The sequence below is a fragment of the Budorcas taxicolor genome, chromosome 1 (assembly GCF_023091745.1).
Source record: "Budorcas taxicolor isolate Tak-1 chromosome 1, Takin1.1, whole genome shotgun sequence".
In the NCBI taxonomy this organism is placed as follows: domain Eukaryota; kingdom Metazoa; phylum Chordata; class Mammalia; order Artiodactyla; family Bovidae; genus Budorcas; species Budorcas taxicolor.
Genome location: NC_068910.1, coordinates 144432568 through 144576746, shown reverse-complemented (window position 1 = coordinate 144576746; position 144179 = coordinate 144432568). Strand labels below are relative to the sequence as shown.

At 44.5% G+C, this 144179-nt stretch overlaps 2 protein-coding genes and 1 pseudogene across 2 annotated transcripts; 2 read left to right on the top strand and 1 right to left on the bottom strand.

Annotated features, from left to right (window-relative positions):
• Positions 1 to 20253: 20253 nt before the first annotated feature.
• LOC128052668 (Golgi phosphoprotein 3-like) lies at positions 20254 to 23386 on the top strand (annotated as a pseudogene).
• A 12147-nt stretch (positions 23387 to 35533) lies between these two features.
• Positions 35534 to 38407, top strand: RTP1 (receptor transporter protein 1). Its single transcript, XM_052649305.1, has 2 exons — positions 35534 to 35805; positions 37888 to 38407. Exons 1-2 carry the CDS (start codon positions 35534 to 35536, stop codon positions 38405 to 38407), a joined length of 792 nt encoding a protein of 263 aa, XP_052505265.1.
• Positions 38408 to 62466: 24059 nt separating this feature from the next.
• MASP1 (MBL associated serine protease 1) lies at positions 62467 to 113558 on the bottom strand. The gene is made up of 11 exons (XM_052640173.1): positions 113453 to 113558; positions 107115 to 107346; positions 86309 to 86486; positions 84414 to 84545; positions 82111 to 82307; positions 80051 to 80198; positions 78003 to 78121; positions 76987 to 77065; positions 70016 to 70153; positions 69110 to 69184; positions 62467 to 64881 (listed from the first exon to the last, which is right to left on the bottom strand). Exons 1-11 carry the CDS (start codon positions 113455 to 113457, stop codon positions 63998 to 64000), a joined length of 2187 nt encoding a protein of 728 aa, XP_052496133.1. The 5' UTR covers positions 113458 to 113558; the 3' UTR covers positions 62467 to 63997.
• Positions 113559 to 144179: the final 30621 nt, after the last annotated feature.

The window sequence follows — 144179 nt, the reverse complement described above, 5'->3', positions numbered from 1 at the left end:
ATTCATTGGATGGATGTGCTGAGATTTATTCAACTATCTGACATCAAATTGTAGTTTTCAGACGACTTGGTTTGCCTTTAAAAATAAGGGCTGGATTTGCTGCCCCCTTGTGTCTTTCAACAACTATAACAACATCATTATATAGATCTTACTCCTCAAGGGCAAAGAGCTCCCCAAATCAGAGTTTCACCAGGCCAGCTTGCTCAAATTACACCTGGGGGCTGAGGAGACCACACCTTTCAGCTGCAAAGAGCTCTGTGAGGGAGAGGCCTTTATTACCAGCACAAAGCTCAGTGCTAACTCTATTGAGGTTTGAGTTACCAGGTCTGAAAAGAATTTGCCATCAATAGATCTGCCAAATATAGTGGGGAGGTGCCCAGGTGCCTAAACGCATGTTTTTCAAAAAGATATCTTTTACAATGTTATTAACTCAGATACCAAGTCTTACTCTGAAATCAGGCTGGGGAAATTCACTTCAACAGGCATTTTATTCTTTTATTCACCTGATGTTTATTGAGTACCATACATTGTTCTAGGTATTAGAATCCAAAACTAAACAAATACAGTAAACAAATAGGCACATAACTTTGTAAGTTATTTTTTTATCACAAGTTAGTGATAAGTATTAAAAAGAAAGCAAATTAATGGTAACGAAATAGAGAGTAACCAGCTGGTTCTTGAAGTGCCACTCAGAGAAGATGACATGCAGAAAGGTGAATGGTGTAACAGAGCAAGCCACGTGAGGGCCCAGGGGAAGAGCATAGGTGAAGGGAACTACAAAGGCAAAAGCATTGAGGAGGAAAAGAACTAATTATGCTTGCAGAATACTGAGAAGGTTAGTTTGATGAAAGCAGAGGAGGGAGGCTGAGATTAGCAGGAGACGAGGTGGAGAGAGAGGTAGAACATTGCAGGTATGGTAAGAAAATTGGATTTTACTCGGAGAGTGATGGAAATCCACTGGAGAGTTGAAGTGGGGAGTGATGTGGTTTAATTTATGCTTTGAAATTACCCCTCTGGCTCCTGGGTAGAAAATTGATTAGAAGGGTACAAAAGTGTAAACAGGGCGATAAAAGAGAAAACTGTTGCGAAAAATCCTAGCCAGAAATGAGATAACTCTGGACTAGGTGAAATGGTGGAGGTTGTGAGAAGTGGTCATATGAAGGGTGTATCTTGAAGACTGAACCCACAGGACATGCTGATGAACTGGTTGTGGCGAAAGAGGGAAATAGGAGTTCAGGATGATTTCTGATTTGGGCTTAGCAGGTAGTAGAGGGGTGGAGATCAGAGTGGTCAGGGGAAGAGACACATCTCAAGTTCTAGTGGGAGTGCATTAACCTTGAGATACTTATTATGTTGTAGCCACCTGTTCCGGGAAACAAACTCACTCAGAAGGGCAATGCAGATAGTGGAGTGCGGGCCCAAAACAGAATCTCCTCTTAGCCGAGGACCCCGACCAGTTTTTGTGAAAATCTTATATACCCTAAGTGTATAAGGTTCCCTGAAACTCGTCTGAACAAAGGAAAAAGAAAGACACAATCAAAGTTAAACCATGATCATATGCTTAAAGCCTAGGTAGTTAACACTGGACAATTATCAATAGGCCTGTGGTCATACCCCAATAAGCATAATAGAATGTATGATTCTACTCGGTTACACAGATACTTAGGGTATCCTTTTAGGTGAGGGAGAGCCCTGGGGCTCTTCCTTCCGGGGGCCTGGTTTTCCAGTTGGTATGTCGTTTCCATAGGTACTGGGCATATAGCTCAAAGTCCACAGTCTGGCCCAAGAAGGAGTCCTGCTTTCAAGACAGAGCCTGTTCTGTTTCCTCCTTCAATTACACATCCGAGGGGACATGTCCAGGAGATGGGTGGTACATAAGTCTTGGATAGAGACGGGGACTAGAGGCATACATGTGGGAACCATTGTGGGGCTGAATGAGATTACTAAGGAGTGAGAGGAGAAGAAAACATGGCTGAGGACTAAACTCTGGGACACTGAACATTTAGACAGCTGGAAGAAAGGTGGGGCCAGTAAAGGAAACTGCAGGAATGGGCAGCGAGGAAGAAGGAAAAGCAAGAGCATTTAATCCCAGAAGCCAATTTCTAACAGTGGTTAAAAAGAGGAAAGCATAAACTGTCCTCCCCTTTGCCCCTAAAAATGCAATCGAAAGGTCAAGTAAAATGAGAATTGAGAATTGACAACTGATATTCTGGGAGGAAGTCACTGGTGACTGTGGCAAAGAATGACCTTAGTAGGGCTGATGGAAGCTTAGTAGGAAGCTTGATTGGAAAGAATTAAGACTAGAGGGAGAGATGAGACATTGTGTGAAGACATTCAAGAAGTTTTTAAGAAATTCAATCCATGCTCATAAGAAGTTGAGTTTATGAAGATTAACGAATATTTCAGAGGGCTTCTGTGTCTTGTGAATTTATATGTTACACTACAGGTCGGCAAAGAAAAAAAGTTAAAAAAAAAGCTTTCATGGTTTGCTGACAGGAAAACAACGGAAACATTTTGAAGAAATCCCTTTTGCATTTAAGCGGTGTAAAAGTGAAGTAGAAATACAAAGTCTCCCTAGATTAGGCATTAGCAGAAGACAGCTAGATATGTGACTTTACCATGGTGATGGTGTGGATCAGGAGGGCGTACCAATCAGTGGCTGAGATTTTGTACATGATCTCCTTTAAAACAACACAAATTTAATAACCTTATATATTTGTTTCCTCTTACTTTTTCATTCTTAATTTCTCTTTAACTGCCTATTTCTAACCTATTTAATGTAACTTTTTTTTTTACAGTTTAACTGTTGAATTCTTTATTTTTAAAAGCTGCTCTAACATTTTTTTTTTTTTTTTTAATCAGGGAAGTCATCATTTTTTAGCAGACCCATGTAGTTACTGATGTGTTTGTAATTCTGGAAAGTAAGGTGAGAGGAAGGCATAACAACCCCCCCTACTGGCAGCACCGCTGAACTACAAACCTCAGCCCTAGGAGTAAAGAGCCTGGAGAATTCTGGTCTTGCAGCCAGAGAATACAAAGGCCCATAGTCTTGGGGTTGACTCTGGAACAAAGGTTGGAGATAAAAGGGAAAGACTTGACTGTGGCCTAACCAACTGTGAAGACTGTTGTATGTATTGTATAAGACTCTGCCTGCAATGCAGGAGACACGGGTTCAATTCCTGGATCAGGAAGATGCCCTGGAGAAGGAAATGGCTATCCACTCTAGTATTCTTGCCTGGAGCATTCCAGGGACAGAGAAGCCTGGCGGGACTGTAGTCCATGGGGTCACAAAGAGTCAGACATGACTGAGCCACTATTATGTTGTGTATATGTATATTAGCATCCCTCCATTCCCTTTTTGACTGCAGTCACGCTGTTCAAGCCGGGTTGACATCTCTTACCTTTCATAGCTCCAGTGTGGGCCATGACTAGGCCAGACCAGTGATGCAATTTCAGCCCCTGTGCACAGTGGTTGGACCAATAAGTGATTGCCTTGGCTGGTCTAATCAAAGGTGAGGGGCAGGATACCATTATTTCAAGATTAGGAGAAATAAGCTTTTCTTCTTCCACTGGACGTGAAAAGAGAAAACATATATTGTCTGGCTCATGTTGACAGCCATCTTGCAACTACCAGGGAAGCCAGACTTAGTTTAAGTTCCTGTCTCAAAAAGTTAGAACAGAAAGATGAAAGGTGGAAACAGAATTAAATGGATTTCAATGATTCTGTTGAGCCACTTGGTCAAGGCTTCTTGGAACTCAACCTGTCCCTGATACGCTGACTTTTAAGCAGATTCCTTTAATTGTTTATACTATTTGACTTAGAATTTCTTTTACTTGAAGTAATATAGAAGCCTCTATAAATCTACTGCCCAAACTTTCCCTGCCCCCAAAAGGGCAAAAGATTGATCCTAGAAGCAGAGGCAGGACTGAATGTCCAGTTGGTGAGTGACGGGGCCCAGCTACAGGACAGATTGCAAGTTGCTGAGCAAGACACTAAACAGCTAAAGAGCAGAGGGGCCATGTCTGGAAACCATGAAAGAGGGAGTCCTCGGTGTTTGGAGGGGGCAGGAAGGAGTTCTCGGAAAGCCTGACTGTAGAAGACCTGGCTGTAGTCTTTGGAAAGCAGACAAATGGAGGTTGCCTAGGCTTCCCTCTCCATCCTCCAGAGCCCCCAGCCCATTATAGAGACTAGGAAAACTCTGAGTCAGTTTTATGGGGGCAGATATATCAAAGCTCCAACCCATCAACTCCATCCTGTCCATCCTAGCAGAACGCCAAAGACAGGTGAACTCAAGAATTGATAGGCGGAAAAGGTGGACGAGGGAGGTGACATCACTGGGTCACCTTAGGGAGGGGGAGTAACCCTGTGATACTCTTCTCTTCAACCCTTATTGCTACCGCCTCAGGAAGCATCCTTGATCCTGACTCACGGGGAATGCTGCCGAGGCTTTTTCGTAATGTGGAACTTGGCAAAACAGGGGATGCCCTTCAACTCTTCTTCTGCCTTGCACAGTATTTCTCACCCTGTCTTCATTCTGCTCCAAGCCCTCTCCTTCCAGAATCGCCGTGATTTTGCGCAAACAGAGATGTTCTCAGGGTTAGGTGATCTAGGCTCTGAATCCCAGTTCTGCCCTGTACTAGGTCTGTGACCTTGGTTAGTCACTTGCCCTCTCAGGATGCCAACTTCTGCATTGAAAGAAAAACTCAGGGCAGGGTGAGGGGGAGAAGAGCACAATCAAAGGCATGTTGTGGGTTTGCATATTCCGGAAGTGAAGAGTTTGGATCTGACTGACCTGCCCAGCTTTTCCTGGAAACATCATCAATAATCCTGAAGTAAATACATCTTTGCTTCCAAATTACCGTCGTGTTTCTGAGTGACATGAATGTTTTCTCTGTGCAAAGTCTTTGTGTGCACAGCGTGCTTCTCCAGATTAGTGTTCATCGTGACTTTTTATCATATTTCTGTTTCAGCCATCCTGAAAGATAATTGTTTCTTCCCGCTGTCACTCAGCGACCTTAATAACGGTTATACATACCACACAGTCTCTAATTTAGATCATACTATGGGAAGATCCCGTGGAGAAGGACATCCACTCCAGTACTCTTGCCTGGAAAATTCCATGGACTGAGGAGCCTGATAGGCTACAGTCCATGGGGTCGCAAAGAGTCAGACACGACTGAGCGACTTCACATTCACATTCATTTCAAATACAGTATTCAAGTTTGGTGAAAATTTGTCCACTTAGATTTGAATTTTGTAGTATCTCTTAAGAGACAGAACGTTAATTGCAATTTTAAAGATAGAAAATATGGCTGGACACGTTATTCCAGGTAAAAGAGCATGTTTAGAGTATTTCAAACAGGGCTCAGTTTGGAAACCATTGAAAAATCAATAGCTTGGAGCCCTTGAGGAGGCTTCTTAATAACCCAGTTCTTATTTTTTCACTCCAAGAGTGTTACTGATACAAAGGGCTAACTCCCACCTCCATAGAGATTTCCCAAAGAGGAAGAGCAGAGAGCCATCCTCAGTCCAGAACGTTTTAGAGAAAACAGTGTGAGTGGGTGATAATGTCTACACTCCTTCCTTGGCCTGAGCTCTAGGCATTTCTGAGGGTCACCATCTTACGCAACTGAGAGCTCAGTGGTGAAGTGAAGTGCAGCGGGGGAGGTCAGTACAGCCCCAGGGAAGCTTTCCTGGGTTTGTTTTGAACATGTTGTTGAGGACGGTGCTCTTCACGCACCTCTCAGTGGCTCCTTAATGAAGACCCATAGGAGAGGATTTGCTTAGGACTCAGCATCAGGGCGGGTGCTCTGCCTGAACACCTCGTTTGTTTCTGCTATGTAGATGTGGTGAATCATCTTATTCTGTTGCCCTTTTCACATTGTTGGCTACAAACCTTGAGCCAAGATTATATGGAGTGTGTAGGAGAACATGGGATCCATTTGTGCACCAACTCCAGTCCTGTATCCATCTTTCAGTTTGCTCTCTTTACCCTCTCTTTCGTATTTCCTAATTTAAAAAAATGTTTCAGTATGAAATTTCCAAATGTAATCTAGAGTAGAGAGAATAGTATAATAAGCTTCCACATATCTATCCCCCAGACTAAAGTGATCAGCAGCAACAATATCCACCCCCCAGACTAAAGTTATCAAGGTTTGGCCACGTTTGCATTCTTGGTTCCTTTTTCTTTTGGTTCATGCTTGGAGAATTTTGAAGCAAGTCCCAAGGACCTTGTCATTTCGAGCTTACGTACTTCAGTACATATCTCTAAAAATTTTGGACAGGTTCTTAAAAATACACAATGACATATGAAGTGAAGTGAAAGTCGCTCAGTCATGTCTGACTCTTTGTGACCCCATGGACTATACAGTCCATGGAATTCTCCCAGGCCAGAATACAGTAGTGGGTAGCTTTTCCCTTCTTCAGGGGATCCCAAGCCAGAGATTGAACTTAGGTCTCCCACATTGCAGGTGGATTCTTTACCAGCTGAGCCTCCAGGGAAGTCCACAATAACATATGACACCCAACAAAATTAAGAATTTCTGATTAGAGTAGAGGCCTGATTAGATTCAGATTTAGTTTTCTGACATGAATATTTCATGATTAGTATTGTACAATTCTTCCAGCATTATATCAAGAGGCACATAACACCTGGTTGTATTTCTTTTCATGATTGATTCACCTTATCCTGTTTTTTTCCCTGAGAGGGAAGAATTTTATTTGGTTATTTACTATTCCATTTATTTTTACTGTATGCAAATAATTATCTCTCTTTAGATCAAAGGTGTGCAGGCTCAGTTGCTCAGCCGTGTCCAACTCTCTGTAAGCCCATGGACAGGCTCCTCTGTCCGTGGGATTTTCCAGGTAAGAATACTGGAGCAAGTTGCCATTTCCTACTCCAGGGGATCTTCCCGACCCAGGGATTGAATCTGGTGTCCTGAATTTCCTGCATTGGCAAGCGGATTCTTTACCACTGCAGCCCAGATCAAAGGTAGCAATCTCTGTACATAGTTCTGCCCCTTGATTTTTTTCTTTTCTTCTCTTTTTAAGTCAAGAGTATATCCTGGAGACTATAATAGTCTATAGAGACAATCCTTATTCTTTTGTTCAGCTCCATAGTTCTCCATTTGGTAAGTGTTGCATATTTATTCATCTAGTGCCCTACTGGTAAGCATTTAGGTTGTTTTTAATCTTTAGATACTAAAAATAACATTGCAACCAATAACTTTTGGTGTATATCATTTTATATTTTTGCCAGTATACATTTGGCCAAGATTTCTAAACTTGGGATTGCTGAGTTGAAGGGAAATGCATGTATTATTTTGTTATATACTTTGGGTGTTTTAAGATATAGAAAATATTGTCATATTTTGTGCATATTTGAATGCTGTTTTAAACTTTTTTCTAAGAAACTTGGGGCATGATTTAATTTTTATTTTCATTATTATTACAATGCTTTTTGATGCAACAAATAAATTTATGATTGTATGTATACCTATCATCTATAGGCATAATTTTCTGTTGTGAAAATTAATATTAACCAGGGATTATCCATATACTTCCCTCTCCCCCCAGTCCACCAAAGCCAGCACCTTCATTGCCAGGTCAACCTTTTCTATTTCCCATCCTTTGTACTCTAAACTTGTCATTGCCAGTACAGTTCCCAGATTTTATGACAGAGAGAAATGACCTAGGGAGAAAAATAGAGGACTGGGAGATGAGAAAACTGAGGCTACAGAGGCTGGAGACAGGCAATGTGGTGGAAAGATGGGAACAGTAAATGAGAGGTCCCAGGGGACACAGGAGGTGAAGAAGGGGAGGGGAACATGTGAAATGCTGCTGCTGCTTCCAAGTCACTTCAGTCGTGTCTGACTCTGTGACTGCATAGACGGTAGCCCACCAGGCTCCCCCGTCCCTGGGATTCTCCAGGCAAGAACACTGGGGTGGGTTGCCATCTCCTTCTCCAATGCATGAAACTGAAAAGTGAAAGTGAAGTCGCTCAGTCGTGTCTGACCTTCAGCGACCCCGTGGACTGCAGCCCACCAGGCTCCTCCATCCATGGGATTTTCCAGGCGAGAGTACTGGAGTGGGATGCCATTGCCTTCTCCGAAATGTTGCTAAGTTGGTGAATTTGATCACTTTGTCTCATTTTGGAAAAGCAAGTAAATAAATGTCTTCTGTAATTACTTGTTTGGTTTTCATAATATGCATGTTGAACACAGTGCCATGAAGACATGAAACTTTATGGACTATAACTTCATCTTCATAATGTAAGTGCCTGATGTGTTTTCAGATAATACCAGATTGAGATTTAAGTTGGCTGTGAGCATGCAATCAGTTCTGTGTGAATTAATATATATGTACCGACTATGTACTAACTGAAACCCATCCACGTACTTGGGTGCACCGCATGCAATGTAGGTATGTCTCTTTCTAGTTATGAGCAGACCTAGAAAGCAAGGCTGGGTCCTCCCAGATACCATGCGTCCACTTACATCCTAGTGCTTGAATCCAGGTCTTCTGGAATGAAACTGTGTGAATCCCTGGCAAAGTTTCCAAAAAAGAAGAAAAAATATATCAATAGAAAATAAAGCCTGACTCTAAGCACAGCCAACATATTAACTAAACAGGATAGGCCAAGTTGTCAAGACATTGGCAAGTGTGGCTGTCCCATAAGAAACTCCTGCAGTCAGGTTTCCATGATCAGTGCCCGAGGAGTGGCCACATCTGTCCTGCACAGGATTCTTTCATGGGAAACGCACCTTCTGGGCCTGTCCCTGGTGACCTTGAGGGCTGATTGGAACCCGTTCCCCAAGGGTAGCATTCTAATAATGCTCTACTTAGTTGATCTCTATCTGTGGAAGACCTGGGGCCTGAATTCTTTTTCCAGAGAGTTTAATTTTTAAAATTCTCTTTGCAGCAACCTGGGGAAGTCACATACCTGTGACTGCTTTAGCCTCTTTCCTTGTCCCAGGCTTCATTTGGGAACCTTGGGTTGATTCTGCTTTCCTTCTGCTTAGAGTTTCTCTCTGGATTATTGTCCTGATACACATTGGTAAATTGACAATGAGGCGCCTCTTTTTCTGCCCACCACTAGTTTAAGCTCGACGTTTTAAAAGTAAATGCAAAGTTTCCATATACTTAACTAATTTACGCTCACGAACATTCTGTGAGGTTATTATCCTGGCCCCTACCATGACCCCCCAAATCAGCCAAATGAGGCTATAGGCTTTAGAGGATATAAATTCTTTCAAAATTACACTCATAGTAAGTGGCAGAGCTGTGGGTTTCAGTCCTGTTTGTTTGACTTATAGTAAAGTGCATGCTCGAAACCACCATACTATCTGCCAACTCCTCCCAGGGTAGACTATGACCTTGGCCTTCTAACGGCCACTCTGCTGTTTTTCTTCATGTCAGTCCACCCTTTGTGCTGCTAGCCAACTGTCCCTTTTCAAACATGGCTGTCTAAGACAGCACCAGTCTAACCATCCTTAATATGCCATCTCCCTCCTTCCCACCAAAATCTGCAAAAGTACGCAAAGGATACAATTGCAAAAACATTGCAAATTAAGGATGGTGATGGACTGTTTGCTAGTGTCTGAGAAATATTCCCACCAAGTGAGATGTGGGGGGCTTACTTTGACCTGTGACACAGAGCAGCAGGACTAGCCATGATGATGCTACAAAGCAGATCTGACGCTCCCCTCCCCCAGGTCCTGTCTCCAGGCCATAGCAACCATTCATCTCTAAGCTGTCACATCTACTGGACAGCAGTTCCCTGGGTGGAGGGAGAATGGACGAAGTGTCTGTGTTAGTTTCTTCCTGGCACAAAATCTAGAGCCTTGGGGGCAGTGCCTTCAGAGGCTTTGTTTCCTGAGACAGCACTGCCCTGCCTCTCCCTCCCTTTCTTGTGCCAAGAGAAGTAATAGGTGGGCATAGGGTCGCTTGGGAAGGAGGCCAGGAGATTTCAGTGGGGCGGTGGGAGGGTGATTTAACATGTTTTGTTGAGGGAGGCGCTCAGGAGAGCCAGTAAGGGTTAGGTTTCTATGTTACTTCGAAGAAAGGAAAAGAAAAAGATTTTAGAGGAATATGCTATGGTAAACAAGAGATGGATAAGTGAAAAAAACATTTAGGACATGTTACTTTGTGTTACACAATATAATTCACTACCTGGCAACTCTCTGAGTAATGTCAATAAAAATATAAATTATTGTTCATTGCCTCTTTTGGATTGTGCTTCTTTTGGTTGTAGCGCTGTGTAATGAATGATTGTATGGTGGTCCAAAGTTACCTTCCCTTCTCAGTCAGACAAATGGACAGTGGAAGAATCAAAAGATTCCTTCTTAGTCAGAATGGGTCACTCTTGATGCCTAATTTTCTACAGGACAATCACCTCCCTCCTGCGTGTGACCTGAATGAGGGGAACTCAGGCAGGCAGTTGGTAAAGAGGGTATCCATACCAACAATTTTCTGGAAAACACTGAGCCTTCATGGACCTCCTTTCAAATCTGAGCAAAGAGAAAAACAAGCCTCAAATAAAGCCAAATAAAAATAAAAACACAGTTCAAGTGGAATCTACAAAACAATTAAGCCACAAAAAAGCATAGTAATACTCTACAGTTGCAAACGAAGTACAAATTTAAAAGAAGTTACTATAGGAAACAAAAGCTTGCTTTAGAGTAATCTGCTTTCCCTTATTTCCTCTCCAAATTCCTTTTCTTTCTTCCTGTGACTCCCTTGTTTCTCATAATCTTTCACTGTTCCATATTCTTTTTCTTCCCTTCACTCCCTGTCCATATGACCTCTCTTTCTTCCTCCCTCTCTAATTTTTCCTATTTTCCCATTATCCTTTTAAGTTTCCATAGTCCTTTCTAAGGACGACAAGGTGGACATCTTTAAATCTTCCCCCCATTCTCTATCCTGTGTCATGGGGGTGGGGGAGCATATGGGATTTGAAGTCCCAGGTCGTCTCAGCCCCTGAGACACCTGGGGTTGGAGAGGAATCTCTCTTCCTGTGGTTGCCTCCTTTTCAGAGTTTAAGTTCATGTCTTACATCAGATTCCCTTGGCTCTATGTTCACTTGTTGAGGCTTGTTACGGAAAGCAAGCTGCACCAGGTGTGTGTGGCAGTAGTGATGCCCTACGTAGAGTCCAAGAGTGCCTTGGATTGAGTTTCCTGGAAACAAGCTCAGAGATGGAGAGTGGTGTGCAGAGTTTATTGGGAAGTGCTCTCGGGAGTTGTATCTGTAGGGAGGTGAGGAAGGCAGGATGGGAGAGATGAGAAAGGAACATGCAATATGGTTGCAACTGAGCAATAGTCTATCCTTTGTGGGGCTCTGGCAGTAAGATGGTCCTTTAGAGTTGTCTCGAATTAGGTTGAAGGGGCAGGATTTTGAATCCTTGAATCAGCCAGTCATTGCCCTTTGGAAGCCTACTGTGAAGGGCGATTCCCAATGAGCCATCAGCAGTCCCAGTATTCCTAGGTGAGGGATACCTGGGGCATCGGCAGAGAGGAGGGCATCTAGGTGGAGAGCCGGAGTGATATCTTGGGGATGGGTATAACATATATTCACCCATCCAATATACTTCTGCAGTCGGAGTGATGAATGAGATGTAGGGTAATCAGACGGGTTTGGCCTTTCATAAAAGGTACAAAAAGATAATGACCAAACTAATAAAGGAGCAAGAAAAAGCCTACAAAAGGGACATATCATCTTTGGGGGATGATGTAAGAAGGGTCCTGGGGGAGGTAGCATTGAATTGGGCCTGAGAAAAAGGCCAGATTTTGATAGGTAGAGATGAGGGGTAGGAGGCAAGAATGTAGGCAGAGAGTTATCTGGAAGAACTTCAGGTCTTTGCAGGTCTTCAAGTCCCAGATTATTGTGAATAAAGAGGATCTAATTTCTCAAAGATAATGTCCTTTAAAGACACTTTGGATAAAGCATAGAATGGATAGAATGGAATAGAAGAGAAGCCTGACAGACCTTGCCCTGGAGGTGTTTTCATATATCAGTACTTCAAATATGGCAGGAAGATGCAGATGTTTCCCAAAGGCTTCTAGCATCTTTTATTTAATAGAAGTTTATTCATTCACAGAGCCATTTCTGAGGCTTGTGTCTTGAAGTGAGTGTTAGGAAAGTTCCAAGGGTCATAACTGCAGGTGCTTTTAAGTATCTGAACGGTGACTTGAAGTGGGGGGAATGGATATCATTTACTTAATGTGAATTCACAAGGCAAACCTAAGATCACTAATGGATGAAACAGAAAAATAGATGGTTCACTGCATTGAAAGAAAGAGTTTAAAGGAAGACGGTGTTTTTTCAGAATTAGGTAGGTTTTGAAGTAGTGAGTTGACTATAGGAGCAGATATTCAAGAAGAAGTTGGAACAATGTTAGAGAGAAGATTCTTTCTTTGGAATTGGCAGTTGACCTAAATAAACTTTAAAGCCTATTCCAGCTCAGAGGGGCTTCCCAGGTGGCACAGTGGTAAAGAATCCACCTGCCAGCACAAGAGACATAAGAGATGTGGTGTGGGTTTGAGCCCTAGGTTGGGAAGATTCCCTAGAGAAGGAAATGGCAACCCACTTCAGTATTCTTGCCTGGGAAATCTCAGGGACAGAGGAGCCTGGTGGGCTGCAGTCCATGGGGTTGCAAAGAGTCAGACACAATTGAGCAACTGATGCCAGACAGAGATGCCAGCTCAGAGATGATATAAGAATGACAAACATTTATTCAACATTTGCTATATATCAAATACTAAGCCATGAAATTAAAAGACGCTTACTCCTTGGAAGAAAAGTTATGACCAACCTAGATAGCATATTCAAAAGCAGAGACATTACTTTGCCAACAAAGGCCCGTCTAGTCAAGTCTATGGTTTTTCCAGTAGTCATGTATGGATGTGAGAGTTGGACTGTGAAGAAGGCTGAGTGCCGAAGAACTGATGCTTTTGAATAGTGGTGTTGGAGAAGATTCTTGAGAGTCCCTTGGACTGCAAGGAGATCCAACCAATCCATTCTGAAGGAGATCAGCCCTGGGATTTCTTTGGAGGGAATGATGCTAAAGCTGAAACTCCAGTAGTTTGGCTACCTCATGCGAAGAGTTGACTCATTGGAAAAGACTTTGATGCTGGGAGGGATTGGGGGCAGGAGGAGAAGGGGACGACAGAGGATGAGATGGCTGGATGGCACCACGGACTCGATGGACGTGAGTCTGAGTGAACTCCGGGAGTTGGTGATGGACAGGGAGGCCTGGCGTGCTGCCATTCATGGCGTCGCGAAGAGTCGGACATGGCTGAGCGACTGAACTGAACTGAACTGAAATACATTTCAAGCACTCTGAATGTATTACCTAATTTAATCCTCACAAGTTCATAAAGTGGGCACTAATTGTTCATTTTATATATAGGAAATTGAAACTAGGGAGATCTAAACAAGTCATTTAGCCAATTGTCACATAACTAGGAAGAGGTAATGCCAAGATTTGAATGCAGAAGGCTGACTCTAGAATCTGCTTTTCAAGTCTGAGCCTGTGGCATCATTGACCACCCCACATCAGTAGGAAAAGCCCAGGAATAACAGTGATAGACTCTGATGAGTTAGTAAATGTCCCCTCCGCTCAGTGAGTTACTTAACTCAGTCATCTATAAAGCGTCCACAAATAATGGTACCTAGGGGACATATCACTGCCACTTCCCTGAGGCAGGAATAAGATAATCAAGCCCTTGACAGTCTCTAAGTGATGGATGTTACTCAGCAAGTGGAGAATAAGTTTGCAGACGCGTTTCTTTGCTTCTCTTGCAAGTTTAGAGGGGGACCGAGAATATATGACCCAGTTGTCCTATCTGAGTGGAGGTCCTTGTGGGCAGGAAGTATAGCCATACTTCTTAAGGCCCAGCGTATTTCTTGGGGCCTCGCCTCTTATGAGTCAGTCTGGGTTCCCAGACAAAGCACTGAGCCTGGGTAGTTCTGGCAGACACAAAGCTACCCTTAAGGGGCTTGTGAACTATTAGAACTGCTGTCACAGTCATAACTCACTCATACTCAAGATAACATCGCAAGTGTAACAGAGGCATCAGAAAAGAGTTTGCAGTGGCTTAGAAGACAAAGGGCGTTTTCTCACAGGGCAGAGTGGGGAAACTTCCCAGTGCAAGCAGGAATTTAACTCATTCATTGAACTTTCTTTGATGTTATGCCTTACACATCATTGAGTTAAGCTGGAGGAGGAACTTGTTCTCAGAGAGCTCAGCTTTTCTTGGAGAAGACAGGTTATCCTGCCATCACCCAGCACAGTGGTTAAGAGAGTGGGTGCTGCCATCAGATTTCAAATCCCTCCTTCACCGCCTGCTGACAAGTGACCCATGGCAGGATGCTGAACCATTTCAAGGCTTGAGTCATCCATGAAAAGCAGAAAAACAGGAGCTTACTTTATAGGGTTGATATGACAGTAAAACATGAACCTTTAGCAGGGTGCCTGCTTGGCATATAGTAAGTGCTCAGTAAATGCTAGCAATCTTTGTAAATATGGCAGTATGGAATATGTGGGCTGCTATGGAGAACAAACGTACTCCTTCCCCTTCCACCGTATAGGGGAACAAGCATACCAGGCTGGGTAAACTGGTGCTCTATGAAAATGGCAACAAGGCATGTCAGGTAGAAGAAACAGAAAGAATGAGAGAGGAGGTGGATTCCAGGTCCTGTTCTGGAGAAAGAAGCATCGGCAAGGTGGGCTGAGAAGGGCTGATGTGGTGGGAGCTGTGCTTGGGGAATTAGACTGAGAGCAGGTGATGGGAGAACTTGAGTTCCATGGGGACTTATTTCCACACTTGTACATCCATCCTCCTTTGCAGACTCTGCTGAGTTTACATGGAATAAGAAAAGACCTGGAGGATACACTGATTCAGGTAAAGACATAATCTTGGATTATCTGGATGTGAGGGTAGTTATTTCATAACTTTGGCCATTTAAAAATCTGAGGAGTTTTCAAAATAATCACCAGTTCTTATTTATTCAGAAAATATTTCATGAAGAAAACTAAGGGCATAGCAATATCTATTCATTGGGAAAATAGAAAGTAGCTCCTTGTGTTTCTGAGTATCTAAGTAGCTTTTTTAAAATTATTTTTTTACTGAAGGATAATTGCTTTATAGAATTTTGTTGTTTTTTGTCAAACTTCAACATGAATCAGCCCTAGGTACACATATATCCCCTTCCTTTGAACCTGCCTCCCATCTCCCTCCCCATCCCACCCCTCTAGGTTGATACAGAGCCCGTGTTTGAGTTTCCTGAGCCATACTGAAAATTCCCATTGGCTATCTATTTTACATATGGTAATGTGTTTCCATCTTACTCTTACCATACATCTCACCCTCTCCTCCCCCTCCCCATGTCCATAAGTCTATTCTCTATGTCTGTTTCTCCATTGCTGCCCTGTAAATAAATTCTTCAGGACCATTCTCTAGATTCTGTACATTTGCATTAGAATACAATATTTATCTTTCTCTTTCTGACTTACTCACTCTGTATAATAGGTTCTAGGTTCATCCACCTTATTAAAATTAACTCTGTAATAAAATTAACTGAGTAATAGTCCATTGAGTATATGGACCATGGCTTCTTTATCCATTCATCTGTCAATGGACATCTAGGTTGCTTCCATGTTCTTGCTATTGTAAATAGTGCTGCAATGAACAATGGGATACATGTGTCTTTTTCAATTTTCGTTTCCTTAGGGTATATGCCTGGGCTTCCCTAGTGGCTCAGATGGTAAAGCGTCTGTCTGCAATGCAGGAGACCCAGGTTTGATCCCTGGGTTGGGGAGATCCCCTGGAGAAGGAAATGGCAGCTCACTCCAGTATTCTTGCCTGGAAAATCCCATGGACCGCGGAGCCTGGTAGGTTACTGTCCATGGGGTCACAAAGAGTCGGACACTACTGAGCGACTTCACTTTCACTTTCACTTTAGGGTATATGCCTAGGAGTGGGATTGCTGGGTCATATGGTGGTTTTATTCCTAGTTTTTAAAGGAATGTCCATACCTCTTCCAAAGTGACTGCATCAACATTCCCACCAACAGTGCAAGAGCATTCCCTTTTCTCCACACCCTCTCCAGCATTTATTGTTAGTAGACTTTTTGATGATGGCCATTCTGACTGATGTGAGGTGATATATCATAGTAGTTTCTCTAATAATGAGTGATGTTGAGCATCTTTTCATGTGAGGAAGGAAATGGCAACCCACTCCAGTATTCTTGCCTGGAGAATCCCAAGGATGGAGGAGCTTGGTGGGCTACAGTCCACAGGTCACAAAGAGTTGGACACAACTGAGCGACTTCACTTTCACTTTCACTTTCTCCCATTCTGAGGGTTGTCTTTTCACATTGCTTATAGTTTCCTTTGCTGTGCAAAAGCTTCTAAGTTTAATCAGGTCCCACTTGTTTACTTTTGTTTTTATTTCCATTACTCTAGGAGGTAGGTCATAGAGGATCTTGCTTTGATTTATTGTTCTGCCTATGTTTTTCTCTAAGAGTTTTATAGTTTTTGGTCTTATATTTGGTCTTTAATTCATTTTGAGTTTATCTTTGTGTGTGGAAGTGTTCTAATTTCATTCTTTTACATGTAGCTGTCAAGTTTTCCCAGCACTATTTATTGAAGAGGCTGTCTTTGCTCCATTGTATATTCTTGCCTCCTTTGTCAAAAAGAAGGTACCCATGCATGGGTTTATTTCTTGGCTTTCTATGTTGTTCCATTGGTCTATGATTCTGTTTTCGTGCCAGTACGACACTGTCTTGATGGCTGTAGCTTTGTAGTATAATCTGAAGTCAGGAAAGTTCATTTCTCCAGCTCCATTCTTCTTTTTCAAGACTGCTTTGGCTATTTGGGGTCTTTTGTGTTGCCATATGAATTGTGAAATTTCCTGTTCTAGTTCTGAGAAAAATGCCATTGGTAATTTGATAGGGATCACATTGACTCTGTAGATTGCATTTGGTAGTATAGTCGTTTTCACAATATGGATTCTTCCTACCCAGGAACATGGAATATCTCTCTGTTTATGTCATCTTTGATTTCTTTCATTAGGGTCTTATACTTTTCTGTGTACAGTTCTTTTGTCTGCTTAGGTAAGTTTATTCCTAGATATTTAATTCTTTTTGTTGCAATGGTGAATGGGATTGATTCCTTAATTTCTCTTTCTGATTTTTCATTGTTAGTATATAGAAATGCAAGTGATTTCTGTGTATTGATTTTGTATCCTGCAACTTTGCTAAATTCACTGATTAGCTCTAGTAATTTTCTGATACTAGTAATTTTTTTTTTTAGGGTTTTCTATGTACAGTATCATGTCATCTGCAAACAGTGAGAGCTTTACTTCTTCTTTTCCGATCTAGATTCCTTTTCTTTCTTTTTCTTCTCTGACTGCTGTAGCTAGGACTTCCAGAACTATGTTGAATAATAGTGGTGAAAGTGGACACCCTTGTATTGTCCCTGATCTTAGGGGGAATGCTTTTAGTTTTTCACCATTGAGAAAAATGTTTGGTGTAAGCTTATCATATATGGCCTTTACTATGTTGAGGTAGGTTCCTTCTATGCCCATTTTTTGAAGAGTTTTAATCATAAAAACTGAATTTTGGGTGCTGAATTTTGTCAAAGTCTTTTTCTGCATCTATTGAGATTATCATATGGTTTTTATCTTTCAATTTGCTAATATGGTATATCACATTGATTGATTTGCATATATTGAAGAATCCTTGCATCCCTGGAATAAACCCAACTTGGGATCATGGTGTGTGAGCTTTTGTTGAATTCTGTTTGCTAAAATTTTGTTGAGGATTTTTGCATCTATGTTCATCAGTGATATTGGCCTACAGTTTTCTTTTTTTGTGTTGTCTTTGTCTGGTTTTGGTATCAGGGTGATGGTGGCCTCATAGAATGAGTTTGGAAGTGTTCCTTCCTCTGGAATTTTTTGAAAGAGTTTTAGAAGGATAGGCATTAGCTCTTCTCTAATTGTTTGATAGAATTCTCCTGTGAAGCCATCTGGTCCTGGGCTTTTGTTTTTTGGGAGATTTTTGATCACAGCTTCAATTTTAGTGCTTGTAATTGGGTGATTCATAATTTCTATTTCTTCCTGGTTCAGTCTTGGAAGATTGAACTTTTCTAAGAATCGGTCCATTTCTTTGAGGTTATCAATTTTATTGCCATATAGTTGTTCATAATAGTCTCTTATAATCCTTTGTATTTCTGTACTGTCTGTTGTAAACTCTCTTTTTTCATTTCTAATTTTGTTGATTTAATTCTTCTTTTTTCCTTGATGAGTCTGGCTAAAGGTTTGTCAATTTTGTTTATCTTCTCAAAGAACCAGCATTTACTTTTATTAATCTTTACTGTTATTTCTTTCATTTCTTTTTCAATTATTTCTGCTCTGATCTTTATGATTTCTTTCCTTCTACTAATTTTTTTTGTTCTTTTTCCAGCTTTTTTTACATGTCTATTCGATGTTTTTCTTGTTTCTTTAGGTAGGATTGCATTGTTATAAACTTCCCTCTTAGAACTGCTTTTGCTGCATCCCATAGGTTTTGAGTTGTTGTGTTTTCATTGTCATTTGTTTCTAGAAATTTTTTAATTTCACCTTTTGATTTCTTCAGTAACCTGTTGGCTATTTAAAAACGTATTGTTTAATCTCCATGTGTTTGCGTTTTTTACTTTTTTTTTTTTTTGGTAATTGATATCTAGTCTCATAGCATTGTGGTCAGAGAAGACGCTTGATATGATTTCAGTTTTCTTAAATTTACTGAGGTTTGATTTGTGACCCAAGATGTGGTCTATCCTGGGGAATGTTCCATGTGCACTGGAGAAGAAGGTGTATTCTTCTGCATTTGGATAGAATGTCCTGAAGATATTAATGAGATCCATATCCTCTAATATATCATTTAAGACTTGTGTTTCCTTCTTAATTTTCTGTTTTAATGATCTTTCCATTGGTGTGAGTGGGGTGTTAAAGTCTCCTACTATTATTGTGCTACTGTCAATTTCCCCTTTTATGTCTGTTAGTGTTTGTCTTACGTATTGAGGTGCCCTTATGTGGGGTGCATCAGTTCAGTTCATGTCCGACTCTTTCTGACCCCATGAATCGCAGCACGCCAGGCCTCCCTGTCCATCACCAACTCCCGGAGTTCACTCAGACTCACGTCCATCGAGTCAGTGATGCCATCCAGCCATCTCATCCTCTGTCGTCCCTTTCTCCTCCTGCCCCCAATCCCTTCCAGCATCAGTGTCTTTGCCAATGAGTCAACTCTTCGCATGAGTTAACCAAGGTACTGGAGTTTCAGCTTTTAACATCATTCCCTCCAAAGAAATCCCAGGGCTGATCTCCTGTGATGCTGGCCTGTGGGGAGAGAAAGGCTACGGTGATGGCTCCACCGCCTAAGCATGACTCAGCATATCACCTTGCTTCCATGGCTGCCTGGCTTTCCTCCACAGGCATTTCCCACCACAACCTCCTCCCTCACATCCCCTCAATCCATCTCTCCACAGTCAACAGCAGCCCTCACCTTGGGATTGCTCCACAATGCCTATCCAACTCCCAGCCACTGCACCTTCCCGGGGACCTGCATCCCTGTCTGGGGTATGTATGGCTGAGGCAAGGACTATTTGATTCTCATTCCATTTAGGCTGCCACAGATCAACTGTTTCACTCTCAGCCTTAAATGTTTCTCCTCTGACTCAGACAATTGCCCCAATGTGGTGATCAGACCCCTGCTTCAGTTCCCCCACCTGCCGAGGGCAGGTCCAGTCCTACTAACTCTCCTGTTTTTCCCCCTAGCTCCTTCATCCTATTGAGTTTTGCATGGGTCTATATATTCTTTTCCACTCATCAGGTATTCCTGTCCACTCTTGGCTGGTGTTCTGTATGCACTTATGTGTCTGAAGGTGTATTCCTGAAGTATCTGTGGACAGAGAGGTTCTCCACATTTACCTACTCCTCTGCCATCTTATTCTCCCAGGTGGGGTTCAAAGAGAGAAATCCTATCTTTGCCAGAGCTTTAGGTGTTTCATATAATTGTGGGCCCATAAATTGTTAGGACAAAGAAGAAACTTACAGCTCTGCATCGAAGGATCAGGAAGTTTGTTCTCTCTGCATGGCTGAGAAGTTTTTCACCTAGCAGGATGGGGTAGGGGGTGGGGGTGGGGACAAATGTCCCCATAAAATAGAGTGCAAGCTGCAATCTGCTTTTGGCTGTAACCCAGGAGTAACGTCAGAAACAGGTGAGAATGACCACCTTAACTCAACGGGCCCGTTGTACTGAAGTAGGGAATAATTCTGAAAAGAAGGTAGAAAGTGAGGAAGATATGAATCAAGACCGAAATCAAGACAATGAGGACATTGGAGACTCTAAGGATATCCGCCTCACCCTTATGGAAGAAGTATTGCTCCTGGGACTAAAAGATAAAGAGGGTTACACACCTTTCTGGAATGACTACATATCATCTGGCCTGCAAGGCGGCATCCTGATAGAGTTGGCCATGCGAGGTCGAATCTATCTAGAACCCCCAACCATGCGTAAGAAGCGACTACTAGACAGAAAGGTACTGCTAAAGTCAGACAGCCCAACGGGTGATGTTTTACTGGATGAAACTCTCAAACACATCAAAGCAACTGAACCCACAGAAACTGTCCAAACATGGATAGAGCTACTCATCGGTGAGACCTGGAACCCTTTCAAATTACGGTACCAGCTGAGAAATGTAAGAGAGAGAATTGCAAAGAACATAGTAGAGAAGGGTATTCTAACCACTGAGAAGCGGAATTTCCTCCTATTTGACATGACTACTCACCCAGTGACCAATACAACAGAGAAGCAATGACTAGTGACAAAACTTCAAGACAGTGTCCTAGAGCGGTGGGTAAATGACCCTCAGGGTATGGACAAGTGAACACTAGCTCTGCTGGTGCTAGCCCACTCCTCCGATGTGCTAGAGAGTGTCTTCTCCTCTCTGACAGGTGACAAGTGTATGGCGATGAGTCGAGCCAAGGACCTAGTAGAACTGGACCCTGAGGTAGAGGGGACAAAGCACAGTGCCACAGAGATGATCTGGGCTGTGCTGGCAGATTCAGTAAATCGTAAGCCAGCTGTTGCGTTTCTTCTTTTCTATTGCTGGCCAGTGACTATCAGAGACACCATCACCAAGTTTTGTGTGATGAGATGTTTTCCATCTTTTTTTTTTCCCTCTTGAATCAAAGTTGTTATTTGGGGAAAGCAACTTCAGGGCTTCTCCATAGACCTTGTCTCTTATAAGCAGGCTTTATATCTCCCTATACTTCCACTCCAGAGGTGAATAAATTGCGTGAACCAGCACTCACCTGGTAAACATTTTCTCTCATTTCTTGGCTCACTTCCATCCAGTGTGCTTTTGGATTATCAGGAATATTTCAGTGAGATTTGGATTTCTCTAGCCATAGAATGTGAATGAGATGTAGAGCAAACCATTTATCTCATTTTTTAAAGTTTGTTTTCTGTCTTAAATATATGTTTTCAGCCTATCTCTCAGGCTCTGCTAAGTAATGTAGCTTATTGAAGTAACCATCTCTTTGAATAAGGGGCAATGGAAATAAAACTGATTTTTGGAGCAAAAAAAAGAAGAAGAAGAAGAAGAAACTTACAGATATGTGGTACAATTCTATTAACCTTAGGGTCACGGAAATGTAGGACCAGAGAGGTCAGCTTCTCTGGGTAACACAGCAAGTCAGTGACAGAATGGAGACCCCCTCCCCCGCTCTCAGTTTTTCTTGCTGTCATTCATTCCACAATTCTTTCTCCTTCTCTCTCTCCTTGTAGTTTCTGAGAGTTTATATATGTAGATATGTACTGAATATCATATTATATATAATATGCAGGGGTATGTGGCACCATATAGTCAGACAAGAGGCCAGTTGCTTCCAGAAGCAGGTGAGGTATCCCAGATGTTAAAATGCAATTCAGTCAAACAATGGCAAAGAGTCCAAAGAAAACAGTCAAGGCAACACTTAGATTGAAATGGCTATGTATGCCAAAATCCTTCTTAGTCAGGCACAAGTGATCTGGGCGATGCCTGGGTCACTATAACCCATGAGCTCACTCTGGGGCAGACTTGGCTAGTTCTAGGCTGGTGTGTTAATCTGTTTGAGCCTTTTAGACTTGTTCCCGATGGGCACTCAGATAAGGGGCTGAGAGAGGGATAACTTAGGAGTTTGGGATTAACAGATACACACTACTATATATAAAGTACATAAACAACAAGGACCTATGTATAGCACAGGGAACTATATTCGATATCCTGTAATAATCTATGGTGGAAAAGAATCTGAAAAATCACAGATATATGTGTATAACTGAATCACTTTGCTGTACAGCTGAAACTAACATGACATTGTAAATCAATGAATGAATGAATGTAGTTGCTTAGTCGTGTCCGACTTTTTGAGACCCCATGGACTGTAGCTTACCAGGTTCCTCCATCCATGGGATTTTCCAGGCAAGAGTACTGGAGTGGGTTGCCATTTACTTCAATTTTAAAAAGAGGCGGAGTTCATTTTCTATCTCTCTCACTCTGGCCCTGTGATTGCTTTGACCAACAGAATATGATAGGAATGATATTCTGGGATTTCTGACCCTAGACTTAAGAGCACTGGCAGCTTCCATTTCCTTCCTCTTGGAATGCTCCTTCCTGGGAACCATCCACCATGCAATGAGGAAGCCTAAGTAACTGAGGAAATGCCATAACAGTGAATAAGGAATTCTGAAAGTCCACAAATGCCAGAGCATTATGAAGAAAGAAGAGAACCTATATCCATAGTACTTGTCTATTTCGGTTAAAAACAAAGTTCTACCTATTTTCATTTCCCTGATGGAAATGGTCAAGTATAATTAAACTGCCACCAGGTGGTTAGCTGGTTCTGCTGGAGACGGAATGAAACACCAACACTGCAGAGTGGTTTGAATCTTTATATTTTTAACACTTGCTTCTTACAGCTACTTTATTTTATATCCCTAGCACAACAAGCTACAGGGCAAGCTGCCAAGCACTATGATTCAGAGACTATACAGTGCCCAGGCGCAGGGTGAGATAACCTTTACCTTGACTTATTTACTGCAGCTAAGACTGTGTTTTGGGGAACTTCCTTATCAACTTAGAATCCGTTTTGTCCCAGGGTCTGTTCCTATTGAGGAATCAGAGAAACATCCTTGTGTGCAAGAAATGTTCTTTTCCCACGGGAACAAACAGGATTCTTAGCTGAACATCTCGTTTGCAAGAATGTTCAGCCCTGGTTGAGAGTCTCGTTTGCAAGCACTTCTCAACCTTCCTTATACCTTGTTCCCTACATCTCCCCCTTTCTTTTCTTGTAGATGCTGAATAAGCGCTTGAATACGCAAAGCTTCTTCTTTTAATTGTTTCCCTTTTCGCCAGCGCCAGTAGACTATAAAAGCAATAAAACATAAAGCAACAATTAACAAAGTATTTACAAAGGATGTTGTTAACAATGTAGATACGTGCCCTAAAGGATTAAGGTTATCTAATCCTTCTTGAAGACTCTTCAGTATATCAGAACCAAGAATATTAGGCAGTGTCTTACTAACAGTTGACAATATAGTTTGTTCCAATTCCATAATTTCAGCAGTTAAATTCTGGTGTCCCACTAAAGACCTTTTCACCTTTTCCCAACCCTCACTCATATTAAAGGGAACAGGGGTTACACATAGGTGAGATGAGTTCCAATCACATTTTAACACACTCTTTGTTGCTAACACAGTCACTTGATCTCCTAACCAGGAAACAGTATGTTGTAAATTCAATACATCAGTAGCCAATTGAGCGTCCAAATCATGCTGTTGTTGCCACAACAAATGAGCATCTTTATGCCACTCCCTGACAAAATCAGCAGTCTGTATGTCCTGATGGAAAGCAAGACCTGCTACAGTTGCTGTTGCTGTTACTGAAGCCACGGTGAGAATTGATGTGATGACAATGCCAAGCATTCTTCGCGATCGATGGAGAAGAGTTTGCACAGCATTCACAAGATGAATAACAGCAAAAGAGTCTGACCAAGGTCGAGTAAGATTAACAGGCAACCAAACTTCAGTCCGTGTTTTCACAATGACCAAAGAATAATTACTGGAATGGACCATCTTGTTTTCAACATTTTCCCACCAGGAACGATTTATACATTGAGTCAAGTTACAATTAGAACATGATATAACTCCCAAAATTTCATTCCAAATCCATTGCCCATACAGTAAAGAATAAGGAAATTTTACACATGCTATAGCAGAGTAAGATTTATTAATATGCAAATGAACTTGAAATGGCCCCTTAGGATCATTAATATTTAAAGTAAAGTTTCCCGTCCATATAGTAAGGTTACCTGACACTGGAATAGTAAAAGCAAATTCATTTCTATCTTTTATTTGCAAAGGAATATTAAAAAATCCTTCAAATCTAAAACCATCAAAGACCAATCTTGTGGAATCAAAGCAGGAGAAGGGAGACCTAATTGCAAAGCTCCCATAGGTTCTATACATTTGTTAACTTCCCTTAAATCAGTCAACATTCTCCATTTACCAGATTTTTTCTTAATGACAAAAACAGGAGAATTCCAAGGAGACGTAGAAGGTTCAATATGGCCAGATTGAAGCTGTTCTTCTACTAATTGTTCTAAAGCCTCGAGCTTCACTTTTGGAAGCGGCCACTGCTCAACCCATTTAGGGACATCAGTTAACCATTTCAATGGGAGAGCTCGAGGAATCTGAGCAGTGGCTACAAGTTTTCCGACAAGATGGTGAGCGTTGTTCCTAAAGAAAATAAAAGATCTCTTCCCCAGATATTAATAGGTATATTAACAATGTAAAAAGAAATAAATACTTTCTTTCCATTAGACAATTGGCATGACAAAGGTTGAGCGCTTTTCCACACATCTGCTATTGATCCTAAGCCTGTTAAAACAAGAGGAATTTTTTCTTTTTTCCAGTCATTAGGCCATTGCTGGAGAGAAATAACCGAAACATCTGCTCCTGTATCCACTAATCCTTCAAACTGTTTACCTTCAATAATCAGTGACATTAAAGGACGAGAGTCATTAATAAGCATTTCCCAAAATATACTTTTTCCGGTACTTCCAAAACTACCGACTCTCTCATTTGAATATGAAGAAAACGGGTGATAAGGTAACAAGAGAAGTTGTGCAATCCGTTCCCCTGCTAGTAAAGAAAGAGTTTGTGATGTAGAAACCATAATTAAAATTTCCCCGACATAATCAGAATCAATTACTCCTGGATATACAATCAATCCTCTTAATGTTGCACTACTCTGTCCCAAAATTAACCCAAAAGTTCCTTTTGGTAATGGGCCAAAAACATTAGTCCGTAATTTATAAACACCTCCTCCTGGGGATAGAATAACATTTTCAGCTAATGGAAGATCTGCAGCTGCACTACCTAATGTAGCAGCCTTCAAATCTGAAATCATCATTTGAGCACCATTCGAGAAAATTGGCTGTCGAGATTGGCATTGACCTGTGCAGGAGACTGGCAAGGAGCTCCCGGTATTGTTCCTGGGCCCCAGGAGCTTAGGCCCACTGGGAAGTTTCCCGACAAAGGGGCTCTTAAGGGATTCCCTTCCCTATCAGTTTTAGATTTACACTCCTGAGTCCAATGCTTTCCCTTGCCACATCTCCTACAAAGACCTGAGGGCTGTCGCTTTTCTGGCAATCGCTCGTTTTTTGGCTCATTTTTTCGTCTCTTACAATCTTTTTGAAAATGTCCTGGCTTCCCGCAATTAAAACAGTTTCCTCCCCTCAGAGGTTTCACAACCTTTGCCAAAGCTGCTGCAAATACAGAAGCTTGATGTTCAGTTCCTCCAACTCCAGAGCATGCTCTTATGAACTCAGCCACAGAAGCCCCTTGTCCTTTTAAAGGTCCCAAAATCCTTTTACATTCTGGATTAGCATTTTCATATGCCAATGTATCAAGCAAAATTTTTGAGATCTCATCTCGACCGACTGTCCGTTCAACAGCCACCCGAAGGCGGGCCAAAAAATCTGTATAAGGCTCATTAGGACCTTGTATAGTTTTCACAAAAGACGGTTGAGCCTGTCCAGTAGGTACCACTCTACGCCACGCCCTTAAGAAAACCTGACGCACCTGTTGTAGTTCCTGATCTGTGTACTGAGCTTGTTCCCTCAAGGCTCGATATTGCCCTTCTCCCATCAACTTATCTTCTAAAGGTCCTTGTGGATTTTGTCCCTCATTAATCCTGGCTTGTTTTTGGGCTTCTTCTTCCCACCAACTACGAAGCTGTAACCATTGAGATCCTTCTAAAACAGCTTGAGCTATAGATTCCCAATCAAGAGGAAGAATTAATTTAGAAGTTCCCACATTCTCTAACATTGATAACACAAAAGGAGATTGGGACCATATTGAGAAACAGCGGCCTTAAGATCTTTAAAAAATTTATATTCCAAAGGCATATATTGAACATTAATCATTCCCACCCGTGCATCATGCTGACGTATAATGGGAAAGAGGCGAGGTGGATCCACAAAACCTCCAGGAGGTACTGAAAGATCATCATCATCATAGAACATAGTAGCAGGAAATGTAAACCGCTGATTCTCTCTCCCTACTTCAGCCTTATCGGCAGCTACTGGAAATAGGGATGCGTAGGGTGGTGCAGAAGATTTAACAGCCTTGGAAGTTCGCTTTTTATTTGATAAAACCTTCCGAAAGGCAGTAGTCATTGCCTCTACAGAATCTGAATCCTCCCCAGAACTTACATCTCTATCTGACTCAGAGGATGAATCTTTACTATCATCTGGGGGTTTGAGCGGAGGCCGAGATGAAGCCCCCCTTTCACCTTCATCTTCCTTCTCCTTACTCATAGGCACATCTTCATACAGGGGATCTTCCTTTTTAAGAGAACATGAGACGGCCTCACTATCAGCAGCCATTAATTTTAAAGCCTGTGTTATAGCGCTACATAGAGTCCACAGCCTTAAAGGAATCACATTTCCTTTTTGATGCTGCCTTCTTAACTCTTTCTGCACCACTTTCCATTCCTTCAAATTCAGCTGTACTTCTGTTTGATATTGAAACCAATAACAATGCTGCTCTATAAGACAGAATAATTCACTCAAGCGGCGAGTAGACGTTTTAATTCCTATAGAATGCAGGAGCCCCTTAACTAGCTCCATATATTGTGACTTTAAAGACGGGGAATTCCCCATAGTTTTTTCTTTTTCTTTTCTCTTATTTTCTGTTCTTTTTCTCTTATTTTTCTTATTTTCTCGAAAGTCCCCCTTTCAGCGTTTCGCTCCGGGGTGCTCTCCCTTTCGGATTTTTATTCTTTTCTCTTTTTCTCGAAAGTCCCCCTTTCAGCCTTTTGCTCCGGGGTGTTTACCCTTTCGGATTTTTATTCTTTTCTCTTTTTCTTTTCTATTTCCCGAAAGTCCCCCTTTCAGCCTTTTGCCCCGGGGTGCTTACCCTTTCGGTTCCATCGAGCCCCACGTTGGGCGCCAGATGCTGGCGACGGAATGAAACACCAACACTGCAGAGTGGTTTGAATCTTTATATTTTTAACACTTGCTTCTTACAGCTACTTTATTTTATATCCCTAGCACAACAAGCTACAGGGCAAGCTGCCAAGCACTATGATTCAGAGACTATACAGTGCGCAGGCGCAGGGCGAGATAACCTTTACCTTGACTTATTTACTGCAGCTAAGACTGTGTTTTGGGGAACTTCCTTATCAACTTAGAATCTGTTTTGTCCCAGGATCTGTTCCTTTTGAGGAATCAGAGAAACATCCTTGTGTGCAAGAAATGTTCTTTTCCCATGGGAACAAACAGGATTCTTAGCTGAACATCTCGTTTGCAAGAATGTTCAGCCCTGGTTGAGAGTCTCATTTGCAAGCACTTCTCAACCTTCTTTATACCTTGTTCCCTACATGGTTCCCCATAAGATTGTGCCCCCAGTCAAGGGTTCAGTGTTGATCTCTGCTCTTGTCATTTGGACACTCAGCAGTGAGCCTAGAGAATACCTTATTTGCCACTATGATATTCTGCATAGCATTGCTTGGGTTCATGCTCACGGAATTCATTTGTCTTACTATATCTCCCATCACTGTAAAGCGACTGACCTGAATGAACAGTGGGAGGCCTTTGGAAGACTCAGTTATAGAGCCATCTATGTAACCTTGCAGGACTTCCCTGTGGCTCAGATGGTAAAGAATCCGGCTGCAATGCAGGGGAGCTGAGCTTGATACCAGGGTGGGGAATATCCCCTGGAGAAGGGAATGACAACCTACTCCAGTATTCTTGCCTGAGAAATTCCAAGGACAGAGGAGCCTGGTGGGCTACAATACATGGGGTCACTAGGACTTGGACACAACTGAGTGACTAACACACAGCTGACCTTGCAGGACTGGGGTATTATTCTCCAGGATGTGGCATATACTTTGAATTAGCAACCAAGGTTTAGTGCCGTTTTCCTCAGCCTCAAGTATTAAGAGGTGGAAAAGCTCTCTCAAAATTACCTCTGATGGTACACTAGTGATTTTAGTTGAGTTCAGTTCAGTTGCTTAGTTGTGTCCGACTCTTTGCGACCTCGTGGACTGCAGCACACGAGGCCTCCCTGTCCATCACCAACTCCTGGAGTTTACTCAAACTCATGTCCATTGAGTCAGTGATGCCATCCAACCATCTCACCCTCTGTTGTCCCCTTCTCCTCCTTCCTTCAATCTTCCCCAGCATCAGGGTCTTTTCCAGTGAGCCAGTTCTTCACATCTGGTGGCCAAAGTATTGGAGTTTCAGCTTTGGTGTCAGTCCTTGCAAGAATATTCAGGACTGATTTCATTTAGGATGGAGTGGTTGGATCTCCTTGTAATCCAAGGGACTCTCAAGGGTCTCCTCCAATACCACAGTTCAAAAGCATCAGTTCTTCAGTGCTCAGCACTCTCACATCCATACATGACTACTGGAAAAACCATACCTTTGACTAAATGGACCTTTATTAGCAAAGTAATGTCTCTGCTTTTTAATGCGCTGTCTAGGTTGGTCATAACTTTTCTTCCAAGGAGTAAGCATCTTTTAATTTCATGGCTGCAGTCACCATCTACAGTGATTTTGGAGCCCAAAAACTAACAGTCTGTCACTGTTTCCACTGTTTCCCCATCTATTTCCCATGAAGTGATGGAACCAGATGCCATGACCTTAGCTTTCTGAATGTTGAGCTTCAAGCCAACTTTTTCACTCTCTTCTTCCACTTTCATCAAGAGGCTCTTCAGTTCTTCTTCACTTTCTGCCATAAGGGTGGTGTCATCTGCATTTCTGAGGTGATTGATATTTCTCCAGGCCATCTTGATTCCAGCCTGTGCTTCTTCCAGCCCAGCGTTTCTCATGATGTACTCTGCATAGAAGTTAAATAAGCATAGGTTAAATATACAGCCTTGACATACTCCTTTCCCTATTTGGAACCAGTCTATTGTTCCATGTCCAGTTCTAACTGTTGCTTCCTGACTTGCATATAGGTTTCTCAAGAGGCAGGTCAGGTGGTCTGGTATTCCCATCTCTTTCAGAATTTTCCACAATTTGTTGTGATCCACACAGTCAAAGGCTTTGGCATAGTCAATAAAGCAGAAATAGATGTTTCTCTGGAACTCTCTTGCTTTTTCAATGATCCAGTGGATGTTGGCAATTTGATCTCTGGTTTCTCCGCCTTTTCTAAAACCAGCCTGAACATCTGGAAGTTCATGGTTCATGTACTGCTGAAGCCTGGCTTGGAGAATTTTGAGCATTACTTTACTAGCATGTGAGATGAGTGCAATTGTGTGGTAGTTTGAGCGTTCTTTGGCATAGCCTTTCTTTGGGACTGGAATGAAAACTGACCTTTCCAGTCCTGTGGCCACTGCTGAGTTTCCAAATTTTCTGACATATTGGATGCAGCATTTTCACAGCATCATCTTTAAGGATTTGAAATAGCTCAGCTGGAATTCCGTCACCTCCACTAGCTTTGTTCATAGTGATGCTTCCTAAGGCTCACTTAACTTTGCATTCCAGGATGTTTGGCTCTAGATGAATGATCATACCATCATGATTATCTGGATTGTGAAGATCTTTTTTGTATAGTTCTTCTGTGTATTTTTGCCACCTCTTCTTAATATCTTTTGCTTCTGTTAGGTCCATACCATTTCTGTCCTTTATTGTGCCCATCTTTGCATGAAATATTCTGTTGGTATCTCTAATTTTCTTGAAGAGATCTCTAGTCTTTCCCATTCTATTGTTTTCCTCTATTTCTTTGTATTGATGGCTGAGGAAGGCTTTCTTATCTCTCCTTACTAGTCTTTGAAACTCTATATTCAGATGCTTATATCTTTCCTTTTCTTCTTTGCTTTTCACTTCTCTTCTTTTCACAGCTATTTGTAAGGCCTCCTCAGACAACCATTTTACCTTTTTGCATTTCTTTTTCTTGGGAATGGTCTTGATTCCTATCTCCTGTACAATGTCATGAACCTCCATCCATAATTCATCAGGCACTCTATCAGATCTAGTCCCTTAAATCTATTTCTCACTTCCACTGTATAATCGTAAGGGATTTGATTTAGGTCATACCTGAATGGTCTAGTGGTTTTCCCCACTTTCTTCAATTTAAGTCTGAATTTGCAATAAGGAGTTCATGATCTGAGCCACCATCAGCTCCCGGTCTTGTTTTTGCTGACTGTATAGAGCTTCTCCATCTTTGGCTGCAAAGAATATAATCAATCTGATTTCGGTGTTGACCATCTGGTGATGTCCATGTTTAAAGTCTTCTCTCGTGTTGTTGGTAGAGGGTGTTTGCTATGACCAGTGCGTTCTTTTGGCAAAAGTCTATTAGCTTTTTCCCTGCTTCATTCTGTACGCCAAGGCCAAATTTGCCTGTTACTCCAGGTATTTCTTGACTTCCTACTTTTGCATTCCAGTTCCCTATAATGAAAAGGGCATCTTTTTTGGGTGTTTGTTCTAGAAGGTCTTATAGGTCTTCATAGAATCGTTCAACTTCAGCTTCTTTAGTATTACTGGTTGGGGCACAGACTTGGATTACTGTGATATTGAATGGTTTGCCTTGGAAATGAACAGAGATCATTTGGTTGTTTTTGAGATTTTAGTTATTGATTAGTTAGTGATTTAGGTTAGTTAGAATTTTTTTTGTTTGTTTATTTTTGGTTTACTCTTTGCTTCCTATCCACCACAACTTTGGACTCTGCTGGTTCAGAGGTCTTGGTTTCCAAGGGAGGAATGTTTCCATCAAGGAAGAAAAAAATGGTTTAATTAGGTGGAAGTTGAGATTACCACCTGGGCTCTTTATACCAGCAAATCAACAGATCATGGAGGGGCTTACTATTTGGGTTCAGAAAAGGTAGGTCATTTTAGGAAGGACAGTTCTTTGTTGTGGAAATGTCAGGTGTGTTTAGATCCTTGGTTTCCAGGCACTGTGTGCCAACAGAAACATCTAGTCATTAATCCAACCAGCAAACATACCCTCCTCCTTCCCAAATGCCCTTTAGGGATATGGAATTGTTCATGGTTGGGAATCACTTGTCATTAGTATGTTATTTTAAGAGCGAGGATGTTTATTTTTATAATATTTTGATATGCAATAATAGAATAATAAACTTCAGGAAGTATTTCTTATTGAGCCAAATACCAAATTAGAGACATGGTTTTCTTCTTTCTTTTTCCCCCACTGCCACACTATTTTCTACTTGGGGATTTAGCTTTAAACTATTTAATGGATTTAAATTGTGATCACAAACTTTAGAAAACTGGTCAAGGTGATGCCATTGGCTTTAAAGACATCTGTATTTGAGACAGGCTGGGACAAGGGCCCCTTTGCTGCAGTGCTTGCAGCTGGACAAACATACCCTCAAGCAAAAAAAAAGAAAAGAAAAGAAAAAGAAACTATAAGGGGATAAAAACAACAGCAGGCATGTGCAGTTGGGGCAAATTATGAACATCAGGATATGAAAAGACCAAAAGCCCACTGCCACTTCAGACGGGTTCAAAGCAAAAGCAAGGTACTGTGCATGCCTCTTGCCCTTAGTACAAGGGTGAAACTACCTAAGCTACCCCTCTGGCACGACCCCTGGACCCACCCCTACCCTCACCCCATACAAAGAACTAGCTCACTGTTCCCTTCAGGGAATGAGCAAGAGAACCTGTTACTTGTTTCCATCCCTTCCTGCTGCAGCACAAGTCCCAGCAAAGACTTGCCTGAATTTTCCCTTTGGCCTCTTATCAATTTGTATTGATTAGAGTCCAAGAATCCTGATTGCTAAAAGACTGGCAGTCTCTAAATTGTGGATTTCATGGCATCAGAGTTCATTTGATAGACAGCAAGTTGCAATACCATAGGGTTATTTGCCTTGATAGAAATATTATTATATTAAAGAAAAGATTCTCTTATACAGAAGGATGTATTACATAGATCTCCACAATAGTAAGCTCAGGTTCTAAATTAAACTTAACTTGTGCCAATGGGAATTGCATCAGCTGGTTACACACACACGTATGGACATACGTGCGCGCGCGCGCACACACACACACACACACACACACACACACAACTCTGGTGATTCTTACCTTCTGTGTTCTTGTCTTTCATCATAATGTTTATTGTAGCAACAACTGCAAAATACTTCTAGAGAATTTGTTCCTGGTATCAGGTAATACACTTTGGTTTCACAACGAGTTCACAGAAGCTTCTCTCAGCTTTACATACTTCCTGGAAATATCCTCAGTTTCCACTCTCTCCTTGGCCTGTGGCTGCAATGTAAGACAGCTCCCATCACACCTCTGAGGCTGGTTAGTCAATTTATGTACTTCTCTGGGTATCAACTGCCTTAACTCAGAGACAAAAACACTGACTTAAAGGATAAAAGTTTAATGAACCTAAAAATCCTTTCCAGCATGAATGTTCAATGGCTCTGACTTAATTTCTGTCTTTCTTATTATGTCCTGTACAAAGCTAGGGATTGACACCTCCCCAGAGATCTTTAACTATGTAGCAGCCCCCAAAGAGACAGACCCTGGCCCTAGGCACTACCTGGAATGCCTCATGAGAAGCATCTTTCTTCCATCCAATGGCCTCAAGCCTACATCTTGCCCTCCAAGGATTCAGGTTTCTAAGTATAAAGCTCTGTGAATTCATATGTGGCTATAGTCAGAGGGGACCTTAGCCTTGCCCTGTACTCTCATTCTCCACTGAACAGATGAACTAACTGAGGCTAAGAGAAGTGACTTGACCATGGTCACAAAGTAAGCCAGTAAAAGGGCTGAGGATATATGTTGGTATCTCCACCTTCCAGTTCAGTGTTCTCTCCACTGAACCTGGGTTGCTGCTGCTGCTGCTGCTAAGTCGCTTCAGTCGTGTCCGACTCTGTGTGATCCCATAGACGGCAGCCCACCAGGCTCTGCCGTCCCTGGGATTCTCCAGGCAAGAACACTGGAGTGGGTTGCCATTTCCTTCTCCAAAGCATGAAAGTGAAAAGTGAAAGTGAAGTCGCTCAATTGTGTCCAACTCTTTGTGACCCCGTGGACTGCAGCCTACCAGGCTCTTCCGCCCATTGGATTTTCCAGGCAAGAGTATGGGAGTGGGGTGCCATTGCCTTCTCCGCTGAACCTGGGTGCCTCTCATCAAATGACTATGGCATCACAGGAATGGTGAAGCTGCTGATATTACCTCTGTATAGAGATTATTACTAAGATGAAATAAATTAATACATATACAGTACTTAGGAAAATGCCTGATACCTTGCTTAAGTGCTACATAGTGATTGCTGTTGCTATGCAAATTAAAAATGTATTCACATAAAATATCCACACACATTTTGAAATGATATATATAAATATATTAGGATACCCAAGAGGATATAAGAGCATTCCAAAAAAACCCCCAAACAACCAGGCAAGTAATTTCAGAGCTCCTGCTTTTAATCACCAGAGACACTGCTTCATTATTATCCCACTGCCTATCTGAATAAACTGAGGCTAAAATAAAGGATGCCAAAGCATCAAGCATTCATGCAAAGGCAGGAGAATCACTTGGAAGACAGTCTCGGGTATCAGATAGGAGATTTAGGTCCTTCTTTTTCATCCCTAAGCTTCAGAATCTGTAGGCTGTCTACAAGTTACACTGTTGAAAGAGCCTGCTCATGTTCTAGCCACATCAAGCTTCTACAGGGAGTAGAGCCACAAGTGTGTTTTCCAACTGCAGGAAGCATCATCTCTCATGCCTGAAATGCAGGCCTATGAGCTTCAGCAATAAGCTTTATTCAAATAGGAAGTGAGTGTAATTGTGAAATGTTGGAAAAAATTAATGCCCCCCAAAAGAGGGTTTCCTAAATAAATTGTGCTCAGCCATATAACAGCATATAGGCAGGTTCTGAGATGGAATAATATTAATGATGTGTGTGTGTGTATATGCATACACATGTGCACACACACATCTATATATACTTGTACATGTACAGAAGAATAACAGGCAGGGTGTGCACATCAGAATATTAACAGTGACTATCTTGAGCATGGGTATTAGGAAGAATATTATCTTTGCCTTGTTTGATCTATATTTTCCAATTTTTCTATAAAAAACCTGTATGACTTTTATAAAGGAAAATGTATTAAAGATTAGCCAAAGAGGCACCAATAGTAAAGGCTGATTGCCCCATGGGTATTATGTTCCTGTTCTATAATCAAGTTGAGATTATCTTTTCTGCGTCTGCCAGGCTGATGCAATGGTCCCACCTTTGTGCACAGGTGGCTGCTCTTCTACATGGCTGTCACAGAAGCACAACAGATCCTGTTGTGCTCTGGTTACTGAGTACATACCCAGTTATAACTGTCTGGCATACACAGAGCCTGGCACATGGGTATGTTTGACAAACGAATTGATGGGTTGGTACAGACTCAATAGCTTGGATTTGGCCAGGAGTTCTGCCATTTATATGCTAGGTGAGTCCCAGTCTCCTGATCTGTATAGCGGCAATAATATTTGTGGGTCAAGAGACCTCCAATCGTTTTTGTAAATGGCCAAGTGTTGGTTGCAAGACAGGTGAGGGTGCAGAGAAAGGGTTTATTATTATTGCTGCATCTATTAACAGGTCTGCCTCTTCCCATCCCTTATTTCTCTTTGGCTCCCAAAGGCATCATGGTTACCACAGCAGCCAGATGCTGATGATACCTCCAGGGACAGCAAGGTAAAGCTGAGCCATTTCCCAGGTCCTTGCTTCTGCATGCCCTTGGCAGGCCAGAGTGAGATGGTCTGAAGGTCACTCTCCTTTCAGGCCCCCCACCCTGTCTAAGGTCGCTTAGATTCACAAACTCTGCCTCCGCAGCCTCAGTTTGGGGCCCTGAAACACCCCTTCAGAGACTCCCTCCTTCTCAACCTCTGTCTCTTGGCTCCCTGCCTGGTTGCCGTGGAAACAGGTTCCACTGCGGACAAAGGAGGGAGCTGGATCCCACTTCCTCCCGGTCCTACTGATGAGGATTTTTAGACCGTGGAGACTGCGCTGCCCTACCCTGCACCTGCCGTCACTCCCCGTGTTCTCGCTCAAGTGGAGCTTGCCCTCCCTCGCCCCTGACGAGACCATGTGTAAAAGTGTGACCACAGGTGAGTGGAAGAAAATCTTCTATGAGAAGATGGAGGAGGCAAAGCCAGCGGACAGCTGGGACCTCATCATAGATCCCAACCTCAAGCACAACGTGCTAGCTCCAGGCTGGAAGCAGTACCTGGAGTTGCATGCTTCGGGCAGGTGAGTAGCCCAGGAAACAGGCTCTGCAGGCAGCCCCGGGGACACCTTTCCAGAAGAGACAGAAACGCGGAGAACCCACGTGCTAAGGGTCAGCTTTGCTGTGAGGCCACTGTAGACTGGGAGGCAGAGGAAGAGGAGCTAACTGGGAGCTGGGGCATGTGAGTTCGACCCCAGTTCTTCCACTGAGCACCTGGTAACGTTCCCTCTCTGAGTCATAGCTCTAAGTGCTGATATTTTATCTATTTTTATATTTAATAACCTCTTTGATAGCTCAGTTTTAAAGAATCCACCTGCAATGCAGGAGACTCCGGTTTGATTCCTGGGTTGGGAAGATTCACTGGAGAAGGGATAGGCTACCTACCCCAGTATTCTTGGGCTTCCCTTGTGGCTCAGCTGGTAAAGACTCTGCCTGCAATTCAGGAGACCTGGGTTTGATCCCTGGGTTGGGAAGATCCCCTGGAAAAACAAAAGGCTACCCACTCCAGTATTCTGGCCTAGAGAATTCCATGGACTGTATAGTCCAGGGGGTCACAAAGAGTTGGAGGACATGACTGAGCGACTTTCACTTTAAACCTCCTAAAAAGGTTGAAAGCCAAGAGAAGGGGAACGTGCTTGTGGGTCAAGTGATCTGTGTTCTGGTCCTGGACCAATTCAGTTTCAATCTATTTAATTCAGCTTGACTTAATATAAACTACTGAACACATGAAGTATGTTGGAAACTAGCTCTACTCTTCATGGCCTTTGAACAGTCCAGTTTCCTTCTTGGACCTCTTTCCCCACTTGGTGGAAGAAAGGGTTAGCATAGATCCTTGTTCCTCAGGGAACAGTAGTATCGGCACCACCTGGAACTTGTTAAAGATGCAGAATCTTGGGTTCCATTCTAGACCTACTGAATGAGAACCTGTATTTCAACAAGGTTCCTAGGTGATTTGTACTTACAATAATGTCTGAGATGACTTTCCAGCACTCTTGTCCGTGGGTGGATTATGTAAAGACTTGCCTCTGGGACACAAGGTTTGGAGGCTGAGTGGTGCAGCCTGGGGGTCAGAAGCAAGGCCTTCCTTTCTGCGTTCCCTGGTTCAAGTCACTCAATTTAATTCAAGAAACATCTACTGGGCACCTGTTACGTGTTGGATACCAGCTGTGCCTCTAACTCACCGTGTGTTCCGCTTTCTTACTCTCTGTGCCTCAGAGTAAAACAGAGGGCTAACTAGGTGACGCCTAAGGTCTCTCTAGTTCTGGCATTTTCCATTCCAAGTTTTGTAGTTTTGTTTCAGAGAGGGGAAACAGTCCCCAAAGGACGTGAGTAAAAGAAAATAGATAAATGAAAATGTGGAACACCTTACCCAGCTGGCAGGACAGATGCAAAAGAACTGGACGCTTGTTGACAGGGCCCAGGAGCTGCTCAGGGCCCAGGGCTTGTGGGGCTGAGGGAGGAGGGCTGGTGTCTCCTCCGGACCCAGCTGATGGCCTGAGAGCCCCAGCTGGCTCCAGTTAGCTCACTCTGGGTGTAGATTGCCTCCATATCCAGGACTTCAGGCACATTAATCTTGGCACTGGCCCAGAGGCTAAGAAGCGATAACGGCGTCCTTTCCTCTTGATTTGGGTCTAGCCACAGTCAGTGTGGACAGGTAAGAGCGTGTGGATGGATTTTGTGTTTTCTAGGGGATGTGGGCCATCCCTGCTATCAGACTCAAAGGATATTTGAACAGGAAGAGCTCCTTTCGTGCAACGTGCACGTTTTACATGTGAGGAAAGCTGCCCAGAGCCACTCTCCTAGAGGCAAGGCCCTTGGGCATTGAGATGGAGGGCACTGAGGCTTCTGCAGGGCACAGAGAAGGGCCCCGAGATGGCTGAGCACTGCTGGATGCCAAGCACATCCTGAGGCTCGGGCTCTGGTCCTAGCAGAGCACACAAGGGGACGGGCTGGGCAGCCACCTGGGGAAAGCTAATGAACTCAGGGAGCCATAAACACACCGCCTCCACCTCCCAGCTCTGCCTCCTGCCCCACACCTCCTTCCTGCAGTCTGTTTCCACCGTCTCCACTCTGTCCTCTCCTCTCGCCTCTCCTCGTCCCCGCAGGTTCCACTGTTCCTGGTGCTGGCACACCTGGCAGTCGCCCCACGTGGTCATCCTCTTCCACATGTACCTGGACCGCGCCCAGCGGGCGGGCTCGGTGCGCATGCGCGTCTTCAAGCAGCTGTGCTATGAGTGTGGCACTGCGCGGCTGGACGAGTCGAGCATGCTGGAGGAGAACATAGAGTGCCTGGTGGACAACCTCATCACCAGCCTGCGCGAGCAGTGCTACGGCGAGCGCGGCGGCCAGTACCGCATCCACGTGGCCAGCCGCCAAGACACCCGGAGGCACCGCGGCGAGTTCTGCGAGGCCTGCCAGGAGGGCATCGTGCACTGGAAGCCCAGCGAGAAGCTGCTGGAGGAAGAGGCGACCACCTACACCTTCTCCCGGGCACCCAGCCCCACCAAGCCACAGGCCGAGGAGGGTTCTGGCTGCAATTTCTTCTCCATCCCCTGGTGCTTGTTTTGGGCCACGGTCCTGCTGCTAATCATCTACCTGCAGTTCTCCTTCCGCAGCTCCGTCTAAGATTCCCTGGCTGGGCCCAGGGAGACGCTGGGGCCCCAAGGCCCGAGGGGCCAGCCAGCTGGTGGGAGGGGGTGACGAGAGGCCTGGGTTGGGAGTGGGGTTAAGTTCTAGCGCTGGTGCCACCACTGACTCCACAGGGATCCTGCACAAATCACCCAGCTTTTCCATCTGTAAAATTAAGGGTTTAGGTTTAATCATTGGCTTTTCGAAGTGAGACCCAGGGCCCCAATGCTCTGCATGGTGCCTTAGGGACTTTTTGCATTTGGAAGGGAGACTGAGGGAGTGGCTTTCCCACCCTGGTCCTACCTCCCATCCCTGACTCCTACCTCCTCCTCTTGCTTTAATCAGAGCAGCTCCATGTTAGATGGAGTTTTATTTAAGAGTTTTGGATGGAAAAAGGTCCAATTGGTTTTAAAAAGTTTGAAAGTTACAGGACTAGGTGATCTTAAAGGGCCTTTCCACAGTGATGAGCTCACCCTTGCCTTCTGGTTCACCCTACCACTACCCCTCATTATCACCCACATCGGGAGCGGTGGCCTTAAATTAGCCTCTGCCTATTGTATGGAGAAGGCAGTGGCACCCCACTCTGGTACTCCTGCCTGGAAAATCCCATGGACGGAGGAGCCTGGAAGGCTGCAGTCCATGGAGTCGCTAGGAGTCGGACATGACTGCGTGACTTCACTTTCACTTTTCACTTTCATGCATTGGAGAAGGAAATGGCAACCCACTCCAGTGTTCTTGCCAGGAGAATCCCAGGGACAGGGGAGCCTGGTGGGCTGCTGTCTATGGGATCACACAGAGTCGGACACAAGTGAAGTGAAGTAGCAGGAACAGCAGCAGTGTATGAGTCTCTTCCAGAGCTCTGTCTCCACACACACAGCAGAGGTTCCTCTCAAAGAGACAGAGAGGTGGGGGCACTAGGCTGCCCTTTCCTCCTGGGTACGTCAGGGTCACACTTCCAGTTTCCAGCTTCCCTCCATTCAGGGAAGACATGGTGGTTGGGTGGAGCCCCATAGCGCTTGGCTTCCCACCTGCTGGATATGAACCATCAGAGAATTTAGCAGGGGTTTAGAAGGTAGAGTGTTAGAAGTAAAGCACAGAATTCCTAGGAAACAAATCAGCGTGTCTCCATTATAGTGAAGAGTCAGCAAAGTTCAGGGACCAAGTCCGACTGATTCTCAGTGGTTCTTCTGATGGTCAGAATACAGGAAAAGAGACCTGGCTTCCTGGGCTGTTTGTTGAGGGACTTTCCCATACTGGCCAGGTTTGGTCCCTCTCACCAAAGATCAGCAGTGCACCCAGAACTACAGGGTTGGGGGTTCATTAGTAAGAAAGGGAGCATTAAAGATGCAAAAGGTTTTGCCCGTAGAGAAGTGCATAGGTAGGTGCAAGAATCCTGATAGCTTTCAAATGGGATGCGATATGGTTTGGAGAGGGAGGAAAGATGATTTCTGACAGTAGGGGTATAGAATAAGGTATGGGGGGAGGGAGAAAGCAAGAAGCAGGATGCTACCTTCATTTCTGATGGTCCTCATTCACCTCACTTTTGTTAATAACTGACTCCTTCTTCTTCCCTCACCACTCCCTTTTCTAAGGGAAAGTCACTACCATCTGTAGTGGCGGAAGGAGGAGAGCCATTTATATATAGGCAGGGTACTTTAATAAACATGAGATTTCTTCAATCAGGCTTCATAGTCATTATTGTGTGCTTGAGATTCACTGGTGTCCTTGATCTGTAATAGGCTTTTGGACACCTTGATCCCCTCTCTCCCCTTTCAGGGGCCCTCACATAAACTTGATCTGACTCCAGCTTCCAGGTCAGGGCCAATCATGTACATAGTCAGGAGGGATGCAGGCAGCCCTTGGCCAGTCATTCAAGGGACTCAGCATAAGATCAGTCTTATTCTTGGCCTTGCTCTGATACTAATAACTGTCTGGTGACTTCCTCTGCTTCATGTACACAGTATTCTTTCCTTTATCCAGGAAGCATACCTGAGCACCTTCTGTCTGGCAAGGCCTGATGCAGTGGCCACTAAGGGGTGGGCTCTGTCTCTCAGAGATCTCTGCTTACAGCAGACGTTCTCAACCTTAGCTGTAGTTTAGAAATCCTGGAGAGCTTTTAGAGAAATGTCAGTGCTCAGCCACTACCTCAGACCCATAGAATCAGACTTTCTGGGTGGCACTTGAGCATCTGAATTAGAATCAGACCCCCAGGTGACCCACCTGAGTTGCCTGGGGTAATGCCGCCAACCTGAGGAATATGTTTTCTTCTGTACCCAGACTAATGATTATAAGCCCTGAGATCTTCCTTGATGACCTCCCTGGACTCTTTAGGATTTGGGCGCAGTTTCCCTACTCACTACCCCTCCCTGTTGGGGACTTGACCCTCCCTCAAACCTCCCTGCTCCTGCCTGTCCACCTGTGACCATGGCTTTATCTTGCTCTGAGAGTCTCCATTTTTTAAGCTCTGTCACCCTTGCCAGATACTCGTCAAACTTCGTTGCAATTATTTAATACTGGTCTATAGCTGTGAGCGACTTTACTTTCACTTTTCACTTTCATGCATTGGAGAAGGAAATGGCAACCCACTCCAGTGTTCTTGCCTGGAGAATCCCAGGGACCGGGGAGCCTGGTGGGCTGCCAGCTATGGGGTCACACAGAATTGGACACGACTGAAGCGACGCAGCAGCAGCAGCAGCAGCGTAGCTATACTCCCTGCTAGAGCATGATCAAAGTTACCCCCGATCCCACTGTCAGGTAGTGGCAGAGCAAGGAGTCCATCTCTCACCTGCTTTTAGTCCAGAACTCTTTGCTAAAGCATTAGGCTTCTTACTGCTCTGTAGGAAGATGTCTACAATCTGTGAACGCCTCCTCTGTCTCCCTTACTGTCCCTTATACTTGCTAGGCTTGCTCACAGCTTAGCCCTTGTCTTAGCAAATACTTCTCAGGGACAGTTCTTTCTTTGCACACATGGCCACATGCCACATGATGAACTTGCTAGATGTACCCTAGGCGTTATAAATAAATACCTCAGGGGTGTTTCAGGATCCCAGGCCTCTCCCAGTGGAGGTTCTGTGCATTTGTCTTGATGTTCAAGCCAGGAGGAGACCTGTAGGCACTGAATTGGGGTTGGAGAGGCTGCAATCCTTGGTTAGGGTCAGCAAGAAGAGCTGCCTTGATCACTTCCTTCAAACTCAGCAGGCCAGGGGATCAGCTCACTCTTCTTGGGGCTCAAGAGTCCTGCGGCTCTTGAGGGGGCTCCAGAAGATCACCAACTAAGGAAAACTTCTAACATTAGTAAGTCCATAGGCCATCAGAGCTATAAGACACATTAGCGGTGTTGTGATTAAGTGCCCTTATTTTATGGAGAAGAAACTGAAGCCTAGAGAAAGCACCAAAGTTATAGTGTGGAGTAAGGCAAGATCATGAAATCTGAGGAAGAAACACTTAAGTCCTGGTTCTGCTACTTACTAGCTGTATTGTTGTTGTTCAGTTGCTAAGTCTGGTCTGACACCACGGACTGCAGTATTCCAGGCTTCCCTGTCCTTCACTATCTCCTGGAGTTTGCTCAAACTCATGTCATTGAGTCAATGATGCCATCCAACCATCTCATCCTCTGTTGCCCCCTTCTCCTCCTGCATCAGGGTCTTTTCCAGTGAGTCGGCTCTTCACATCAGGTGGTCAAAGTATTGGAGCTTCAGCTTCAGCATCAGTCTTTCCATTGAATATTCAGGGTTGATTTCCTTTAAGATTTACAAATTTGATCCCCTTGTTGTCCTAGGGACTCTCAAGAGTTTTCTCCAGTACCACAGTTAGAAGGTATCAATTCTTCAGTGCTCAGCCTTTGTACTTGACATAGCCTTGGACCAATTAGTTAAGCTCCTTGAGCCCCATTTTCCTCCTCATCAAAATGGGAATAATAGATTTGCCATGGATGTCTATTATAAGGAATAAATAATACATTATCTATGGCATTCCAGGTTCAAAGCCCATGTTCATTCTCTTCTTGCTGATGAGACTGAACAGTCATCCTTATTTCTCTTCTTTCCCTTTCAACTGGCGGCCTCCCCTTTGAGTCTTCAAGGGCTCTTCCTCTCTGTGATTTCGGTTATGTTGCTAACTAATTTAGGAAAACAAGGGTTAACTTCCCAGCCCATGAGTTAGAAACTGGTTTATTTTAATATATGTAGTGTCATTTCTTTTCTTCTCCTCATATATATCTCAAAGCAACTACTTGATTTTTCCAGCAGCATGGTAGACCTCCTCACTCTTCAAAGACAGCTATTAAAACAATCTCCCCAAACAGAAAACGTCAGTGATTTCTGGGCTCCGTTCCCATTGGCTGAAATACCAAGGAGGAATTTAGTTCTTTTCCAAGTCCCATTCTGGTTCTCCGTAGAACTCCCAGTTAAGAAACTTCCTTTGGGATCATTTTCAGCATTGTGTGGGTACTGCTGCATGCATCCGGGGAATGAAAGCTGCCTGTTTTATGGCTTTGTTGTGACAGCGCCTTGGAGGGTGGGTGGTGGTATAGAAAGCTCATTGACCTGAGAGCCAGAAGCCTGGGTTTCAGCCCTGGCTTAGCCATTATCTAGGCATCTAGGCTGCTGACCTTGGGTGACCTAGTCCTTTCTCTTCCCTGACTCTCAGTTTCCTCACTTATCAAGCAAAGAGGTAAGGTGATCTGAAGAGTCCCTGCTAGCTCTGACATCACTCAAAAACTTCTGCTTGGCCTTGTTTTGTCCTCAGGCATTTGGGATGGTGCCCTGACCCTGATCCCTCTGATAGGTCATCTAGTTGTTACACCAAGATTTCCTTCTGCTTAGGTCAGCTTGGAGTTGGACCCTCTTATCTGAATGCCTATAGCATCTTCCTTTCCTTTCTGGCAGCAAACTGTTATATGTCTTACTCTGACTCAACCTCTCTTTAAAGGTATTCACATTTTGAAAGGTAGTTACTTTGAAAGGTGTCACCTTATACAAATACTTGTGTGGTGGTGATGAAATTTCAGCCTGTGTCTTATTCTCTCTCTTCTAAAATAAGCCCCCAAATTTTTCTTCACTTCCATCTTAATAGGCCTATAATTTTATTTTGAGGACATAATAAGATACTCAGTATTTTCAAGATTCATTCTCTCAGTGAATGTTTGTTGAGTATATATTATGCGCCAGTCCTTGTTCTAGGTGCTGGGATACATGGAAGAGCAATGTGACTAAACCACTGACTTTATGGGAGGAGGAACGAGATCGAAACAGTGTGAGCAGGCTGTGTGGAGCACTAGTGTAAGGACTAAGGAGAAGAATAAAGTAGGCAAGGGGGACAGGAAGGGCAGGGGACAGAGTTACAGTTTTAGATTAGGTAGCTAGGGAAGGTCTCACTAACAGGTGACATCTGGGAAAAAAAAGATGAAGAAACTGTAAGGGGAAGGGCATATGAAGGCCCAGAGGTAGGAGCAGCCTGGAATGCTGAACCACACGAGGAGGCCAATGTGGCTGAAATGCAGTTCAGGCTTAGTAGCCATTACTAGGTGGGAATGGGGTGATGGATTCAGAGCACAGAATCCATATAGGTCGTTATCAGGACATCGGTTTTTTACTTAAACAAGATAAGATGCCTTTGGAGGGTTTGAGCAGTGGGGTGATGTAATTCAGTTTACTGTCACTGTGTTGAGAATGACCACAGAGGGATAACAATGAAAAAGGAAAGATTAGCCAGGAGGCTGGTGCAACAATCCAGCATAGAGGGGCCAGCAACAATCCAGCAAAGTGGCCTCTTCCAGGGTGGGGGCCTGTAACAGGTGGCAGCAACTGGGATTGAGTCTGGCTATATTTTAAGGTAGAGTTGAGAGGGTGTTTTGGTGACTCAGATGGGGGGTCTAAGAGAAAGGGGAGTCAAAGACATCCTAAGATTTTGGGCCAGGTCATCTGGATCTGGAAGAGTAGAGTTACTGCTTTCTGAGACGGGGAAGGCTGTGTGAGGAACAGATGTGGGGGCCATATCAGGAGCCTGACTGTGGACACATGAAGGTTGAGATGCTAAAGGCATCCTGTTGGATATTGAACACAAGAAACGCCAAGGCAGGTGAATATTCATACCTATGGTTCCGAGGCAAGGACCAAGCTAGAGATGCAGGTAAAGTCATTAGCATTTCCACCATATTAAATGTCATGAGATTAGATGAGATCCCTGAGGGAGTGAGAGCTGAGTACAGAAAGGAGGCCCAGAGACTGAGTCCCGGGCCTGTCTGAGTATAGAGGCTGGAAAGAAGGAGACACCCTCGGGGACTGTGGAAACTGAACAGAGAGCGTGAACCACTTGAGTTTTCGGAACTATCAGGCGGCAGAGCTGGCTCTGGAGCCCGAGTCTTCAGGGTCAGGGTCCAGGGCTCTTCCCATGAGTCTAAAGTGCCTTCTCTCCCAATGGCACCAGCTTACTCCTTGGATTGGAATCCTGCCCACGTCCTCTGCATGGGGTGTGTTGTTTCAGCAGGTTTGAGCTGGATGTGGATTTGTGTCTCTGTTTTTTTCTTTTTTTAAAAAAGCATTTCATAATGTTGAAATGCACTGAAATAAAAAGACATAATGGGAGGCCTAGATTGCCAGCATGGATTTGGGCCTTGGGCATACAAACTCAGACCAAAGGGAGTTGTTGTTGGAAAGATTCCATTGTCTGGGATCCCGTCAACAGGTCTGGGCCACATGTAAGTGTTTAGTGGGCCTGGGTTAAATAAGCCAGATAATCCCAGAAGATGGGCAAGATGGAATAGTGGCATAGGATGAACAGTTCAGGGGGAGGTGAGACTCCTCATAGTAGGTCAGCATTTCTGAGACCCCAGGCCTGCACTGCATCTATGCTGTGCCTTTTGTATCCCTGGGGCTTGTTCTGTTTGGTGCTGGCCCATTGGCATTTTACTTTGCAGAGTCTTCCCCTGGGACTGGAGGATATTAGAGGAAGAGCTCTGTTCCCACCCACACTAATCCGTTCATCATTCTGCACGCTCGCCCTGGGCACAGGCCCAGCTTGACACATCTTCCCCTTGTCATAACACTGTTTTGTCCTAACTCCCCTTCCTCACAGGGGCTGCCTGTGGAGCCTTTGCCTAAATATCGGCAGGGTCCTGGCTCTTTTTCCTGTGATCAGAGGCTCATTGCTGAGAACTGAGCCTGTGTTTTTGCATACAGAAAACATTTTCCTTATCTTCTTGAAAAAAGGTCAGCACATACCAGACACAGGAGGGGGTCACAAAGGCCCTGTTTTTCTCTCTCTCTCAAGTTCAGAGAACGCCCTGGCTTTCTTTCTGGAGACCGCACTGATGCTGGAGGGTCACAGAAAGTCCAGGGACCTGAAACAATGACTGCCTTTGGGTTTTGGCCTCTGCTCTTTCCCCTCTGTGCTCTATACTTCTTCACTCTCACACGTGAACAGAAGTTTGAACCTCTCTAAAGAGGCTCCTCAGGGCCCCTGGAAGCAGCTTCCTCTCTTCCCTCTCCTTGGCCTGCCCTTGTTCAGGATCAGGGGGTCCCTCGCCTGTTGTTCGGAAGCCATATTGAGTCTCTGTCTTTAGGCTCTTCTCTCTCAGTTTACTCTTTGCAGTAAAGCTTGATTTTGAAAGATATAGCCGATCATGTCTCTCCTTGGTCTAAAATCCTCAAATTCCCAAAACCACACTGAGCATCCCAGTCAGGACTGCCTGAAGGTGTTCTTTTTCCTCCTGACTTCTCTGGCTCTCCAGGGACAATGGGCCGCTCAGTTTTCCCCGAACGCTCACTACCCTTTCATCTCCCTGCTTTTTCACATACTGTTGTCCGGGGCTGGGGTGCTTTCGACTTCAGTTTGCAAAGTAAACGAACATGGTTCTTTCCAGGAAAGCACTAAAGCAGAATGCCTTAGTGATGGTGCTGCTGCTGAGTCAGAGTAGTTCTGCATCTAGGGCCAGAGCAGGAGGGCGTCTGCCTTACCTCTGCTTCCCACCAGATGTGTGACCTGAGTCGAAGACCCAAGCTTGCGAAATACTCCAAAGTGTTATCATCTCCCATAGAACTATTTATATTGATCTAATTTAGTTTCCAATTTTTTTTCCCTGTATGTTAATTCATCTGATCGCACAACCCTCAGACAAGGGTAGGGTAAAGATTTTTCTGCCAGTTTGTAGATGGGAAAACTAAGTGAATAAGGAAGTCAACCAATGCTTGGATTACAACCTAAGTCTTCTGATTTCAAGACTCACTCTAGACCCAGATTGGCTACTGTTTCTGCTGCAAGAGGGGTACAGATTTTCCTTCCCTGATTCTTCCTTACTTTTACTTGAAGGACTTCTTGGTGGTGCTGATTCTTTGATTCTGTCACCTGGTAATGAGTTTAATTCATGGCAGAAGGAAAGTACGTACTCCAATTCAGAATAGGCTACTCATCAACCTGGTGCCATAGTCTCTGAACCAAACAATTGAACACAGGATCCAAAAAAAAAAAAAAAAAAAAGTTTTTTCTATTCTAGATGTGGATGAATCAAGAAATGTAACTTGGATATTGAAAGAGTGTCTTCCTGGAATATTTTGATAACTTACAGGAACCAAAGAACAAGGGATTTCATCAGAACTGACCTGAGAAGCCTAAGATGTGCTCTGGTGTCAATGATTTGATTTTCCCATCATAATCTCTCTCTCTCTCTTCATGGTACAGGGATCCTAACTGGATACAGAGAACTGTTGATACACGACAATGCAACTCATCAGAACCATCAGTCCATGAAAAACATATAAGCCAAATAGGATGCTTTGACTCAATACAGATTTTTATTGGAACAAATGTGCAGTTACAGCTACACATGTTGTAGACCAGCAGTTTCTGTTTCTAAAGAAACTGGGCACGATTACGATTGCTAATAACAACATTCCGTGGCACAGAATCATAGCTTTAGATATACCAACTATTCTCTGGGAGGTGAATTGTGGTTGCATAAAAGAGAGACCTCTTTAAGGGACAGTCATTTTGAAGTTGAAATTGGCTATATTTGGAGGTAGCTAGTGTCACATGTTTAGATATGCTCAAGAATGAGGTCATAGAGTTAGACAGCATGGTCCTAACAGACCCTCCAACCCTCTGCTTCTATAACCCTGTGAGACATTTGGGTTTCTTGGACCTTAGCAGCAGTGCAGAGGCTGGTATATCTAGTAAATGGTCATAGATCAAGGGTAAGGTAAAGTCCAGCAGCACATCTAGACATCCCTTAGATAAGGATGAAGTTGCAATTGGAATAAACAAGATAAACTGGTCCAGCCAGAAACTGGCATTCGTACACAAATCTTGAGGCTGCTTCAAGTCCCAGAACTGCCTGGATTTAAGGAGAAAAGTTCTTCTAGATACTGACTCTGATTCCAGAGTCCGAGCACTGGTCTGCTGGACATGTCATTTTTATGAGAGAAGAATGGACATGTGCTCTTGTTGTTGTGTCTAGAAGGCCTCCTTTTGTCTTACCTGTAGAAATGCCCACCTTCTTCAAGGTGCAGCTCCAACACTGTCTCCTCTGAGATGCTTTCCTGATGTCCCCTCCTCCAAGGCCTGCATACAGGAATGGCCTTTCTTTCACATCTGTGCTGTTCTGACACATAGCACACAGTAGGGTTCATTCTGTCATGGTGGATACTCGTGTAGGTGTCAGTTCTTCGTGCAGGAGCTCCTGGAAAGTATGAATCATGTTCCCTTCATCATGGTGGTGCCCATAGCAGTCGTGACAGCCTGGCGCAGGGGGGCACTCAGGCAGTACTGTGAAATGAGGAGGCCTGATGTTTGAAACGCTTTAGGGTTGTTCCAAAACTTTGCATTGTGATTCTTCTTTGGCGTCTAAAATAGAGCTCCAGTTTTCTTGACAAATGTCTGGTGGGACTGAGTATGAAGGCCGCCTTCTGTGCACAGAACAAACAGCAGGGCACAGAGAGGTAGAACGACCTGCTCAGAGAATCCAAAACAGGCTGCAGGTTGCTGTCCCTGAGTGGTCAGCCTAGGGCTTAGTGTTCATAAGTTCTCATTCCTCAGTATCTTCTTTCAGCAAGAGACCTTGAATGACTCCGGCAGCTGCAGTGCAGGTCAAGAACTGAAATCTCCCATGAAGACCAACTTTGGAACAGAATTGAAGACAGAACAGAAGACAGGACTTGGAGCTTCTGATCCCTTGAAGGGCTCGTATCTCAGAGTTCTGGAGGGGAGGAGGACCCTGGAATCTTCCTGAGAGAGAAGGTGGCTCCTGAAGGGAAGAGGCATTCTGCTTGGGAAGATTTTATGACCCTGCAGGGCTGGGGTATTCTGGTTGAGGAACAGGGGTGAGGAACCAGGGGAACGGTGCTTGGAGTCAGCTGTGGACACAGGGAGGGAGAGTACAGGGGCCCGAGTCTGGCCTCCCAGGGCCTACCTCATGCCAGTTTCCCAGGAAGAAAGGGAGGTGGGCACCTAGAGCAGAGGCTCTGCTTAGGAATAAGAACAGGCCCCTAGGCTTGCACTCTGCCTGCGCTACTCCTGGGGAGCCAGGGTGTGGTGCACGGGGTGGGTGTTGCAGCAGCAGCAAGATTTGGTCTGCATCAAAGCTCTACTGGGTTCTGGTGACTCAAGTGGTAAAGAATCCACCTGCAATGCAAGAGACCCGGGTTCAGTTCCTGGGTCAGGAAGATCCCCTGGAAAAGGGAATGGCTACCCACTCCAGTATGCTTGTCTGGAACATCCTATAGACAGAGAAGCCAGGCGGCTACAGCCCATGGGGTCATGACGAGTTGGACATGACTGAGTGACTAACACTTTCACTTCAAAGCTCTACTGGGCCTTTTTGACCTTTTTGGTAATTTGGGCTTTAACTCATCTCATCAAGGAGAAATGGCTTTGTTGGATCGTTGACTGTCAGAGCTGGGAGGGTCTTTGTTGGGATGAGGGGAAGGGACTTGCATAGAGTCACAGGGAGCTGGGGCAGAGCTGGTTCCCAGTCTCCCCTCTCCCTGTCTCTGCTTCTCTCAGGCACTCTCACAGTTCTGTATCCAGCTCAGTCATAAGTGCATCGCTATGGGACCTGATGAGACACTCAGATGGTCTCTTTTACCTTTCCATGGAGAGGAGTGGGAACTGGGGTTGGGGAATGCGTGGCAGCAAAGAAGCATAGAGCGTTTGGGGGCAGGCGAAGGCAATGGTCAAGGTTGAGGGGACAGGTACACACTTGATCAACCCTAAGGCCCAGCCAGGATTTATAAAGAAAGGCAGTGTGCCTGAACACACTGGCCTTCCACTAAGTCACATTTATTGAGCACTTAGTTTATACCTGCACTGTGCTAAGTGCTATAAAATAAATTTGATCTTCATTATACTTTTCTGAGGAGGTAAGGTAGGCCATTTCCATCATAGGGATGAAGAAACTGAGGCTCAAAGAGGTGAAGTCACCTGTCCAGTGTTGCAAAGCTAGTAGGTGGTGCAACCTGGGTTCTGACCGCTCTGCTGCTCTGCTTCTTTAAGGAGAGTGAGAAGATGGCTGAGATGCCCCCTTAATTGGTCAGTAATAGGTGGGCTGAATGAGGTGTGTGTAGGGTTAGGGACGTCTGGCATCAGATAATTATCTTCTGCTGCTGACTGACCATGGGCAGGTGAGGCAGAGGGTGAGGAACTGAACTCAATTGCTCATGCCGGTGACCCTCCGGATCCAGTCCTTGTTGTAGAAGATGTATGAATATACTCCGTAGCGGTCCTTCTTTCCGCAGTCCACGCCCCAGGATACTGTGCCCACCAGGTACCACTGGCCTCTCTTTGTATCCAGTGTCACCATGGGCCCTCCAGAGTCACCCGCACAGGCATCCCTGCCCCCTAGAGGAAGAAGTGATGCGGGTTAAGTGTCCCCTTCCCTAGACCCAAATCCAGAGGACCGTCCCTCTCCCTCCAACTGACGTGTAGTTCAGAGAATTTGACACCAGGGGGCGCAGCAGACCGTTGGTCTCAAAACCTGGGCTCAGGGATGTCGGGCCTCCTCCTACCTCCGTGATTTTAGAAAGCGTAGGTTCAGGACTCTCGGTTACACAGGGGGAAACCTGGGCTGGGGGAAAGGAGGTATGGAAATCCCTTACGTAGCACCCTTTTCTCTGATGTAACTTCCCCAGGGGAATCTTTCCTCTCGTGATCTTCCTCCCTGTCCACTGCCTCGTTCCTCCCCTTCCTGTTCAACCTGCCAGCTCCAAGGTCTGCAGGGCGCCCTTTGCTAGGCTTGGTGCCCCTCCCTGGCTGGTGGCACCCTGCCGTAGGCAGGCCTCTTGACTCACCTTCCTTCTCCCCAGCACAGATCATGTCTCTGGTGACCTTTTTCTTCAGTGGAGCATAGGCCTCCCGACAGATGTGGTAGTCAACAATTGGGATTTCGATCTGGAACACAAGACCGTTGTCAGTCCCCAACCCTGGCTGAGCCCCGCTCTTCTGACACCCCATCCCCCTCTCTGTCTCCTTTCTGGAGGAGCCTGGGTCTGCCTTAGGCCTCGCCTCAGAAACTGCCCTCTGGTACAGGTGGTGAATGCAGAACCAGGAGGTCTGTGTCCTGGTACAGTCTTAGTCATGAACTTGCTGTGTGACCTTGCACATGCCATTTGCCCCCTCTGGGCCTCAGTTTTCTCATCTGTCGAATGGAGATAATACTGCTTAGCATAGGCATTATTTCAAACACATCGGCATATGCAAAACCTATGGGCAGTCTTCTTTTCCCCACCCTTAACGTTACTGGTTGTGGGATGTGGGACATGTAGCCTTCACTGTTTTTTCAGGTTTCTGAGACTCTGTTTCCTCATCTGAAAAAATGGGAATCATAATATTTGACATACTAATTACATGGAGTTGTTACGAAAAGAGAAGTTGAACGAGCAGATGCTCTGTAAACTACAAACACTGTATATGCAGCAGGTGGTGTAGGCTTCCCAGGTGGCGCGGTAGTGAGGAATCTGTCTGCCAACGCAGGAGGCGCAAGAGATGCAGTTTCAATCTCTGGGTTGGGAAGATTCTCTGGAGTAGGAAATGGCAACCAACTCCAGTGTTCTTGCCTAGAAAAGTCCATGGACAGTGGAGTCCGTGGGGATCGCAAAAAGTCAGACGGGCACACACACACTTGCATAGAGGTTCGTGAGGCTCACCTTGCAGCAAGCTTCACGTGTGTTCTCCCTCGCCATGGTTTGAGTTTCCATACACTCAGTGTTGCACATATCTATCTTCTATAGCTCAGAACATGGTCGCTACTCAGGAAATGTTATTGTGAATTGAGGTGATACATTGATACATAAAGGTAAGGTATTGCATTTATTAGTGCCCTTGATTCAGCTTGGGGGTAAATGTTGGAGTGGGTGTCTAGAATAAAAGAGGAATCGCATGAGTCTCATTCAGCCAAACCAAGAACTGAATGAGTCACATCTCCCACAAAGCACAAGTCCTATCGGCCCTTGCTGGGAGGGTACCAGAGGCATCCACGTCCCTTTGGTGCATGGCCTTCCCAGAGAGGTGGGGGAGGGGAAGCCAGGCAGGGTGGTATAAGCACCTGTCCTCAGCAAACCATCGAGTGTCTGACTAACCTCTACCCACCACTCATACATCGCTTAATTGCACTTCCTCTGCCTTTCTGCACTCCCAAGACCAAGTCAGAGTCCTGGTTATACATTCTGAAGCATGTTGCACCTCTTCCTCATTCCGATGATCACATTGATGAATACTTTCTGTCTGTCCCTATAAGCCAAGAAGACAAGGGGCCAGATCTGTCCTCTTATCCCCCTGCATATTTAGTAGTTAATACAATACAAAGTCAATACAATGTCAGCCGTGTCTGACTCTGCAACCCCATGGACTGTAGCCCACCAGGCTCTTCTGTCCACGGAATTCTCCGGAGTTGCCATTTCCTTCTTCAGGGGATCATCCCAACCCAGGGATCAAGCCCACGTCTGTTATGTCTCCTGCACTGGCAGGTGAGCTCTTTACCACTAGTGCCCCCTGGGAAGAGGCAGTGAATAAACACTCAGAGTGAATGATTGAAGGGGTAAATGGTTGTTGCAAACCCCAAATTTAAAGTGTGTTAAAATAATGTGCATTGAACGGTTTAGAAACTAGCCGTGGCTCTCGTAGAACCTGGTAATGTCCAAGCCAGACAGCTCTTGGAGGACATCCAGTGTTGCTGGTGACTTTGCACCTTGAGAAGCTACACTGCAGTCTAGAGGCAAGATGACTTAAGATCACCCAGTGGGTTACTAGGGGCTGGGACTTGGAAGTGTGGCTCCTTACTCCTGGTTCAGTGTTCTTTTTTGAAATGACGAAAAATGTAAACTTCCAAATGCCGCAGTCAAGTTCATTGCTGCAAGGACTGTGGCTCTCAGGGCCCATCCCTTGACCCATTCTTGGTTACGACTATGTGAGTCTTCGTGATGTATACAGATGGATCACCTTGTAGGGTGTCCAAGCCTGCTGTTTTTCTGGAAGAATTTCCATAAATTGAGCTTTTAATAAGCTACAGAAGCACTGAACAATGTTTACAGACTAGAGTCTTATTACATGTAGAACAAACAGATCAAACTAGTTGGAATTCAGTCTCACTTAGCTTTGAAGGTGAGTCTGGTCCCTTCGTACCTGTCTCACTCATCCCCAGTCCAAACCTCCAAACCCCTGAGAGACACTGGGGCTCAGAAACTTCCAATGTGGGGCACAAGTGTCACCCTCTGAAGGGTATATATTGAACTTCACCTCCATCAGGGTCTCTGGGAACCTTTGCAAGAACTGCTTCCCCCAACCACTGACGATGACCACGGCCCCTGGGGGAGAGAAGACACAGTGAGAGTGGAGAGGCTGTCTGCGGGCCTTTGGAGGGTGGCACTTTGCAGCCCCCTCATCCCCTGCATGTGGAGGAAGCACTGAGTTTTCCCCCTGAGAAAATGCCAGCACGGTGGGGAGGAAGACTTGGGCTGGAGCTTCCCTGAGACAGCAGTTTGGGCATTTGTCTCTGTGAGATGTTAGCTGGTTTATGTGTTTAGTTGTCTGTTCTCTCCCACTCCCAACTAGCTTGGAACCTCAGCTCCGTGAGGGCAGTAAGCTCATCTGCCTTATTCACGGCTGTGTCCTTATGCCTATAGCAGGGCTGACACAGAGTAGATGCTCAATCAATAACTGGATAAATACAAAGTCCAGCCTAGCCCACCACAGGATGTGCTCCCTCCCCTTCTGAGCCTTAGTTTTCTCATCCATAAAACGAAGAGGTTGGACTCGGTACCTCTAAAACCCGTCCCAGCTCTGATGTTCTAGAAGTCTGTAAGGCTGGCGAATCTTGAGGCAATGTGAAAATGGGCTGGGCACTGATAGAGCACTTACTTGTTTCATCATTTGAAAAGAGCCTGGATACTGAAAACAGCTCTGGGCCTTAAGTTGGAAGATCTGAATTCCAGCTTCAGATCTACTTCTTACAAGCTGAACCTTAGGTAAAGCACTTCCCTTTGCCAAGCCTCAGTTTTCTCACTTGGAAAATGGGACTACAATACTACTTCACAAGGCTTTTATAAGTAGCACATAAATTAATTAATGTAAATCAAGTGCTACATGGCAGGCATGTGGTATCTGATACATCAGATCCATACCTGGGCCTTTCCTGTGGGCTCACTTCCGCTCAATACTTCTAATATTCCATCCAGCCATTAAAAAAAAAAAAAACTTTGTTGAACTAAAGAAGGTTAGCTGTGCATTTAGAACAGGATGAAACAAAAACCAACTTCCCTGAGTTGGACTCTCACTCTGTGCTGAATATGTTTGATTATTATTTCACTTAAACATCACAACCACCCATGGGGTATTATTCCTAGTGTAAAGGGAAGGGGCTTGAAGGTAGGCAACTTCTTCAAGGTTGTCCAGCTAGGAGATGGCAGCATGGAGAGTTGAGCCTGTGCTAGCGATTAAGTTATTGTCTCTCAGCTCCAGAAGTCCCCTTTTATACTCTGCTTTGTGATGCTGTGAATGAGACTCTAGATTGGCAGATCCATTTTGTCAGGAACATTCCTGAAAGCATGGGACACTTCTAGGAAGCCTTGCTATTCCCGATGGTGTTACCCTAGAGATGGTTCCTCACCCTACCAGTGGTGGCTGCTTCCCCCACACCATCAGCACAGGGCCTCTTCTGCAGAGTCTGAGTTCCTACTTCACAGAGCCTCTGTCTAAGCTTCCAGGTTCTGTAACTCCAACCTCTTCCCTTTGTTCCTCCAGTCCCAGGAGGGGTAGTTCCTCCCTGCAAGTGTTCTCTCTCTGACCTCAGCATCCCGCTTTACTTCTCCAGCCCTCCAACACTCTATATTAAATTCTTTTTGTTACAGTAACTAGTCTGGTTTCTGTTTTCCTATCTGGACCCTGACTGATACATGCCTGAAATACGGACCAAGCCTGCCTGCTTTGGTGTACCACCGTGAAACCTGTTTTGACTTAGCTGTTTTAGGGAAGGTGGCTGAGGAATCAGGCAGACACAGTCAGCTGACTCAGCTGGCACTGAAGCCTCACCAGCACTGGAGTAAAAGCCTCCATGGAGGCTCTGCCGAGGTGGAATCACAGGTGGGTGCCGTACCTTCCTCTGGTGGCCCCTGGGGTAGACAGATGGGCATCACAAAGTCATTTAGCACCGGGCCCCTCGACAGCTCCAGCAGAGCGACGTCATTCTCGTACGTGTTGGGGTTATACAGGGGATGGAAGAAGACTTGTTTGACACTGAGACTCTGTTCATTCTCATCTGACTGGGTCCTCCGAAGCTTGCCTGGGCAAGAAGAAGGCATGTGAGGCATGAGGGCAGCAGAAGCTTGGAGGATAAAGTCACACCTTGTTCCCTGTCAGCCCCTGTCCCATACAGCCCATGCTTCCAGCCTTAACGCTTACAGTGCCTTTCACTTACCTGTTTTAAGCCATCCCTCCCCATTTGGCTTTCCCCACATATTGTCCTGGGCTCGAACCTCTGTCTTTCTTCATAATCTGATCTGATCCCATCACCTTGCAGTTAATACTCATTCCAGGGCCCATTACCATATGTCCGAACCATAATCACCCTTCTGTACCCGGGTAACGTGTTGCCTCCTCCATGAAACCTCGGAGATCCTTGAGTTAGATGCTTCAGTTAGGAATCTCTTCCCTATGAACTCCCCCTGTTTCTCTCGTACAGAACTTACTGCTTCCTGCATTTTATTAGAGGGCTTTGTGCTCATATTTTATTCCTTTATTAGACTATCCGTCCTTGTGGGCAGGAACTTGTGTCTTTAGATTTGACATAGCATCAGGACATAAATATGCAGTGACCTGAACTCCATCAGCCAGTTTACAAAGGAGACGGGAAGCTTGGATTGTTTGTGTATGAATCACTTGAAACCACGGATTTATAGAACCCTGAGACATCTTTGGAAGTTATCCAGATGGGAGTCTTTATTATAAAATCTAAGGCCTCACCTTCAGTGATCTGCTCATGGTCCTAACATCTGAGAATCACTGCCTTGGGCTTAGACTGTGATCCAGAACTTGGGCAGGTCCCTGGACTCCAGTCCTGGCTTGTCCTTCCATTCCTAGACTCCCTCCCTAATGACTGAGTGAGTAGATACACCCCATCCCCAGAACCACAGCTGGATTCAGGAATCAGCTTGGCCCATACTCACCCATGATGATTTTGAAGGCAGAGGGGCTGAGCAAGTCCAAATCATGAAGAGTTACGTCCTCTGAATCCGGCACTTCATGGAGACAGTGAGCCGCAGTCACAATCCATTTGGAGCCTGAGAACAGAATTGTGAACACACACTGTCCTCATGGCCCCACCTTGCATCCCACTACCTCAAGCTGAGGGTTTTCAGACCCCTCTCCCTGGCACCCCTGTCTCTTGCATTTCACAGCCCCAGGTCAGAAACCCATTGATCTTAATCTGAAGATGCGGAGTTGAATCTGTGATTTCATCTACTTCCCCAACCTAGGTCAACAGTGAACATTTTAAAAATGATTCCAGGTCTCCCTTAAATGCATGGGGTTGGCAAGCTCCAGATAGCCCAAGGTGTCCATAGTCTTGCTCACGGATTGCCCCTCGGGCCTTGTTGCTCAAGGTGTGGTCCCTGAACTAGTGGCATCAGCCTCACCTGGGAGCTTCTTGGAAATGCAGACTCTCAGGCCCCCACACAGGTCTACTGAATCAGAATCTGTACTCAGTAGTAAAATCTGAGAATCTTAAAAAGAACTTCAAGTAATCTCTAGGCGTATTAAAGTTTGAAAAGTATTGTTGTACATGATTCTTGAGTACACATTTATAATAGAATCATGTGGGGAATTAAAAACAAAGAAATCCTCCCCAAACAATGTCTGGGCTTCAGCCAGACCATCTACGTCGTGGAGTGAGGCCCAGGTACAAACACACTTTAAAAGTGCCCCCAAAGTTCGGCTGTCACGAAGGCTGGGAACCACTGCTCTGACCCAAACCTCTCATTTTATAGTTATGGATTCTGAGGCCTGAGGGGAGCGGGGACGTCTAGGGCAGCTCTGCAGGTGGGTGGCAGGACCAGGGCTGACCGTGGGTCTCCTGATGATCAGCCTAGCTCATCTCTTGTATCTTGGCTCTTTTTTCCCTTGCTGGACACATTCCTGCTCTTTGCTTAATATAGGATTAGGGCTTGGTTCATCCCTAAGGTGAATCAGGTGACAAACCCATAAATAGCTGAGCCCAGAGACATATTGGGATGAGCCAAATAGAAAGAAAGGTACCATGGCTTTGGAGTGTGGGCATCAAAGCAGAGTTCAGAGTTGCGGGCAGCGGTCCCTTTCTGTGCAGGTCTTTGGCCCTCTCAGGAGCAGCCATGAGCTCTGGCTACTGGCTTCGGGATAGTGCCCTACACAGGCCATCCTCTTTCCCCTGGTGGTATTTTTGATCCCTGTCTACAGCCAGGGGCTCCTGGCTAATTTTCTAAGTGGATAAAGTGGAATGAGGTACCCAGATTAGGAAGCCTGCCATGGAACAGGGCTGGGGAGAGCAATGATGAGACCAAGACATAGCTTTATCTCCCAGCTCTGCAGATAGGGAGTCCCTGAGTCAGGACCCCTCTGCATAGGCTTCGTGGTGGGCACTAAATGGGCAGGTTTCCTCTGTCTGTCCCTCAGCTTCTCTGTTTCTTACGCCTTCTCCTGCCTTTCCTTCCCTCTACAAAACTAGACAACAGGAGGAGGAGAGAGACTCTAGGTGAGAAGGGCTATGGGCAAGGCTGAGGATATCTTGCAGAGCTCTTGTAGCTTGGCTGAGGTTGGAGAGGCGGGAACAAACATGCAGTAGATGCAGTGAGCCCTGAACATCATTGAAGTGAAACACCCAAGGCTTCTGAAAAGGAATCTAACCCTAAGCCATGGGCACTTGATCCATCTCTTTTACATAGAACACATTCTAACAGAATCAGCAGTGTCTTTGCTCTCTTCCACTCTCCCTGTCGGCTCCTCCCGTCTCTGTTATTTTCTGATGCTTTCCCCTGCTTTTCTCCTTTCATGATTCTCTATCTCTCATTTCCTGCCCTACCAGTTTCTCTTTCTCTATTTGTACTTGTTTCCTTTCGTTTCGCCCTGCATCTCCCTTTGCTCCCCTCTCTAGGTCTCTGACATGCCCTCTTTCTCTGTTTTTGTCTCTGTCCTTCTAACCCCTCTCATTCTTGGTTCTCTCCCCTGCCTGCTCCCCACTGGGCTCCCCTTTAACCTGTGCTCACTCACTGTGACCCTTTGAGAGGCTCCATAGAGTGAGAGCTCCTGTCTTCGTGTTTGTGGGAATATAAGGATCAGCCCCTCTGGGTTACATTTCACACATCCCAGATGAGCAGGCTGCAGCCTCACCAGTGCCTGTACCTCCCCGCAGGGGTCTCTTGTCAGGGAGCTATCCTCTCCCGCACCCTGGAGGAGAGGGTGGGTCAGGGTGAGGCGAGGCCAGCAACCCTAGAGCTGCCCAAGCAGAGGCGGACCCCTCCATGCCTTCCTCCTCTGTGATGGGGTCAGAGGGACTCTGGATTGCTATTAATTTTTATTATGATGTCAGAGCTGGAATGGACCTTAGCTCATCTGGGCTGAACTGTGATAGGAAGAGCCATGAATCATTTCTTTCCTGCCTTTGCTGCCACTCCCAACCATGTTCAGTCCATTACAAAAGTCTGACAGTTCCCTTTTCCAATGGCTTTGACCCTGAATCTGCCTGTTTCCATCCCTCGTCCCCTATTCTTACTCTGAGGCTAATGACTTCCCTCCTCACTACTGCAATCTAGCCACCTCACTAGACTCTTGGCTTCCAGATTAACCTTTCTTTCAATCCATGTTGTCTCGGGAAGGGACTTTTAAGAACATGATTATAAACCTGGAGTAGCATTTAAGATACATCTTGATTCTCAAGCATTGCACTCAAAGCTTTGTGAGTCTCCCTTCTTTGACTCCTCTAGGGTGGGTTTCCTGGCTCCCCTCGGCCCAGGGCACCAGCACACCCTGACTTTGAGCTGCATGGAAGTGCTTTGTGTTGTAGTCTATGTTTAAGGCTCTGACTCCCTGACCCTTCTCAGTGCCAGAGAGTGACCAGGGCTCAGGAAATGTTGCCTGAAAGAGCCAGCTGGAGCAGAGCAAGTGTCTCCCTACTCCAGCTAAGGGCTCTTTCCACCACATTGTGCTTCTGGGCCCTGCTGCTGGAGTGGAAGCTTCTCAGTGAAGAAACCTTGTCAGTCTCCAAGAAGAGGGCCAGGTCCCTTTCCTCTACCCCACCCTCTAATCCCAGATCCCCCACCCCTTCCACCTCTCCTTACCTAGAAGGGAGCCCCCACAGAAGGGCTGCCCATTCAGGTATGACAGCATGGCAATCCAGGGGGTGGTGCCCTTCTGGGTGGGGCGTCCATTGATGATCCTGGCCAACAGATTCCGGGAGAACTTGGGGATCCCACACACTGCAGCCAAGGGAAGGAGGACAGGTCACACTCTAGGCTCCACCTTGCCCTTTGCAAAAACTGCTAGCTCATCACCCTCTATTAGGAATAGCTGTTATTTTTGATTTCCCAGCATCCTTGCCCCTTTCAGTAATAGCACCTGAAGTTCCCTCTGGGGTCCTGTCTTCCCCCATTTCTTGTCTCTTTAGCCTGAGTTGCAACGATCTTCCCTCTGGTTCTAGGGGCAGGAATGTGACCATGACTTGACTAGTGAAAGCCTCTAACACTCTGGTCACAGTGATCTCAGAGATGGGAATGTAACCCTGGACAGGCTGACAAAAGCCTGCCTTGGGAGTTTTGCTAGAAGGTCCTTCTCAGTGGGGGTTGCTAGACTACAGACTATAAGCCCAGACCTGCCAACCGTCACGTTATGGAAAGTTTGTAGAAAAAGTTTCAACAAACACAAAGGCCACAAGAAACCATCCTCCTTTGTCTCTACTCCCTCTCGAAACATCTCTTCAGAACTGATTCTGGGCTCTGGATCCCCTCACTTCCAAACTCTTGGGGACCTGGTTTTGAGGATTCATGCCCTTCTCCTCTATCTTGCATTTCTCCTTTCTTTATGCCTCCAAAACATGATCAAGACTTTTCATGCTAAAAATTGAGTTTTCCGCTTTCTCAGCTTCTCATTCATTCCATAGTCTCTCCCTGTCCTTTCTTCCATAGTCAAGCTTCTGGAAAGAAAATTGACACTCAGTATCCACATCCTTCCCTGTCCTTCGGAGGTGGACTCAAAAGAACAAAGCACCATGGTTCGCACAAACTTGAACATAAAGTGGCCATGTGACAATCTGATAGATTTGTAATCATACATGGAGACAGAATGGCTCCAGACCCATAACTGGAACTTCAGTGGTGATATTTACACGTATAAGAGGACACTCTTTCTGAAATTTTCTCTCATGTATTCTTCATCTCTAAGAATTCTCCTCACCTTGTAGCTGCCCACTGTTAAAGCTGGAGCATCTGTTGTTTTAGGTGAGGCTAGATACAGCTTTGACTCATGAAAGAGCAAAACAGAAACCAAAGTCTGAAAATACAAACTCATTTGAAGAGCCAGACAAGAAGAAGAGGTTTGTATTGACTGGTTTCAAGGAAGCAAAACCTGGAGAACTGGGCAAAGACGTTCCAGAGAGGCTGCCTCAGGAAAGAGATAAAAAACCTAGGAGAAGCTGGAGAGAGAAAGAGAGAAGGAGGGAGACAATGGGAGGGAGAGGTAGGGAGAGAGCGAGGAAGAGAAAAGTGGGAAAGAAAGAAGAAGCTATTGAGGAGGAAGAGGAGGAGGATTAGGGACATGGAGCATAAAGGAAGGGGGAGGAAGGGCTAGGGACTTAAACATGAGCATGGGTCTGTTCCCTGGATCCTCTTCCAGACTTGATGGTAGTTGATAGTCCCGGTGCCTAGGAACATCCAGCCTGCACGTGTCCTCTGGACTGTCCCGGCTCATTTGCATTGTTGATCACATTTTTCTTCTTGATACTTTCTCTCCTTGGCTTCTGAAGCTCTTTTCTTTCTGTGTTTCTGATTTCCCTTTTCTATCTCTTTCTTGGGGTTTTTCTTTTTCTCTCCATGCAATCCATGCTGGTGTTTCCCTTCTTTAGTCCTCAGCCCCCTCGTCTTTTCTTTTCCTTTCCAGCGGATGATGCCACTTCTTCCCATGCCATCACACCACTTAGACCCTGGTGAATCAGTGTCTCTAATCTGCCTTCTCCTCTGGACTCCTCCTTTCTACATCTCCAACTGGATTGCTCGTAAACTCCTCAAACATAGCAAAACCAAGTCCTGGTCTCCATCCTTCACCAGCCATCTCCCCTTTGTCTGACATCCCCAGATGTCTGTTAATGCCTGCACAGACAGTGTCCTTGTTGCCTCCCTTTTCTTCAGCCACCATCTTTAATCAGCCACTGGTAAGAAAAACCACCAGGAGAAGCAGAGTAATGTCGCAGTGTGCTCTTCATGCAACCCCATGACACTTCAGTGTCTCAATACATCAACAATATAAATCCAAAAACCTAGAGGATGTGATGGAACACAAGACTGATAATCCCTGAAACCAGCTGCATATAAAGTGTAAGGTATAATGTAGGATTCTTTCAGTTCTCAGTAGTATAAAAAGCATGACAGTTTCAATATGATACAAACCCCAAACACAAACTATGAGTGTATGACATGGGAGCCCTCACTAACATATTAGCTTGTGTTCCGCCACATCTCCTGTCTGCACTATTTCATGCAATGCCTCTGCACCAAGCTCTACCCACTACACTACTTGAATGCTCTCAGACTCCACCTCCACATCTGCAGTGTCACGCCCTTGGTCTGGTGGTTTGTACCACCTCTTTCCAGAATGGTTGCAGTGACTTCCCTATCACTCTCTAGGTTGGTACCTCCCTCCACCCCCTCCCCTTTCCACAGCCTGCTGCCCACACTCAGCCTATTGATTCAGAACCTCCCATTGGTGAGACCTAGGAACCTGCATTCCTAATAAACACAAGTGATTCTGATATGCCCCAAATTAGGCAGTCACTGGCTACAGGACTAACACAAGTATGACGTTCAAGACTGTCCACTCTCCCCTACACCCTCTGTTCCCATCCACTCGGGGCACACTTTTCTACTTGACCTTTGTCCCCTCTGCCCTGCCCTCCCATCTCCCAAGTGTATTCTTTGTAACCTCTTTGAAAAGTTACCCAGACCCCTTTCAGCTGTGTGAACCTCCCCCTCCTTAAATTCCCGTAATACTACGATCTCCGCTCCTCTCATGACATTGAACTCCCCTTGCCCGCGTGAGACTTGGGTACACACGATCTTGCTTCCTATGCTTATCTGGGCACTTTGAACTCAAGGACTTAAATAGCAGGCACTTCTATGATGGAAGAGGTAGCCTTTGAGAGGACACATGTCCATAACCAACTCCATTTCTCGTCACCCTTTCTTGGATAATGTCCAGGTGACAAAAACTGTACCCTTTCCACGGTGAGAGAGATTGTGGCTTAATGAAGGGTCAGATTTTCTTCAAAAGGTCAAAATGAACAAACATCAGCAATAACCAAACCCCCAAACAAAGGCTGTTGGTTATCCACAGAGGATTTATTTCCATTTTGGTCCCCTGATGGAGGAAACATCACAGAGGCACCTTACAGAGGAGTGAAGCTTGTGATATAAATATACAAAGTATAGCATCCGCTACACGCACCGCTCACAGGCACAGGAGTGTGCTGTCAGGACCCAACTGGAAAAGCAGATGCTTCCCAACTGCTCTCTTGGAATCCTTCTCAAGGCTTCTGTCTCTGCTGGGGAGTCCCCAGGAGAGCAAACCCCAGGGAGGAGGACGGTCAGGCTGGGGATAGCCAGGGAGAGGTTGCTGGCATTGGAAGCAGTGAACGCTGGAGCTGGTAGGACCCTGAGGGGGATCCGACGCCTTCCTTTTACAAATGGGGAAACTGGGGCCCAGGGAGGGAAAGCAATTTGTCAAAAGTTACAAGCCAGTCTGGGGGCAGAGCTGCGGCTTGAACCCAGGACTCTGGGCTCTCCGTCTCCTCTTACTGCCTTTCTTGGGCAAGACCCTGCTTCTCTTGACTTGGCTCCTGGAAGCTGGAGGAGTGGGTCCCTCAGAACATTCATGCGAGGTGGGCTCTCTGTAGAGCTCAGACTGCAGGCATGCTGTGGGGGGAAGGGGGTCTGGTGGGAGGAGGTCACTCATATAATCCCCCCTTCTTCCGTTTCCCTGCCCAGAGGCACAGCAGCATGGTGTGAGCCTTCTCTTTCTCCAAGCAATCGGGTTGAGTCTCCACATCTAGGGCTGGGGCTCAGGTAGCCCTTTCAGGTGACACATTTCAAGACCGGAAGCTTGCTTCGCGCTTGTCTGGAGAGTCAGCTGTGGATGTACCCAGTAAGTGTTCTGCATTGATAATATGAATTTAATGGGGTTGGAAAGCTTCCCACTGCTCTTCTCCTCCCCCTGGTCATCACAGAGTTTCCCAGCTTTCTCTTTGACCTTTGAGATTCCTTTAACAGGGTACAGAGGGATAAGGCTTGGACTGTAAGAAGCTTTGGGGAGAGAAAACCCAGGGATGAAAGTACTACACGGCCTTATATTTAGAGAGAGAGGCCTCTGGGTTGTCTTCCCTGTCTCCTCAAATCTGAGGGCTTTTCTGCTAGAAAAGGGTCTAGACCCAGAGGGCAGAGTAGGGAAAATATATAGATGGACTCAGCTCTAGGCAAGGAAACATTTTCTCACAGTCAGGTCCAAGCTCAGTTACTCCAACAGTGGGGCCACTGGATCTGATGAACAACTAGGAGTGAACGAGGCCCATGGGTTGGGCATTCCAGGAGAGGAGTCTGGGCACTGGCCTGAGTCTAGCTCCCTCCCCGTCCTGCAGGAGAGTGAGGCCCAGAGAGGGAAAGGGACTTGCCCCAGGGCCAGGGACCCAGGTTTCCTATGTAGGGCCTTTTCCTGTACACATTGCTGCCTCTCAGGGAGCCAGGAGCCATCTTGGGAGGGTGGGAACAGCGTGTCCATGCCTTGGTCTTGTGAGTAACAGTGGAGTGTGTTGTCATTAGTGGGGCGTGGTGCAGTCTTGCTGGGGCTGGGTAGGGTGGTTGGCAGGCAGGAGTGCGGCACTCACCGCTCCACCTGCAGCTCGCCCAGGCCCTGCGGGGAACCCATCTGCTCCCACACCCAGTCCACATAGTTGGAGACTTTGGTGTAGACCCCATACACCTGCTTGCTGCCACATTCTTCAGGGCCTCCCCAGGACACCAGGCCTTGGGCCACCCAGCGCTGGCTGGCGTCGTCGAGGATGACAAAGGCGCCACCACTGTCTCCTAGGCACGTGTCCTTGCCGCCTTCATAGTAGCCGGCACAGAACATGTTCTCGGTGACGCTGTAGTTGCCCGACCGGGACTCGTAGCTGGTCTTGCACTCGGCGTGGGGCACCACGGGTAGCTTGACATACTGCAGGACGTCTGACAAGGTCCGCGTGCCGCTGCCGATGATCTCGTCCACCGTCACGTTTGGGTTGGAGATGCCCCAGCCGGCTACCAGCCCCAGCACGTGGGGTGCGGGGCCTGCGGGCTCAGGCGGCGGCAGGCAGACGGGGAGGATGTGGGGCCCCAGGGGCACGGGCTCCCGCAGCTGCACCAGGGCGATGTCATGGTTGTAACTCTGGATGTTGAAGTCTGGGTGCAGCACCACTCGGGCCGCCGAGCTATTGACAGCCCCGGATTTGTCCCGCACGTCGTGCAGGCCCAGGTGGACGGTGACGTGCTCCTTGGAGACCGGTGTCACTGTGTTGTCTCTGCGCTGAGAGCGCAGCACGTGGGCGGCCGTGAGGATCCAGGACTCAGAGAGCAGGGCCCCGCTCCCAAACCACTTGTCATTGGGCACCCTCGAGGTGTCCTCCACCACAATCAGGGCCTGCCACGGGAAGAGGCCAGGCTCAGCGTTGCGGCCCCCAATGATCCGCTTGACCAGATTTGGCAGCGAGCGCGAGGGCTGACCGCACACTGTAAGGAGAAGGAGGGGGCGGAAGGAGAAAAGGAGACTGGTCAGGTCAGCCAGGTGCAAAGAGCCTCTTAAAGAAATGCACATCTCACCCACTGTAGATTATGCCACCGTGGACCCTGGCCTATGTCTGGGGGCCATGCTGGCCTGGGAAAGCTCTGAATGGGGTCATTTTTGGCCTAGGTCTTTCTAGCCTGGCTCCTCTGTAGTCTGACACTTCTGTAGCCAGGACCCTCTATGGAGCAGACCAGGTTACTTGTGGGCCTTCACCATCCTGAACCCTTCCAGCCAAGACCACCTGTGGTCTGGATCATCTTTAACCAGGGCTATCTCTAGCAGCAGTCCCCTTTGCCCCTTTCTTCTCTAGAAAAGGCATCTCAGAACCCAGATGTGGTCCATGCTATGGGCACTTGGAAAACTTCTGAAAACCACAGGTCAATGGCTTTGAGAGACAGATTAAAAGACTGTCGATCAGCTCACAGCAAACACAGGAGTGGAAAACAAGACACTTGGGGTCTTGATCTGGCTTTTCTCCCCTCTGTCCTGTGTGATTCTGGTAAGTAAATTTCCTTCCCTGGATTTCCCTTTTTGATCTGCTAGATGAGACTGTTGGGCAAAATGATCTTCAAGGATCCTTTAAATTACAAATTCCTTTGATTTTTATTTCATTTGCCCTGGCCACTCTCACTTTATAGGTGAATAAAACTGTCCAGAGGGTAAGTGACAGGCCCAAGGTCACATTGCTGTTAAGCTGGGTAGCAGGGGCTTAACTAGATTCTAAGACGAATGTCTTATCCTGTATTCCACAATGCCTCGTTACATATGAAGAGCATGGTCTCATGCCCTGTATCCTTTTCTTCTCTGGCCTTTGGGACACATGCTGTGAAGGGATGGCCAGGGCATCCAAGCTTAGAGAAAGGTGGCATAATCTACAAGCAATGATGCATGGGCTCTGCTCTGAGCCATCCATCATTGCACCCAGGAACCCAGTAGTACCTTCAGGGGAAGAAGAAAGGTCTGATCAAACTTCGTTCCACCGAGTTGTACCCCGAGCATGCACATGCACCACCAGTCTCCTGCAGCCAAACGCCTTTGGCCCATGAGCAGAGGGTCTTCAGTACCAGCCCCCTGCTGGCTAAGAACAAGCTCACAAGGGCCCCTCCCAGCAGAGTGCTTAGGTCTGGTGGTAAGCCTGGTGTGAGCATTGACCTCTTGGTTGCAAATTGCCAGGGCTACACCCCTTGGCCCTGGATACTTTCAGTAATCCTTTAAAGACCAAGGAGCATTTGAGTTGTCTTGGCAACTTTGAGAGGTGAGGCTTCCAGCAACCAAATGCTTTTCAGATGCTCTTCTTCCGGATGTTTTATGTGAGTCTAAGGCACCCTGCTGTTCACCCCAGGCCAGATGTGAGCTGGGTTTTGCTAATTGGCTGTGGCCAAGCCTTTCAGAGTTGAAGGCCAGAATCCTAATTATAAGCAGCAGCCTACAGAGTGATTTCTCAAGGCTGGTCTGTGACTAGCCCTGTGCAGCAACTTATTGAGTGCTGCAAGGCCCGCATCTGATGAGGGACATGCCTGTGGCTCAATCCATGGTCAGAACAAAGCCAGCACTGAACGGTGCCTTTTTCCAACCAAGGTGCCAGTGGCATGCCCCAGGTCACAGAATATCTCCAAGCTGGGGAAGCTTGGAGAACGGCTAATTTACTGATGGCGAAATTGAGGTTCAGGGAATGCAAGAGACATATCCAAAGTCATTAGTGACAGAGCCAGGAGTGGGGCCTGTTTCTTTGGATTCTAGCTTCATTTTTTCCACTGAAGTCTTTTTTTCTTCTTTATATGCTCTTGTCCTTTCAAGATGTTGAATGATGCCACGAGCCTTCGAGAGCGCTCATTGAAATGGGGCCACTCTTTTCATCTGCTACCCTTCTCCATCCAGTCTTTCCTGGGACAGAAGACTTGACTGGAAATACTAGCGCTTCAGCTGTGCTGAAATCAGATTTGGGCCCTAGAAGACTGGCGGTACTGAGGGAGGGCCCTAAAAACAAAATTGTGGTGTTCTGGAATCCTGGGTTCCTGAGGACGGCAGAGTCAAGAGTGGCTCAGCATTGCTTGTGTTGACACCAAAAGTCTTGATTCCACCTTCCAGTTTTGCCTCTAACTTTTCACAGGTAACCTTGGTTAAGTCATTATACCCTCTTGGTCCTTCGTTCTCTCAGTGTAAAATAAGAGGAAAATAATATTTGCTTAATAGTTTCCTTGGAAAGGTGGATATGATGATGCCAGTTGAAATGGCTTTCTCTATTCTGGCTTGTCTCTGCATTCAATCTTAGTGTTTTAGAAGGGAATTTGGAATTTTCTGGCCTGGTCCAATGATACACCATGTTCTGCTCAGGACTAGGTGTTACCAGAATTTCAAGACTCATATCCAACATGCTTTGTATGAATCTAGAGGGTGATGACCATCGAGAGTCATAGAGTGCCATGGATCACCTGATTCTGCTCCCCCACTTCTGAGGTATGAAATCCTAGCCCCAAAGAGGTCAGATGACTTACCAAAGATGGAGATCAGGAAAAGGCAACACCAGGACTAGAAGCTGGGCCCTTGACTCCCAGCGTAGTGCCTCACCCACTTCTAGACATCACAACAGGACTGCCCGGGATGGAACCTACCTACACTGCCATAGTATTAGCAGTGCACATAGTATTAGCAAAATGGGGATTTGATCTCAAGTTTGCCACAGCTGTACCATTCCCCATTTTCTCCAAGGCTTCCCCAGCTGTGGCCCTTAGGTGTGCTCCTGGCTAAGCCTACCTGAGATGAGGGGGGCCAGCAGAGTGTGGATGGGTTGACCTTTTCCTTCTTCCAGATCCTCATGAATTCTTTGAATTCTTGCTTAGATTGAAAGCACTCTTAAGTGAAGTCTTCCTAACCCATCCTCATTTCTCTGCTCCCAGACAACCACATGTAGGAGTGTCTTCCTTCTCTGAGATCTTGTAGCCATTGTGATGGCCAAAGCTGATGCCCAAATGCTAAAACTTTCTTCAGGTCTGGTAGACGGCTCCATAGCCTTTCCATTTTAATGCCTAAATCTAGAAGTCTACTGAGTCACTATTGAAGGTTACTAAAATGTACCATTCAAATAATATACTATCTCAGTTTACCCAACACTCTAATTCAGTAAAATATGAATGCCATTCAACCCTGAACCATATGGCAAAGCAACTGCTGTTCGACCAAATGATGAAATCAACACTGCTTCTCTTGAATGATTATATCTTTCAATCACTATTGATTGAATCACTATTCTTATTTATTTTTGAAGTGTAAATTTCTGTGTTGTGAATATTTAATTTTTGGAGGGTTGTTTATTTAACCCTAGAGTGTGCATCTAGGGCTATAATATTCTAAGTCAATTTGAATATGTGCATTGATCATTATGATGTAAACCATTCATCTGTTTAATACCAATGCAAATATCCATAGAATAGCCCCCAAATCTATATGCACAGGGACACTTCCTGTTACCACAAAACTCTTTGTTCATTTTAAAGTAGGGTCAGTAAGTAAGCTCAGGGGAGACAGCAGTCACTAAGACTTCAGCATACTGCTTTTTGGGAGAATTTGTTCCTATGTCCGATGGTTATTTAGTACTTGTCTGATTTCCACCTCCTCTACCCCCTGGTGGCTTAGACAGTAAAGCGTCTGCCTACAATGTGGGAGACCTGGGTTCGATCCCTGGGTTGGGAAGATCCCCTGGAGAAGGAAATGGCAACCCACTCCAGTATTCTTGCCGGGAAAATCCCATGGATGGAGGAGGCTGGTTGGCTACTGTCCATGGGGTCGGGAAGAGTCGGACATGACCAAGTGACTTCACTTCACTACCACACAGTGAGTGCTTGAGGAGCAGGTGCCCACTTTCTCACTTTTCCTGGTGCACAGCTGATACAAATACCAACTGTGTGAGATGAGAAGCCTGGCAGGAAGAGAGCAGAATGGCAGAGAGAGGAGGCAAGAAGTGTCCTGTTGTGATAGAACAGGTTGAACATAGAGGCTGGTTTGTTCGAGAAGATGTGAGGCTAGGCTTTTCTGACCTTTGACCATCGAAAGATATCTCTTCAAAAGCAATCAAAGCATCATGCCCCCTACCCCTTACCCCATTAACAGCCAGAGCACCCGTGGACCCAGTGCCTTGCATGGGACCTTGAGGCAGAGAACTTGAGAGCAAGGTACCTGGCAGGCAGGTGGGCTGGCTTCTCCCCAGGACTTCATTCATCCAGATTCCTTGGGCAGAACAGGTATATACACCTGGGTGAGGGAAAAAAGGTTGAAGAAAAAGGAGAATGTGGTTGATTCTTAGCACATGGAAAATAGATTTGAGCTCTTAGCTTCTCCACTGTGAATCACTGCAAGTCTTCCAAAGAGTCTTTCTGATGCTGTTCTCTCTGAGCCAGTCTGGTCTGCAACTTGAAGCGTCTTTCTAAAATGGGAATCTGATCTGGTCCTGTCTCGGCTCAAAATCACAATAGCTCCCCATTGGCCTCTAAAATAAATGGCATGCTCTTCAGTATGGTGTCTAAGCCTCTGAGCAATCTAATTCCTGCCTGTGGGGGCCCCGCCCAGACCCTGGAGGGCACTTCTCATTAGTCACACAGCTCTGGGTGGCTCACTTGCCCTGCCCCTGCTTCCCCACTTAATAAACCCTTCCATAAACCGCAGTCGTGCCCACCATCTCATGAGGCTTACACTAGCCCTGTGAGCTCTGCAAGCTCTGCCACGATTCCTCTTCGAAAGAGAGGACTTGGAGGCTCTGGGAAATTCGGAGCATTTTCTTGGTTCTCGTCTGTGGTGGAGGCAGAACTGATTGGCCTTCACATCTTTTTGAGGGTTCCTTCATTGCGGGGGGCTGTGAGTGTGTCTGTGTGGGTATGTCATATAGGTCCCAGCAGTATGTCATGCTGCTGGGGTGTCATGAAGCTTAATTCTCGGGGTGCAGGCCTGAGGCAGGGAGAGGTGAGGCACGTCTCCAAGGGTTTCTCCTCCCAGTTCCTCTCAAACGATGGCCAGCAGACTGGCTGTCCATCACCCTGAGCCCAAAGTGTGAGGAGGGAGTGGGCTGGGAAAGCACGCAAGGCTCACCTGTGGTATTGTGTAGCATCTTGTAGTAGGGCCTCTGGCAGGAATATCTGATCTCAGACTTGTATGTGGTGAGGTTGTTCCTTGTGGAGAAGGTGACCACTCCGTTTTCCAGCTCTGCCGGGGCTCCACAGTCCGCAACTGAGAGGGAAGAGAGAAGAGCCCTCAGTTGGCCTTGCCCCTTCTTCTTGGGGCAACTTCGTGGGTCTGTCTCATATGATGTGCAGGTTGCCTCCAGAGAGCAATGTTACAGCCTTGCATTTGGGGCTCTCTCCCATCTGTGATAGTCCTGCTGGGTGGTCAGCTCACCTGGTCTGGTGTCAGTTCCAGGGCAGGGGCTGGTCTGCTGAGATTCAAGCAGATCCTAGACTTTTCCCCACCAGGGCCCTCTCCTTAACTTCCAGTACTATTGTGCAATCCTCTTATCCTCTTTTGTCCAAATATGAAACCCGTGGCTCAGTGAGAAAATTCTGGCTCATATAAACTAAAGAAACTTCACTTCTTCCAGCCCCAACCACATGCTGAGTAAGAGCAGTTACTGTGTTCACTTTGAAGCTTGGCATTTAAGAAAAAACAAAAACAAACAAAAACTCAACTTCTGCATGCCTGCACAGCCCCACCCTGCTGGCTCCCCACAGGCACAGAAGGCAGGATGGGGGCAGCTAGGATGAACCAAACTTTCATCTTCACCTGCACATTTTCTCTGGTTGTGGGTGGCTGCTCCTGGGGGGCTGGCTGAAGGACAAGACCAAAGATACCTGCTCCTCAGAGGTGGTCTTAGGAGAACTTGCCAGACCAGGCAAGTCTTGGGAGTTGCCAGCATGAGTCTGCCAGGAGCCAGGACAGGGGCTGCAGAGCCAATCTGTCAATATCTCTTCAAGGGGCCTTGTTATGGGGTGATGCTCGTTTCTAAGGAAATCATAATCTTAGGTCAAACAGCCTCTGTCAGAACTGAAGAATGCCAGGGGCTCAGAACTTCCCGGGGGGAATGGAGTCTGAAGTTAGGCAATCTAGAACATCATCTTTACTTACAGATGAGCCAGAGAGGAGACTTGACTGGTCTAAGGTCACACAGTGAATCAGAGAACTAGACCTGATCTTAAACTCAGTGCTTTTTTTAAGTAAACCAGACGGACAGTTATTAGAATCTGTTTTCTAGTAAAAAATGGCCTATAATCAATATTCTGGTAAGGCTGGACATTAGCTGTCTGATGTCAGAGGATCACATTCTAAAGCCAGTTTCCTTCCTCCTGAATTTTACCTGCTCACCTTGGAAAACAGAAACAGGGGCAATTTACCCATGAGATGTTACTCAGAAATTGTGATTTTTAATTTTAGAATTCCAAATTTATCTTTTTTATTAAATAGAGTGTTATCTAGCTTAAAACATAGTTGATCTTAAGAGCCTCCAGCATGGAGGAGAGGGATGAAGGATGGGAATAAATGCAGGTAGGTACCTCCTATCCACAAGAAAGGCAAACACACCCAGAGAACTGGTTAGTGGTGTTTCCCAGCCTCCAATCCCCTTGGATGAATCGCTACCATTTATTTTGATTGCCCAAAAGTAGAGATACACTTCTATTCTGGGGGGGGGGGGGGGGCGGGGGTGGGGGAAGTGTGTAAGGGTCAGCACTATGACAGCAAGAGGCAATAATATTTGCTATCTAAAACTGTAAACAATTTTACAAGTATTTTCCTGATGAGTCTCAAAGCAGCTTTTTCTTCCTTTTTTAGGAAATATCATTGATTAGTGTCTGGATCTTTGTATGAGCCTTGTCTCCCTTAACTTAGGTCTAGCAGTTTATTTTGCCCAAATTATCTTCAAAACCTAGTATCTAGTATTCGGTTCAGTTCAGTTCAGTCGCTCAGTCATGTCCGACTCTTTGCAACCCCATGAATCGCAGCACGCCAGGCCTCCCTGTCTATCACCAACTCCCGGAGTTCACTCAAACTCATGTCCATCGAGTTGGTGATGCCATCCAGCCATCTCATCCTCTGTCGTCCCCTTTTCCTCCTGCCCCCAATCCCTCCCAGCATCAGAGTCTTTTCCAATGAGTCAACTCTTCGCATGAGGTGGCCAAAGTACTGGAGCTTCAGCTTTAGCATCATTCCTTCCAAAGAACACCCAGGACTGATGTCCTTCAGAATGGACTGGTTGGATCTCCTTGCAGCCCAAGGGACTCTCAAGAGTCTTCTCCAACACCACAGTTCAAAAGCATCAATTCTTCGGCGCTCAGCCTTCTTCACAGTCCAACTCTCACATCCATACATGACCACAGGAAAAACCATAGCCTTGACTAGATGGACCTTAGTCGGCAAAGTAATATCTCTGCTTTTGAATATGCTATCTAGGTTGGTCATAACTTTTCTTCCAAGGTGGAGCAATTCCAGAGCTGGTCTTAGACATGGCTAGGTGTTCAAGCCCCTGAGAGCCTGTACGTGTCCAGCACTAGCAGAGACTGTCTGGACTGAGGGCCTGCTTTCACTTCCCTCCAGAGAAGTCACTTGGCTCATTGATGAAGCTGCTATTACAGCCACACAGAGGGTGTGACAAATAGTGGAAAACAGAGGATCACTGCAGCTTGGATATAGTGAGTGGGAAAGAGGTGCACCTTCTCTCCAGGTCTACTGTGGTAGGCAAATTACTGTATCTCCTTGGGACATGGAGACAACTTCCCTTAGCAAGACCATTGGAGCTCTGCCTGACACAATCCAAGATGCTAGATCAGGCCTGTCTCAGTCTATCTTCTTTGCTTGAGGAAGGGTCTTGACGTCTTCTCTAAAGCGCACCTGGTCACTTCCACACCCTGGAATCAAAATACGCTTCCTCCCTCCATTCCCTCGGCCTCCCTTTCTCCTGCGTCTCTGCGTCAGGCTCTGCTACCCACACCCTATCTTCACTCTCACTCTTGCTGTCATTTATTTCCCTTCAGACATGTTTTTCTTGAGCCTCCATCCTGAAGATGCTTTGACACAGTCTAGGGGCATCCTAGGCAACCACACACAATTGGCTCACCTGGCCCTCAAGATCCGGAAATGCCCAGCCCCGCCCACCCAGACCCCAGTCCCATCTTCATCCCTCCCGTGGTGCCCTTGTGCTCCAGTTTCAAGGACCCCTCACTGCGCTGCTGCTTTCCCACTTGGGGAAACCCTGTGGTTCATGCTCTGCCCACCCTTCGGCCTTGATCAAACATTGCTGCTTCTTGAAAGTATTTTCTCATTCTTTTAATTGGATACAGCTGCTTCCACATTTTTCTTTGCACGGTCCTTTATTCTTCACCCTCTGATGCATGTATCTTTTGTTTACTGGTATTATAAATATTTGGGTTCATATCATATCTTCCGCCTAAATGATGATCCCCTCCATCACACTGAGTGCAAGGCCTGTTATCCTTTGTACTGTTAAAAATATTGATTCAACTAATGATTATTTTTAGTGAATGCCCCAGCTCCTCTCTCAGGGGCACCCTTGACCTAGAATGGCACTTCAGTCTCTGGACCTTTCTTTGGCCAACTTTGCAGGATTCTGCCCTCATCAAGAGGCCATTCAATCAGCGAATAAACTAATAAGCAGGCACAGTGTAATGCAAGGGTTCTTTGATATGTCTACCTAGATTTTGTTCAGGCTGAAGCAGAGACTCCCAACCTCTGCAGCCCCTTCTTCATCATTGTTTATAACCCAGTGACGTCCCATGACTCCAAAGCTGAACACTGCTGTTTTCAAGTCTGATGCCTATCTTTTGAAAAACTTTAATTAGGAAGTTTTCAGAAATGCAAACTTGGTAAGCCCCAGAGGAAAGATCTTCTGGTGATGGGATTTTAGCCCCATTTTAGGTACGGGTGGAAGAGAACTTTTGGGTGTGAGACTAGATCTAGGTTTCCTAAAAACCCACATTATATGAGTTATTGTTAACTTCACCTACTCAGGGTTGTTAAGAAAGTAGCAACAGGTACAAATATTAAAGTCACAAAGTGACTCCGGCCCATTTAACCTTGAGACGTGGAGTAGAAATCAGGGCTCACTTTGACCTGGTCCTCCTAAGCGTTTGAATATAAATTAAATCAAGTGTCTCTAGAATCAAAGCCATTTTTCCTTTCACAAGAGTATAGTCCACATAGAAGTGCTAAAAAAGAAACCCCCCATTGTCTTTTCATTATTTTCCAGCATAATGTTTAAATGATGGGTGAACTCTCAGAAGGAAAGTTGTTCTCATACATGAGGCAGTTTCAACTGCTTGGGCCTGTGTTGCCTTGTTCAGCATCCATTCTAACCTGCACTAAATGGGAAATGGAGTGTTGGGAGGATAGGGAGGGATGGAGGAGCCCTGGGACCCGGGGTCTGGTGAGTGGTCCATTCCTGGATGTCTGCACAGTGTGGGTTCCCAGCATTCACTCTGCCACTTGCTCTGACTCAGGTTCGCTTTCCACATCCATTTCCGTTTCTGCCACCATGATGAAGATCAAAGAGGGGTTAGGAGGTGCAGAGAAAGGAAGCAGAGAGAAGGGAGAGAGAAAAAGAAGAGAAAGAAAAATTAGCAAGCAAAGCAGAAATGGTTTATGCAGGAAATACAGAAATTGCTCCACCAGAATTGATTAAGAATGCACAGTGCAGGTACAGTCAGTGTGAAGGACAGCTTGGGATTGTGGGATGTGTACCATTCTGAGAACTCTCACAGTCATAAGTCCTGGCTCGCGGCAATGATAACATTCTGCTCCCTGAGCAAGCTTTGCATTCATCTGTTCCAAACCCTTATTTGACAGATGGCATCAGAGCAGAGCAAGACTTGTTTGGAGTCACTGCAGCAGGCAGAGGCAGGGCCAGGACCACAACCCATAATTCCCACTTCCTGTTCCCATGCAAGTCTCCTTCACTGCACACATACACTTCCTGTCTGTCTCAACCCCTTTCCCTGGGGACTCTCAACTTCTCAGTCCTTTTTGCCTTTGCATCTCTCCTAGGACCTGGCACATGCCTGGAACAAAAGTGCTCCATAAATACCTACTCAGTGAACAAGCAGAGATGCCGGTGTGTCTGAGAACCGGTGTGTGGGAGAACCAGGCCATATTAGGAAGGAAAAAATTCCTCTTTTCCTGATACTTTTGTATATTAATATGTCACATAAAAGTACCATCAATCACATGAGTTGCCCTGCTCTACCAACACTTCTGTTACCATAAAAAGTGTGTGTCTCGTTGGGGAAAAAAAAATTATTACCAAAATTTCCAAAAGTGGGAAAGAGAGACCAAAACCTCTTCTTATAAAGGGTGTTGGATGGGGGAGATGAACAAGCTTTTGTTGAGTTTTTGCTTATTCCTGGTGCACCTTAGGTATGATGTGTACATTAACTCAGTTGTGCTCAGTCATGTCTGTCTGACTCCTTTTGACCCCATAGACTGTTGCCTGCCAGGCTCCTCTTTTCCATGGGATTTTCCAGGCAAGAATACTGGAGTGGGTTGCCATTTCCTCCTCCAGGAGAACTTCCCGACCCAGGGATTGAACCCAAATCTCAATTAGTCCTCAGAACAATCAACAATGCTGGAAACAGGCCAAATGAGGATGAGCCAATGGTTCAGGCATGCTGAACTGGTGGAGTCCGGATTGGAATCTAAAACTTCTTGTCTCCAAAGCAACATCCTGTCCTTTCTACCCCTTGTCCTCCGATTCCTTCAGAATGCTCCCTTGCCTTGTCCTGCAGAGTGCTTCACAAAGGCCTCAGTCACAGCACCACACAGGAGCCACCTGCTGGAGGCGGTGGCACATGTGTCTGCTGGCATTTGAGTTCTTTAACGTCTGGACCTTGTCTTTTCTGTCTGAATTCCCTATGGACTTCTGCATAGGCAACCAGTAAACGTCTGTTGAAACTTTTTGTTGGAGTCAAAAAATGCCCCTCTTTCCTACACTGGTCTCTGACTCCAGCCACCATGTCCTATTAAAAAGAAAATTTAAAACAAGCACTTTCCGCTCCAAAATTACGCCCGGGATTTGCTTCAAGGGAGCCCCACCCTGAGAGTGTCCCCTTGGGAATGCATCTGCCTGCTTAATGGACCAGAGTCATTTAGGACAAGGGAAGGGAATAGCACTTCAAAGTTCATATAGGCTCATGAATTGGGGCTGGGGCTGGCTGGGGACCCACTCTACTTCTTGACGTCCCACCTCTCCATTCAAAAATAAATCCTCCTCCCCTCCTTCCCTTCTCTTTTACTTTCTGTCACTATGCCTCCTCCCATCACTTTTGCCACAGATGTCCTCTAAAACTGTGGTCCTTACAAGTCTTGCATTAAAATCACCCGGGTAGCGGGAGAGGGCATGGCTGCTGTCAGTTTGTATTTTTACAAAACTTACTGGAGGATTTATATGGATCACATTATTTCAGAACCACTAGAATATATTCTAGAATATTAAGGCTAGTCCAAACCTCTTTATAGCTGAGGTGAAGGTTCTTATCCATGATCACAGCATGGGTTAGAAGCAGAGCCAAGGCAAGAACTCTGGGTTCCAAGAACCCATGCAGAGCTGAATCCCCTGCTTCGTGCAGGTCCACTGTGCTGACCTCACCACCCTGCCTTCACAGCTGTCCCAGGAGACAGTGGATACAGCTGATGGCCACATAAAGACTGTCAAGGTCACCAGTGCCAAAATAGTGTCCTATATTAGCAAATGCCAGAGCTAGTTTCAAATGTGGAGACTAGCTATTCCTCTAGCAAATTTGGCAATCTGTCTGCAGGCAGAGGTAAAATTAGTATTTCGAAAGCAAACTGGGATTCACAAGCAGTGTCTTTTGAAATCCTAACACCTTACTGCTGAAAGGAACATTTGAGAGCTTTTCATCCGACTGCACTGTGTCTGTAAAACTCCTGCCCCATCCCTCTTAGGGTGCACTTGCCAGGCTCCCTCCACCCGGTGTGGGCTCTGCTCACATTCCCCCAGTGCTGGGGGGCTCATGACCCTTATAACCAGCCAATAGTGTTCTTACTTTTACAAGTGGGAATCTTGTTACTCCACGTCCCATCCTTCAGACACTCCATCTGGAATGTGTCCATCTCCACATTATCCTAGGAAGAAGCATGAAGAAGGGGAGGAAAGGAGAGGGGGTGGGTTGGTGACTGTTTCCCAGTGTAACCAGCTCACCCTCCAGAGCTGGCTGTTCTCCGCTGGGCTTTCCCAACGGGGGCCTCCGAGGGCTTGAAGTCAAGGGGAGGACAGACACTGAGTTCATGTCGCCTGTTCCTACTCTGGAGAGACACCTAGTGCCAGGGCGGGGCTGAGGGGGGGTGTTGGTTGGGGGCTGGGCAGCTGTCTCGAAGCAACACCTGTGCTGGTGATGCCTTCTTCAGAGCCGTGGCTCTCAAACCTCACTCAGTGAGCATCAGTGTCCCAGGCCCCCTCCCAGAGTTTCTGAATCAGTGGCTCTGGCCTGGGGACCAAGCCCTTGCATTTCTAACTAGTGATGTGCTGGTGTGGTGGGGACCCCACTCGGGTTATCATTCCATGAGAGCAGCAGTCCACTAGCTTGGCTTACGCTGGACTCACCTGGGCACCTTAACAGACAAAATGATCACAGGCCCTGCCCCAGAGATTCTGTTTTAATTGATCTCAGGTGGGGCCTGGGAGGTGGTTTTGTTAAGTTAACCAGAGGATTCCTAGGAGAACCACTGTTTCAGAGAATGAGCAGTGCTCCCCTGCCACCTTTAAAAGCTCAGCTTCTGTCCCAGAGCTACCCGGTAAGCCTGATGAACTTTGTTAAGGCTGTTTGTACTGACTGTCGGGCTGAATGGATATTTTGCTTGGACTTTTGTACCACCTTCAGAAGGGAGAGTCTGGGACACATGCTTTGAATTTTCAGAAGGCTGGAATTTTTGGCGCATTGTGGGAAAGCTCGGAAATACCATGGTGGGACCAGGACAAGCTCTGGAAGCCCATCTGCCTTGGGAAGCTCTGGGGAATTTCTCTAGCCTGGAGACCCACCCCTCCCCTGGCAGGACCCTGTACCTTCAGCACTTTGTAGCCTGTGTCACAGCTGATGAGCACCTGGTCTTTGAAGTAATATATGGTTTGCAAGGGTTCGATTTTCCCATGGACAGGAGGCTGCAGCTTGGGGCACTCATTCCCTGGTGGGGAGCAATGAAAGGAGTAGGTGAGAAAACAAAGGAAAGTGTGGTCATGAGAAGCCTTTCCCTAGAATTCAAGGCCTGATGGAGGTGGAAAAAAACACGTGAAAACTGCACCCCCAGGGTATCGGGGCCTAGACCTACCAGGCCCTGAAGAAGGCTTACTTTGGACACTTGAGCAGGTCACTTTCCAACTTGGACCTTTATTTCCTCATCTGTAAAATGAGGTGGTTTGCCAGATGATCTCATCAAAACTCAGGGTAGGAAAAGGTATTAAATGTCTGAGTATAACTCTTGTCTGATATCTCCTTTCCACCTTCCACAGTAGACCTGTGGGACATTTCTACAGGGATAAGGAGCTCAGTACCTTCCAGTGTGTACCTTTCATACTAGACTCCTCCGATGAGAGGAACAGAATTTTCATATTCAGCTGAAATTTACACCCTTGAAATTTTTACTCAGTGGGAGTAGTTGGCTCTTTCGGGCCACTCACGATGACCCCACTCTTTCTTCCCAAGATCTTTCTTCACAGTGCTAGAGAGACTGTGATTTGCACTTCAAAAGGCTGTGTTGGATAGAATTCCTATGCCCGATGTATTTCCTGGATAAACTCTCCCTAATTAATATCCTCTTCCTGCCTCTCCCCACAAGCAGGCACTGAAGCTGGTGATGAGCCAAGGCCAGGATATAGCGTCTTTGCACTGTGTTAGTCATACCCAGCTGTGATCCTTCCATTGCCCCTCTTCCTCCAGTTACTGCACACCCCTTGGGTCAAGTAACTCCAGCAGGGTTTGGACCATGACCGGGTGCCTCAAGGGACTGAGCGATGAGGCCTGTGGGCTTTGTCACTCTGGGTGCACAAGCAGGCAAACCACCATGATGAAACATTTTGTGCTAGAGGCTTATACTCAAATTTCTGCCCCAGACTTTGGAAGGCCTGTGGCTGGAAGGATCCTCTTCAGGCCCAGTCAATCACAGTGTGAAGTTCTGGAAGCTGTTTTCTTTTTTGAAAATTATAGTTTTAAAAAAATTATTTATTTTACTAGAGGCTTTACAATGTCGTATTGATTCCTGTTGTACAACAAAGTGAATCAGCTATATGTATCCATTTATCCCCTCCCTCCACCCCCCTCCCCCATCCTGTCTGTCTAGGTCACCACAGAGAACCGAGTTGAGCTTCCTGTGCTCTATAGCAGGTTGCCACGAACTATCTATTTTAGATAACGTAGTACATATATGTCAATCCCAATTTCCCAATTTGTTCCACCCTCCCCTTTCCCCCACCCCGTGTCTGCACATCTACTCTCTTATGTCAGCATCTCTATTCCTGCCCTGGAAATAGTTCCTCTGTACCGCTTTTCCTAGGGCATATACTCTGAGAAAACCATAATTTAAAATGACATGTGTACCCCAGTGTTCACTGCAGCACTATTTACAATAGCCAGGACATGGAAGCAACCTAGATGTCCATCGACAGGTGAATGGAGAAAGATGTGATACATATATACAATGGAATATTACTCAGCCATAAAAGGAACAAAATTTGGTCATTTGTGGAGATGTGGATGGACCTAAAATCTGTCATACAGACTGAAGTAAGTCAGAAAGAGAGAAACAAGTATCATATACTGATGCATATATGTTTTTTGTGTTTAAGAATCTCCCCACATGATTCTGAAGTGCAGCCAGTTTTGAAAACGTCTTATCCAAACCCACCATCATTGCTGCCCTTTACCCCATTTATAGATGAGAAGCTAGTCAGCAGAGGGAATCTGCCTTGGTCCCAAGCTGCTCAGTGGCAGGGTTGGGAGTCTTGCCACATCCCCAGAGGAGCCCCAGGCCAGCACCCCCTCACACTCCCTGGCTGCTATGCCATGAGGGCTGAGCATGGAAGCCAGGTGTGACCCAGGAGGAGAGAAGCTCTGTTACCTGTCGCCCTGTATGACAGCCTCCAGCCCCGGTTCTCCCCTGAGTTGTCACTGCGAAACAGGATCTGGATGCTGTGGCTCTGGGTATTGATGGGTTCTGGGGCTTTCTCTCCACAGAAGGGCCCCAGCACTTTGGGACCAGCTTTAATCTGTGAGGGGCGAGATAGAAAAAAAGCAGAGTCACACCTGAGTGACAGTGACTGCTTCTGGGATCATCTCTACTCTGCACCCAGGGTTTTCTGGAAGCTTTCATGTGAGTCCATGGTGTTCACTTATATTCTTAGTGGGCATTACCATTCACCAAAGGGTTCCATCTCCATTCTCCCATTCACAGATTGCAATGACCTTGGAAGTGGACAAGGCAGGCTGATTTTCCTCTCCTCAGAGATGAACATATTATGGTTCAGAGAGGGGCAGAGCCCTGTCCAGGTATACAGGACAGGAAAGGCCCCTGCTTGCAAAGACCCTGCAGTCTAGTCAGGGCAGACTAATAGATAATAAAAAAAATAATTACCAGCTGTAGTAAGTATCACAAAAAATAATCAGGGTGATATATAATATACATATATAATATAAATGTATGCTATATGTTTATAATTTAAGTAGTAACATCTATGTAGTCTATATAATTTTCATCATTAATATAATAGACATTGTTTAGTTGCTAAGTCATGTCCAACTCTTTCGTGAGCCCATGGACTGCAGCCCACCAGGCTCCTCTGTCCATGGAATTTTCTAGGCAAGAGTACTGGCATGGGTTGCCATTTCCTTCTCCAGGGGATCTTCCTACCCAGGGATTGAACCCCTGTCTCCTGTGTGTGTCTCCTGCATTGCAGGTGGGTTCTTTACCTCTGTACCACCAGCGAAGCTTCAGTATAATAGATAATAACTTTAAATAGATAGTTAGGGAAGGCCTCTTTGTGGAGGTAACATTGGATTTGAAATATGTAGGATGAGTAGGAGGAGACTACATTTGGAGAGGAGGGGAGAATACTTTCCAGGTGGGGAAAACAATGTATAGAGGCCAAAAGTGGGAAAGAGCCTGGTAAGTATCAAGAGAAGGAAGGAAGCCAGTGAGGCTGGAGGAGAGGGAATGCCATGGCTTGAGGATGGGAAGGCAGCCACAGGCCATACTCTGTTGAGGAATTCATGTTTATTCCAAGTACAATCTTGATATAACCTGGCTTTTATAAAATTTACCCTGGATGCTAGAAGAGAACATACTATGCAGAGGAAGAGTGGATGCCAGAAAACCCTCCAGGTAGCTTTGCAGCTGACCAGAGAGAGCAGGGCTTGGACTCAGGTAGAGGCAGCGGAGATGGAGAGAAGGAAGAGGCACTCTGGGCTGGTCCAGATTTCCAGCCCCCAGGCCTGCGTCCTGCCTCTGCTTTAACTCTTTCTCCTTCCTCCTCTGAGGACCAGCACGTCTTAACCCTCATTTGATGACTTCTATAATCCTGAGTATATCTTCATCTTGTCACTCTTACTGTGGTGAGGGGGACAGTGAAACTCCTAGAGTTACCTGCCTAATGATAAGCTCATAGCATGGCACCTGGGATATAATGTATGGTGGACAGAGTTCTGGGCCTCCCTTGCAGCTCAGATGGGAAAGATTCTGTCTGCAGTGTGGGAGACCCGGGTTCCATCCCTGGGTTGGAAAGATCCCCTGGAGGAGGAAACCCACTCCAGTACTCTTGCCTGGAAAATTCCATGGATAGAGGAGCTTGATGGACTACAGTCCATGGGTCATAAAGAGTCAGACATTTTTTGACTAAATGACTAACACACACAGACAGAGTTCTAAGCTGGTCCCCATGATCTTCACCCTGGTGTCACTTCATGATGACATTATGTTACCTGCCAGAAGGGATTTTGCAGGTGGGGTCAGGGAAGTTCCCTAGACTGGGTCCAATCAAGGTGGTAGATGTTATTTTAAATAATTACTTTTTAGGAAGCCACCGGCTTGGCCCCCTATCCTGGAAGAAGGTAGAGAATGTCAATTTTCCCAATTCAGCCAATATTTGTCAGTATCCTCAGCACATATAGCCCCTGCTATCTTACCTTGATGTAGTCATAGGGGCAGGACACCTCAGGATGGTCCTCAATGTCGAAAATGTCCTCAAACTGCAGGCTGATCATGAAACCCTCCTCTAGCTCAATGGTGTAGAGGCATTCGGAGCTCTTGGGGTAAGGGCTGGGGAAGTCGGGGCTGGTGATCACGCCAGTCCGCTGGGTGAAGAGGTTGTCACTGCACTCCACTGTGGGAAGCACATGGGAGCAAAGTGGTACACCACACTCAAGGCCACAGCATCCCCTTTCTTATCTACTATGGTACAATTTTCCCAGTGGTTCTGAGAGGCAAGTTGGGGAAGGAGTCACTATCCCCATTTTACAGATGGGGAAACTGAAGTTCAGTGAGGGGAAGAGATTTACTCAAGGTCACACAACCAAGTATTTTGCAGGGTTCAGACTCAGAGGCAGTGAGTGTGATATGCCTTTTTGTCCAATTATCCAATCTTGGTGTGGGGCTTGAGGGGTCTCAGATGGAAGGTTTTGAGATGTGTGGTCAGGAAGAGGATCTTCTCCTCTTGTGCTGCTCTCCCCTCAGCCTAGGACCCCATGAGATCTCTGCTCAAAGCCATCCTTGATCCTTCATTAACACAGGACCCTCACACATACCCTCGCTTTCTGGACCCTGGCCTTGCTTTGTTTCTCTTCATGCTGTTGACCACTGCTTGCATTGTGAAACGTATTTCTCGGTGGACTTTCCTGCCCCCACAAGTTCCCTGAGCTCAGGGAGTTTGCTCTGTTCCCCATCACAGTTGCAACCCAGCAACCAGTGTCTTGGATCCTCGCCATGGCTTAACCCTGCAAAGGCCCTGTTATATGCCACTGAACCATCGTCCTTGGATCTGGCATGTCAGTTCTTTCTGGTCATTTGTAAATGAGAAAACTGTGGCCCAGAAAGGAGTCATAGCTGACCCTAAAGTCCTTCGGTTACAAGCTACAGAACAAGGTTTAGAGTGGTCTCTGAATTCGTGTGCTTTAACTTTCTATCCCAAGCATTTTCATGGGGATGACATTGCTCCCAGAGGGGCCAAAATTGGTTCTTAGAGAGGGGAAGTTGTTACTTTTTTCATGCATAACACATAGGCAGACATATAGTGCATAAACATATATAAGGGTATTTGTGGCATTAAATTTCGAGTCAATTAGGAAGAGAATGTTTAAAAAGGCTCTTGGGGGGCAGAAGCAAAAATGAAAAACAGGATTCATAAACATTGCTCAGTCTTAGCCCCTCTGTGCTCAGCACATGGTAGATGCTCAATAAATACTTACTGAATGAAAACCATGGAAAATACAACCCTCTTCAAGAAAACCCATGTATATGCCTGCTTTATATGGATGGGTTTTATTCAGAAGTAGAAGTTTTTGAAGAAGAAAGGAAAAGAAATCCTGTTTCTAGCAAGCCCTCCCCCAGTGCTCCCTCACTCAGCTTCCAAGTGGTCTTTTAGGACCCAGATCCTTACCCTGCAGTCATACTGATCTACTGGCAATTCCCCAAATATTCTGAATCCTGTCATGCTTCTGAATGTTTGCAGAAGCTATTCTCTCTGCCTGTCATGCCCTCCTTTTCCTTGTTCTTTTTCCTTCATCAAGGGCATCATCTCTGGAAAGTGCTTGTTCACTTGGTGCCGACTCAGGTCTGACGGTGCCACACTCACACTTCATTTACAACACTTAACGGCATTTTATCATTTGCCTATGTGGCTATTACCCGCTAGCCAGGAGGTCCTCATGGAAATGTCTTCGTCCTCCTATTTCTCCCTCCCCACCTCAGCCTGGATACTATGGCAGAGAAGGCACGTGGATGAGAGGGGAATGCAAAGGGAGCAAGAAGGAAAGGGATGTTTTCTTGCTGTCTTATCTTTGTCGCTCTCTCTCTCCCCTTCTCTCGCTTGCACTGGGGTTCTCTCTATCACAATATAAAAGTGAGAGGCCAGGGAAGAGCAGAAAAAAAGGAGCGGGTGGGTAAAACCTAGTTCAGGGTTCAGAACTGGGAAACCTGGGTTTTCCCTTGACTGGGCTTGTTACTTACAGGAGAGGAAATAGGGGCTAAAGAGCAGAAAGCCCTGCTCCCCAGGAAGAAAGATGGCCTAGAGGCCAGGGCTTCTCAAATGCAGTTCTCTGAGAATCTGAACCCCACTTCCAGGCTGGTGGGCATTTCAGCATCTTTATCCTTGTGGTCTGATTGCACTTGTAATTGTTCCTGCTGCCTGTTCATCCTTCCTCTGAGCCTCCCCTCATCGTACTGGAAAATATGACTCCAAGCAGTGATGCACAGAATCAGCGCTGGGCCCCACCTCGGCACGTCCTGTTGTCTGTGTGGAGAATGTAGCCGAAGCGACAGGAGCAGTAGTAGCCGCCGATGTAGTTATGGCAGTGGTGGTCACAGGACAGCTCCTCGTCCTCCCGCTCCGTGCACTCATCCACATCTGTAGGGCAGGTAGAGCCTCTCACAACCAATTCAAGTGTGATGGTGAAGAGAACAGCCGACATTTACAGAGCACTCAGTGGAGCCACTCACTGTGTTGAGAGATACCTGCATTCTCTCATTTAAGCCTCACCTGAGCCAACCCACTCCAGTGTCCTTGCCTGGAGAACCCTAGGGACAGTGGAGCCTGGTGGGCTGCCGTCTATGGGGCCGCACAGAGTCGGACATGACTGAAGTGACTTAGCAGCACCACCAGCAGCAAGCCTCCAATTACAAATGAGAAAACTTGCCCGAGGTCACAGAAAACCTGGTCAAACCTGGTCAACCCTGGGCAACCTGACTCCTGGTGGTGCCACCGCTCTCTAACAGCTGTGATGACAGCGAGCAGGACGGTTATGACCCCCTTTTACAGATGAAGAAACCAAGACTTAGAGCCATGAAGGAGCTTACTCCGAGTCACACAGACAGGAAGTGGAGTCCTCATTCAAATCAAGGTGGGCTGGCTCTAAAATCTGGGTTTTTAACCTCTCCTCTTTCTAAGTCGCTAAGGTGGGTCAAGCCCTATCTTAGGCATTGGAAATATAAAGATAAAAAGATGTATGTTTTCCACCTAATTTGAACACGTATTTCTTCCCAAAAGATACAGGAATGGCCAAGAAGCTTATACCTCAGCATCACTGGGTGCCAGGAAAATGCAAACTAAAACCATAATGAAGTACCACTGCATGTCCTCTGGAATGGTTAATTTTTTTTTTTTTTTTTAATTTATGACACCAAATGTTGGTGAGGATATAGAGCAGCCAGAACTCTCATACATTGGTAGAGGGATACAAAATGGTGCAAACACTGGAAAAAGACTATACGACAATTTCTTATAGAACTAAACATACACCTACACTACGATTAAGCAACTTTGCCCCTAGATATTAACATATATCCCACAGAAGTGAAACATATGTGAAATATATGAAAACATATGTTTACAAAACGGCTTGTACAGAAAGGTTTGTGGAAATTTTATTAATGATATCCAAAAAATGGATAGAACCCAGGTGTCTGTCAATAGGAGAATGAATAAATAGGTTGTAGTATATTTATATAATGGAAAATTACTCTGCCAGGAAAAGAAATAGTTACTAATGAATTGGAACAACATTAATGAAAATCAAAAACTTTGTGCTGAGTAAAATATTTCTCATCTCCAAAATATAATATGTATGTGTTCATTTATATGAAGTTTTGCAAGAGGCAAAACTAATCTATTGCGGTGGAAAAAATCAGGACTGTTGTGGTGACCTCTAAAGAGGTCGGAGTGTGGTGTAATTGGAAAGGAGCATAAAGGAACTTTAGGGGTTAATGGTAAAGCTCAACATCTTGTTAGGGACTTAGTTATGTACAAATAAAAATTTTTCAAAGCTTAACAAATGTACTTAAGATTTATGCATTTCATTGAATATATAGATTTTACATGGAAAGAAAAAATTGTGAATAGCTGTTGAACTCTAGATAAACAATATGCATGCTAAAATATTTAGGAAGAAGAGTACTGATGTCTGCAATTTATTTTGAAATGTGTCAAAAAAAGATGAATTGATGGATAGAGGATAGAAAGATGGATAGATGTGCGATAGACCAAATGCAGTAAGACATTAATGGTAGAATTTATGCAGTAGGCGTTCATTTTAAAGAAGAGAACACAAGACACTTTTAATTTTGAGAGAGAAAGGGAGATGTGAGGATGAGTCACCCACTTCTCCAACTTACCCACAGCCACGTAGTGGGCATCAAATCCTGTGAAACGCTCTTCATCGGAGAAATCTGACCGGAAAGTGATGGACATAAAGGAGCCGGGGGAGAGAACCACTTCCTGGCCTGGGGTTTGTTCTGTGTCCGTGGTCTCCCTGCCACAGAAGGTTGCCAACACCTGGTCTTCAGTTTCTACCTTTAGGGTCAAAAAGAAAGGGAACAAGATGTGCAGCTTCCCCAATTAGCTTCACTGCTGGTCTCAAGGAGAAAAGACAGAGGAGCTGCCCACAAGTGGGCCAGGCAGCCTGGGAAGCCCAAAGAAAGAGGCTTAGGAGTCCTGGAGTTTGAGGAAAGACACATTACAGGTTAAGCCAATGTGTCTGTCCTCTTCCCGTTTCATTCATTTTGTTTAGGTCCATCAGAAGTAGCTTCATATTAGTCCTGTTGGCAACAAAATGCCTTGAGGTGAGGTGAAGTCGCTCAGTCGTGTCCAACTCTTTGCGACCCCTTAGACTGTAACCTACTAGGCTTCTCCGTCCATGGGATTCTCCAGGCAAGAATACTGAAGTGGATTGCCATTTCCTTCTCCAGGGGATCTTCCCAACCCAGGGATCAAACCCGGGTCTCCTGCATTGGAGGCAGACGCTTTAACCTCTGAGCCACCAGGGAATGCCTTATTTGTTAAAAAAAAATTCAATGTTAAAATAAATTTTCATATTTAATAAAACAGAAGAGTTAGATTTCACAGATGGATTCTAGATACAACAGGAACTTACATTTCCAGGAAAAGAAACTTTATACACAATATTAGTCATTCATTGAGAATTCAGTATGTGCCAACCACGGAACAAAGTGTGGGATGGGGATGATGGGAGATGAGTAAGCCATTGAGCTGTGCATGCGGAAGGGCTTCCCAGGTCTCTCAGTAGTAAAGATCCCACCTGGCAATGCAGGAGGCACAGGACACTTGGGTTCAATCCCTGGGTCAGGAGGATCCCCTGGAGTAGGAAATGGCAACCCACTCCAGTATTCTTTCCTGAAAAATTCCATGGACAGAGGAGCCTGCCCAGGCTATAGTTCATGGGGTCACAAAAAGTTGGACACAGCTAAGCAACTGAGCACACACATGCCCGTAGGGAAGCAGTGTTCAGATGGCGGAAAACAGACAGAGCTATCATACAGTGTGACAAGTGTCTTGTGAAGAATGTACTCAGAAGGAGGCAAAAGACCCCCATTGGAATATAAGCTATGGGAAGGTGAGACTTTTCGTTAATTAATTACTTTTTTATTGGTATATTTGAGCTTTATTTTTAAAATGATACATTATCTATATCAGAATTGGAATTAAAAAAAATGTAAATTGTAAATAAACATCGTAAATAAACCATGTGTTTAGTTACAATGTGTTAGTTTCAGGTGTAAAGTGATTCAGTTACACACACACACATATTCTTTTTCAGATTCTTTTCTTTACAGTTATATCTTCAGTGCATAGAATAGGACCTAGAATATAGCAGTTATCCAATAAATATTTGTCAGCCAGAACTAAAAGTGCAAGACCTATTCTGAGAACAATGAGAAGCCAGAAATTCTGTGGGGATTGTAGGAAAAGATATATTTGGAGGGATAGGTTGAAACTAGATTATTATCGACCTTGAATCACATAACAAGTGACTTGAAATCCCATGGACAGAGGAGCCTAGTGGGCTACAGTCCATGGGATTGCAAAAGAGTCAGGCATGGCTTGGTGACTAAACAACAAAAAGGGAAGTCACGTAATCAGAACTGTGTTTAATAGGTAGTCTTACTAATATACAAACTATTGGAATCACCCCGAAATAGTTGCATTTTTTTTAAGACTCAGCTGCAAAATTGCCTATTTGCTAAAGAATTCCCTATTTTGCAAGAGCCAGCAGCCCTGGGTAGATTCAGAAACCCAAGGAGAGATTCTAAACTGGTTGTCTACAGCAGATTTTGTGTGTTTGGTTAGGGAAGCAGTGTTGTAGCTGGCTGGTATGTTTATATGACTACCATACTTTGCTCACCTACCATTCTATCATTTATACCTATCTCGATCCTTTTAAGGAAGCATTTCTATCTGTATCCTCCAGCTTGATGTTTTAGCCAAGACGCATGAGAAAAATCTGACCAAGAATGATGTCTGCTGCCTTTCAAAATCTTTAAAGAATAGGTCTCAAAACCTGCCTATCTCTAGTAGCTTCTAATGAATTGTTTCATTCATTAGCTTAGTGTGTCAGAAGTATCTTGACATTTGACACTTCTGTTTTGAAACTAATGATTTATTTATTTAAAATAAGTGGGAGCTTTAAAGGAAAACAATTTGCCCTGGCAACAAAACACGAGGACAATTAATCACTAACTTTGGGAATTGAAGTGTAAACAGAAGATGAGATCATGGCTTTGCTATGTTTTCCTCTTCTCTGCAGATACTAGCCAAACTCACACCAGCCTTATTGCTGTAGAGTGTTCCAATCTGCGCACAGCTGAAATGTCACTTTCTTGAACATCTCAGCTGCTTTGTTGTTTTGATGATCTGAGTTTTCCAGGTAGCTGAAGTTTTACCTATGATTTTTTTAAAAGCTGGGGTGTTTGTGAGTGTAATGCTTTTCAAAGCACTTTATTCAAATCCCTGCTTTCTCAAGTGAAATATGCTAATCCTTCTTGGTGATCCAAGGACAGTGTTATGAACATCAAGTTTCTTGGGGATATTGGGGTTTGTAATGTTGCTTGCCCTGCATTGAAAGCCCCCAGACTATAAAGCCTTTGCAAATCTGATGTCTTCTTTATGTAGATAGGGTTTTATTTACTGTTTTAAAATCAGGTAGAAATTCATTAAGCTGCTATCATTAGAATATAATGAGAATAAGACTAAATACATAAAGAATGAGGGTCTGGGAGGAGGCTTCTTCGATGAGTAACCACATGAGCTGGAATGCACTATCTTGGTGACCTCTGCATTAGAGCGAAATGTATGGACCTGGCTGTTAGAGGTCCGGACCCCTATTTCTGACTCCACCAAAAAGTGGTATATGGCTGACTCCTGTAGCGACAAGGCATTATATCCATACATTAAATAAACCAACTAGAGCAGGGGTCCCCAACCTCTGGATCTTAATGCCTGATGCTCTGAGGTGGAGATGATATAATAATAATAGAAAAAAATTGCATAATAAATGTAATGCACTTGAATCATCCTGAAACCATCTTCCACCCCCGGTCTGTGGAAAGATTATCTTCCACAGAACCAGTCCCTGGTGTCAAAAAAGTTGGGATTCATTGAACTAGAGAATGGTGAGGAGGAGTTTCAACACAGACATTGCCTCCTACTTAAGAACTTGAACTTGTTCATGGTCTATACCATGTGCTCTAGAAGCAATTACTAATGAAGAGTCAAGCCTGGAGCATCAGCACTTCTAGACACGGCAGCCTCATTCCTCATTTGTTATCCCCGAGGTCGCCAAGGTTCTGTAGTACCTGTAGCATGAGACTTTCAAGTAAAACCAACCAGAGGTCTTTTGGATCAGGGAGAGACCTAATGAAGGTCTATGATAAACAGCCTCCCTTCTTGTAACTTCCAGGCTTAAGGATACGTAAGTTTATGATGGCAGATAAACAATCTTCACCTGTAGAGCCTCACTATTAAAGAGGACAGGTAAGCATCCCCCAGCTGAGACCCATGGGAAAACCTGAGTCTGATAGACCTTTAGAAGCAGGGAAGAGAAGGCCCCAGGGCCCTGGGAATTCAGCCTGCAGCTCCAAATAGAGCCTGGAGTGAGGGACCTTTAAGCTGTTTCAATCCCCTCCTTCTAAAGGAAACTGAGGTCCAGAGAAGGGCAGTGACTTGCTCAAGAGTAGAGAGATAACCACGAGCATTTCCTGATACCAGATTTGCTTTTGGAACAGTTCTGACCCTGGAGAAAGGAGCCCACCGATCCAGAGAGTGCAAGGCAAATGACACAGGCACTTTGCCAAACAACTTTTTGGCTCAAGGGCCTCTTGAAACTTATCTGGCGTGCATGGACTGTCTCCCAGAGAGGATGTGGCTCAGTGACAGCTCTGGTCGTAACCTAAACAGAGGGGTCACTGGCCCTACTTAATATTTGCAGCCCTTGCTATGACTGTAAAATTCTACAAAACCCATTGACTTCTGAGTACAGATGGAGGATTGAGCCCTGGCTTCTGTTTGGACTGCCCCTGTCCTAGGGTCATTATATTAACATGATGGGGGGAAATACCTTATCAAATGAAAACAAAAAATTCATAATAGTAGAAAACCATTTGGCTGGGGATCACAGACTCTTTTTTTTTTTTTCTACTTATTATGGGCAGCCATGTCCTTTCAGCCGTGTCCTATTGTGATTTTCAGCACCAACATATGGATGCATGTCCTCAATTTGCTTTCTTTCATCTCAACAAATATTTATATACCAAGTTCTGTCCTCATTATAACATGAAGGATGCCAAAAACTACTAATTTGTTGCATGTGCTTAATAAGCAAGCCCCCTGCCTCTGGGAATATAAAATTTAGTAGGAGAATAAGTACTCACATGTGTCTGTGTTAGGGAATTACCAGATTATAGTTATTGCAATGAAAGCTAGGAAGTCCCTGGGGTTATAAGATGGGAAAATATTGCATCCAGCTTAGGGGAATCAGGAAACAGGAAAAAGAGAATGGTCTCTGAGCTGGGACCAAAAGGTGAGTAGGACATAGGCAGGTAGAAATCGTAGGTGGAGGGCTGGGAAGGGGGCAGAAGGGAGGACATCTAGCTAGAGGGAGTAGCAAGATTCTGAGGGCATCTGGAGTCTCAGCTGCCCCTCCCTACCCACCACTACCTGATATAGGAAAGGGGTTCTGTTGAGGACAGGGGGCAGGAAGGAGGAGAAACCAGAATCTGCTTTCTATGAGCTGTCTCCCTTAGTAGAAACAGCACAAACCTCCTAGGCAAAGCTAAGGCAGGGCAGCAGAAAACTTGGTGAACTTTCTGTAAGAGGACAGCTATGGCTTCGTTCCATGCGTCCATAAAGTGATCCCATCAGAAACTATCAATGCATTGACATCCACCCAGTGACACACTTGAAGCCGAGATGATTGCAGTGAATCAATCAAAGCCATGATCTAGTGAGTGATGGCTTCAGGTTCACACTGCAGCTTTCTGATTCCCCAATCAGTGATGTCTCCTGATCCTTTAAGACACAAGGGGAGCAAAAAATGACTGTCCGTTACTATGTGATATCCCTTAAACGTGAAATCTAAAAAATAATATGAATTGATGAATATAACAAAAAAGAAACAGACTTGCAGATACAGAGAACTAACCAGTGGATACCAGTAAGGGAGAGGGGAGGGTGGGGACAAGATAGGAGTAGTGGATTAAGAGGAAGGAGCTATTATGTATAAATAAGTAAGCTACAAGCACACATTTTACAACACAGGGAATATAGCTAATGTTTAATGATAACTATAAGTGAAATTTAACTTTTAAAAGTTGTGAATCACCATGTTGTACCCCTGTAACTTACATAATAATCTATAAAGAAGGTTGAATGCCAAAGGACTGATGCTTTTGAACCGTGGTGTTGGAGAAGACTCTTGAGAGTCCCTTGAACTGCAAGAGATCAAACTAGTTAACCCTAAAGGAAATTAACCGTAAATATTCTTTGCAAGGACTGATGCTGAAGCTGAAACTCCAATACTTTGGCCACCTCATGTGAAAAGCCAACTCATTGGAAAAAACCCTGATGCTGGGAAAGATTGAAAGAAGGAGGAGAACAGGGTGACAGAGGATGAGGTGGTTGGAAGGCATCACCCATGCAATGGACATGAGTTTGAGCAAGCTCCAGGAGATGGTGAAGGACAGGGAGGCCTGGCGTGCTGCAGTTTTTGGGGTCACAAAGAGTTGGACACGAGTGAGCGACTGAACTACAACTGTATATCAACTCTACCTCATTTTCTTTTTTTTCAAAAAGGCTGTGATATAAGTCCAAATACCTCAGAGATTTGCTGGTCAATGTTCCCAAGCTACATCCTTGAGCCCCTTTGACATCTTCTCTGGGCCCTTGAAGAGCTATTCAGGCTTAATTTAGGCAGATATTCAGAGACTGTGCTGATTGCCTTCAGAGGTCACATGGCTCCACTGACACCTTAATTTCAGACTTCTGGCCTCCAGAACTGTGACAAAAGAAATCGCTATATATTTATTTATAATTAAATGAATAAACCACTAGGTTAATGGTAATGTATTATGACAGCCCTACAAATTGAAAATGGTCTGTAAATAGGTTTTTCCTCATTTGTAAAATAGTGAAAATAATAGTATTTTAAATCAGAGGACTTGGTGAACATATATGTAAACTATGAAGATAGTTATCTGAAATATGGTCAGCACTTAGTAAATCAGAGGGAAAAACAAGAGCACTAAGATTGAGCCCGGAGAAGGCAATGGCACCCCACTCCAGTACTCTTGCCTGGAAAATCCCACGGACGGAAGAGCCTGGAAGGCTGCAGTCCATGGGGTTGCTGAGGGTTGGACACAACTGAGCGACTTCACTTTCACTTTTCACTTTCACGCATTGGAGAAGGAAATGGCAACCCACTCCAGTGTTCTTACCTGGAGAATCCCAGGGACAGGGGAGCCTGGTGGGCTGCCGTCTATGGGGTCGCACAGAGTTGGACACGACTGAAGTGACTTAGCAGCAAAACTGAGCCAACTGAGGTGACATCTTTCTGGACTCCCAGGTGAGTGGAGTGTGGGTAATTTCACACATTTGAAGAAGAACTAAGAGATTGAAACCATTCCTGGATGCCTTGTTTTCTGGTTCCACTCCTTCATTCCTAACCTCGCTGGAGCCAGCAACACAGACCTCTCTTTTTATGAGGTCCCAGATCACAGGTTAATGGGGTGGGAAGGGAACCGAGGGAGCCCTCGCCACACGGCCTCCTCATCTGACAGGTGGCACCTTAGGTCTCTTTAACTCTGCACTTTACAAGCTTCCTAATGGTCCTGAGAGGTGGGTGACATGGTGAAGATATTTTCCTAATTTTATATGAGCGGACCAAAGTAATTTAAAGGATCTCTGACAGCTTTCACCTGCAAGAGAATAATATTAAGTCCAGAAACCTTCCCCTTACTTTCCCGGGTTTCAAAGGATTTCTCTAGGTGTGTGAATTTAGGCCAGTGTTTCAGTGACAGCTCTGGACCCAGAACTCCTGATTCCAGGGACTGGGCCAGGGGCAACAGCCCAATGTTACTACTTTACTCAGCTGCCCAAACTGCAGTTAAAGATCATGAAAGTGAAAGTGAAAGTCACTCAGTCATGTCCGACTCTTTGTGAGCCCATGAGCTATACAGTTCATGGAATTCTCCAGGCTGGAATACTGGGGTGGATAACCTTTCCTTTCTCCAGGGGATCTTCCCAATCCAGGGATCAAACCCAGGTCTCCTGTACTACAGGCAGATTCTTTCCCAGCTGAGCCACCAGGGAAGCCCAAAGACCATGAGAAGGAGCAAATTAAAAGTACCAGATGCTAGACAAGAACTTGGGACTAAAAAAAAAAAAAAAAAAAGGAGATGTGTGTATGTGTTGCATTTCAGAAGTTCTTGAAAGCCACGTAAGTAAAAAGAGCACAGCTGGTGTGGTTAAGACTCAAGTTGGCCACATTTGAGAGGGGCTATAGGTTGTTGCTTCAGTCTTGACTGAGTAATTTGGCTATAAAATAATAATGATAATAATAATTAAAGTACTACTAGTAGTGCATGCTTAGTCCCTTAGTTGTGTCCATCTCTTCGCAACTTTGTGGACTGTAGCCCAACAGGTTCCTCTGTCTATGGGATTATCCCAGCAAGAATACTGGAGTGGGTTACCATTTCCTCCTCCAGAGGATTCTCCTGACCCGGGGATCAAACCCACATCTCCTATGTCTCCTGCTTTTCTAGGCAGATTCTTTACCTGCTGAGCTATTGGGGAAGCCCACTAGCAGTAATAGTGGTAGTAGGAATAGAAATAATCCACCCCCACTTTCCATGTGGAATTTCCAGTTGACAGGGCATTTTCAACCATCTTTAGGTAGTCTTGTAGTGAATGCACTTCAGGTAGACAGCAGTTTCTGAACCAGACCGGTGACATGAATCTCCAAGTTCACATAGCCTGGGAGTAGCCAGCCTAAGACAAAACCTAAATGTCCTGACATGAGTCAGCCCTGGTTCAATAACTGGAATCACAAGACCATAGCAGATCAGAGATAGAAAGGATATTAAAGGCTATCTTTTTCTTCTCTTAGATGAGGAAACTGAGCTCAAAGAAGTAAAGTACCTGGTTGAAAGTCACGTGGCCACATAATGGTGAAGCCACTGTCAAGGCCCAGCTCTATGGAGAGTCCCAGTAAAGTGTTTTTATATATTTGTTAGTTCAAGTAAGAACCTCTTAACTGAGCTGGGGGAATGCCCTAACCCTAGCAAGGTATGTCCTGTGCACATACAAATACTGGACATCAATACTGGACGCCACTGACAGTGTGAGGGCCTAGACCCGCTGGCAGGTCCTTGGAATCCTTGAATTCCACTGCTACCAGGAAGGATTGCCCATTTGCCAGGAGGGCCCTGGGCAGAAAAGGAGATGGTCTCCAGGCAGCAGAGCATGGGGAGAAGAAAGAGCTGGCTGGGGAGGAGCAACCTCCAGCGTGGGAAGCAGGCATCCCGCAGGTGGGAAACTGGTGGTGCCCGGCCTCTCAGTGTGGCAGGGCTGGGGGTGTGGGATGAAGCGTCTGGGAGTCATGGCTGGGAAGGGGGGCCAGGAAGGACTTTACCCTCATTGGCCTAGACTCTCCACACACCGCTTCTGTGACTTCAGAGACAGGCCTATTCACATGCAAATCTCCTTTGGGACTGGGAGGCTGAGCCCCAAGTGGTTCAGGGGCAGGAAAATAGCCTGGGGACAGGCAAAAACAAAGCCTTGTTGTGTTCTTCTGTGGCAGAGGCAGCCTGGCTCCGAGTCAGTCGCAGTCAGCACTGGGGTGAAAGCAGTGATTAAATAAGTGCCTAGCAGAGAGAAGGAATCTGCCGCGGGCCAGCGTCGCCAGGCACTTTCCAGGAATGTGTGAGCTGGTGTGTCCCTCTAATATCGCCTGGGACTCTGCCCTGCACCGCCTGAAAGTGCATCCTCAAATCTTCGCAGGGAAAATTCTAAGGTCCCTGGAATAGGGGCCTAATGACCTGGGTTCTGGCCACCACCCTACCACTCATATGTGTTATTTCAGCCTCTCCCCAGCACGTGTATCAACCTATAGGGACCAGCTGTCACTTCTCAGGGATTTTTGCTATGCTTTTGTTAGGCACAGCCATTATGAAAGATTCAGTTTTATAAACTTACAGTTAAATAAATTATATTAAAAAGAAATAAATTATGTAAAAACTCATCACCTCCTAACAATTCTAAAATTTTACCATTATCTCTGCAGTTGAGTTTACTAACTTCTAGAATATTGGAGTGATGAAGAGCGGGCTCCTGTCTGCCCTCCTAGTCCCCGCCCCCCGTCCAGATCCAGTTGCTGATTATGATAAGTACACTACTGGGTTCTGGCTCAGTTTTACAAACATACTAGGTGGAACTTCCTTCTATCCTCTAAGAGTCAGGAGGTCAAATGACACATGGGCAGAAAAGCAGCTAGTAAAGTCTGCCATTGCCTGTGAGCATTCAGCAGGGCCTTTATTTCCCAGGCCCCGTGGCAATCCAGCTCCCATCTATACCTCTGTCTTCATCTTCTACCCCTCTCCCTTGTGCTCCAGCCACACAACCTTCCTTGAAAGTGAAAGTCACTCAGTTGTGTCCAACTCTCTGAAAGCCCATGGACTATATAGTCCATGGAATTCTCCAGGCCAGAATACTGGAGTGGGTAGCCTTTCCTTTCTCTGGGGGATCTTCCCAACCCAGGGATCGAACCCAGGTCTCCCACATTGCAGGAGGATTCTTTAGCAGCTGAGCCACAAGGGAAGCCCAAGAATACTGGAGTGGGTAGCCTATTCCTTCTCCAGTGGATCTTCCTGACTCAGGAATAGAACTGGGCTCTCCTGCATTGCAGGCAGATTCTTTACCAACTGAGATATCAGGGAAGCCAGCCTTCCTTGCCATTCTTCAAATACACTAGGCATTTTCCCTCTAAAGTCTTGGCTGTTCTCTGGTTGACAGCTTTTCCCTGAAAGCCACATGGCCGACTTCCTCAGTCTCTTCATCTTTACTCAAATGTCACCCTTTGATCTAAGACTGCCTTGACCAACACATTTCAGTCGTAACACCCACACTTCTTTACTCTGCTCTATTTCATTTCTTTGCCTATTACCTTACTGGTGGTGGTGGTGGTTTAATTGCTAATTAAGGTCCAACTCTTCCTGACCCCACGGACTATAGCCCACCAGGCTCCTCTGTCCATGGAATTTCCCAGGCAAGAATATTAGAGTTGGGTTGCCATTTCCTTTTCCATATCTTACTACTCATTATATAATTAGCTTTGAATTTTGTTTAGTGTTTATTGTCTGTTCCCCCCAGTGTAATGTAAGCAGTGCCAATAAACTTTTCTGTCTTAATTACTGCTATACTCCAAGTGCTAGTAAATGGTAGGCATTCAATGAAGATTTATTGAATAAATGAATACTTCCCATTCCCTTCTTCTTGTATGAGCACACCAAAGTAAATTCACGCTCTGCTTTATACTAAGGTGTGTCTGAGAGCAGCCTGTGTACACTTACGCCCACAGATTTGCACACCAGGGCACTCCAGAGCATTCCACCTCACTCTTGCGCACATTCTCTGCCTCAGAGCTGGGACCGTCCTCCTGTTTTTCATCACTCCCAAGGCTGTGCTGCTTGCATCTCCTGCATAAAATAAGCCTTTATCACACAGTTTCTGAAGCTCATTTTCACTTCTTGATTGTTCTGAATCAACTAGAATGGATTTGGGAACCGGGTATCTCTGGAGTGGAGGAATTCCACTAGGGAATACCATTGAAATTCATGAGAAATATTTGCTCATTCTTCTTTTCCTTCAGAAGCAAGGCTTCCTGTCTACTCCCAGAGAATGAGCAGAGCTGCATCATAGTTGAAGGTCGAGGGCATGTTCAGAGTAAACACAGAGCACTGTACAGAAATTAGGAGCTGGGGGTCAGAGGACTCAGTCTTGGAGCAGGGCCATGGGAGAGACTTATCTCAATTATGCAGCAGGATGCAGACTGACCCAGCGAGGCTTGGGAAAGGAGAATCAGGACTGGAAGGACTGGGAGAGGCGAGCCAGTCCAATTTCCTCACTGAGCAGATGGAGAAACTGAGGCTGAGAACAGACAGGTGACTTGCCAATGTCTCAGCAGGAGTCAGTGGCTCACCTGTAAACCAGAGCCCTTTCCTTTATGCTCACCACCAGGAGACCCATGCTTTTTCCTGTTCTGCCCCCCACTACAAGAAACAAACACAGACACAGGCCCTGAGCTCATGAGGCTGACAGTCCATGCAATGACCTTGAGTTTACTATTAGAACTTGTGTACCACAAACAGATAAATCAAACACTTTCCATCCTTCATAGCACAGACTCCATTTCCTCTTATTTTTATAAAATATTTTTTTCCTCACAAAGCCAGGATAAGAGAAAAAATTCTTTAACAAAGCTATGACCAACCTAGATAGCATATTCAAAAGCAGAGACGTTACTTTGCCGACTAAGGTCCGTCTAGTCAAGGCTATGGTTTTTCCTGTGGTCATGTATGGATGTGAGAGTTGGACTGTGAAGGCTGAGTGCTGAAGAATTGATGCTTTTGAACTGTGGTGTTGGAGAAGACTGAGAGTCCCTTGGATTGCAAGGAGATCCAACCAGTCCATTCTGAAGGAGATCAACCCTGGGATTTCTTTGGAAGGAATGATGCTAAAGCTAAAACTCCAGTACTTTGGCCACCTCATGCAAAGAGTTGACTCATTGGAAAAGACTCTGATGCTGGGAGCGATTGGGGGCAGGAGAAGGGGACGACAGAGGATGAGATGGCTGGATGGCATCACTGACTCGATGGACGTGAGTCTGAGTGAACTCCTGGAGTTGGTGATGGACAGGGAGGCCTGGTGTGCTGTGATTCATGGGGTCTCAAAGAGTCGGACAGGACTGAGCGACTGAACTGAACTGAGACAACACAGGGGCCCTCAAGGTTCCACAGTTTTACACAATTTTACTAAATTTCTCTTATAACTCAGGAAGCATATACAAAATCCTGATACTCCGTTCAGGATAAAACCTGTTCTGAGAAGGGCCAAACAGAGAGACTCAATCTTAACTTGGGAGTAAGAAGACCAGGGATTGAGACCTGGCTTTGCTATGAAGTCCTAGACGAATGCACTTAAGCTCTTGATGCTCAGCGTCCTTTCCTGTAAATTAGGTGTAATAATTCTGACTCTCCCTAGTCCATGAGCATCAAAGAAGGTAACAGATTAGAAAGTGCTGTGAAATGAAAATATCTCCTGCCATAACAATAAACAGGAAATATCATAGCCATTGTTGATTTCTGGCCTCCGAATGTGAATGAGGGCTCCCAAAACTGGCATCCAACAGATGCTGTCAACCCTCTACCATGATTGCTAAGGAGCTGGGGGAATGCAAGAAGCAGCCATCTGCCACTCTTTAAGGTGAACAACAAAACAGGGCTTGTGCTGCCCACACCCCGCACCCCGCCCCCCGCCCCCGCCAGAGCAGAGGTGCATATGAAGGGAACAAATTCACTGAGCCCAGAAGCTTGTATCTTCCCAGACACAGAACACTGAATTCCTTAGCTTGAAATCTGATCTTTGATGTTCAGATTGTCTGCTCCGTTTGTTGCAAACCAGTAGATAGTTGGACTCCCTCTCTGTCCTCCTTGGAACAGTTTTCTCAGAGCTACTGGGGCTTGGAGTCCTAAACATTCCCACCAAAGAAAACAGCTCTCTACTTTCAGGTTGTAACTATATTTTTTAGTTGACATTGCCATACACTTGTGTCACTACAAGGTGAACACACAACAGAAATAAACAGCCTCTTGCATTTGATCAGTCCATTCAAGGTACTTTCCCATAATTGAGAAACTCAGTGACTTGAGCAAGGTCATAGGCAACCAGTTAGTGCTAGAGGAGATGAGGAAGCTGACACTCACTGAGCATCCAGTAATATCAGCTGGCGCTTCAGTACTCACACCCTTGCCATCATCACCACTGAAATAATACTTACTGAGCTCATTCCATAGGCACTGGACACATGCAGATACAACATTTGCCTCACTTGGCATTCACAATAATAAGCCCAGGAGACAGGCATTATTGTTATGCCTATTTTTCCATAAGTAGTGGAGATAGGACCTGACTCTAGGTCTAGACCCTAATCTCCAAACCATTGAAAATGTTTGCCTTTTCACAGTATTGATTCCACTCACAGCTATCATTTCACTGAAATCCTCATATAACCTTCGAGGAAGGTACTGTATTATTGTCTTTTATTTTATTTTTTTTTTTGGTATAATCACAAAACCAGTGCTTAGGGAGATCAAGGCATTTAGGGAATTGTTATATAGAAACTGTTAAATTCCTATTTATCCTTCAAGACTTATCTCAAACATCAACCATTTCCAAAGCCTTTTTTGAAGCTCCAGAAATGACCACTTTACAGCATATATACTGCCTCACACTCTTGTGTTCCTCTTCCCAGCTTTAGCTTATTCATTATATACTTGTCTCATGATATACTATTGTGAGTTTCCTGTAGGGCAGGTACTGTTTTACTCATCTTCATGGGCCCTGTCCTTGGTGCAGTGTCCAACTTACAGTAGGATTTCAATAGAATTCTTGGACTTCATTCCATAGACAGTGGGGAGCCATTGAAAGGTTCTGAGGATGGCACAATCAAAGCATGTTCAAGAACGTCTCTCTGGACATGTGTACCGGCGGATCGGACGGGGAGAGACTGACCGCTGGCAGACATTTAGGAGGCTGTTATAATAAACTAGGTGAGAACAACAAGAATTGGAACTAAGGGGCTAAAGTGAAGACAATGGGAAAAAAATGTTGAAAATATCAAGAATATAAGATTAAGAGGAGAAAAAATGGTGTTACATCATAAGAGCATTTAACAGTTGCCAGTTGAGTTGTATGCATTCAACAGGAGAAGGAAAAAGAGAGAAAGAGAATGAAAGCCAAATGTGGGTTTTTAATCTCCTTTTCCAATGAACAGATGCCATGAAGTGAACTTGAAAATAGGATGTGTGAATCTGCTGTTCCCTTGGTGGTTCTGATTTCTGAGTACCTTTTGCAGTAAGTATAGCTCCAGGGCTCCTTTCTCAGCACAAATCAGTTACTTCACCTGATGCTCAATTAAAGGAACCATAATTAGTTGCATTTCTGAAAAAAAGTCTCTTCTGGACATTCTAAATGACAGTGGCCTAGTGTATTTAAGAGATTAAGTTTGATTATAGACAACACTTGCCTTCAGTTCAGTTCAGTCACTCAGTTGTGCCCGACTCTTTGCGACCCCATGAACTGCAGCATGCCAGGCCTCTCTGTCCATCACCAAGTCCAGGAGCTTACCCAAACTCATGTCCATTGAGTCGGTGATGCCATCCAACCATCTCATCCTCTGTCATCCCCTTCTCCTCCTGCCCTCAATCTTTCCTGGCATCAGGGTCTTTTCAAATGAGTCAGCTCTTCGTATTAGGTGGCCAAAGTATTGGAGTTTCAGTTTCAGCATCAGTCCTTCCAATGAATCATTCAGGACTGATTTCCTTTAGGATGGACTGGTTGGATCTCCTTGCAGTCCAAGGGACTCTCAAGAGTCTTCTCCAACACCACAGTTCAAAAGCATCAATTCTTCGACGCTCAACTTTCTTTATAGTCCAACTCTCACATCCATACAACACTTGCATTACATTACACGTAAAAGCCTAAGCATCCATATGATGGGGGATTTCACTGTGACTTAATATTTTTAAAGGAAAAAAGACTGAATGTTTTGAGATATAAATTCTGGTCCCAGTGTGACCTTGGCCCAAGAATTGCCCTTCACTGGGCTTCAGCGTGATGATCATGAAGTTGAACCATGATTCCTGGGGTCTTTGATACATAGAATATCAGGGCTAGATGAGCCTTAGAGATCATGTGGCTCAACTCCCTGTTTGTGAGAGAGGAATCCCTTGCCCAGGGTCTCTTAGTTATAGAGAATGGCCACAAGAATCCAGGCCTCCTGTTGCCTGGCCAATGTCTGTGCTCTGCCCCTCGCCTGCGGCATTAACCAGATGTGACTCCTACGCCTGTCTGTGCACTGCAGGAGTCCATACATTGCAGCCGCATTCCAAGGAGGCAAATACTTTCGTGCAGATGCTCATGAGCCTTGAAGACCAAGGACTGCAGGAGATTAGTCTGGAGAGGAATTTTCATAAAGTGTGAGTATCTGGACCACAGTCTTGGGGTCCTGCTCTTCTTCAAGCTGCTGATGTGCAGTGTCAGCAATTCCGTCATCATGACCCTGATGGGCCAGGATGGGAAGGGCAGGCTGTGGAACTGTGGCTGGGCAGAAAGGATTCCTGTGAACTGGAGGGTCCTTTAAACCCACTCCCAGGCTTGCCAGGGGAATTCAGTCACAGAGTGAAAGATCCTCAGGACAGGAGTATTATTTCACTGGAAGGAAATGTGTGATATGCAAAGTTCCTTGGGAAAAAAAAAAACCAGCACTAGAATGATATATTTACAAGTTCTCTTTAAATGACGTGTCACTAAGGCAACTCCAGCAGACTATGGTCTCTTACCGGAGTGCTGGAACTTGGAGAAGTGGCTGTTGTACCATATTATTACTATTTTCTGGCATTCTCCTACCTACGATAATGAGGATTTAGTGAGGTCATCTGGAAAGCCCTGGAAAGGAGACTTAAGATTAAAAGTCTGGAATTTTAGGGAACTTAGGGATCATCTCATCTCACTCTTCATGGAACAAATGAAAGAACAAAATTTTGTAAAGGGATATTGACTTATCTAAGGGTGATAAAGCCAGCATGCTCATGCTTCATTCAGACGAGAAGGGAAGAGCCTCTTTCTCATTCATAGCCAGAAAACCCACATATCCTGGGGGTAGAGGGTTAGGGAGAGTATGCAATTTGAAAAATTCAGTGGGTTTCAACTATATGTGGAAGACTTCTGGGTTTGAAATTTCTGAGTTCTCAGATGGAAATACTAGTCTTGTACCTGAATTGAGAACTTAGGGAGTATTTAAGCTGTAATTGGGGCTTCCCAGTTGGGCTTCCCTGATAGGTCAATTGGTAAAGAATCCACCTGCAATGCAGGAGACCCTGGTTCAGTTCCTGAGTCGGGAAGATCCACTGGAGAAGGGATGAGCTACCCACTCTAGTATTCTTGGACTTCCCTTGTGGCTCAGCTGGTAAAGAATCTACTCACAATACGGGAGACCTGAGTCTAATCCCTGGGTTGGAAAGATCCCCTGGAGAAGGGAAAGGCTACCCACTCCAGTATTCTGGCCTGGAGAATTCCATGGACTGTATAGTTGATGAGGTCTCAAAGAGTCGGACACGACTGAGCGACCTTCGCTTTCACTTTCAGGTAGTGCTAGTCGTAGAGAACCTGCCTGCTAGTGCAGGAGATGTAAGAGACAAGGGTTCAATCCCTGAGTTGGGAAGATCCCCTAGAGGAGGGCAGGGCAACCCACTCCAGTATTCTTGCCTGGGAAATCCCATGGACAGAAGTGCCTGGAGAGCTACAATCCATAGAGTTGCAAAGAGTCTGATACAACTGAAGCAATCTAGCATGTGCCCACGCATGCACACAAACTGTAATTCCTACAAGCTGTGACCTTCAGGGGGACCAAGGAGACTAAATGACCAGAGTGAGCTTCTGAGCCACCTTCAGCCCCAACAGCCCCACTTCTGTTTCCTGAATCAGGACTACTAGAAGATTTCTAAGGAGAAAAACGTCCACTGGGGAGAAAGTATTTGAAAAACAATAACAACAATGTGGGTCTAAGTGGGTCTCCAGTGGCCCTCTGCAGTCTAACATTCCATAAGTTCTTGAGTCTAGGAGGGGAACTCTGCCAGGGGTGTGTGAGCAAGGGCACTGGGCCTGTCTCCATGTGAGCATCAGTTGACAGCCGATCGGGGTGCAGTGTCCTGTGAAGAAAGGCCTACTCAGGCCCCATGGCTGCTAAAACCTCTGAAGAGGGGCCAGTGATGGTGCTGGACAGCTTTCTGGAAGGAAGTGAGCTGTGCAAGCCCGAGGAAAGAAATACCTCTCTGTCTAATATGTTAATCTCTTCTAAAGAAATTGGGAAACTGTCGGGCACTTCAGATAGGTGGCTCAAACTCTGTGTTGTCTCACCTAGACTGATTCTTTGCTATGCTCAGAGGTCTAATTTTGGAGCAGAGAGTGCTAAAAGATTGTCTTGTCCACTCCAGATCATTTGGGAGTTAGTGGCAGATCTGGGGCCAGGACAGGAAGTTCCCAAACTCCAGGCAAGGACCCAGAGCATGCTGCCCTTCCAGAGGGCCTAGTCCCATCTCCCTGAATTTTCAGGAAGGTGCCATATCACCCTGGATAGAAATCATCAATTAACCTCCAAAATATTCTCCAGCCAGAAAAGCCAAGCTTTGGGTATAAATGTACTCCAGTGTCCCTAAGTCAGGGTCAGAAGAGGTCTTCATATTCTACTGTGGCCCTTGAAAAGTACAGTGTGTGTGTGTGTATGTGTGTGTGTGTGTTTCCATTACAAAATAGCCAATGTCAAATCCTTAATCTATCTTGTCAGGAGAATCCACTTATTTGGGAGCAAAGGAATGGGTTACGTCCTCTAGTGTGTGTTTATCATCTTGGTGATGGAGTCCTGGGCCGTGCTGTGCTTAGTCACTCACTTGTGTTCTACTCTTTGCGACCCCATGGACTATAGGCCACCAGGCTCCTCTGTCCATGGGGATTCTCCAGGCAAGAATACTGGAATGTGTTGCCATGCCCTCCTCCAGGGGGTTTTCCCAATCCAGAGATCGAACCCAGGCCTCCTGTACTAAAGGCAGATGCTTTACCAGCTGAGCCACCAGGAAAGCCCCAAAGGTGTCCTAATAAGGTCAGACTTGATCTCTGTCTCAATAAGGGCAAAACTTGTTAGAAAAAAAAAAATTGCAAATGAATTGAGAGTGAATTCTTGCAGTGGAGGGATGGGAAATAATGAAAAAAAGTCATTGTCACAGCTAAAGAAAAAGAAAATTGCCATTTCTGTGATCTTGAGGCCTCAACTACTAATAAAGGCAAATGTTTCCACTGGCAAAATTTCTAGATGTTTGACATGTTTGAAAGTAGATAAAAAGCAGTTAGGAAGTTCACATCTAGCCTTGTCTAAATCAATGGAATTTACTCTCGTATTAAGCCAATGTTTGGTCATTTTCCTTCTGCTAAGTTCGCTCTCCAACCTAAATATCAGAGAATACAATGGTGGTACAGCCAGCATTAGCTAGGGGAATGGGCTGGGGGATTCTGCTAACCAAATGCCCCTTACCCATAGTACATCTGGGATCCTGGAGTTTGGTTCTTCCAGAGGCTAGATTATATCTTAGAAGACATAACTATCCTGTTTGTTAGAAATTTCAGTTTACTATGACGAACACTTAGGGCCTTGGTGAATATTCCCTGTTTGATCCTTGTGACTCTGAGAAGTTGGCTCCATTTGTAATGGATTTATAGAAGCTGTATTCGGTCTAGATTACCAAGCCACATCATCTCTGAGAGCAGATAGTTTCAACATTTCTCATTCTTTCTCTGTCAATCTTTTATCATCATTACTCTTTTCCACCTGGTGCAATGGCTCTTTTTCTAGGATCAGCTCTTTTGCTAATGGACTAGATTTCTGGGTCCTTAAATTCTCACGGTTCCTAGCACAGGACGTTCAAAGATGGGCAGCAGGACAGAGAGAGCAGTGGTTCTCACATGTGGAGTTTTTGCTCCTCTGGGGCTATTGATAACTACTGGAGGCATTTTTGGTTGTCACAACTGGAGTGCGAGTGCTATTGACATCCAGTAAGTGAAGCCAGGGATGCTGCTAAAAATCCTATAATTTGCAGAGCAGCTTTCTTCGGCAAATACTTATCTGGCTCAAAATGTCAATAGTGCTAAAATTGAAAAACTGTGGCATGGAGGACCAATTTTAGAAAGTTTTCAGTCACAGAAAACTTGCTTTAAATGGGATACTTGATGCATATCCAACATATGTAATCAGCAACACTCACCATTCAAAATGAGTTAATCAGGGTAGGAGTTCACAGCCCCAGTTACCAGGCTTCCCCGGCCCCCACCCCAGTGCTCTTGTCAGCCTCTGCAGTATCCTAGGGCTCAGTGGAGTACAGCTTGTGAGCAGTTTGGCAGAGCCAAAAGAAAGAAGTATTGAAAGTCATAAGACATGGATTTGGAATCTTGATCCATCATTTACTAGCTGTACAATCTTGGATGAGTTGCTTCACCTTCTTGGGGTTGTGTCTTTGCCTGTAAATGGGACAGTAATACCTATCTCATAGGATTGTTTTAAAGGTTGAATGAGATTATAAGTGTAAGCATCTTGCCAACTCACTTCTTTGCTGGGGAAGTGAGCAGAGTGGTATTAACATCCTGGTTAATACAAGGTTAATTCTTACTGAATTATGGCTGTACAAAAATGAAACTATACTAATACCAAAAATATAGGAAGTCTATGCTCAGTTCAGTTCAATTCAGTTCAGTCGCTCAGTCGTGTCCGACTCTTTGTGACCCCATGAATCGCAGCACGCCAGGCCTCCCTGTCCATCACCAACTCCCGGAGTTCACTCAGACTCGTGTCCATAGAGTCAGTGATGCCATCCAGCCATCTCATCCTCTGTTGTCCCCTTCTTCTCCTGCCCCCAATCCCTCCCAGCATCAGAGTCTTTTCCAATGAGTCAACTCTTCGCATGAGGTGGCCAAAGTACTGGAGTTTCAGCTTTAGTGGTTTAATAAGAGCTTTTTCCAGGAAGCCAGAGAGAGGTTATAAGTAGGTTCTAAGCTAGGTCTTCACCTCTTTTTGAACCAGATACAACTGTAATACATGTCATCTCTCAGAAGTACTTTGACCTGTTTTAGCTCCACTTTTAAAAGAGAACAGCTTCATATCTATGGCATTGCTGTGGGTACTTTCTAAATTCTGAGAAATTGTTTGATGCTGTAATCATTTCCTGCTCCTCTTCCCTTTGTTTTTTATATCCATCGTCACTTCCATCTTCTGTTGCCTATACTCTTTGTTGATAAAATCTAAACTCTTTAGCATTACATTCAAAGCCCTTCAGGATCTCACTCCAATCAACCTTCCAACCTCACCTCTTATTTCCCCTGTGACATACTCTATACTTCTCATTATCTTGATCATTACCTAGAGAACTGGACAATGCTTTCTAATGCCTCAGCTTTGGATATAATGATAGCTTACTCTGGAGTCTCTTTAGCTTGTTGAACTAAAGGTGACATTGGAGCAGAGGTTAGCAGAAATGTTAGACTTTGAGAACAGAAAGGAAAAGGGAAGGCTGTATTTGAGTAACACTTTGCCAATTTCATCTTCCCTTAAGATCTTTTCTAGGTCTTCCTACTCAACCTGCTCCTAGTGTACCACCCGCAACCTTCATTTATCATGCTATGATATTGTATGTCTCCCTCACTGGACTGCCAGCCTGGGGGGCAAACACAGCATCTAATTCATCTAGGTTCCTCTAACTCCCAGCAGATCCTCCAGTAGAGAACCTGCCACGGTAAGGGAATGTCAGATCTCACCTTCACATAGTCGTATTCACAAAGGTAGGAAGATTCCAAGTTGAAGTGCATGAAGTAAAGCTTGATTCGAAATCCCTCAGGGACAGTGATATTCCAAGTCACCTCTGAATCACTTGGATAGGCGTCCGGATAGCCAGGAGACTGGATCTGGCCAAACATATTGTTAAGCTCCACAATGTGGGCTGAGGCCTTCAACAAGGAGAAGCACAGCGCATGAGAGAGAAGGAGCCACCTGAAAGACAGGAATGGATTCACGCACACTCAGATAGCGGTCCTTGTCGTTTAACTACATCAACAGCCAGGAGGCCAAGTTTGCAGCATACCACTGACTTGCTGTAATTATTTTTCCCTTATGGGCCTTGCTTATCCACTGTATAATACTGAAGGATAGTAACTTGATTTCTAAGGTTACTCCCAGTTGTGCTCTTTTAAAGATTCAATAATAGTATTAAACTTTCCCAGAAAATATCATGTTTGGGACTCTGAGACATATTGCTATTTGGTTTAAAATATAAATTTCATAGTTAAGTAAAAGCTGATATAATTTCTTCAGCTCAGCTTATTTTAAGAATCATAAACTTTTGATTCAGTTTCCTGGAAAGTAAGTAATAGTAAGATGGAAATATTGAGATAAGGCTTGTACTCAATGATGGGATCTGCAGTACCTTAAACAAATTTAACAAAATTAATCAAGAAATATAAAATTTTGAATTAAGAAGAAATTACCAAAACAAGTTGTTTTCCCCCCTTTTTGACAAGTGTTCTTATAAAAGGATAAAAACTTACAATCTATTTCCAGTTGTAGGAATCCAAGATATTAGACTGTTAAGAGTTGCATAAGGGGCATGGGAAATTCAACTAAAACTTACAGAACACACCCAAGTGGCTGATGCAATAGAGGCAGAATGTCCAAGGCTTGCCAAAAACCTAATGGTCAATGTACAGTACAACCAAGGCATCCAATAGACTGTTCCCCTGCAAGACTCAAAGACCTTGAACTCAAACATCTCAAACCTGGCTCATCAATTTCTCCCCTAAATCTTATGCTGATTCCTATGTTTTGGAAACCCTTCTGTTTCTCCTCAGTCAATTAATTTAAATGTTCTTATCCGGACTATTGCTACTGAATCCTAACTGATTTCCTTGGCCCCCATTTCATACCATTTAGCAATCTTCTGCCAAATTTGATTTTCTAAAACACAGACGTGTCCATGTGGCTTCACTGTGCCTGCAGGGCAAAGCATCTGCTACTGGGCTGGCTGATGAGCCCTTTTTGATCTAGCGCTGATTTGCTTCATCTCATACCAGCCTGAGGCAGATCATTCTGGAAGCATGCCACACCCATCCAGGCCTCAACTCCATCACACATGCCCCACTCATTCCTCACCTGGTCATCTCATTTATCCTCCACCTTCCAGCTCAAAGCTTCCCAGGATACCATGGAATATCCTTCACTCCAGATTGCAGCTCCCTGTACATGCTTCCAATTAGAGCAATGCTTTAGGCACAGCCCTGAAGTTAGGTGTATTTGGGTTCAAATCCCAGTTCACTTCCTTACTGGCTGTGAAATCTTGGGGAATTAGTCTCTGAATTCAGGTTTCCTCATATGTAAAGTGAAGATTATAGTCTTTAATTTACACAGCTCACATGAATATTAAGGATGATGTATGTAAAGGGCCCAATATAAAGCCTGGTTTATAATAGATGATGAATGAATGAATGAGGTAAAGCACGAATGTGGGGCCAGAGCGTTATTAATATATAGTCTAAAAAGTAAGTTCTGGGGAATTATACCAGCATTTTAACATTAATAGTTAGAATTTGGCTAATTGGAAAGTTGTTTCTCCCAACCTACCCCTCCCTGCTCAGTAAAAAGATGAATATATGTGCCTACATGCATATATATGAATTTTTGAGGGTATAAACACAATGAGATAACCACAATGAAATTATCTGTTTTATATAATATTTACATAAAAGGTAAATACATAAGTGCAAAAAGGCCTAGAAGGGTATCACTGGGGTATTAACGGAGAAGGCAATGGCACTCCACTCCATTACTCTTGCCTGGAAAATCCCATGGACAGAGGAGCCTGGTAGGCTGTAGTCTGTGGGGTCGCGAAGAGTTGGACATGACTGAGTGACTTCACTTTCACTTTTCACTTTCATGCATTGGAGAAGGAAATGGCAACCCACTCCAGTGTTCTTGCCTGGAGAATCCCAGGGATGGGGGAGCCTGGTGGGCTGCCGTCTCTGGGGTCGCACAGAGTCGGACACGACTGAAGTGACTTAGCAGCAGCAGGGGTATTAACAGTGGTTATCTCTGAAGTGGTAATATAAAATTACACTCAATAAAAATGAGTGCTTTCAATTTTACTTTTGTGTATGTAAAATGTTCAAATGTGTCTAGAAGGACCTTGTGCTATTTTTTCAATTAAGAAAAATGGAGGTAAATTTTTTCCCAAGGCCTCTACAATAGCAACACATGAGATGCAACTAAGGAAACAAAATTGTTTCATCCAGTTGCCAGGGTCAATATTTTTATAAGCCAATCTGTGGAGGAAGGGCCTCTAAGGCAGAGAGAAAGGCATGCTTGGGTTCCAGCTCTCTGATGAAGTAGTAGGAAAGGTAAGTTTGAAAACTCTGGCTTGCAGGGGTCAGGCAGCCCTACTTTGAAATGAGGAAATGTACTGATATTTCCAACCTGCGCTGGAAATTCTGGTTAAATGCCTCTTGAGCAGGGGAGGGCACTAGTCTTGGGTTGGAAGAGCAGGATTCCAGTCCAGACTTTTACTTCATTCATCTAACCCATCTTGGGGAAGTCATGTAAGGTCTCCCTCTCAACTTCTTCATTCATTCAGTGTCATAGTAATGACACCCCCCGAGGCAGCTGTCACAGTAAAGGAGGATTGCAGAGTAAGTACTTTGTCAACTGTCCAGCCCTAGTTAAACATTAGTTACTATTACCCCATCAGGCTGCTTCCCGAAAAGCAGGGGTTAGGAATGAGCTTTGGTTCCCAGACTGGACTTCCCTGCAATAGCAACAGATTATGCAAGGCTGAAAGGTCAGCTTTCTCCACTTCTGCTTTTTTCACACCACATGGAGGAGACCTTGAGCTTCCTGCTGCTAGTTCTGTCATGGGCTGGCCCAGGTGGATGGCTCCATCTATCCTCAGAGGCCTCAGACCACGTATAGTAGGCAACTGGTCAGCGTAGGAGGAAGGCCTGTGAAGCACTCTGTTCTATTTTGTTTGCATTTCAAAACAGTTTCAAACATATGAAACAAATCTCTCTTTTCACATAATAAGCCTGAGCATATGCTCACTTGCTTGCTTGCGGGGCTGCAAATCAAAGAATGTAAGTGGCGGCTTCCATTTCCCATCACGCTCTCTGAGTGTTTTTGGCTTCTTATCCACCAGGCACCGGCTGTACAAATTCTGACACCTGCTATCTATTCTCCGACTAATCAAAAAGTTTAGTTACGTTTGCTTGAAATGTCACAAGTAATATATAAAGCCGGGATTTCATAAGCAGCCCTACTGTAGGCGCAGGCTCTGAGGAATGCATAAAAAATGCCGGCATATAGCCATGGTTGTGGAACGAGTAGCACTTTCTATCCTTTCCATTCACTCTTCACTTCAGCCTACGCAACACCAAGACTGTTTTGGGATAGAAGAGTTGAAAAGGCTTGTGCAGATCTCTTTGACACTCTTGCTTGACAGAGGACAAAAAGGATACCCCAAGAGGTGACATGTCACGTCCAATGCCATATGGTGAGTTAGCTTCCACAGAAAACAGCAATAACAAAAGCTCACAGAGGAAGCTGGGTCCATGCCCATATCATGCCCAGGCATCTGGCCAAAGCAATTAATCCTGTGAAAAATAATTTTAAAAACCCATAGCTTTATGTGAAAATTAAAAAAAAAATTCTAATACAAAAGTTTTTAGTTTAATTGGTCAGATTTTTGTTTAATTGGTCTGGAGTGAGGCCTGGTCATTGGCATGTTTTAAAAAGTACTCTAAATTGTTCTAATGTGCAGCTAGGGTTGAGAGCTGCTGATGTACAATAATACACTTGGTTGAGAGTCTGGCACAATATTATAGAAAGAAGTCCTAAACTTGGAGCCCAAAGATCCAAATTTGGGTCTGGGCTTTTTCAAGATCATCAGTGTGGCTTTGGGCAAGTTGCTTAACTCTTTTATCCTCTTGTCTCCATAAACCCTTACCTCATCCAAAATCTGAAGACCAGATGCAAACAGTGACTATACAAGTGCTTTGCAAACTCTGAAGTGTTGTGTCTGTATGAGGCAAGACCTTTTAGAGACTTCTGCTGCTGCTGCTGCTAAGTTGTTTCAGTCGTGTCCAACTCTGTGTGACCCCATAGACGGCAGCCCATCAGGCTCCCCTGTCCCTGGGATTCTCCAGGCAAGAACACTGGAGTGGGTTGCCATTTCCTTAGAGACTTCTAGTGGAGCACTTTTCCAGGAGAAGTTTTGCTATTGAACAACTGAATTCAAATCAGCCAGCATTGATTGTATGCAATGAAATGATTGTATGTATGAAACATTATGCTAGGTACGAGGCATACAAAGGTGAACAAGCCACAGATCCTATTCCTTAAGGAACATCCAGTCTTGGAGGAGGTGGTGAACATTTCAGCATGATAATATTAAGAGAGATAACTCCCAAGGACACAGAAAGCACAAAGGGTAAGATGCTGACTCTGGGGAAGCTGAGCAGGGAAGAGGAGGTGATGTTTGAGCAAGCTTGAATGATCGAGTCTTGTAGAACAGCGGTCCCCAACCCGTGGGCTGGCCGAGGACTGGTACCAGTCTGCCGCCTGTTAGGAACCGGGCTGTGCAGCTGGAGGTGAGCAGTGGACCAGTGAGCAAAGCTTCATCTGTCACTCCCTGTAGCCTGCATTACTGCCTGAACCCCTCTCTCCTTCCCTCATCTCTGGAAAATTTTCTTACATGAAACTGGTCCCTGGTACTAAAAAGACTGGGGACCACTGCTCTAGAAATAGGGGAAATAAGAGAGCTGAGGGATGAGCAAATGCCAAGACAGAACTGATCATCGGCCCTATAGTTTGGTATGGCTGGGGTCCTGGGTGGCGGGGTGAAGACTTGAATAGTGGACAGATGAGTCAAATTGTCATTCCATGTAGATGGGCATAAATCTCATCTCTTTCAGGAGAAAGGAAAATGGAGTTAGACAGCAGGTTTAACATTACAATGAATTTAAAAAAGAACAGAGTGATTGGATTAACCTTAAAGAGCTGGTTATCTCTCTAAACCACAGGTAATCTGAGTTCAAAGAGTTAACACAGCCTGAAGCCCCTCATTGGCCCCAGACCCTGAAAAGTTGCTAGGTGACTGCAGAAGAGAAACAAATAGAAACCCCTTTCCAACTGAGAGTAAAATTAACGGGAAAAGAGGTGTTCAGAGACTTAACACGTCTCTGGAGTGTTCGTTTTTTCTTTTTTGTATTTTTAACAGTATTAGCACTTATAAGTAGTAGAAATAATTATGGTGGCTGGATTTTGACACTTAGAGAGGAAAACTTACAAGAAATGTCTGGTAACAAGCAGCTAGTAACTAAATATAGGCTGAGACATTGGAAATATTGAAGAGCTTGGAAACAATTGCAATTTAAAATCTTAGGTTCAGAATCAGGAAGACTTTTTTTTTTTTAATTTGAAATATCCCTTTAAGAGTCATTTGGTGCAATTCATAGCCTGATTCATGCTACTGGTGGCCTCTGATTTCAGTGAGAAATGCAGAAATTTATAGGGGACTGTAAAATGTGGACAGGTTTTTGCTTTTTTAAACTGAGGTTTAAACTAGCAAACTTCTGAAGGTTTAAGAAGCCACAGGGCTGAGCAATGGGAATCCGGTTTCTTTTCCGGTCAGAACAAATAAACACACAAACACATATTTAACTCACAGAGTGTTGGAAGAGAGAAACCAGTGCTCTTTTTAAAGGAGGAAAACAAAAACTCAACCTTGTAGGCAACAGGAGAAAAGTCACATTGGCCGGCAGGCAGCACCCTGCATTGGCAGAGGAGAAATCTGAGCTCCAGCGGCACCGGCGGCATTTGCACACAGCCACAGCCTCCCGTTTCAAGTTGCAAGTCTCTGGAGTCCCAGGCAAGGCCCCAGCCTGGCTCCCTTCTCAGAGCCCCGAGAACTGATGAAGAGCCCCTGCACCAACCATAGGACACGCAGGTGAGTCTGCCCAGAGACAAGGTCAGACCTTCCAGAGCTACTTGGCATCTGGTCCCTGAAAGCTGCCGCCCCCCTCTGCCCACCCATGCCCACTTCTGCCCTGGCACTCACCTCATTTTCCTGCCTTGAGTGCTCCTGGCTGCCTGGTCCCCTTGGCCTGACTCGTCTGCGAGCTCGTCCCCAGTGTGGTATCAGCCTTATCTTTGTTCTGAGGTCCCTGTGTGACTCTGGAATTGGCTGGCATTCTCCATTCAGGTCACGCCTTCCCCTGCCTGCAACAGATCCCCTCTCCCCCTCTCTCCCTCTGCCTTCTCTCTCTCTCTCCTCTGACTTGCTCTTACACACACTCAAGAGGGACCTGACAGAACAGAATCCGTCTTCTTCCTTACAAGATCTCCTCCTCCAGTTCCCTCTTTCATCCTGTACGGCTGCTTCCAGCTCCCGGGAGAGAATCGCTGAGCAGCTCAAATAGGTATTTGTATCACCGTGTGTGTGTGTGTGTGTGTGTGTGTGTAGATAGTGGAGAGGGACAACGTCAGCTCTCCCCAGTCTCCCTTGCCAGATGGCTATAATTCTCTGCTCGTCTTCAGGACACTGGCAAAAGGACATCAATTAAGCAAGGACAATACTAAGAAGGCAATTCTAGTATCCTACACTAGGCAAGAAAAAAGATCCAAATCCCAAAGCTTGTCTGTCTACAAACAACCACAGGCTTTTTGGTGAACCGAGCAGCTGGCCGCGCTTGTGAGCTAGCAGCCAGTCCTTCACTTGGCTAGTTGTTTCTCACCACTTGAAAGTGAGGCTTGAGCTTTTTACCAACTCAGACTGTGCAGGGGCCTGTTACCGCCCAGGGAGGACCCACCGCAGTCAAAAAGCCTCACACCCCATGGGTGTGAAGAGACCTGGGCCTGTGTATATGGCTAGACCCAGGGACTGTGAAGAAAAGCAGCACCAGATCTCAGCCGAGCTGAAGAAGGAAATTTCCTTTCTCCGCAACAATGACCACCAGTCCTGAACAAGGAGAGGGATGTCTGGTTAAAAACAGTACAGTTCACTGAGAACCTTTTCTGTGTTAGGCACAGGGCTAGGTGCAAACGTCATCTCAATTATTTCCACAAACTTGAGAGGGTCACACTATCATACCCATTTTACAGACAAGAAAACTGAGGCAAGAGAGGTCCATAACTTGCCTAGATTATCCAGCTTCTTATTACGCCTACTGCTGTCACAGCTAATAGTTAACATTTACTGAGCACTGTGTGTCAGGTACTGTTCTAGTAATGGGTTAACTGCTTTTGATTGTCTTTACATTTTGCAGAGCTGAGTAGTAATATTATTTCTGCTTCCAGATGAAGAAACTGCTCAGAGAGTTTAAGTAAGTTACCCAAGATCACACAGCTAGAAAGCGATGGGGAAAAATCTGAGCTGGTATCCACTATGTTGTACTGCTTCTTACTAACAAACATATTATAGTCCATATGGCATTACAGATACATACCACAGTCACAGAGAAACTCAATTTGAGGCATTTTTTGAAAAGAGCAATTAGACTCAGTCAGAGTTAGCTATAATCTTTCCTTTCTATTCAAGCAAACCATGTACTTTGGACTCAATAACATCTCTGATCCTGTTTCGTCATCTGGAAAATGGGGTTTGCTATGAGACTTAAAGGAAATTATTCTTACGCTTTTTTAGCTGTTCAGTGTACTCAAGAGATGGCTCCCACCCATTCCAAGCAAGACGGCAAACACGTGCATTCTCCACACTCTGATAACACTGCTTTGGCACATTTTGGGGAACAGTGCCTTGAATCTTGCTGAAGTTCTCCTTGTTCCATTTTTTCTCCAGTTTCTCTGTTTTATCACCTTTAAAGGTCAACTTCACTAAGCTGGGCATTATTAAGAAGCCATGTTTGATATTGTGGGTACAAGTATAGGCGATGAGGAAATGTTTGAACCTAGGCACTGTTTTTGCAAAATACTGCTTTCTGGTTTAGGCAAGAGGAAAAAAAAAAACAAAAAACCTTTAAAAGTCCCATTAAGAAGACTTACAGGCTCCTCCGACATCAAATAACTCTCACCAACATTTTAATGATTTAAGTGTAAATGAATCAGAAACACATGGGCTGCATTTCTTTTGGAATAGACAAGCATTTTAAAACCACGAGAGGAAGAACTTGGCACAAAGCACCCTGCGCCATGCAGAGGGCCGTGCCCACTAAAGACGTTCCCTCCATTAGTGGTGCAGATGAGCTGGCCCTCCCCTAATTTAGGGCATATCCAGGGAAATGCAGTCATTTGTTCTGGGCAGAGAGGGGAGAGTTTGGGAGGGAAAGCCATCAGCTTCTCCTTGTAAAGTGTCACAGAGCCACTGAGCCTCCCAGAATAATTTCCTGACTATGTTTTTTTTAAGGCTGCCAACGCTCAATGGGAGGCATTTGAAATATGTTCTGAGCCAAAGTTCTGCCAATATACAGCAGAGCTGATATGTGCTTCCTTGGGAGTTAGCCAAGGCTCAGATGGAATCTGCATGAAAACTCTGTGGCTTGGGACTGATCTGGCCTGGATTCAGGGCAGTTTCCCATTGTGTGGGGCTGCACTGGTGATACCATCCTGATCTTTTGATAAGAACCTCCTGGAGCAACATGAATAAATCATGAAGAATGGGAGGAATGGAAAAGACAGTGGTCTAGGAATAGACTCAAACATGGATAACTCATGTGTGACCTTGGGCAAGTCACCTACTTTCTCTGCTGCAGGAGGGGAAGGAGGGACATCCATTTTCTCTACTGTAAACTCAGGGGATAGGAGTCCACTGGGAGCACGAAGCACATATAAATGTGAGTGTGAGAACTATGGAATGAAATTGCAGTGGGGGTGGCGAGGTGAATTGCTAATAATCTGTTAAAAGTCAAAAAGCCCAGAGTGGCCTTCTAATCTTGACACTTGCTTTTATCTGTGGTTATAATATTACATACTCAGGATTCAATCACAGGTATTCAGAAAGATAATTTCTAAGAAGATTCAACTTGTTTTAAAAAATGTTGATGAAAAAGTGAACATACTTACATATAGGAAACTAACGGTATGTCAGTTAGAATCATAAAAGTGTAGAATGATGGATGTTGGCTCAACATCCCGTTCATAGTAAGGGAAACGGATCAGAAACCTACTACTAACAGAGTAAATACTACAGCATTCCTACAGCTAGAATAGGGCTTTGTTTACATGTTCTACCAAAGTGTTTATTATATACAACTCTTGAGCACAGACTTTCTGGAATTCCATGAATGCATTGGAAAATGTAAAATATTTGGGCAAAAAGTTTTTATCGGCCAAATGTGAAATCCAGGCTTCCTATAGAATATCTAAAAACTGATAAATGGCCCCAAAGATTACACCTTAGAATTAAATTTTGGGTTATTCAATAAACTGACTGACAGAATGCTGGAAACCCTGACTTTAGAAACTATCAGGTCATCAGAAGAATATGGGAAATTAAAAAAATAACAATGCCTGAGCTTCGTCTCAGAAGATTCAAATTCAATGAATCTTGGGAGGGGCTCTTGAATCTATAATTTTAAAAGCTCCCGTGCACAAGTGTCCCATTTTGGGTACATATAATGGTGTGTCAGAATTAATGACATCTTAGATTTGATGTAGTATTCTTAGTATCTGCCAGATACCTTCATGTACATCATTACATGTAATGTTGACATGTGTTTCCAGATGAGGTTCAGAGAGACTAAGTATGCCAACAAGAGGATGATCAACATCTAGAGCCTTGGACTCCTGACCTGAAGTCCAGCCCTCCTTCTCCTCATCTGTAGACCCCTGATTCTGTCCATGGATTTTCAGCATTCATGAGCCATGCTGTCCTGTGACTGCAAGATTTTAGGGGAAGGAAAAATAATTTATATGCAAAAAATAAACTAGGCTCTATGATGGGCTGAATTGTGCTCCTCCAAAATTCATATGCTGAAGCCCTAACCCCCAGGATCTCAAAATTTGTTTGGAGATAGGATCTTTAAAGAGGTGATTAAACTGGAGGTTGTTAGGGTGGGCTCTAATCCAGTATGACTGGTATCCTTATAAGAGGAGGAGATTAAGATACAGACAACACAGAGGAAAGATGGGGTGAAGAGACAGCCATCGGTGAGCCAAGGAGAGAGGTCTCAGAAGAACAACCTTGATCTTGAACTTCCTTAAAATACCTGCCAACACCTTGAACTTGAACTTCTAGTCTCCCAAACTGTGAGAAAATATATTTTTGCCGTTTAAGCTACCTAGTCTCTGATCCTTTGCCATGGCAGCTCTGGCAGACTAATACAGACTGTTAATAGAAGTTCTCCCAAAGCGTAAGTAAGCCCATACTACCATAGTGTCAAGCTAAGTTCAAGCACCACATACATGGAATTAACAAATACTGAGTCAGTTAAGGTTTTGTTTGGTAGGTGATAAGAGAAACCTTGACTAGTGCTGAAACAGAGTTTATTTTCCTTGTGTAGCAAGAAGTGAGGCAGAAGGTGGGCCTGGGGACATTTTCTTTCTTTTTTTTTCTCTTCTGTCAGTCCTAGGAGGGGTGATGTGTCCTAGGGTTAGGTATGTGAAACATAGACCATCTGTTATGGGCTGAATTATATCCTCCCCAAATTCATATATTGAAGCCTTAACTCCCAGTATCTTAAAATATGAACATATTTAAAGACAGGAGCTTTAAAGAAGTGGTTAAGTTAACATAGGGCTGGATGGGCCTAATCTAATTATTAGTGTAAGAAGAAGAGTTTAGGGTGCAGACAACACAGACAGTGGGGAGACCATGAGGGAATGCAGCAAGAAGGCAGCCATCTGCAAGCCAAGGAAAAGGCTCTCAAAAGAGACTAAAGCTGCCAACACCCTGAGCTTAGACTTCTGGCCTCTAGAACCGTGAGAAAATTAATGTCTTTTACTTGAGTGACCCAGTCTGTGGTATTTCGGTATAGCAGCCCTAGGAAGCTAATACACCATCTATGCTTGCCTTACCTTTGCTCACCTAAATATGTTTGATACAAATTATGGTTGCTATTCACTCATATTAGGTCTCCCCTCCCCCAGAAGTTCTTCAAATGCTAAGACCACATGGATCAAGAAGATACAACCATCAGACAGGATTAATTAGGCCTTAAGCCCCCTGGTGGCTCAGAGGTTAAAGCGTCTGCCTGGAATGTGGGAGACCCGGGTTCAATCCCTGGGTCAGGAAGATCCCCTGGAGAAGGAAATGGCAACTCACTCCAGTACTCTTGCCTGGAGAGTCCCATGGAAGGAGGAGCCTGGTGTGCTATGGGGTCACAAAGAGTTGGACATGACTTAAGAAGCAAATGAACAGGAGGGGTCAGACCTTGTGAAAGGTCAGGGGATTCAGGATTATCACCTCCCTAACTCTCTAGTGCTATTTCATGGCCATTACTTTTCCAAACTCCTTCTAAATTCCCCTGCATTTCTATCATTCTGGCACATTCTACTCATCTCTACTACTGTCATCTTCCAATTTCTTTATCCTATCCTCTGTTCCTTTCATTAATAACTTAGGCATGTGACACTATGCTCACCTCTCCTTCCCAATTCCTCCTGACATCCTGAGTGACAGTGGCCTCTCATTGCTTGATCTAGTTTAATGATGATTTCTTCCGTTTTACCATAGCCATCTACTCTTACTTATAGCCATATCTATGTCTGAAATCTTACCCTTGTGATACCCCATTCCCTAACCACTGTCTCCCATCTTTCTAAGTCTGACTTCTTCAATAACCCTAGAATTCAACCTCATCAGGATAGCTAGCCCTCTAACACCATTCCATTTCCAGTCTATCAGATTCTCTTGGCTTTGTATCTTTTCTGAATTCCACAACCAATCACCATCACTCCTTAGTGGATTCTTCTTCTTCTTCTTTTTTTTTTTTTAACCAGTTTCTTGACTCTCTTCTTACTTTAGAGAAATGATTCTTCATATTTCTGGTAAATCATTGAGAGTCTAATGAAAGCCAGATTCCCTCTCTTTGGAATATCCCCAACTGCTACTGCTGCTAAGTCACTTCAGTTGTGTCCGACTGCAGCCTACCAGGCTCCTCCATCCATGGGATTTTCCAGGCAAGAGTACTGGAGTGGGTTGCCATTGCTTTCTCCGGGAATATCCCCAACAAGACCACATAATTCATTCCCTCACTCCTTCAGTTCTTTCTAAAAACGTCACCTTATTAGTGAGGTCCTTCCTGGCCACTCTACTCTATTGCTTCTATTCTCACCCCCATTTGCTCTCCCCGTATCCTGCTTCATTTGTCTTTGTGGCACTAGCCACCAGCTAAGATGGTGTTTATTTTAAGTTTTTATTGGTTTGTTGCTTGTTCTCCACCCCATTAGAATAACACTGTCTACAAATGGACAAGTATTTTTGTATTTTTTTGTTTACTGCTCTATTTCCAGTACCAAGAATAATGCCCTTGGCTTGCACAAAATAGGACCTTAATAAACATCTGTGGAATGAGTTTTCTTCCAAGAAACATTTAATAGGCACTATTCTTCAAATTTGGGATATAATTTCAGGGGCTTATGGCTCTCCTAAAACCATGAAGCTCAGAAGCTCAATTGTAACCAGGCTTCTCAAATATTTCTCATACATCCCACTATAGTTTTAAAAATCGTTACATACTGATCACTAGCAAATCTACTACTTCTTTAGTCTAAATGTCTTTCCATAGTTCCTCATGCTCAAATCAAATGTCTATTCTCACCTCCACCTCAAGGTTCCATTAGGCAGAAGTCATTTTCTAAATCCAACCTGCCCATTCTGTCATATGAACAATGTTCATGAACTACTAGCAAATCAGAAATTCAAGCCAGATATTTGAGTGTCATCACTGACTTATTTTTCCTTTTCTTCTTATCTGTCATCAATCAATAACTCCTATTGTTTACATATAAGTATCTTTAAATCCATCATTATACCCAACATCCATTCCCCATTGCCCTTGCACTAGTGGAGTGATTCATTAGTTTTCATTGGATTATTTCAATAACTTCTCATTGGCTTCTTTACCTTTAGTACCACTCTTATAAGTATACAAGTCTTACTAATTCTCTCCCTTTGCTAGACCTTTCAGATCCTTCCTTTTCCTAGAGAATAAAATAAAAATACCTTAGAATAGCCTTTGAGCCTTAAAGTCTAATGCTGCCGTGAAACTGAAGTAGCCTGCAGTGCTGAGCCAACATGTGGAGGACAGCTGCCTGGAGAATGGCCTGGATCCACAGCAGACTTTGCTTAAGCTAGAAAGAAACTGTTGTGTGAAGCCACTGAGCTCTTGGTATTGTTTGTTATTGTAGATAATTTAGCCTATTCTGACTGACACTATACTCTTATATGGGTTTACTCTTTTACCTTTGTATTTTCCCCCAGAACCAGCACACCTACACATCACACTTTAATGTCTAGAACTGGCACCAAATTAGTTTCATATTCCAGATTTTATCATGCTCTCTCATGTCTGTAGGCACTTACATACTTGGTTCTATTGGTCTTTAATGCTATTTTCTTCCTCATTTGTCTACAGAACTTCCTCTTATTTATCATTTGAAACCTTTCTTAAACATCAGCTTCTCTGAAAAATTTTCCCCAATCAGTCAACATGGAAGTAAACACTACCTGTGTTCCTTACACTTAAACTTTAAATTATACCTTAAATTGCATGTGTCAAATCACAGAGCAATTTTTTTGTTGACTTGTGTCATTCTTTCATCACAATAATTTGAGGGTCTGAACAATATCCTTTGTACTTTCAACTCAATAAATGCTTATTGAATGCATAATGTCTAAATAAATTTTTAGAAAGATATCAGGACAGGTAAACATATAATTAAATCTATAGTTACAAATTATGATGACTGCTACACAGAAAGAGAACTATGAGAGAGGCTAATAGAAGGGCTTAATTTATGCAGAGTGGTCAGCAAAGTCATGGTGAACTGTTATTTAAAATCAGTAGGATGAGTACAAGTTTGCTAGTGAAGAGCCAGTGATTTCTCAACGATGGACTACCCTACTTGGACATCACACGTGTGGAAACTCCCCATTTTTATAACCCAGTTCATAGAAATAATAAAGATATAGAAATGTGAACAGCTGCGCTCAGAATCAAGAAAAGGAATGACCTGTGGATGAGGAAGTGGGAAAGTCCATAAAAGAAAGGCGATAGATGAGAAGTTATGGCAGTGAGTTTCCCACAGTGGGAACCCATCCTGATCATGTGGGAGGTCTTCATAGTCCTGCTGGGGCTGACAAGACTGTATGTGAAGTTACTGGGAAAGGAGAAAGAATCACCAACACAGAAAAATTGCCAAGCAAGAGTCAACAAATATTTTTCAAAGCCTGTATATGGAAAAGTGATACTAAACTCAATAAGAAAAGGATTTCATGGAAGGAAATAGAGTTAATAGAACCACAAGAACAGGATTTTAAAATAACTGTCTCCAGAAAGTTACAGGAGGGGATATCATCTATGAGACAAGGAGAAAGATTTGAAATAACAGGTTGAAATGCAAAAAAGAAGCAACTGGACAATTAATGAAATGAAAGTAACAATTTTGCATTTATCAAATGTTTATTGAAATTAAAAAATAAGATGCAATTGTAAGTATAAATAGCTGAAAGGCTACAAATGAAAAATTAATTAATGATTTAAAAAATCAAGCTGAAGAATTCTCTCAGATAAAGAGATCAGAAGTATAGAAAAAAATAAAGGGATATAGATTCTGAAGTTCTTACATATGTCTAATAGAATTTTCTTTAAAGATGAAATAAAGAGGGGGAATGTGAAATAATCTTTGATGATATATTGGCCTCAATTTTCCCAGAATTGAGAAAAGACAAGAATTCTCAGACTGAAAAGATCTACCAAGGCCCAAGTGAGATATTTACATAAAACTAGACCTCGATTCCTCATCATGAAAGGTCAATGTATTAAGAATAAAATTAGAATCTTAAAATTACCAATTTTTAAGAGAAAAAATGAAATTAGATTATCATTCAGACATTTTCACCAGCCACAGGGAAACAAAAGGGAAATAGAGAATATCTAAATGTGAAAAAAAGAAAATACCTTTAAATTTATCATTTTTTACTAAGGATTATGTAAGTGAAGCTGAAATAATGAAGACATTTTCAGACTCTAAAAAGCCCACCATTTGCAGGCCCTTTCAGAAAGAGTTACTGCAGGATGTTGGAGCTGGTTAGCGTTGGTGAAATTGTGGAGAAACAAGCACACTAGAACCTTGATGTCTCAGATGGTAAAGAATCCACCTGCAGTGTAGGAGACCTGGATTTGATCCCTGGTTTGGGAAGATTACCTGGAGAAGGAAATGGCAACCCTCTCCAGTATTCTTGCCTGGAGAATTCCATGGACTGTATAGTCCATGGGATTGCAAAGGACTGGACATGACTGAGCGATTAACACTTTCAACACTTTCAAGTACATGTGTATCATGCTTGTCAGAACATAAAGTTGCCTGGCTACTTGGAATACAATCTGGGGATATTAACAAAATAAAAATAGGCATATCCTACAAACCAATAATCTTACCTCAAGATATCTGTCTCAGAGAACTTTCATTTGCGAACATATTTATTGTAGCATTATTTGTTAAGGTAAAAAATGGGCTTCAGTGGAATAATGGCTAAATATAATATAGTCATACTATGGAACACAAAACAACAATAAGAAGGGATGTGAAAGATCTATTGATATATGCATCAACCTGGATTTATCTCAAAGATTTACTGTTGAGTGAAATGGGCAGGTTGAAGAATGGTATGTGCATTAGGGTACTATTTATTTAATGAAAAAGCAATAGGTTCAACATGAAATACACATTTTGCTCATATCATAGATATTTTGCATATATATATATAACTGACAAAAGTGGAAGGAAATAAATCACAAATAACTAGTTACTTGTGTGGAGGATGTGGTGAGAGGCTTTATTCATATTTATAATAAACAAAACTTTTAGTGACTGATCAAGTCTGTTTAAGCAGGGAATTTTAAGGGTGAAGGAGAACTCTGGGTATTGTGAGGAAAATGTATTTAGAGGCCAGTTTGGACCCTGTTGCAGTACTTAGGACCATTAGGCACTCTGGGCATAGAGCCTGGGGCCCATGAAAATGATTTAATTTCTTTTAAAATCAGAATTAAAAAATAAAACAATGGATATATAATAAAGAATCCAGTTATCTTTGTAGCAATGCAACATTAAAATGTAACATTTGTTTATTTATTTATATTTTTATGAATAAAGCCCAGATTAGGAGAGAGAATGCCTGGCTGGATCGGACTGCTGGTGGTGAATATGGAACCCGGAGGATAAAGACAAAATATATTTTGTCTTTCAGAAAAGCCTGAACCTGGCCGTAAACTGAGAGTGAGAAATTGAGGGAGAGGAAGACAGCGAAGACAACTCCCAGGATTCTGACTCAAGATTGTGTTGTTGCCACTTGCTGAGATGGGGGAAGAGAGGTAGGGGGTGAGTGGGGGTCAGGGTGCAAGGGGCCTTGCACGCCACACTAGATGCAGAAAATCTACTAGGCAGGCTGGGGATTTTCTCAACTCTGGGTAAATGAGAGAATCACGTGGGAAGCTTGAAAAATTCAAATTTCTGCCACAGCTCCCAGACTTGATCCCATCCAAAATCTTGAAAGGGTTGAGGAAGGCTGACATTTTAGGCCACAGAAAGGCAAGAGTTTTAAACGGAGAATGACATGATCAGATAGCATTTTGTTTTGTTTTTAAATTCATATTTGATAGCAGTAGTGAGTTCGCAAGAGATTGGAGGATAATCAGGAACTACAATACCTAACAAACCCAGGCTGCCTGATTCTCAGCCACTCCCAGGCTAGGAAGAATGCAATGGAACTAAAGCTGTTTGGAAAAGAGCTGAAAAGACCTCCTGGCCAGACCCAGCCCAGAGCACAGCTTGGCTGAAGCCCAGGGGCATTTGGAGCACATGGGCCTTGGGGCCATCAGCATTCTCTGGCCAAACGGCAGTGCTAATTTAAATGTTCAGTTGTCACACAACAGTGAACCTGAACCATAATGACTTTTTAAAAGCAGGATTTTAAGACCAAAGTGAAGTAAAGTGAAGTTGCTCAGTCGTGTCCGACTCTTTGCGACCCCATGAACTGTAGCCCACCAGGCTCCTCCGTCCACGGGATTCTCCAGGCAAGAATACTGGAGTGGGTTGCCATTTCCTTCTCCAAAAGTATTTCACAAAAAAAAAGCATTGCAAGAAAGCTGGCTATCCCTCAGATAATGATTTTAAAATGGTGGGCTTCAAAATATTTTCGGGCCTCAGATGCAGGGACTGAAGCAGGAAGGGTCACATAGCTCTATGTGTGTCTTTATCCATGTAAGACTGTCAACAAGTATGACTCTTCTGAAGACATGCCAGCAGACCCTGATAGTTGAGCAGAACATGATACTCAATGCTGCACTCATCAGGACAGTGAGGGTATTTGGGTAAGCTGTGGTAACTCTCCCGACCTGAGTTGTTTCGTTTCCCCACAAGATGGGAGAAATGAAAGCACTTTTTTTTACATCTTGTTTCAAAGAAACAGTTGTTCTTAACGTCTTTTAAATGAGTAATACCTTTGGGATTCTATGGAAAATTGACCTTTCCTGGAGAAAAATATATAATTTTCCTGTATCTAGATATTTATAAGACTGGTGATTAATCCTTGGTGAAGTGAAAGTGAAATTCACTTAGTGGTGTCTGACTCTTAAGGAATTCTCCAGGCCAGAATACTGGAGTGGGAAGCCTATCTTTTACTCCAGTGGGTCTTCCCGACCCAGGAATCAAACCTGGGTCTCCTGCATTGCAGGCGGATTCTTTACCAACTGAGCTATGAGGGAAGCCCAGCTTTGGTAATGTTTATAAATTGCCTGCAAAGCTCCTGGCCCTTTGTGGAGATTCAACCAATAGTAATTGTTATTAATATAATTAGAAAGTAAGAGTAAGGACCATGATAGATATACAAAGAAAGTGGCCTTCAGGATGGGCCTGAAAAGATGAGTAGGATTTCAACAGGCCGAAAGAAAAACAAGAGCTACAGTAATGGCAAGAATTGAAGACTCAGTGATGAAGGGATTACGCAGGATGAGCAATACTACTGAGACTTAGCTCCGTTCCAGGTGTGATATGCATTATTTACTTCAACCTCCACAATGAGATGTTGTTAGAGAACAGGAAACAGAGAAAAGGAAATGTGCTTACTCAGAATTACCCACTCAACTTCCCTCCTGCTTTCTTAGCAAATAATTGGTTATCTTTCTGTCACTACAGGTTCATTTGCACTTTCTAGAGATTAAAGCCAATGGAATCATATAGCATATGCTTATTTTTGTCTGGCTTCTCTCACTTAGCATAATTATTTTGAGATTCCCTCATGTTGTTACACATGTAATTAGTTCATATGTCATGATTTGCTTATTCATCCGTTCATGGACACCTGGATTATTACTAGGTTTCAGCTATTACAAATAAAGCTTCTATGAACATTCATGTATGTGTCTTTATTTGGAAAGATGCTTCCATTTTTATTTGGTCCATCTCTAGGAATGGGATGGCTAGATCAGATTGTAAGTATATGTCTAATGTTTTAATACACTACCAAACACTTCTCCAAAGTGGTTGTACAATGTTACATTACCACCAATAATGAATGAACATTTCAGTTGTGCCATACTTGTGCCCAAACTTGGTAAGTTCGATTTTTGAAAAACTTTAACCATTATCATATATATGTAGAGGTATCTCATTGGATTTTAATTTGCATTCCCCTAATGATTAATGATTTTGAGCATTTTTAAGTGTTTTCATTCATGTATCATTTTTGGTAAATTGTTCAAACCTTTTGCCTGTTTTTAAATTTTTTTTTTCTAATTATTAATTTATTTATATATGAGTCCACTGTATATGGGACTTCCTCGGTGGCACTAGTGGTAAAGAATTTGGCTGCCAATGCAGGAGACACAAGAGCCTTGGGTTTGCTCCCTGTGTCAGGAAGATCCCCTGGAGGAGGAAATGGCAACCCACCCCAGTATTCTTGCCTGGAGAATCCCATGGACAGAGGAGCCTGGCTGGCTACAGTCCATGGGGTCATAAAGAGTCCGACATGATGAAGAGTCTAAGCACACTGCTGTATATCAGATGCATAATTTGCAAATATTTCTCCCTCATCCACGGCTTGTCTTTTCATTACTTTAATGTTTTTTGCAGAGGAAAAGTTTTTAATTTTGATGAAGTACAAGATCAATATTTTTTCTTCTATAGATCATGCTTTTGGTGTTGTATCAAGAAAATCTTTGCTTAACCCAAGTATTCACAATAATAAAATACCACGTACTGGGGGTTTAAACAACAGATATTCATTTTTGACATTTATTTTTCAGTTTTGGAGGCTGGGAAGCCGAAAAGCAAGGTGCCACAGATTGGGTTTCTGGTGAGAGCCCTTTTCCTGGTTTGCAGACTGCCTTCTTGTGGTGTCCTCACATGGGAGAGGGAAAGGGTGTCTTTTCTTATAAGGACACTAATCTAATCATGGGCACCACCCTCATGATCTCCTCCAACCTTAATTACTTCCCAGTTTCCACCTCCAAACTATCTCGTTGAGGGACAGGGCTTCAATATACGAATTTTGGGGGGTACAAATATTCAGTCTATAACACCAAGGTCACAATAGTTTTTCCTGTATTTTCTTTTTTTATTCTCTGTATTTCCTTCAAAATTTTTAGACTTTTATTCACATTAGGTCTATGATACTATGATTTACATTTTGGTCTATGATCCATATGGAGCTGATTTTTGTATATTGCACAAGATTTGGATTGAAGCTCATTTTTTAGCATATAGATATCCGATTGTTTCAGCATCACTTGTTAAAAGGACTATACTTTCTCCACTGATTTGCTTTTACACCTTTGTCAGTTGTCCTTAAGTGTGAATTTGTATCTGGTTTCTCAATCTGTTCTGTTCATCTATTTGTGGATCTTTATGCCAGTACCACATTGTCTTAATTACTGTAGCTTTATAAAAATCTAGAAATATGTAGTGTTAGCTCTCCTGCATTGTTCTTTTTCAAAGTTGTTTTAGAAAGAGTTTGTTGATTCCTACCAGAAAGCCTGCTGTGATTTTGATTGGAATTTTGTTGAATCTATACATTAGTTTAGGGAAGAATTGGCATCTTAAGAATAATTAAGTATTCATATTAAGAACATTCAGTATTCTTAAGTGAATACCGTATATCTCTTCACTTATAAAGTTCTTTCAAATTTCTCTCAGTAATGATTTGTTGTTTTTAGTGAATAATTCTTATCTACCTATTGTCATATTTATCTCTAGGCCTTTCATAAATTTTGATTTCATTGCATTTCATCTTTATTTTGATTTCTGATTGCTCATTGCTAATATAGAAATATAAGTGATTTCTTTCTGTCTTCTGCAATCTTACTGAATTTACATTTTAGTTGTAATAACTTTTTTAAAGATCCCATCAGATTTTTTACATAGATGATCATATCATCAAAAGAATAAAGACAGTTTTACTTCTTTTCTTTTCCTTGCTTTGTTGCACTGGCTGGAACCAAAAGTGTAATATTGCATAGAAGTGGAGACTGAACATAAAAGTTTTATTCTTGATCTTATGGAGAAAGCATTCAGTCTTTGCCATTACGTTATTTGCTAACTGTGGGATTTTTGTAGTTGTCCTTTATCAGATTGAGGAAGTTCCCATCTATTCTTAGTTTGCTGAGAATTTATACCAGGAATGGCTGTTGGGTTTTATCAATTATTTTTTTCTGCCTTTATTTATTTATTTATTTTGGCCATGCCACACAGCTTGTGGGATCTCAGTTCCCCGACCAGGTAGTGGAAGCACAGAGTCCTAACCACTGGACCTCCAGGGAATTCCATTTTCTACTTTTATTGACATAATCATATGATTTTTCATTTGTTAATATTTAAAAGGTCAGTGTTAAAAATTTACCACTTTAAAAATATGGTAAATTACATTGATTTATTTTCTCGACTTTTCCAGAAAGTTAATCTTGAATTAACTCTATTTGGTTATGATATATTAATCTTTTTGTATATTGTTGAATTCAATTTTATAAAATTTTGTCAATAATTTTTTATATATAGTTTTGAGGCATATTGGTATGAAGTTTTCTTATAACATTTTAATATGATTTTGGTATCAGGAAAACACTGGCTTCAAAGAATGAGTTGAGAAGCATTCACTTCTCTTCAGTTTTCTTGAAGAGTTTGTATAGGACTGGCATTCTTTGTTTCTTAAGCATTTCTTAATACAGTGAAGTTATATAGGCTTGAGTTTCCCCCCTTCTTCTCTGTGGGGAGATAATTTTAACTACAAATTCCATTTATTTAACAGATAAAAGGTTGTACAAGTTATCTGTTTCATCTTGAGTAAATTTTTGTGTTTTCCGAGGAATTTGTACATTTTATCTATGCTGTCTTTTTTAAAATTTATTTTTAATTGGAAGTTAATTACTTTCCACTATTGTGTTGGTTTCTGCTTAATGGCGTAACATTGTTTATCGTAGTATTGCTTTATTGTACTTTTACTACTTATAAAATCTTTAGTAATGTCACCTCTTTTATTCCTGAATTTGGTAATTTATATCTTCTCTCTTTTTGTGCTGATCAGTTTTGATAGAAGTTTGTCAACTTTATCACCTCCTCGAAGAGGCTGCTGTTGATTTCATTGATTTTTTTTCCCCCCAACATATCTTTATTGCATATTTTTAATGGATTTATCCTCCAGTTCTTTAAAGTTGTGTATCTGGAAAGGTCTTTGCCCTTCTCTTGTTTTAAAAAGATATTCTCATGGAAGCAAAAGCGTCTGTATTATTTTGAGTGCAAAGAAAGGCATAATTAAAATGACAGCGTGCATATATCAAGCACTTAGGTTATGCCAACAATCTTCTGAGTTAAACATCATTATTATTTGCATTATACAGACTTGGAGACTGAGGCTCAGAACAATTTAAGTTTTCCAGTGTCATATACCCAACAAGCAACAAAGCGACATTCACACAACTCCAGAGTCTCTAATCTTAACAACAAGATAGAAAAGATTCTGCTGTCTATCAGGAAAATAGAGGACATATGAGTATACACTCCAGGAAATGCCTCACACTTATAGTCCTGAGAAAAAAACTTAAGTCACTTGAGAGTCATTCCAGACTTTTTCCAGGACAATGGTCTTAGCAGGAAACTCCTGGGACCCTGTGAAACCATACAGCTCCCCAGAGACACTTACAGAGAACACAACCAACAAAACTCCAGGACATAGCTTACTGATCAAAGCCACCCAAAGTCATTCCCAGAGCCTGAGAAATGGCTCCATAAAATTAGGAGCTGGGGGTTGGAATGGGTGTTGGTTCTAAGAGGGCATTTCCCTATGGATGGCTGCACACACTCAGATGAAAAGACAGCCTTGCTGATACTGTTGGGTGGGGCAGCATGTTCTTTTTTCAAATGTTCTGTGGAAATTGCATGGACAAAACAAAGAACACTGGGTCTGCACACATGCTACCTGAATGGATGGATTCAGATCTAAGAACCTGAGCATCCCATGTTGCTTGCCTGGGCCTGTTTCCTCATCTATAACAAAAAGACATGAGTGGTCGTTCAGCGTACCATTTGGTGCTACAAAAGTGAGAAGGATAATTGTTGTTGTTGTTAATACTTTTCTGAACGTTTCAGGATTCTGCATGGAGATAAAATGAAAACATTTTATATCATACACTGAAAACTGAAATATACCAAAAAAGCTGCACCAAGTTAGGATTTGGAACAGAAATTATTTACAAAATAGGCAATGCTACTGGGCATGTTTGGTCTTCAATTAAATTCTTTTTAAACTCTGGCTCCATGGTGTAATGGTTTTGGAATTAGTAATAATAAAACATTAGTTACACTGGTGAGTAATGGTTTTATTTAAAACAAGATGAAATGTTAACCTGGTGATGCCCAGAACCAAATGTTAAGGCCTCTAAGTTGATGTCAGAGGTCAGCAGTGGGGTCATGGCTACTAGGTGGAGGGCTGAGATATACACAGCACAGCTAACTGCATCTCACCTCATTGTTTCACCTTGCTGTTTATCTGTGTCTTAACATCCTTTTGGAAGCACTCAATATTGACTTTTTTTTTTTTTTTTTTTTTAACACTGGCAGAGACACTGGGACTCAGAAAAATTGATTGGGTCAAAGTCTCATGGCTTGTAGGGGTGCAGGGCCCAAGAGGTCGTGACAGTGCAGAGAGCAGGATCTGATATCAGCTGTCAGTTGGGGCAGGTGCCTATGTAACTGGGGAGCATCCACTATGTGAGACGGGGATAATACCTACTTCAGGTGCTTACTCAGGGCCTGACGCTTACTTAAGCACTAAATAAAAGTTAGCTATTCTTCATCTCTCACCTCACTTTTCATTGCAGCACAAGCGGGTCTTGGCAAACACAAGCACGGCCACAGGCAAGCTCCCACTTCCGTAGTCCTCCACCTACCAAGAACGTGCCCCCAACAAACCAGTCTGGAATGGACTCCATTCCACTCCCCTCCCAGCTTGTGAGTCTTGGGCTTTGGAGGTCCTCCCCCAGGGCTCCTTTCCCTCCCTCTGCCAGGGAGAATATCAGAACTTCAGCCTGGGGCTATCCTCACCTGATTCTGGTGACTTCCCAGGGGTGGGAGTGAGGGCAGAGGGGCTGGGGGGCAGTGCTTCATTTCAAATGGGAAGGGAGAAAGAAAAGGAAAAGTTAGAGCGACCTTATCTTGCGGGCTGGTCCCTGCTCTGATCTCTATCAGACTCCCTCCCATCTGTCTGCATCTCTTTCTCCTCTTTGGCCCCAGGCCTTAGGGCCAAGCTCCCTGGCAAATCTGCATTTTTTTTTTTTTTCATGGAACTCGGGGCCTGTGGCCATCTTCTGGGTTTGCAGAGAACCCAGCAGTAGTATTATCTGAGGCCTTGCTGAAGACCCACATTCCCTGAAGGCACCAGGCCTCAGTTCAGTTCGGTTCAATTCAGTCGTTCAGTCATGTCCGACTCTTTGCGACTCCATGAATCGCAGCACGCCAGGCCTCCCTGTCCATCATCAACTCCCGTAGTTTACTCAAACTCATGTCCATAGAGTCGGTGATGCCATCCAGCCATCTCATCCTCTGTCATCGCCTTCTTCTTCTGCCCCCAATCCCTCCCAGCAACAGGGTCTTTTCCAATGAGTCAATCTTTGCATGAGGTAGCCAAATTATTGGAGTTTCAGCTTTAGCATCAGTCCTTCCAGTGAACACCAAGGACTGATCTCCTTGCAGTCCAAGGGACTCTCAAGAGTCTTCTCCAACACCACAGTTCAAAAGCATCAGTTCTTCAGCACTCAGCCTTCTTCACAGTCCAACTCTCACGTCCATACATGACCACTGGAAAAACCATAGCCTTGACTAGATGGACCTTTGTTGACAAAGTAATGTCTCTGCCTTTGAATATGCTATCTAGGTTGATCATAACTCCCCTTCCAAGGAGTAAGTGTCTTTTAATTTCATGGCTGCAATCACCATCTGCAGTGATTTTGTTCAGTTCAGTTCAGCTCAGTTCAGTCACTCAGTCGTGTCCGACTCTTTGTGACCCCATGAATCGAAGCACGCCGGGCCTCCCTGTCCATCACCAACTCCCAAAATAAAGACTGACACTGTTTCCACTTTTTCCCGATCTATTTGCCATGAAGTGATGGAACCAGATGCCATGATCTTAGTTTTCTGAATGTTGAGCTTTAAGCTAACTTTTTCACTCTCCTCTTTCACTTTCATCAAGAGGCTTTTTAGTTCCTCTTCACTTTCTGCCATAAGGGTGGTGTCATCTGCATATCTGAGGTTATTGATATCTCTCCTAGAAATCTTGATTCCAGCTTGTGCTTCTTCCAGCCCAGCATTTCTCATGATGTACTCTGCATATATTAAATAAGCAGGGTGACAATATGCACCCTTGACATACTCCTCTTCCTATTTGGAACCAGTCTGTTGTTCCATGTCCAGTTCTAACTGTTGCTTCCTGACCCACATATAGGTTTCTCAAGAGGTAGGTCAGGTGGTCTGGTATTCTCATCTCTTTCAGAATTTTCCACAGTTTATAGTGATCCACACAGTCAAAGGCTTTGGCATAGTCAATAAAGCAGACATAGATGTTTTTTTGGAACTCTCTTGCTTTTTCGATGATCCAGAGGATGTTGGCAATTTGATCTCTGGTTCTTCTGCCTTTTCTCAAACCAGCTTGAACATCTGGAAGTTCACGGTTCACATATTGCTGAAGCCTGGCTTGAAGAATTTTGAGCATTACTTTACTAGCACGTGAGATGAGTGCAATTGTGCAGGAGTTTGAGCATTCTTTGGCATTGCCTTTCTTTGGGATTGGAATGAAATGGACCTTTTCCAGTCCTGTGGCCACTGCTGAGTTTTCCAAATTTGCTGGCGTATTGAGTGCAGCACTTTCACAGCATCATCTTTCAGCAGTTGAAATAGCTCAACTAGAATTCCATCACTCCACTAACTGTTCGTAGTGATGCTTTCTAAGGCTCACTTGACTTCACATTCCAGGATGTCTGGCTCTAGGTGAGTGATCACACCATCGTGATTATCTGAGTCGTGAAGATCTTTTTTGTATAGTTATTCTGTATATTCTTGCCACCTCTTTTTAATATCTTCTGCTTCTGTTAGGTCCATACCATTTCTGTCCTTTATCAAGCCCATCTTTGCATGAAATGTTCCCTTGGTATCTCTAATTTTCTTGAAGAGATCTCTAGTCTTTCCCATTCTGTTGTTTTCCTCTATTTCTTTGCATTGATCACTGAGGAAGGCTTTCTTATCTCTTCTTGCTATTCTTTGGAACTCTTATTCAGATGCTTATATCTTTCCTTTTCTCCTTTGCTTTTTGCTTCTCTTCTTTTCACAGCTATTTGTAAGGCCTCCCCAGACAGCCATTTTGCTTTTTTGCATTTCTTTTCCATGGGGATGGTCTTGATCCCTCTCTCCTGTACAATGTCATGAACCTCCGTCCATAATTCATCAGGCACTCTATCAGATCTGGTCCCTTAAATCTATTTCTCACTTCCACTGTATAATCGTAAGGGATTTGATTTAAGTCATACCTGAATGTTCTAGTGATTTTCCCTGCTGCTGCTGCTACTGCTAAATCACTTCAGTCATGTCCGACTCTGCGACCTCATAGACAGGAGCCCACCAGGCTCCTCTGTCCCTGGGATTCTCCAGGCAAGAACACTGGAGTGGGTTGCCATTTCCTTCTCCAGTGCATAAAAGTGAAAAGAGAAAGTGAAGTCATTCAGTCGTGTCCAACTCTTAGCGACCCCATGGATTACAGCCTACCAGGTTCCTCCATCCATGGGATCTTTCCAGGCAAGAGTACTGGAGTGGGGTGCCACTGCCTTCTCCAGTGATTTTCCCTACTTCCTTCAATTTAAGTCTGAATTTGACAATAAGGAGTTCATGATCTGAGCCACAGTCAGCTCCCAGTCTTGTTTTTGCTGACTGTATAGAGCTTCACCATCTTCGGCTGCAAAGAATATAATCAATCTGATTTTGATGTTGACCATCTGGTGATGTCCATGTGTAGAGTCTTCTCTTGTGTTGTTGGTAGAGGGTGTTTGCTATGACCAGTGTGTTCTCTTGGCAAAACTCTATTAGACTTGGCCCTTCATTCCGTACTCCAAGGCCAAATTTGCCTGTTACTCCAGGTGTTTCTTGACTTCCTGCTTTTGCATTCCAGTCCCCTATAATGAAAAGGACATCTTTTTTGGGTGTTGGTTCTAAAAGGTCTTGTAGATCTTCGTAGAACCGTTCAACTTCAGCTTCTTCAGCATTACTGGTTGGGGCATAGGCTTGGATTACCGTGATATTGAATGGTTTGCCTTGGGAATGAACAGAGATCAGAGAACTCTAGGGGCAGGGCCCAGCGGTCTTTGTTATAAGAAGCTCCCAGGTAATTCCAAGGCAGCAAAAGTGTGAAAATTACTGTTCTAGGGAAATGAGGCAAAAGGAAGTTGAGGACCTGACTATTCAGCTCTGCTTCCCAAGCACAGTCAGAACCTCCCTAATTGTGGTTAAAGAGGATAAATTTCTCAAATCTCTTCTGAGTAGATAAAGAAGACAGGATATAAAAGGAAATAAGAAAGGAAAGAGTTTTCTCAGCAGGAAAAACAGGTATCTGTGTTTCCTGGATCCTCTATTGCTTCTCCAGAGACCACCCATGCCTTCCAACAAAAATCTCTGGGTCTAAGCTTCTGCAGGTGCCATCCAAAGGGACACAGGTAGCAAGGGAGCAGTGGCAGCATTCCAAGAACTTAAAAGTTCATGAAACCTTGGGAGGAATCTAAGAGCTCAGCCACCCAGTTCTTCATCTGATGCTTCAGTTTCTATCAACCTCTGAAGGGAACTCACTCCCATTCAAAAGCCTAGAGTTCTAAAAAAGTTCTTTCACTGGATACCAGAACAGGGCTGTGCCTTCTTGCTCACTCTGATATTCTTACTCCCCCTGCTCCCACAGGGCTCAATAAGTGCTAGCTGAATGAATGGATGGATGAATGAACTAATGAGCAGGCATTCTGCCCAGTTTATGTGCTTAGAATCACAGTCTTCCTATGAAGGAGGGTGGCATCAGTGTGCCTGGGACACTGCTTCTGTGACCCACCTTGCTGAGGGTAGGAGCCCTTTGAACTTGAGATGGATGGGAGAGCTCCAGAGTAAGAGGTCCCTGGCATGGGGAGACGACTCTTTCAAGTGTTCTGAGTGTCAGGGCCCAGTGGCAGCTTTCCTCCATTGGCAATGACTTATTACATTCCTGAATAAGTGAAGGGAAATTCAATCCATATGTTCTGGAGTTATTTGCACAATACTCAGCAAGATGCTGCCGTTGTGTAAGAGCCATTTGACGTCGGTGGCATGACTTTCTTCTTTCTGTTCTGAGAAGAGTCCCTGAAGAAAAGCCAATTCTACTGTCCCCGAAGAGGGAGGGGCAGGAGCACAGGGGGCAAGTCATCTAGGGCCATCCTGCAGCCAACTCAGCACTTGAGGAGATTGGCAAGTCTCAGAGAGGAGGCCAAGGACAGGGAGACTCCTGCCCAGCTGTACGCCTACGTGGGCTCAGCCAGCTGCTGCCAGAACAGCCTCAGTGGAGGGTGGGGTGAAAACAGCTTAAGGAGTTGCTGAAGAACAGGGAGGAAAAGCCGATGCATTGGAAAGATGGGGGCATCAGGAAGAGCGCCTGGGTTGCATTCCGGTGTAACTTTAGGTAAGTTACTTCCTCCCTTCCAGCCTCAGTTTCCCCTTTTGCAAACTGTGAGGCTATACTCATGTTCCACCATCCTTACGCATCCCGATAGACTATTCTAGGACCCTTTTTGTGTGTCTTGCTATGAATATTATCTGGAAATGCCTGGATAATATTTTTACCACAATCCTTATTAAGAAATACATTTCCCAGAGTAACTTAGTATACGTAACTGAAACAAAGTTTTCACAAATCAGTGCTTACCCTTCCTGCAAGCACTGACATGTTGATCAATGGAAAGCAGAGAGACTCCAGAAATAAACCTACTTTATGGTCAAGTGATTTCCTCCAGAAATAAATCACTTTATGGTCAAGTGATTTCCAACCAAGGTGCCAAGGCAATTCAATGAATAAGAACAGCTTTTTTAGATGGTGGTAGCACAATTGACTATCCATATTTAAAAATACATACATACATATATGCATATGTATATATGCGTATGTACTTCACATGATGCACACAAGTGAATTAAAAATGGATCCTAGATTGAAATATTAAGGGCTAAAAGTAAGTAGTGAACTATGCGCATACGTTAACCGCAAGGATGAATCCTCATGAACATTATGTGAAGTGAAAGAAGACAAACATGAGAACTAAATACTTTGTGTTTCCACTTACATGACATTTCTAGAAAAGGCAAAACCTTAGAGACGGAGGCAGATCATAGGTTTCCTTGGGCTGCAGGGCTCTGTGTGGGAAATTTGTGGAGCGACAGCAGTATTCTAAAACTGTGATGAATGTTATTCAGCCCTGTAAATGAGCTAAAACTCATCCAGTTGTACACTGAAATGGGTGAACTTTACAATATGTACATTATAACTCAAAGAGATATGACAACTAATAAAATTAAACCCAAAGGATAAAGATGATATATGATTTATTCAATTGTGTATTTTTGGGGGGCGTGATGAATTAGTTCTGGACCACCTCTTACTGTCTTATTAGTCTCTCTTCATATCATCCACAGCATCATTGCACATAAATTTACTGCTCATGAATACTAGTCATCTGAAAAGATTAGCTAGAGTGATTAGGTTTATATTGAACACTAAAACTTTTTTAAGGAGTTTATAAGCCTGAGCAAGTCTTCTAACATTATGCTACACCAACAAATGCCATGAAGTTCAGTTCAGTTCAGTTCAGTCGCTCGGCGGTGTCTGATTCTTTGTGACCCCATGGACTGTAGCACGACAGGCCTCCCTGTCCATCACCAACTCCCGGAGCTTGCTCAAACTCACATCCATCGAGTCGGTGATGACATCCAGCCATCTCATCCTCTGTTGTCCCCTTCTCCTCCTGCCTTCGATCTTTCCCAGCATCAGGGTCTTATCCAATGAGTCAGTTTTTCGCATCAGGTGGCCAAAGTATTGGAGCTTCAGTTTCAGCATCAGTCCTTCCAATGAACATTCAGGCTTGATTTCCTTTAGGATTGGCTAGATTTGATGTAGACCATAATTAGCCATAGTTTCAGGTATGTAATTTGTCATACTTCCCAAAAGCATAATCTGATAGCTCTGGATACTTGCAAAACACAAGGAAAAAAGTTCTGTTTCTCCTTAGTAGCTTAGTGTGGCAACCAGACACCTCCAAACATTTCCTAATCAGTTCAGTGGCTTCCAAACCTAAGGGATGGAGAGCCTCCCATCTCACTCCCAAGACCCAGGCCATCAGAGCATCCGAGGGGTGGAGATTTAGGATTCTTTACCCACTCCAGTGTTCTTGCCTGGAGAATCCCAGGGACGGCGGAGCCTGGTGGGCTGCTGTCTATGGGGTCATAGAGTTGGATACGACTGAAGCGACTTAGCAGCAGCAGCAGCAGCAGGCTTAGAAGTACTTCCTAGGTGATCAGGGAGACTTGTGAGTTTCATTTGGTGAGATCAGTGTGATTAGATTTGAGATATTACACAATAAACTAGTTTCCAGTTACAGTTAAAAGATAAAAGTTTGCAAATGAATGACTTAAATATAAAGCAAAGTATAGATTAAGTTGTCTCAACAATCACACCACCCACTCTTTCTCACTTTCATTCCTTTAGAAAGGGATGGAGTAACAGTCTTAAGCTAGAATTCTGCAAATTCCTGGATCCTACATTGATAATCTCAAATTCTTAGCTTTTAAAAGCTTCATATCCTTTTCAGTTAAATGGAGAATATCATCAATTATTAGTTTTTAAAAATAGTTGGCTGCCATTAGGTTAAGTTGCACTTTTATATTTTCAGAAGCTAATTTTTAAACCAAGTGCAGAATTTACATTTGCATGGTCAAAGTCAGTTTTTAGGTCTTCATTTGAGACTCAACATTTTTTTAACTCTTAATACAGTTATTTAATGAACTCTCTATTTCTCCCAGATTTATTTATCAACTCAAATTTTGACAAGGTAAGTTTACATATTTACACTATTTGTTTTCTTTTGTCCCTTTCTTTAGTCAACCTGCAGACCTATTTGTATTCACGCTTTTCTTCTTATCGTCTGCCTCAGGAAAGGAAGGTCCTGTCTCTGGGGGCTCAGGATGGCTCCCCAATCCTGCCTGCCCTCTGGGAACCCCACCTCTCTCTCCTGGACCCTCTGCTCTGATGTCAGCCCACGAGTCCTCCAGCACATGGAAAAATAGCCCAGTCTTTCCCATCTAAAACCAAAATGCTTCCACACCATCAGTCCCTTCCCACCCAGCTTCCATTCCCCTTCTCATTTTCTTTCAAGTCAAGCTTCCAGAAAGAAAATCCCCTGAGTATTGGTGCTTCTCTCCTGCAGGGACTTCCTACCCTCTGTTGTCTGGCTTTTGTCCCTGCTGTTCAATAAACCACTGCTGGATAGAGTCAGTAATGACTGTGTAGTTGTCCAAATCCCATCAACCCATTGTCTATTCATACCTAATTTAACTTTCATGTTGAGTTTGTTTTGAGGAATAGTCTCTACTTTTTTTCTTTTTTTGTATGCATGACTGGTCCTTATTTTATTTTTTAAATTAATTTTTTAATTGGAGGAAAATGGCTTTACAATGTTATGTTGGTTTCTGCCATACAACAAAGCAAATCAGCCATAATTATACATATATCACCTCCCTCTTGAGCCTCCCTCCCTTCCGCTCATTCCTTCCCTCTAGGTCATCATAGAGCACCAGGTTGGGCTGCTTTACACATGGTATGCAGATGCCACTTTCTCCATTTGTTCCACTCTTTCCTTCCCCTGCCGTGTCAACAAGTCCCTTGCCTATACTTGGGAAGAAATAGTCTCTCCTCCGTAAAGCAGTCTTCCTTCCATTTCTCAGGCGCTGCTTCTCCCTTCCACTTCCTGTTACCAAATGGTTTTCCGTCCACCACCAGCTTCACTGCCCACCCCCTGCGTGTTGCCTGCTGCCCTCTGCTCTCTCCTCTTCTCATTCTCCTCTGTGATGTCTCAAGTGTGCCCTCAAGTCATATGTATCAGAAACACTCAAAGGGTTTGCTGCTTGCTGAAAGTGCGCATGCACAGACCTGCTGAATCAGAATCTCTGCAGGGGACCTGGGAATCTGCATTCAAGCTGGCTCTCCTGGGAATTCGAAAGCATGATGAAGTGTGAGAACAACCAGCTCTATGGACTTCCACTGGGCCACACTTTTTAATCCAGTGTTTCCTGACTCATCGACCCCATTGCTGTCCAGTCCCCGTCTCATTGTTCTCCTTAAAGTCTTGCATGGCCTTCTCTCCCCCTGGAAACTGAGGCTAAGCTCCCAGACCCTGGCATTAAGGCCTTTGTCATTTGGCCCTGGTGCAGTTCTTGGGTTAGGCTTCTTCTCCCCACAACTCTTGAGAGTTCTCCATACCCTAGATGTACCCTTAACACACCAGCCTGTTCCACCTCTGGGCCTGGTTGTTCTGCTGCTCTCCACCAAGGTTCTCCTGAATTCACCTTCAAGTCTGAGAAACTTCCCTGAACATTCTTCACCGAAACTACCCTGAGCCTGACAGCCGTACCACATTCTCTTTTTGCCCTTCGGGCACCCAGGTGTAAGCAGCCCCCAACTCAGTATTGTCCTGGCTGGGCCTCCTACCCTCTGGAGCTCTTCACAAGGGGACCCACACCTGCTCTCTCCAGGACCCCAGAAACATGGGGTTCCATAGCAGAGAACAGAAAGACAGTGGCTGTGGTGAGGGGTGTGGTGAAGATGCTCCTGGTTCAGACACAGACTGTGCTGCCCACCTGGTGAGCAAGGTGACAGGCGGCTTCTCTCATCAGTTTATACCTGCTGGGCTCTAGGCTGTGAACCATCTCTGCTCTCACAGGTCTCTTGTTGAGTGAAGGACACGGGAAAGTCGATGGAGAGACCCTGGGTAGAGAGAGAATCTGTTATAGAGGGAAGTGTGGGGAGCTGTGGGGGTGTGGAGGGGTGCAACCAGACCGGACCTTGTTTCCAGATGGAAAGGGCCTGTCCTAGGAAAAGGGCAAAAAGATAGGAGAGATTAAACACAAAACACGGCACAGGGTGTGAAAGAGCTCCTGAAGGACAGCAAGAAGGCTTAAGCCTCAGTCTGGGCTCTGCCACTGATAAGATGTGTGACACGTGCTTGTACAATTCCTGAGCTGCAACTTCATGCAAGTAAAGGGAGGAGTTTATACTGGGTTCAGTTCTGAAACCCGTAAAAAGATCTGAGACTGAACTTAATACAAATACATGTTTTAAAAAGGTGCATAATTAGCGTTAGCCACCAGATGGCAGGAGAGGATCTCTTTTTTTCACAAACTTGGGTCTTGCCTCCATCACTGAAATCTCGTTTGGGGGCAGTCCATTAGAATTGGGCCTGATGGATGCCACCAGCTCCAGATGTGGCTTCCATGTAAGAGGCTCTTCTGAGATATATGAGCAGCATATAAATGCCTCACTTTGGGGGAACTTGTCATTAAATGTCTCTAAATACACCCTTTTGAAAAGCAGCCCCTGATACCTGCTGAAGGTCGTCCTAGCGTTGCTGTTGCAGCTCTGGTTCTGACAACATGGGCTAGACACTGGAGGGAGATGTTTTGTTCAGGTCCTAGTGGGACAATCAGCCCACACCTCAGTCTCTGTGGGGCCAGGTATTGATCACCTGGGCAACAGAAAGTGCCAAGAAATGGTTGGGAAACTTTGCTAGGGACCTATGTCCCATCCCTGGGCCTTTGAGCAAAGGTGGGAAGTCGGGGAGGTAACTCCAGATTCTCAGTGGCTGGATTGAACTCAGAGACCTCTGTGAGGATGCTGTCCTCCAGAACACTCATGCTGCTGCTGCTGCTAAGTTGCTTCAGTCGTGTCCGACTGTGCGACCCCATAGATGGCAGCCCACCAGGCTCCCCCGTCCCTGGAATTCTCCAGGCAAGAACACTGGAGTGGGTTGCCATTGCCTTCTCCGAGAACACTCATGACAAACATGTTATTTCAGCAGCTTCTCAGACCTTGTTTCTAGGGACCCAGGCTGTGAACCGCTCAGAATTCTCAGCCTTAAGAACCTAAGGTCATGTATTCACTCTCAGTAATCAGCTATGCTGGGCTTCCTAGATGGCTCAGTGGCTACGAATCTGCCTGACAATGCAGGAGATGCGGAAGACACGAGTTTGATCCCTGAGTTGAGATGATCCCTGAAGGAGGAAATGGCAACCCATTTCAGTATTCTTGCCTGGAAAATCCCATGGACAGAGAAGCCTGGCTGTCTCCAGTCCATGGGGTTACAAAGAGTCAGACACAACTTACCAACTGAGCATGGGCAGCTATGCACATTGCTTTCTGATTTGGGGTTAGACTAAACTCTTGGTTATTTTCCCTAGAGAAGAAATAGAAGGAGTGATGAATCCTGGGCCTTACTATGGCTAATAGTTAAAAACTAAATAGTGGACCATGAAGCATCAGTTAGATATAACTATGGTGTGTTTGGATGTGGGTTTCCTATGAGCACTTGAGCCCTGCAGAAAGGCTGTATTCTGGAGCTCTGCTCCAGGGGATGCTGAAGAGCTGCACATGTTTCCAGCCAGTGCCTGCCTGCTGGAACACACTTGGTTCTGCACAGGGAGGGCATGGAGCTTTTTGTCAGCTATATGCCCACATCTCTGTCCTGAATTTTCTTTGAATATTTTTCTTTGTGCTGGAAAACCTTTGCTGCCTGTTCTGTGCACTAGATGGCTATTACACATATTCATGGCTTTAGGGTTCTTTGCTTCCTTAGACTAGTGACCTAGAAGCATCAAGGGACCAAATGACTAGCAATGACCTTAGGTTAGGAGGCTCTGCCTGGTCCTGGCTCTGCCATTTATTAACTGTGAGTCTCTAGACCTTAAATCTAGAATAGGGATAATGATTCCCTTTTGTGGTCCCACAGGGTTCATTTATTGGACAAACATGCACTGACAGCCTATTATGCACCACTCCCTGCTTCCCTGGTGGCTCAGAGGTTAAAGCATCTGCCTGCAATGTGGGGGACCTGGGTTCGATCCCTGGGTCAGGAAGATCCCCTGGAGAAGGAAATGGCAACCCACTCCAGTATTCTTGCCTGGAGAATCCCATGGATGGAGGCGTCCTGGTAGGCTACAGTCCACGGGGTCGCGAAGAGTCAGACACGACTGAGCAACTTCACGTTCACGTTCACTTTCACTTTCCTGCTCCAAACACCATGGATACACTGAATGAAACAGACATGGTTCTCTGTCCTGATGAAGCTGACAGTCCAGGCTAGTTTGAGAATCAAAACCAGAAAACATCTGAATACCTTTTGTTAACTATGAAGTGCTCTGCTGACACGCAATCTTTCTGCTGGTTTTGTTTGAATGGTTTTGCAGGCTGTTGTGGCAGGAGATAGGGTTCCAAACAGACACAGACTCAGGGCTCCAAAGAACACAAATATGAGGAACTTATCTCCTAGCAGAGTTGATGGATTCAGTCCTGCTAGGTGGGAAATTGTAACTGGTCTGACCATGCCCATCCTTTTTTCTTGTTTTGAAATCTTTCTTCTGGAAGATAAGAGCATGGGACTGGTGATACCAAGCAGGACCCTCTGGGGTTCCTGGGAAAAAAAGGCTTTCTGTGTCCCTCATTTCTTTGATAACAGGAAATAGGCTTCATTCACCCTGGTGCTAGTGGTAAAGAATCCATCTGCCAATGCAGGAGACATAGAGATACAGGTTTGATCCCTGGGTGGGAAGATCCCCCTGGAGAAGAAAATGACAACCCACTCCAGTATTCTTGCCTGAAGAATCCCACAGACAGAGGAGCCTGGCGGGCTGCAGTCTATGGGGTCACAAAGAGTTGGACACGACTGAAGCAACTTAGCATGCACACACCTTCCATGATCTTCCCTGAGTTTCAACAGGCAGATTCAAGCAGTTGTTAATTAGGGAAGGGAGGGGATATGAAACCAGGGAGAAACAAACAGTCAAGAGAAACAGTAGAGCATCCCTGGGGCAAGGTCCTGGTTCCCCGTTAAGGGATACATACAACAATATCTGTGAGCTATTTTGCAGATACTGAAATACCAACCAGGTGGGAGAAGTTAGCAGTGACAGGATGCTGACCATAAACCTGTAGACCCCACACCAGCTGGAACCAGAAGGTCGATGATGTTGACTGACTTCCATTTACCTCATCACCAACCAATCAGAATAATGCCCATGAGCTGATCATACCCTCTTCGAACCATTCCTATAAAGCTTCACTGTGAAGAGCTTAAGCCACTCCATCTTGTCTAATAGGAGAACTCCATTTTTTAAAGTTCTAGGAAAGAGACTTTGAAAATCCCCTGACCTCACCCCACCACCCATGAGCCAATCAGACCTCGGACCAAAATCTCCTGACCTTACGTTCAGGAATTTGTGGTTTGCCTAGGTAATAAGAACCAATCAGAAATCAAAACACAACCCTTCGAAAGAGGGTGACCAATCAGATGTCCTCCAGTCTGAAAATCCCCTTTTACACGAATATACCCTATATAAGCAATGTAACCCAAAACTCGGGGCTCCTCCCTGTAGCCGCTGAGTCGGTAACGGTGAGAGCCCCAGCTTGAGCTTGGTAATAAAGATTCTCTTGCTTTTGCATCGGACATCGGCTCCTGGGTGGTCATTGGGAGATTTCACGACTTGGGCATAACAACTGCTCTCTCCAAGGGGGACACAATTTTGAGGGCATTGGCCCACTGTGGCCCCCTTTGCTTGGTGAAGCAATAAAGCTATTCTTTTCTGTTTCACCCAAAACTCTGTCCCTGAGATTTAATTCAGTGTTGAAGTACAAAGGCTGGATTCAATTTTACTGGGGACTTCACTATTCAAACAAAACACCAAGTTCTCCCCTGAGATTTGGGCAGACACACAAGACCTGTGCGCTGCTGGCCAGGGAAGCTCCCCAGGACACGCCGAGTCTCCTGAACCCCGTGCTCTTCCTCACTGCGTCCTGAGCCCCCCAGGCCATCCTG

What these genes read in the sequence shown, in the direction of transcription:
- RTP1 (XM_052649305.1), top strand. Translation starts at nt 35,534, where the DNA reads ATGAGGATTTTTAGACCGTGGAGACTGCGCTGCCCTACCCTGCACCTG. An exon ending in GAGTTGCATGCTTCGGGCAG is followed by an intron (nt 35,806 to 37,887) that starts GTGAGTAGCCCA and finishes TCGTCCCCGCAG; the next exon opens with GTTCCACTGTTCCTGGTGCT.
- MASP1 (XM_052640173.1), bottom strand. An exon ending in AGACAACAGGACGTGCCGAG is followed by an intron (nt 82,308 to 84,413) that starts GTGGGGCCCAGC and finishes TGCTTCCCACAG; the next exon opens with TGGAGTGCAGTGACAACCTC. An exon ending in GCCCCTATGACTACATCAAG is followed by an intron (nt 80,199 to 82,110) that starts GTAAGATAGCAG and finishes CGCCCCTCACAG; the next exon opens with ATTAAAGCTGGTCCCAAAGT.